A 139,885-nucleotide genomic window follows, 5' to 3' on the forward strand; every position below is an offset into this window, starting at 1 on the left:
CAGGTCGACGCTCAACCGCTGAGCCACGACCAGCCGGGCCTTATGACATTTTTTTAATGTGCAAAATTTTAAGTAGACGTAAAGACGTGATTAAAATGGAAAGATTCTCTGAAGTTAGTATGTTCGTGCTAGTCTAGCTTTCCCTCCTTTTCATATTGACTGTATGTAGCAAATCAATATAGGACATAGAGGTCTAAGTGCACATTTTAAATATGCCCATTGAAAACAGAAATGGTTTGCAAGCTGTTACAGGTGCAGTAAATTATGATACAAAACTCACTCAAATTTAGACATATTCCATCCAATATTAAAAATGTATTTGCTTTGGCAAATATGAAGTCCTGACCTTTTTTAGTATAATTCAATAGATTTAATTTTTTTCCCAACTTGGAGATGATTATGAGGATGTTTGGCCTTACGTGTTGGGTGCCAGTTTGAAGATAAAAATAAACATTTGCGTATGCTATAGACCTTTTTTATGATCTATATGTTTTTATAAAGCAGACAAATGTATTATCTCAGGATAAAAGTTTTCTCAAGAGAAAAGTTCTTCTGTTTTAGATGTGTCTGAAAGTGTCAACAAGATTGAAAATGAATGAAAAGGAAAATGGTAAGCTTACTGCGATAATGATAGGCCCTGTAATTTTACCTTGAAGGGGAAGTAAATTTGGTATATAATGTAATTATTAAACTCTTGTTTATGAAGGATCAGCTGCATATTTGGTATCCTTTAAAAAAAATTAGTATAAATAGAGGAAAAAATGGACTTTTATTTAAGCGATATTTGGATTGATTCCTCAACTTTTTGTTTGTCTCGATAACATGTATCCAGTCATCAAGAGCAATGCTTTTCAGACTTTACATGCACGGGATCACCCGAGAATCTTGTTAAAATGCAGATTCTGACCCAGCAGATCCAGGAACAAACTCAAAGTCTGGATTTATAATGAGCTCCCACGAGCACAAAGCTAGAGCAAAGGAATTATTTGAATTTAGTTTCATTCTGAATAATACCCAATGGTAATGCTTCACTAAGAAAGCATTATGTTTAAAAAATGGAGTTCAAGTAGGTGCTTTTAGAATCGCCCAGTATTTCTCACACAGAAGACTTTCCCTTTTAACCAAAGGGTTTGGCCAAAGAGTGAGTGTCTAGCAAATTCTGCTCGAGTTTGTAATGATAAATTAGAGAATCTTTCTTGAGAGCCCATTAGCGTGGGGGATCTGGGTCTGGGTTAATGACGTTGGAAAGAGTCCTTGAACTTGAGCTATTTTGCCCTTGTGAAAGTCCTCATGTGTCCTGCTGTTTCCTGCTTGTAAGCTTTTGTGCTGTTCTTACATGAATGAGTATTAGGAATCAACAAGCATGATTGGGAACCGCAAGACCTGGATTTGAGTATCCACTGTGCTGTGTGACCTTAGTCAGGTGGCTTCACTTCTCTGAGCCTCGTTTTCCTCATGGGTAGAAGTGGCGTCTGGGTTGATGTCAAGTTAAATCAAAGTCCTTGCTATGCACTGCTCTTACTGACATAATTCAGGGAGCAATACGGATTTTTGTTGTTGAACGTTATGAATACTTGGATTCCTTAGGCTACTATCTTACTGTTAATCAGAATCCTAGCATTTCAGATTTGAAAGGCTTAGTAAACTAACCTTGCTACTATTTAAAAAAAGAAAAACAATGCTGTTTAAATTTTATTAAACAACTTCCTTTTTTTCCCTTAGTGCTCACAGGAATTAATCTCTACAGACAGCTTAAACATTACCTTTTAACTGAAGAAGAATTACATGAAAATAACTACCCCCCACCCAACCCTGACAAACCAGGAAGGATTCTTTTAAACCCACACATGACAAAAACTCTTGCGAATGTTGGTGAGTATATGGGACAGAAAATTATCCTTTTCATATGCTAAGATTTGAACCCTAAAAGGATTAATTTTCTTTTCATTTAATTTCCATTATCTATACTTTTTAAATTTATTTATGTAATCTATTGTACTAAATCTTCTTAGCAACCATTTCAGGTAGGTACTGAGGCTCAGAAATGTCAAATAACTTGTCCAAGTCCCTCTGAAAATAAGTGGTAGAGCCAGGATTTGAACCCAAGAAGCTGCCTCTGGAGCTCCTACTCCTATGTACACATCCAATGCCATGTTTTGAATACTTCCTACCTTTTCATAAGGAATTCTTATAGAAAGATTTAGAATTTGTCATATTATTTTGCATTGTCTCCAAATACCAAGCATGGTTAGTTAATATTCATCCCCACCCTCCACTCAAAAAAAGAGAGAGAGAGAAATAGAAGATGTAACATTACAAATGTCAAATGTTAAGTCTATTGGAGACTGAAATACAGTTATAGAAATATGCTTCAGTGACTAGAAAATATGTATCTTTACCCTTTGCATCTTTATAATTTTTATTTTAGAATATTCTTCATCATTTGCTTTACTGTTTTGTTTTAATCCTCTCAGTGGACAGTCGTGCACTTAGCAGTTAATAGCATGGGCTCTGGAGGAGAGTCGGGCGAATCCAGGTTTGGGGGCTGGATAGGTCATTTAACCTCTCCCAGCCTCGGTGTCCCGGCACTGATTGTGATAATGGTGCCACCCCATCAGGTTGTTGTGAAAATCAGTTAAAATACTGATGTGAAGGGCTTGGCTCAGGGCCTGCCTCATAACAGACACTCTAATGAGTTGCTGTCATTATCATCTTTATCAGATCCAGTTTGAGGGTTATTAACAAAAAAACAAGTAACCTTAAGTAGGTCCGGTGGAAAATCCATATATACTCTAAGATTTCATAAACATTCAGACCACTGTATGTCCAAAAGGGTTAACCTAATCAGGAAGACACGGTCCTGTTTCAGGAGCCACTGTGCACTAAAGTAGGTGACTGATCGCGTTGGCTACAGTCAGAGGTGCCGCTGACGCCACAGCTCTCTGGCACCGCCTCTAGAAACAGGCAGGGGTACATGTTGGAGCGCTGGCCACCCTGGTGCCATCAGCAGGTCACCTGCAGGTACTCCTCTGAATAACCCTGTTACTTCTCCTGTTACTTCGTGATTCTGGGTATGTCTTCACTGTGAGATCAAAAATATCAAGACAAGCCCTGGCCAGTGTGGTTCAGTGGTTAGAGCATCAGCCCACGCACCTAAGTGTCATGGGTTCAGTTCCCGGGCAAGGGCACGAACCTGGGTAGTGGGTTCACTCCCCGCCCCCTTGGTCAGGGCAAGTGCCAGAGACGACAACCAGTCTACGTGCCCCTCTCACATGGACGCATCTCTCTGTCTCTCTCCCCCTTTCGCCCTCCCTCTCTCCTTTCCACTCTCTCTGAAAAGCAGTGGGGAAAATATCCTCTGGTGAGGATTCAAAAGTAAAAATTAAAAATTAAAGAAATTAAAAAGACTGCAAAGGCAAGTCCCTGTATTCTGGTCCATTTTTCTTTCCCCCATGGTTCATGAATAATTCTACTTTGTGGTTTGTTTTAGCTTCTAAGATCTGTTGTCAATGTGGGGAAATGTATGGTGTGACTCCCGCAGGCAAACACAGTTGGCCAGAGGAGTAACTGCCACTCTGGCCGCGTGCTGAGTCGTAAAGGTGAGACTTGGGTAGTTCTCTTTCCTTTCTATGACGAGCCAGGGCCAGAATCATTCAGAAAAAATGGAATAAAGGATTCAGTTCAATATACATGTGCTCAGTACCATCCAGTAAAGAGAAAGTTGCATCAACTCTGAAGTTTCAGTTACAGGTACCTACTCTGGCCCCCGCTTCTTCCCTGTGCAGCTCAGTGACTCAGGAGCTCTCAGGTTATGACAGTTCTGCCTTCTTAAGACCTGGGGTCAGTCAGCCACCTCCTGACTCACCACTGCCCTCCACAGGTCGGCGCTCTAACCGTTTCCTTGCTACTAGCTTCGATGGCTGCCCCCCAAGTCTCACTGCTTCTACACTGCCCCCTTCTCTCTCCCCCGCCCCTACCGATCTCCCCAGCAACACCCAGAATCACTTGTTACACCACATCTGTTCAAATCATTTCCTTGCTTTGATTTCAACCTTCCCATTGCTTTTCCGACCCTGCCCAACTTGGCCTCTGCCCCACCACCTTTGACCCTTTCCATCGATATCTTCACGCCACACTGGCCACCTTTCTGGAGGCTTCCTACCTGCTATTCCCCCTGCATTTCACGCGGCCAGTCCCCTCTCATCCTGAAAGCCTCTGCCTGAAGGTTCCCTCCACCAGGCCCTTTCCCAGCCTCTCTGGACAGGTCCACCCTCTTCTGTTGGCGCACCACCTCTCTTCCTTCATGGACTTGGCTGCAGTTTGCAATGGTTTAGTAATTTATCTGCCATCTCCAAAGGACTGTAAACTTTCTGAGGGGCCCACGGTTTCCCCTGCACTGAGTTTGGTAACTAACATATTGGCTGTCAATAAATATTTGAATAGCTGGGTAGACAGATAAATTATGTGTATGGACATGAGTATGGATGATATTGAAATAAATGCTATAAAAATTAAGTGCGGCAAAAGAAATAGGAATCATGGATATGACTGAACAGCAGAATAAGTACATGAGTCAATAATGTAGTGAAGGAAACCAGGTAAGTTTGATTGGAGTGTTTAAATCATGGAGGGCTTAGTTTCAGAGGGCGTGGGACTGTGAGTTCCAAAAGAGAAGGAAGACACTGAATAGTAAGTGTCGCAGGCAGGCCAGGTAGGCTAACTAGACCATCAGCATCATGAGCAGAACGGGGACTTTGGAGCCAGCAGACCTGAGATTTTAGGCTGTTTTGCCACCTACCTTCTCTGAGACCTTGAGCAAGTTACCTAACCTCTCTGAGCTTTTGTTCCCACATTCACAGAATGAGCCTTTCGTGGCAGCTCAGTGAGTTGATGTGTCAGATTCCTAGCATGTAATGAATGCTCTGTTAATACTGTTCTGGGCCTTCCTTTACTCATCACAGGAGAGGTTAGGTTAAAGCTATGGGATGCCAGGATTGGATGCGCAATGTAAAGTTGGTTAAGCAAGAGCCTTCAGTGCCAGCCTGAGAAACTTGCATTTGATCAGTAATGTACAAGTGAACCATTTGAGGAAGGTGATACAATGAAAATTAACTTGAAGAAAGTCAAGTTTTATAGGAAAATGTACAGAAGGCACTGGAGGCAGAGGGATTTATTAGGGAGAAGTTGGGAGACTATTATGTGGGGTCAGAGGGAGGAAGGGTTCAGGGTGGGTAAGGGTACAGATGAGCTGGAAAATGTGACTAGGATAAGAAAAGAGAGATGAAGGCTTGGCATTGTTGCTATGGAAACGTGGAGTGCCAAGGATGTGAAAGAAAGGGGTGTTGGGATTTTGGAGGTCCAGCCAAGGTTGCAGACATCTGCGTTGTAGTCTCGGCCTGCATAACTGGGTGATGTTTCTTGGGTCAGATCAACAACTGGGATACAGGAAGGGAGATGGTGGTAGTTGGAGCCAGTCATCCAGAAGGCTCTAGCAGGGAGAAAGGAAAAAGGTCAGGTCGTAGGAGATGTTGAGAGAGACGTGAGGTGGCATCAGAGCAGGATAAAGAAGCTGCCCTCAGAGGGGAGCTGAGGGGCCAGGGCAAGTGGTGGGGGAAAGGGAGGAGGAAGGGGGTAGAGGTGTTCAGGACACTGGCAATTATAATTCACCTTCCAAGCACAATCCCTAAGAACTCTGCTTCCTGGAGTAGATTTTTTCCTATTATCGTGTGATAACTAAAAATGTGAATGTATAGAGTGGTAACATCAGATCGCTTGCATGGTAAAGTCCTTAAAAATCTTTGAGGGTAAGATAAGACAGATGGTCTGGGGGTTAGCCACTCTGCCTTGAAAAAGCTTGCTTTTTGTTTAATTTTTTTGTTGGTTTTCAGTCTTCGGTGGCTTAGAGACATGGTACAGCTGTTGTGAAGGTGTCCTTGGATCCCCTGGGTGTCAGGTCACCAAGGTAGGGTTTGTCACCTAGGTTGTTGCTTGTTTAAGGACAAGAGTTGCTGCCTCCAGCACAGACCTTGGGGATCAGTAAACATTTGAAATAATTAATTAGCTAATTTTCAGTTGATGAAATTTTTATGAGCTCTATTGCTTTTGCAAAAACATACACTAATTTATTTGGCAATGTTTATTTCAGCTTCACATTCATGACCAAAAGGAATACTTCGAGGGCTTTGTGAAGACTTTTGTCAAATTCCTACCCCTTGACGGTAATCACGGTGTTTTCGCTGTCAATTGTGAGATGGTATGTCGCTTTTATAGTTTACCTTATTGCATAATTACAAGTGAATGATTGTGGAACACTGGACATTATATAAAGGACTTTCCTAGGCTTTCTCTCTCACTTCCACACAGCTCAGCAGTGTGGTCCACATATTGTCAGACAAAGAAACTGAAGCTGCAAAGGGTGGTGACTTGGCAGAGTTCCTGCCCAGTAAAGAATGGAGCCAGGAATCGGTTCATGATCCTCTTTTTATTATTTTTCTTCATATATTGCCAGTGGTGGTTCTACTCAAATTGCTGAAATCACATGGGTGGAAAATGTAATGAATACTGCTGTTATCCCAAAGTCAGCATAAAAGTGTTAATAAGTACCTTTTAAAACACTATTGTTTATAGAGATAGTAAAATGTTTATAGGGATTTAACTTTCATATGAGAATCCATACTGAAAAGGAGGGAGAAAACAGAACTTGGAATCTTGAGAACTGGGAAGCTCCCACTTACTAGCTGTGACCCTGGAGCGAGTCTCCTGGATGCTTTAATCTGTAAATTGTGGGGTTAATAACCTCACAGTGACTGAGCGCCATGTGAGCTAACATATGGGAAAGTGCTTTGCATGTCAGATATCAGGTGAACAGTCATCTTTAACAAAATATATGTTAAATATTTATTCTCTGTAGTATATTAGGAAAGCAGATTTGCAATTAATTATAATAAATATAGAAGGACAGTGTTCAGTTTTTAAGCTCAGATCTTTAACTGAATACAGTGTAAACTGCTTCTGGCTTAGAAATCAAATACCATTGCTGGGTTGTCCTCTAAGATGCCACATTTATATAACTAAGATAGGGGTTTTCTATTTTCAGTCAATAAGGTCTATCACTTCGATTCCCAGTATGGTAGCCACTTGCCATATGTAGCTATTTAAACTTAAATCGATTAAAATTAAATAAAGTTAAAAATTCAGTTCCTCAGTCTGTACCAGCCATGTTTCAAATACTCAATAGCCATATATGGCAACTGGCTAACATATTGGACTGTACAGAAATAGAACATTTCATCATCTCAGAGGGTTCTATTGGATGAGGTTGATCTCTAATGAAAATAGTTGTAAAGGCAGAGCCAAGAAAATGAAATTATTTTATTAGTATAAATATTACTAACATTAAGGGGAAAATGAAAGCTGAGAACATTTTTCACAGGAATGTCAGGTCCACTGGCTTTTGTTGGCAGAGCTGAATGGTATGATTAAATTATACTCTAGCTGGAAATATCCCTTTAATATGCCTCAGATGTTCAAAGAAAATATGTTTCCTTAATATGACGTTAATGTTCCCCCTTTCTAGTGCTATACAGCCAAAGGCTTGGAACTTACTCGAGTGACCGTGGTTGATCCCAGCCTCCAGGTGGTCTATGACACATTTGTGAAACCAGATGGAGAAGTCATTGACTATAACATGAGGTATGCATCATAGAAAGTTATTAGGTTTTGAGACTGTTGAACATTCAGCATATAGTTTGTGAAGTTCCTTCTCAGAGCACCATAGTACCATTCCCATTAGGTAAACATTTTTATAATCTTGCAGATGTGACCTTGAGTATACATTACTTTGACATAGCATGCAGAGTAATGGTTCAGTGCAGGTTTATTTTATTAATCCTTATTATTAAAGTAGGATATATTTTTAATCCAAACTCAGTGCTAACTTGAGATGGTACAATATAGATGTCCCTTTAATTTTTAAAAACCTCATATGAAACACCAGTGATATCACTGATCAATTTAAATTGGGTTTCCTAAAGGCATATCAGCCATGACATTTTATATATATATATATATAAATAATTTATATAAAATAGAAAGCACTGACTTTTTTTTCTGGAATGAAAATTTAGAAGTGTTTATTATTGGTACAATTGTATTCATTTGTTAAATAAATTCTCCAGTGGCAGTTAAAATATGACTTTTTTTTGTATATAAACAATATGCATATATAATATGCATTATATTATATATAGCATATATACACTATATATAGTGCTGTACAGTATCATATGTTATATGATGTATATGTCTAATAATTTTGGAACACAATAAAGGAAGGTGGTCATGTAAATTAAAAATTGTTTTGACGATAAATATTGAATAATTATAGAGAATTATGGTAACAAGCATTTTTTAACCCAAATTCTCTCCCAGTTGAGAAAAAGTGTTGTATGCATGAAAACTCAGTAAAGGTTGCTATTATCAGAAAATACATTTTACATACTAATTTCTCTCCTGACCTCATTTGATTCCCTCCTACACACTCACTTACTTTGGTCATATGCTGGTAGCTCCATCTATTGTCTTTTTCCCCCAGCCTTGTTCTGCTATAACTGACGGGTAATATTGTAATATATTTAAAATTATTGTACCCTTGTTGGTTCTTAGTATTCTGTGAGTTTAATGGGATCTTCCCTAACTCCTTCTTGGAACAAGTCAGGAAAGACTTTGTAATTATTGATAATTCACAGTAGCAAATGATAACTGAGGGGCTTGCATTATAAACACAAGAAACTTTGAATATTAAAAAAAAAACCACTTCAAATGCATTCAATGCACCGCATTGCATTCTTTTTAAAAATGTTATAAAACAAACCCAAGTGCTCTATGATAATTTCCTCTTAATCCAAATATTTGATTATATATCACATTTCCCAACTAAGCTGGATGAAGGAACTCTATGAACTTAGTTATGTCTTTCTCCCCTCCCCCAAATTATAAATTTTATTAGATTATCAACATAACCTAATAAAGGCGTAGTTGACAGTCATGAAAGTAAGATCTGTTTTGCTCAGCGAATGTTGATCACATTAGGTGAGTAATGTGTTCTAACTGATGAAATCCATTGAGTTATATCCTTGACTTACATGCATTATGGGTCTTGTTGGGTAGGTTTTCTGGGTGGTGGAGTATGACTTGAACACTCAAACATCAATCTGTGATGTGCAGGCCATCTTGCTGAACCTGTTCAGTGCCGACACTGTACTAATTGGACATAGCTTTGAACACGGACTGTATGCTCTTAAGGTAAAGAATTATGGGCTCATATTTTTTCAAAATTCTGTGTGTTAAGATGGTGTTCAATAATATTGTGTTATTACTGATGCTTGATTTTCCAGTTAACCAAGATGAGAAGAATCACTGTGCAGTATAAGAGCTAAAATCATTTCTAATCAAGATTTTTTTTTGTTAATTACAAAAAAACAAAATCATTGTTTGTTTCGACACTGTCTTTAATCATCAAATGAGTAAGGGTAAGTTTATCAGGTTATTTTATTCACACACTTGGAGATACATTTTTTCATTAAGTCAAGTAGGTTTTATAGGTAGGCTCAGAATCAAATGTCATGCTCATGTCTCTTGGCGTGATAGGCTTGAAAATCTAACCTTGAATACTCTCCAGGTTAAAATAGCCTGTTCTTTGCTCTGTGTTCTAGAACAGGAGTCAGCACACTATGGCCCATGTTGGCCACCTGATTTTGAAAATAATTTATTGGAACAGAGCCACTGTACCCATTCATTTATATTCTTTCTACAGCTGTTTCACACAAGGGCTCTGTTGAGTGGTTTCGGCAGGGACTACATGGCCTGCAAGCCTGATATATTTATAATTTGGCACTTTGTATGTTTGCCACCCCTGTTCTAGAACAGTGCTAGCTGTTCTAGTAATCTAGAACCTTCCGTATTTTCACTGTGTAGCTAGTGAGCGGTTGAAATGTATCTAATGTAACTGAGAAACTAATTTACACTGAAATAGCCACATGTGGCTGAGGCTGCCACACTGCACAGCACAGCTGTAGAGCTTTGGGGACCTTCAGTGAGCATTTGTTTCGGCCAGCCCTAGGACCTGCCTTCATGCAGAGAAGGGCTGGTTCTTCGGTGAAAAAAATACAAGGCAGGCCATTTAATTTTTGTAGGTGCGCACCAGCCTTTTTCACTCTAAAGCTGGTATCCAAAGTACGGATATTTATTAACACCGCAGTGTTATCTTTGCATGTGACAGATAAGACTGGAATGTGCTAGAGACCATCTAGAGACCCTACCAAACTGGGAACGAGTTGGGGACAGCAGTTTTCTATAAGAAAGCTTTTCACAGGGATGTCCTCTGTCACTTGGAGACATCACATTTCAAGCTGGACTTCTCACAGTGACTTCCTGTCTCTCATTTTCCAGGAATCACCCTAATTCTGCCTGTTACCCAGACCAGAATATTCCAAACCATGGTGTTTCCTTCATTCCTTGTAATCAGCCTGTTTCTTCCACCCAAATAACTCAAGGGTTTTCTATTTTTCTGTTCCCACCACCACCCTCTTATATACTCAGTACCTTGTAGCCAGGAACCAGTGCCCGGTGGTGGTTGACACATTAAATGACAATTTCAAGTGCTTATGGATGTGCCATAGTAGGTGCTCACCGGTCCATTTCAAACTCCTTCCTCAGTCATCCTCTAAGCTACTCTTGTCCTGAGGCTAATGGTAAGCAGTGCCTCTCCAAAGGACAGCCCCCCTAACTGCAGTCCCAGCCGCTCCCTCCCCGTCTAGGCTGGGGTACCTGGCCCTCCCCGTGTCTGTCCTATGGTATTTCAGGCTGTACAAATCACAGTACAAACTGATTCAGCTTCACTTACGAGCACAGTGCGTTTGGACCTAGATGGGGCTGAGCGCTGCTCATGCTCCCTCCAGAGACGGGCCTGGAAACCGCTGAGGCAGGACACCCCTGAACTGAGGTGCTCCCCTGGGCTGAGCTGCAGGCGGGAGGGGCCGGGCTGTCCCAACGCCCGCCTCGCTGTGGGCGGCTGTGCTTCTGCTGCCCCCTGGCGGTGCTCTCCGGGTGGGACCGTGCACTCGGAAGTTAGCCGGCTCGCATTTGATTTTCTCCTCCTCTGCTAACTCAGTTTAGGCCACTTTCTTAACCTCTCAAAGCCTCAGTTTTCTTGGCCATAAAAAGGCACAATAATCCCTCATGTTACTCGGCAAGTTGTAGCGGGATGGTCCGTGGAAAGGGCTCAGCGACTGACGCAGCTGCTGCTCCTTCTCCTTGCTGCCCTATTGGTTCTGCTGCTATCAGTGTCCTCATTGTTGGGGAAGAGCTGCTGATGGGCTTTCCTTTCATTTGACAGTTAATTCATGCTTCTGCTGTGGATGCGGCAGTTATGTTTCCTCACTGGCTGGGCTTGCCTCACCTCGCCTCGCAGAAGATCCCTCCAGAGGCCTGCGGCCGAGCACCTCAGAGGCCGTGAGTCCCGGTGAGGCCCGGGAGCCCGAGTCTACTTGGCTGAGCAAACCATGGGCCATGGCACAGGTCTGTCTGCAGTGCTGATGGTGGGTCCCCTGAGCCCTCGGAGACTAGAGCAGCTGCTTGTGGACAAAGCATCACCCCCCACTGCCCGGTACAGTCCTGGGTGTCCCACAGGCATGGAAACCTCGGTGACACTGAGAACGGTGGCCTAGCCCGTAACCCATGCCTAACACTCTAGTCGCTGTGCAGATTTAATTCCACTGTAAATTTTCCTGAGCCTCTTTGCGCAAGTGCTTTCCATTAAACCAAATGAGAGCCTGGCCAAATGGGCCCAGGCTACCTCACCCAGAGTAAACTGTGTGAGCATTGTTAGTTGTTTAGCTCAAGTTCAGTAGGTCCTTTGTGTGTTTGTTTTACACCGGATTGGTATGTCTTACTCTCAGAGCTTTTTTTTGTTCTTTTTGTTCTTTTTGTTTTTTTCTGATGAAATATACCCAACTTTAAACAAGTTAGTCAAGTGCAATAAGCACAGCCACCAACTACCCTGTTAGTAGCATGGCCATATGCACAATTTGCCAATGCCTGGCTTGGAATGGAGGTTACTCTATATATTCATGCATACCCATATAGACCCCTCCTATGTACAAGATAGAAAAGAAAGTTATTTTTAGTATGTTAAAATTAGGATACAATGCTATGTTTCTAAAGATACTTAACATATGGGATACTCCTGATTCTGTTATTAATTGTACAAAATACAGATTTTTACCCTATGGGATTTAGTCTTTCATTCTATGTCTATTAGACACTCATACAGTCTTGCTGGGGGTCTTTAATTTACATTATCTGCTTTGTTAAAAATATCTCAAAGAATTCCCATAAAATTATATTATACAATTAGTAATGCGTTCTATTAAAACCAGTCTTGAACCATGGACATAAAAATATTTCACTTGACAAAAATAACCTATAAAAACAAATATTCTATAAGTTTTATGCCATTTCTCAGAGTAAGACACAAAGAAAAATGAAAAACATTATAGCATTTTAGAAATATGGACTGTATGATTTTTCTTATCACAACCGTAGGCTTTGGGTAAATTTCATCTACTTTTTAAAACCATGTAATCTTATATCTAATGTCATTCTTTTGTGTAGAGAGGTGTACTTTTGCTAGAATTCCATATTTACAGCTTCCTGCCAGATCTGTTCGTTGGGGATAGCTGCCACTTTATTGTTATATGTGTCCCTGGAAAAGAGGGACATGGAGAAGGTACCGATATGCTATCCAATCGCAGCAAAGTAGTGGCCATGTGATACAACACGCTACACAGAAAAAGGGAGATGTTTGTTACTCTAGATTTATAAAGCAACCACTAGGGGTTGTCTTAGGTGTCAAAAATCACATTTTGGTAAGTGGCCAGTATTAATTTTGTTATAAGCAAACTCAAGGCTTTGAGAACACTCATGGATAACATCACAATAAACCATCTTTGTCTAATGTGTTCTTTTATATTCTGTACTATTCGGAGGTCACAATTCAAGTGAAAATGCTATGGCTTGCATGGAACTGGTCCTCTGGAAGGTAACAGAGGATCTGAGAGAAAAGAAGAAATCACGTTGCCCAAAGATATCTTGAATCTCTGCATTGTGGTGTCTGACTCCTCTGGCCCCCGGTGCTGGCAGTGGAGTTTGGTCAATGACGGTGTGAGGTTTCTTGACAGTTTTAGAGAGAGAGGAAGAGGAAAATGCTGTTGAGGTTTTTAAAATTACATTTTAAAGGTTAAATTGCCACGGTGATTTCTAAAGTTGTGACTGGGTGTGGGGGGAGGAATTAAGTTGGTTTGAGTTTTTGACTCACCTCCATAGGGAGTGTGCAAATCAGTGGAAGATGGTTTAAAGTGAAGGAATCGGGCCATGACGTTCACAGAGTTTCCTCAGATCACCTCCATTTCTTTTTCTGTCTAAATACCTAAAGCCATCATATGTTTTTTTAACAGTTTTCTATAGGTTTCCTATATAAATGGAAGTAAATGTGAACTTTTCAGTGCACCCTGTTAACAGAGAAGTTTCGGTCGTTTGGCTATTGTGTGATGTATTTTTATTCTAACCGGTGTCCCGTTACTTGATTTTAATTCATATCAACAACTCACTGATATTTTTTTTAAGGGAGTATCCTATGGATATTTTAAACACGGTAGGTTCTAATTATATTCCTAATACCGGAATTGTCTAATCTCTTTGAGGGGGTTACTTCTTTCTTAATTGCTCTTGATAATGTGGAGCCTAAATGACTTTATTCACCTTGCCAGTTTCCCTTTGAGTAAAGGTCCATGGCTCTTCCATATTAGTCTGGTAACAAGTTACAAGACTACAGAGGTTTCTTTGACAATGGTATGGATGAGTCACAGAGTGATCGACTGTGGCTTTGGGACAGAGGGAAGTCAGTCGCTTTGAGTTGACTGGGATGATACTCTCGGGAAGCATACCTCAGGTTTGTTGCCTGGGTATTTTTAATTTACAAGAAATTCTTAATTACCACTGAATACCTTTTTCTTGCTGCCATAAGTACTTAGCCATCTCTTCTGTCATATACTTGATGTGAGATAAATTCATAATGATGTGATTATTTAAAATTAAAAATTAGTTTAACTATAATAGGGAAAAAACCGTATTGTGCACTCCAAAACCCTGTGCAGAATTACCTGCATTTTCAGGTCACTGTTCTTGTTCAGGTCCACGCGCATGCAAACCAAGAGTTACCAGGAGGATCTCTACTAGATAAGTTGGGTAAAAGGCAAAAGGAACTGTTATATACACAGTTGACTCTTGAACAACATGGGTTTGAACTGCATGGGTCCACTTATACATAGATTTATTTTAACTGTTTTTCCTTGTGATTTTCTTAATTCTTTTTAAAATTTTCTCGAGCTTACTTTATTGTAAGAATACAGTATATAAACATATACAATGTGTGTTAATTGACTATTTATGTTGACAGTATGCTATTTTAGGGGAAGTAAAAAACTACATATGGATTTTCAACTACTCAGGAGATCAGCACCCCTAGTCGCCCCCATGTTGTTCAAGGGTCAACTGTAGGTGGACCTATTTTCAACGGTCTTTATTCAGTCTTCCACTTACTTGATTAAATAAGTGGTCAACCAGAAGTCTTGCTTTTTGCTCCATCTCCACTTGAATTGGAATGAAGAGCCTTTGGGATAAATTTAGCTTCCTGGTTATCATTTTTGAATACTTACGGTTGACTAGATGGCAGGAATATGGAACTGTACATGGTATGCCGACTATTTGACATCAAGAAAATGGACTAGAGAGTGAAACACTTCTAGAAGATGCTTCCAGTCTGGTGAGCTGACATACCAGCCTAGTGGAGAATCCCAGCAACTGCTCTACACGCAGATTACTGACAAGTCAGAGAATGATCATCTAAGGTGTGTTCTATGAAGTACAATGAAGACATTTGGAAATACCTATGAGACACATTCCTGGACAAAACAGTGGGTAGGCAAGACATTTATTCACTTACTACAGATCTCAGTGTAACAGGTGCCTACAGTATAAATGGTAAACATACAACTGGTCAAAACGAAATGTTTTTACAATGTGCAATACATTAGGTATGTTAATTTGATGTGATAAATGTCATATGTCTCCCTATAAATATAACCCTAGGCTCCCTATTTTAATTTCTTCAAAATACACAAATCAATGCCCAGAGAAACTAAAGCCGAATCTCATTCACTTATCTTTTAAACTTAACTGTACACGTTAGGAATGAGATTTAAGTCTATTTTTAGATGTTAACACTGTGGACTGACCAGTGGGGCACTGGAAACACGTAAGCAAAGTTGTCAAATGATTCGGTGGAATTGGATGATTTTTACAGGGAGAGAGAAGACTTAGAGAAGGATCTGTTTTACAACACCCGGAGTTTTCCTTCTCTTTAATGTTAACCTATATCCTGTTAACTCATACAATTCCCCTACTTTTCTTACCTGTGCTATCAGGGTCAGTGTTAGGTTTGTTAACAGTATTTTACTTCTAAACAGCAAAACATTTTAGAGCATTCACTAAAAAGTAAATATCAAAAATATCTAGGAAACAATGAGTTATGCATTACAGTAATTGTCCTTTCACGCCCTTCTTTAAAATCCATATATTTAGAAAAATATATTATTGCATATGAAACCACAAACAGGCATTCTGATTTCAGCACATTCTTACCCAAAACAGTATATACAGTTATGTAGAGTCAGAGTGTCCTGTAGGTTCACACGGGGGCTTCGTGGTGAAAGTCCCAGACATACAGCAGTATATTATATACACTCCCATGCTCGGCAGAGGCTGGCTTGCTGGCTTGGCATCAAGGTGTCCAGGGCCTCAGGCGGTGAAGGGGAAACAGATGACACCGGTCTGTCCTAGGCCGCCTCTTCGGCAGAGCAGTCGATCCCCGCGTAGGTGAACTTCTCATACAGCGTGGTGTTCACGTAGGTCTAGGGGGACGAGAGGGGTTCAGAGACAGGCCGCCTCACTGCCACCCTCGCGGGGGCAGTTACAGTCATACCCTGGTGTCCTCAGCTTGTTTCCATTCCAATATTAGGTACCTGGGGGACATTTTCTGCCCTCGGTTCCTTTTGTATTTGACAACTTCCTTTCTGGAAGGTATCCCCTGACCTCTGCCAGTAGATTTCATTCCTTGGCCCCCGTTCTTGAGCTTCCCTTTCTTGCTGTCCTCACTGGTCAGTGCTTCCCGAAGTGTCCCGGCTCGCTCAGGCCCCTGGCCCTGGCCACGTCACGGCTGCCCGGCTCCCGGGTGATCGCACCCACATCTCTGGTTTAATGAGTTTCAAAATCCATTTCCCTAACCCAGGTTAGTCTTTTAAATGCCAGCTACATACAGAATTTTTGACCCTTCCCATAGCAACCTGAAGACCATGCTCTGGTGCTACCTGAGTCACCTTTACCTCTGAGCCTGTTTCCTCACCTATAAAATTAAGGGGTCAGATGATATGATTTAAGATTCCTTCTAATTCAAATAGGCTAATTTTGTATGTTCTGTGCGTGACTATTATCTTGTATAGAGATCTTATTTCTTCCAAAATTGTAACTTCCTCAAAGTTGGGAGCCACATCTTTTGTGTCCCTACAATACCCAGGGCTGTGCCCAGAAGAGCTTGTTGAGTTGCACCAAGTATTTTTATCCACCATACCGGGCACCTGAGGAATTCCAATTAACAAGTCCCTGCTGTGAGCTCCATACTCACCTTTCGTTCTTCTAACATCCTGTTCAAGGACACCAGGATCTGCGCAAACGAGGGCCTCTCGTATGGCTTCTCCCTCCAGCACTGTCTCATCAGGTCATACCTTTGCAAACAGAGTTAAAGGGTTAACTCTAGGAATGTGCTACAGTCCTGGGCATGGCCAAGTGCAGAGTTTGGAGAAAAGAGAACATAGCCATTCAACACATGGTCAGCGGGAGACAGAGGTACAGCACCCAGGAAGCTTCTATTAGGCCTCCTACCTCCCTACCCAAGCCTCCTTTCCACTCCCAGTAGATCTAGCGCCCACCCCAGGTACCATTCCTGCAAGACCTTGGTCTCAGCTATTCTGATCATCTGGAAAGAACTGAGTTATATCTCTAGGGCAGCATTTTCCTTGGGATATTACATCTCTCAAAGTAGTGTTTCATTAAAAAAAAAAAAATGGCTTCAAGCTCAAATAAATGTGCAAAATGCCACTTATTGCATCTCCCTCTTAGGGGCCAGCTAGTTAAATCCTGGGAAGTCCTGCCATTGAAAACAAAAAACCTGTTTAACCAGGTTTATTGGGACACTTCCCAAGCATAGCTGACCACGGAATTCCTTTCCCCTTGTATCATTTATGTAAATCTTGCGTGTTCCATGAACACAGTTGGGGAAGCACTGGTCGAAGGCAGTACTTTCTCAAATGTGGCCAGAACTACGTGCACTGTCAGAATGCAGCTTCCTGGGACCCACACTAGACCCACTGAGTCAGGAGGTCTGGGAGTGGGGCTCAAGATTTCACACACTGAACAAATGCCTCCAGGAACCTTACCTGCGCAGATGACTATCAGCCATTGGCCTTGGGTATCATAGATTCTAGAACAGTTTGTACTATAACAGAAGTTTCATAACTACTGAAAAATCTCACTCCTCATGGAATGAATCTCAGGAGGTAGAATTTTGGAGACTTGGTCCAGTGATGGTTCAAGGCCAGCCAGGTCTGCCCAGGATGGAAGAGTTGTCTCTTATACCGGGAACATAACTAACAGCGTCCTCTCTCACTCTTGGAAATGGCTCAGCTTAGACAGTAAATTATTTACTCAACCTACAGCCTCCACTCTTCAAATTACGCCAATTAGGCAGCTCCTCCCTCAGGGGGGCTGTGGGAATCCTGGTATCACTAACACTAAACATTCTTCCCCTCCAAATAATTTTCACCCAGGAAAGTAATCTTTAGAGAGGTGAAGTTCCATGAAGAAAAATCCATCTTCCTCAATGTAACAGCTGTGAAACTTGCAATCCCCAAAGTTCGTCTCAAGATGTCACACATTTATTCGTGAATAATTTCATCAATTATTTCAGATCTTTGCTGCATTTATTGGCTTTCCTCATCTCAACCTTCCCAAGAATTGTCACCTTAGATCCCCCCTGGATATCTACGCCTGGACCGCTCGTCTTCCCTGCCCATTGCACAACCGTCTTAGGCTAAAGAACCCCTTTATTTCTGGCTATTTGTGATCTTTAGGGTGTGTGTGTGCGTGTAGGTGTACGACATGGGTATGAATCAGATAATTCCTTCCTCGGAGTCCACGAGACGCGCAGCAGGGAGATGGGGATCGGGTGGCCCTAAGCCAAGGCCGACTTACACCTCATCGTCACAGTTCAGGGGCTTCTCCAGTCTGTAGCCCTGCGGCAGCTTCTCGTAGAGCTCTGCACATGTCATCCCGCAGTAGGGGGTGCCACCTGCAAGACAGGAAACACTGCCCTCAGCCCCCTCTGGTGCAGAAGGCAAAGTCTTCTGCGCAGGGGCTCAGAAGCCAACAGACCGGGAGAAGGAAGGGGCATGTCAGGGTGCACACCCGGCGTGATCTTCCTCTCTGAGCACACCCACTGTGCATCACAGCTGGGCTGGGCTGCGGACCACACCGTAGCTGCAAGATCCACGCAGCCTCCCTGCCTCCTGGCACCATTGCCCTTCCCCAAGTCTGTCTGCACATAGCACACCCATTGCCCAATGACGTGCATCTTTTTCCTAACTGGAAGTCCGTAGTTATATTAATTCTTGTTTTATCTATAATAGTTCCTGTCCAATTTTAATTATAAAAGCAATACATAGTTATTGTAGAAAACTTGGAGAATATTTTAAAAAGCATGAAGAAAAATTACAATAGCTTTTATTACCCTCTGTGTCATCCCTCTAGTTTTTTAAAGTAATATTTTAAAGCTGGGTTCATGATGGATGTGAAATTTATTTATTTATTTTTTGGCATGCACATTTTCACAGGCTATTCAACAGCCTTCAAAATGTGGGTTTTTTACTTGGTTACATAATATAACATCTTGAGGTAGTGGAAAACTTGGAGTGGCTCTCTGACATCTTTGCCCATGCAGGGACAATTAACCTATAACAAAGTTCATGGCCACCGGGTTGTTACAATTACACATGACATTAGATACAGAGGAACATGGGAATAGAACACGTTCACACATGGAAACCCATGAGGTTCTGTTTCCAAGTCACATCTGGTGGCACCACACACAAATGGCCCCCGTGGGAGTAACAGTGAGGGAGCACAGGGCGGGCCCACTCCCTTTGCCAGGAGCCTCCCCGGGAGAGAGACGTGGGCACTCACCTAAGCTGACGATCTCCCATAGCAACACTCCATAGGACCATCTGCGGACGGGAAATGGGGAAACCAGTAATCAGCGGTCATTGAAAAGGTGAGACAGTCGTCGTCTGCCCCCAAAGCCAGGATGACTGACCCTTTGTCAGAATAATGTTAAAATGCCTGCCCCCCGGGATGGGCCCCACACACAGCACGTATTTCTCTCCTGGGCCCAGGGAGGATTATAACAGGAAACTGTTGGTTCTGCCGGACCCCCCCACTTACTTTAGGTAGCGAACGCAAGGCGGCACTGTGGGAAGCAGGTGGAATTCTAGGCCAGACAGATCAGCGCTAAATCCCACCTGTGCCACCTGCTACTCATGCGACCTGGGACGAGTTACTGCACCCCCGAGGCCTCTATACCAACGTCTGCCTCAGAGCTATGTAGACACTATGTGAGATGACATATCGAGGGTGCCTTGCGCACAGTGAAGACACAGTAATTGCCAGTCTCCTCCCCCAGCATAAGAAAACCCCCTGGACAAGTCCCCTCAACCCCCTGGGCCTCAGTTTTTCCTCCTGAAAATAGGGCATGTGGGCAAGACGGCCTAGGTCTCAATCCCACCCCTTCCTTCCACCGCCAGCCTGCAAGCGGAGATGGTCTCCCTGTCTGACCTCCCTGCCGCCCCTGACCCTCAGCAGCTGTTCTCGGGTCAGAGGCTGCTCCTCTGGCCAGTCCCAGGCACCGAGCTCAGTCTGGGAAGTGGAGCCACGGAGGGCTGGCATGCCCCTTCTCCCTCTGGACAGCAAGCCTTCCCCACGCCATGTCTATCCTTGACAAACAGAGGGAAACCCAAGCCTGACACCTGTGATTTCCACCCTGAAAACTGCCCCATCTGTGGCTTCCTTTATTCCACGAATCTATTTCCTGGGCTCATTGATTAGCTTTGTTCCCAGAGGGACACGAGGCTTACTCACACATCGCTGTTGGTTGTATATACGCTGTAATTGAGGGACTCGATCGCCATCCAGCGCACTGGGAGCCGTCCCTGCAGAGAACAAAGTGAGATGCCACTTAGGCAGGACAGGGCCCCTTCACGAGGCTGGCACTTACCCGAGGCTGTGGCCCACGCAGGTTCCCAGGGAGCCCTGTTTGGAGCTCTGCAGACAAGGAGGGACAGGCTCAGGAGCAGTGGTTTTGTAAACGTTCTGCCTACAAGTGTGGGTTCACACTCAAAGGTATGCAAACAGTGAAGTCCTTCTTAGCTCAAGGGGCCTTACTGCCGTTTTACACACAGGAACGTGTGTGTGCGCGTTTGAGTGTGAATGGAAGTGTGGACGTGTAGTCCATTTCTTCTGTTCACTTTGTGGCTCTCAGACACTCAGAAAGGGGAGACATGGCGCAGGAACCAAGAATTAAATTGTGATGTGGGAAAGGCTCAGGTGGTGCGAGAGCAGCTGCGCCTGGGGGAGGTGGGGAAGGACTTCCAGAGGAGGGGACATTCGAGCTTGGTTCTGAGACATGTGGGAGGCAGCAGGTGGATGGGGGAGAGAAGGCACAGCAGGGTGCAGATGTGCCCCGGCGGAGGAGAGGGCGTCTAGCCAGTGAGGTCTACACTGGGTCTGGAGAGCCGATGAGAACCACTCACTCACCCTTTGGGTACCTGGCCCCGACTCCCTCTAGGTTGTCCCCATGTTTTGGCTTATTGAGTCCAGTCTGGGGAAAATGAGGTGTGGGCTGGACACTGGGGAGTGTGACTTCTAAGTTTTATTCCTAGTTTCCTCAAATGATTTGGGGCTCCCTTCCTCCCCACCCACCCCAGGGATCCTATGAACCTATTCAGAGAGAGACCTCGGTCTCAGGGATTCGTCCAGGTGCTAACAGTGGCATTTCAGCCACATTCACTTATTGGTGGGGCAAACTCAGGAGCATAAGGGGCTCACTCTCAGCCCCCCTGAAACTGGAGCGGGTGTCCTCCCAGACCACCCGCCCACAAGCCCAGCCCTGCCCCACCCCCAGGATTATGCCTGAATGCTCAGTTCCCTCCCAGGCCTTTGGGAAGCGGCAATATTCTGAAGCTCTCTCTGCCTATCCATCCCGAGTGGTGATTCCATACTTTAAGGCTCAGTTATGCAAGTGTCCCTTCTCACATCTCCATCTCAGTATTCTCAACATTCCCCCTCCTTTCACCGACTGTCCACCCCACCCCGCCCCACCCACACTCGCTGCTCTCTTCCCCTTCGCGGCTCAGGTATGGAGAGAGAGGACTCCATTCTCTGCCCGTCTTTGCTTTCACTTCCCTGTGGGCCTCTGACCTCAGACCTCCTAGTTACTGGTTTCCACATGCACTTTTCACCATTTCTTGTTTCAGCTCTGTCCACATCCACCTGTCCCCACTGCTATCACCAAGGTCCAGGCCACCATCTTCTCTTACCTGATGACAACCACCTCTTAACTGACCTCCCTATCTTGAGTTTCACTCCGTAATGACCTGTTCTCCATACCACAACCAGAGTGATCACTCTAAATGACAAATACAACCAAGTGGTTCCTTTCCTTAAATTTTTAAAATGTCCCTATTATCCCAAGATCTCAAATCCTTAGTTGAGTCCCAAATCCTTAGCTGGATTTCAAGGAGACCTTATCCCTGCTTCCTACTCCAACCTTGAATTTTTAACTCTCCCTCTTTCACAGCTATTGAATAACCTAATTCCCAAATGTCTCATACATTCCATTGCCTCTAGGCTTTTATATGCACCACCCCTAGAGATCATCCAATTCATTCTCATGCTATCTATTTAACATCTATTGTAAAACTCAGGAGTTAGCCTCCTCCAGGAAGCTTTCCATGACTTCCCATAGGCTCAGTTAGGTGTCCTTCCTCTATGTTACCATGGCATCTGTGCTTTCCTGGCCCTCAGCACTTATTAACTGTTACAATTGTTCACTATGTGTTTATCTGTGAGCTCTTTGAAGGTAGAGACTGTGTCTGACTTATTTTACTTCCAAACCTTGCATAGAGCACAAAACATAGTAAAAAAAAAAAAAAAATTCAATTATGAGAGGAAGCATATATTAATCAATGAAAATAAAACCCTGTATCACTTAGTACATTAGTTTGCAACACTTCCTATATTAGAATCACCTGGGATTAAAACACACACACACACACAAAGAAACTGATGCAGGAGCCCCACCCCCAAACAACTGAATCAGAATATCTAAGCAGTAGGGCTCAGCATCTGTACGTTTTGAAAGCTCCCCAGATGATGCTGAAGGGCACTGAGCTGCAAACCTCTGGCTTACACAATAGGCTAGAGAAGGTAGCCACTCTGCCCTCCGGGGGTGCCTTTCTACACTGCACCCTCCTTGCAGGGAGCTTGTTCCTCTCCAATCCCCCTCCTTCCCTCCTCAGACCCCAGGCCACCAGGGAACGCTGCCCTGCCATTAGGAAACAGAGTTAAGCCCTGAACAGTGCTCTGTTCCTCTAAGAATTCCTCTTAACCTCCCCAAGACTACAGAAATCCCTGTCCTTTACAAAATGCCAAGTAAACTGGAACTTGCCTTGGGGATCTGAGAGCATCCAAATAAAATGAAGTTGTGGGGATAAATGGTATTCATCCCTCCACCCCCTCATCTAGGGACCACATCACCCAAATGCAGGAGTGAAGCCAGGAACGGGATTGTGTGAGGGAGACAGGAGGCTTCGAGGTGGCACGGGAAAGGGGGAGAGCCAGAGTGGAGCGGTGAGGGGTGGGTCCTGCATCTTTAAGACAAGCCCAGCGGAGAAACATCTGCTTTGAGTAGAGCAAATTCTGAAAAGCTTAGGGACCAAGTACTGCCTGGAAACCAGCCCTCAGGGAGGCACCCTTGGGTTCAGAAGATGCTGCTGCTAAGCACCCAGGGCCAGGCTGGGTGGTGTCTCTAAGAGCCAAAGGGACCCCACTTTAAGCCCTCATCAAGAAAGGGAAGGGAAAGGTCCAAAGTGGTTGTTTTCACTGTGATTGTAACTGTAAAACGGCATGTGTTTGTGGACAGCAGTAAGTAAAAAAATGAAAAAACAAAACAAAAAAAACTGTGTCAAGGTGGTGAGCTGTGGGTCATTTCCTTCTCAAAACATTCTTGAATATTGTTTCTGTGTTATCTTGTCAGCCACTAAAATAAGCATATTGAGAAGAAAGGAAACCTGACTTTGAGGATAAATACCGAAACCTGACCCTTGCGGAGACATTTGGTGCCCACAAAAGTAAAAGGAGCCTCCATATCACATGAAAACTGGAGCCGTCCCAGGAGAGCTGAGCCCGGGCAATGTTTGTCAGACCTAGAAAAGGGAGAGCCAGCTGCTGACAAGTGAACCTGCAAACACATGCAAGGACCATAGGAATGGCCACCCGCAGGCCCTACATCTGGCCATCGCTCAGGGACAGTAGGGGTGGTGGCATGCTGCTGGGGAGACCAGCTGCGCCCTTCTGAAGACGGTGGGAGTGCCCTTCAGTGATTTTTTGGAGCCCCTCCTAGATAAGATTAAAGTTTCTCCACAGGCACTTCCCAAACCAATGTGTCTGCCCCTGTGCCAGTCAACGCCAGCCCACAGGGGAACCTGGGGAACAAAGATCCACCATGCGCCACCTGCCTGGAGAGCCAGCCCTGTGAACGCCAGACCTGGCAGTGGTCGGAGCCATATTCATTAGTGTGTGCTCCCTCAATGCATCCAGCTCCCTCCCCATCTCCTCCCATCCTTCCCCCCACCTTCTTCTCAATAAACCCCTTTTGCATCTGTTTTGCTGCCTCTCTTGATTTCTGTCCTGAGTGGGGGGTGGGGAGTGGCAAGAAGCCCTTGGCCTGTGACACTGGCACAGCCCTAGTAACCAGGGATATGGCATTTCCAGGGTTTTCTGGTCCCAGGGTGGACAGCAAAAGCAGAATCAGTCCAGCTTCTCTCTTCTGCTAACACTGCAGTTAGGTCGTCCTGGGACCTTAGACTTGAGATCAAATATTACTGTTTGGAACAATAGGTATCATTAGGTGCAAGTGGGTTGGATCGATTTCAGCTTGAAGGGGGGAGTGGGGAACTTTTGGCAAAGAGGGAAATCTGTGGGCATTTAGAAGTCCTGCGTTTCTCCCCAGGGCCTCCTTGTGATTTAGGAACCTCATTAGTTTACTTCCCTTATATTTGGAAAGTATGTTAAATGTATTTTTTTTTGTCCCTCCTATGTTTGCTGTGCACGCAGGGAGGTTGTGGAGTTCTTTGGAAGTTTCTGAGGGAGACACATAGGGCCTGGCCTGGATCCAGAGCTGGGCCCCTGCCCTGCGAGGCTTGCGTGAGTGAGCGCTTGGCCACATGCAACAGCGGCCTCTTTGCTGGTGATATGCACCCTCCAGGCATTTTAGGACTCAAAACTCAGGGTGTTTGCTGGGCCAGGGCAGTATCTACTGGGATCCTTGGTCGGGCACCTGGGTCACCGCAGAACAACGGTCCTCTTAGAGCAGCCGCGTCAGGGTGGGAGGGGTGCCGTGGAAAGGACGTTACTGGTGCCTGTTTTAAACTCACCATCGTCTTTTTCACGTAAACTTCTTGACCTCGGGACAATCCAAAGTCGGCTATTTTGGCTACATAGTTTTCACCGACTAGAATGTTCCTAGCAGCCAGGTCCCTGTGGATAAACTGAAATGTAAGAAAACATCATGTATTTTCAGCATCATGTTTGCCTTTGCACGTCACTTTGTTAGTACAGTGCCCTAGGGGCCAGCGCGTTGGGAAACAGAGATGAGAGGTTAGTGTGAAAGCGGGTTTTTAAATGTCACCAGAATCCAGTTCCTTTAAAGTTGCTCTCTAAAAGCCTCAGTCAGTGGATTCCACCAAATCCTGGGAGAAGTGTTTCAGGGGGGGAAAAAGGGTCATTAGAGTTTCCTGTTGCCATGTAAGTCCTCTGCTACTGAGCATTGGTGGGGCTCAGACAGGTTAAGGCACCTCACCAAACATGATGAGATTCACTAGATAAATACATTGTGGGTGTTGAGCATTAACATCTGCATAAATAGAAGGAACAGTAACAAAGAGATTAAAATTAGGGAGATTTTAAGAGGAATTAAAGAAGACAAGTTGACTGAAAAACAAAAGGTACACATTTTTTGTACAAAAAATGTACAAATTCTCTCTAGAGAGAATTTCTAAGGAAAGATGTCCCAAGCGAGGTCCCTTGTGACAAACCTGTTTTTGGCTCAAGTAGTCCATGCCCCGGGCCACATCCGCTGCGAAGTGGAGCAGCTGCTGGGAGGACAGCGTGGAGGCGGTGCTGTTGGCGATGGCGAAGGCCGGGTCAGTCTCCAGCACTCGGCTCTTGCGCAGGAAGTCCAGGAGGTTGCCGTGCGGGGCATACTCGATGGCCAGGTACAGGTAGCCTTGGGGAAAGGGGGACGCACCACCTCACCAGGGGGCCTAAGAAGCTTCGAAATTTCTGCGATGTGCTATGGTCCTTGGAAATTGCTTATAAAAGTACTAAAAATTGCTCTAAAAGTAACGTATCTGGTGGGACCAGCCTCGGTACTGCTGGGACAGTAGGGAGAGAAGTTTCCCCCTGGTGCGATACAGGAAGGGTGCCACACTGAGACTCGAGGTTCCCCTCTTTCCACCGCACCCCACCCCTTTCCCACCGACTGTGGACTAGCCTGCAAAGCTTCCCGAGGCTTTCACCCACTCTGCAGCCACAGGGGCAGGAAATCAAAGCGTTTGCTGCCAGCCGATCTAAGACAGCCAGTCCGCAACATCTTTTTTTATTCGATACTGATCGAGAGCCTCATATGAGCCATCCATGCTACTCCAGTCTGTCTCTACTTTTCTTGAGGTTATTTAGAAAATACAAAATAAGTAACAGCAACAACGAAACAAACAGTGATTAAATATCCACAGCAGAAGAACCCACAACTGATAGCTTACTCCCTCGGGCCCTCTGCTCCTCCCTAAAACGCTCACCAGGTCACTTTATTGCTGATTTGGTCACCAGGCAGCAGAGCCCAGTGTCAGAGGTGGCATTTTGCTTACAGAAACCAGAAAACTCAAATTTTTAGGGGAAAAAAAATAAAACAATAGTTGTTAGAACATATTATGGTCCATTGTCTTATTTTTATTCCAAATTGGGTTTTTTTTCTTTTAATAAAAAGTAATATTTTTTATTAAAAAACATTGATCTTTAGAGCCAGTGAAAAGTAGAGTGTTTTTACTATCTTTTAAAGGTAAATTACTTTATATACTCTTCTAAAATTTTAAATATTGAATGATTTTGAACTTAAAAGATATTCTAAAAAATTGAAATTCTGGCCAAAATAAAAAATCTTCTAGCAGTGAATCCTGTTGACTATAAGGAAAGATATGCATAATTCCTGGTATGAATCTGCTTTCTCACTTCTTTACTGAAACATACACCTTAGGATCCAATCAATTATATCCTAATGTGATGATAGAGCAAAATTTTAAAAGAGAGATATTTTTCTGTTGTTGGTTATTATTTTTTTACCTTTCATTTACTGCTGCCCCATGCAGATTGCTGTTTTCAGGAAGTAGCTCAAAAATAAATGTCATTGCTCCATTATTTAACGTAAGGGCCATGATCTTTCAGAATTACACCCTCATTGGATCCCAGAATGATATATTGTCTGCCTTACCAGTATTTTTAGTTTAATAAATTGAGGAAAAGGAAGCAGTCTCTTTTCTATTGTTGGTTTTGTGCTGCGAAGTCAACAAGAGGTTGTCAAGTTTGTAAATAATTACTTTGTGGAGCTTTTTCATAGGAGAAAACTTTTCCACGAGAAAGTAAGTTTAAGCATAGATTCCAAACTACAAACCCAGGGAGCATACAGAGGTAAATCTCTCAATACATATTTACATTAATAATACATTAAGGACTCAATAAATATTCAAATCAATAATGGAAGTTGAACTTCAAGAGTATGTGCAGTGTAGGATGGTTGTAAAGCTCCGATGGAGTTGTTCAGGAAATTGTACAAGTTGGGGAGCAGTGGCTGAACCACATCAGAAGGCAGCCTTAGGTCCAGCCTCCGAAAAGATGCCAAACCTCAGCACAACCTACAAATGAGGCCAGTCATTCAGACTGAAAATGGAACTTAGAAAAATAGGCAATATTCTTAAGATTATCATCTTTCCTATTTTCAATATGGAATGTGCCTGTTTCAAACAACAACAAAAATCTGTCAGGAAAGACAGGAAAGAGCATCTTACCACGATGTTCACAAGCTCCCAAGAGATTGATGATGTTTGGGTGGTGACCAAGTTTACAAAGAACCTCCAGTTCCCCCGCGAAGTCCCTGTGGTCATCTTTGGAGGCATATTCTGGGAAGAAAGTCAAGAGTTATAATCCCTGTCTGTCATTCCTTTTCAGAAGCAGCTGACCCCCCTCCTCCCTGGGACGGCCACCAGTAGCTCTGGAAAATGGTATAGAAACCAGAGGTTATGCTAAGGAAGAATATTTTGTCACTGCTGACACTTTGGGCTGGTACTTCCATGTTGTAGAGGAGCTATCCTGTGCATAATAGGTTGTTTAGCAGCATGTCTAGCCTCTAATCACTAGATACCAGTAGCCCAAGAAAAATGTACCCAAGCACTGCCAAATGCCCCCCAGGGGAAAAATCACCCCTGGTTGAGAACTACTGCTCTAATATTTTCTGGTCTAAGCTCTCAGATACTCAGGGAAATGACTTGGTAGCGAGGGAGCTGCTTCCACTCCTAGACTCCAGCTCTTCCAGCTCCATCTACCACCCAGAGACAAATATGCTGAGGAATAGGGCTGGATTTCACTGAAACATCACCAATAATGCACGCACCTCCTTTACTCAATGATTTTAACTTGCTTTTCCACCAACCGCTCCTGTGAAAAAACTCAAATCCCAATGACATTTTTATAGCAGTTGCTTGGCGGTCAGGAAATGGATTCGCAGTTGTTTTCTTTCATCCTGTCTCTCCACTGGCACTTTGAGCAGAGGGAGAATCACCAGGTACCAACCAGGCTGAATGGAAGGCTCCCTGATCAGTGTACAAACAGATCAGCCTGGAGGCGGTGACAGTGTGCTGTCACTGTTTTTAGGAGAGTAACGGGGGTGCTGGTGTCCGCGTGCATTAAAATGATGGGCCTGTTTCACGTAGGCTAAGGGCACCTGTAAGACTAACTAGCAGGGGATCCCTGTTCATACCAGAGCAGCCTGAGGGTCGATGCCTTGGGAGCATTTCAAAAGTGAAGTTCTTTATAACGAACTTGTCTCCTTACTTGAGGAACTGCCCTCATTTGGATGTGTCACTCCCCCGGCAGAAATTGTACGTCCTGGTGCAGTTAAGCTATTTTACCTCTTCACACGGTCATGACATAGACAGTCAGGCTCATGTCAGATCCCAATAAAAACTGATTTTACAAGGTCCTATCCCCTCTCTCCTCTCACTCTCCTTACTGTTCCCCAAAACTCCCTGGGACTAAGGTAGCAAAACAAAAAGGGGATTTCTGGCTGCTAAGCAAGGGGTGTGTGTGTGACATTAGAGACATTACTATCTCTAAGCATAGTTAATACTTTGTTTAGTTTGTTTTCTAACAATTCAGAAAGCAGCAGTGATTGAATAAGACAGTTCATTCTCACTGGAGTCTCAGTGCTGCCATCAAAAGGAAGGAAAGCCCATCGGTGACCTTGAAGAGCCTAATCCTGGAGCAACCCCACATGACAGCTGATTACATTCCCGGCTCTGACATGCCACTGTCCCAGCCTGACGCTGCGAGAGTGCAGCTTCACACTCAAGTCTTCTGTAAGCTGCAGTGTCACACAGGAGAGAAGACAGCTTGTCTGGCCAGGGAACTGGTCATTCTGCTCCCTCAGAAGACATTACCCAATCTTCTTCAATGGGAAGCACCAAGTAGGCTTGAGATGGACACGACTAGAAAAGATTTAGTTCTGTGACCTCAGATCAGTGTTTTTCACACTTACATGTACAGAAGAGCCACTGAGAAAGCTTAAGGACAGATTCTCAGGTGCCAGCCCAGAAATAGAAGATAGCAGAACCGGGGGTGGGAGAAGCCCAAGTCGGTGCATTTCTTACAATGTCTCCAGGAATTTTGACGCAGACAATCCATGAAGACAGTGGTTTGTAAAGTGTGACCTCCAAGCATCAGTGCCACTTGGGAACGAATTAAAAATGCAGATTCTCTGGCCTTGTACCAGACTTACTGAATCAGAAACCATGGGGTGGAGCCCAAGAATCTGCCTTTAAACCAGTTATGCTTCCCATAAGTTAGCGGCGCATGACAGAGAATCTGTGTTCTCGTGTCCCAAGGAATCAAGACAGTGGTGTTTAAGTAGCCCATGCCTTCATGTTTATACCCTGACCCTATCACAGGCTGACCTCAAAGGAAACATCACCTTCAGATGCACGTAACAGCTGCCTCTGACACCGTGCCAATGTTTTGCTTAAAGAATGCAAGACCACAGAGGAAAGATTCAACAGGAAGCCAAGTTCTCTCCCCACCCTGCTGAAATGCTGACTCGACCTGGCCACTCACTGACCTTTCATCCTCTTGATGGCGGCGTCCATCCGCAACCCGTCCTTCTTGATACGCGCCTTGAGGACCTGGCCAAAATTACCCTCCCCGATCACATCTTGAAATTTGATGTCATTCCAGTCAAGCACTGGATAAATGGTAGGATCTGGGTTGTTTTTGGCCTTCCTGTTCAGGGCCAGAGTCCCTGAGTTGAACTGCACAGCTGGTTCTTCCCTCTGGAAAGATAGTTCATGTCAGGATTTTTTATAATTCTAAGGTTATACCCATACCAGGTGAAAAAAGAATATATCTAATTTGAGAATGGAGGTGGAAACAGGTGTTATCTAACAAACCCACTTTGATGAGCTGGCTGTCCACAGAGCGGTCTGGGCACAATTCCAGGCCTCAGTGGGGAAGCATGCCACAATTGATTAGCAATGTCTGCACAGAGCGAGGGAAGTGGAGATAACAGCATGTATGCCATGGCATGGCACATCCCCGAGCTAGTCATGCTTGAGTTTCTACTCTACTGTGGAATGAGCAAGTGTTCATTCCTCGAAATAGAACTTGAAGATTCTCTCTGGGGTAGTCACAGGATGTGCCTCATTGAGAGCTTTCCTTGCATCACCTTGGTCCATTCTTGGCCCGCCCTCCCTTCCTCCCTCCCATAGTCTTAAAGCTTAGAATCTCTCAGGCCTTCTCTGGAGCAGACTCTGGCCTCAGGATGACTGAGGCTTACAGCAAAGCCAACACAGTGTCCCCTTTTCTCCTGAGTTTAAGTAGCTGTTGACTACATCATGCCATGTTCCAGCACTGCCAACCCGTTGCTGGTCCTGCCCCTCCAGGGACAGCCTGAGGTGAGCCAGCTCTGGCACAAAGTCAGATCACAAAGCATCCCTGTCCTCCACTGAGCAGAACCTCAGGAACATGTGTACATCAAGATACATCTCACTGAGAACATGTCATTGTACTTAATGGTTTATGTACAGAATTCACAAAGTTGGGTACAAATTAATTTTACAGTCTCAAACCACAAACTAGAGTTACGTTCAGGTTGTACTACACCAAAGGGCTTCAGTGGGATGCCTGTCGGTAAAGTATGATTTTATAGACCTTCGCTACTAGTGGTCAAAATTCCTAGATGAGCCTGTCGGGCGTGGCTCAGTGGTTGAGCCTCAATCAATGAACCAGGAGATCATGGTTCGATTCCCCGTCAGGACACATGCCTGGGTTGTGGGATTCTCTCTCATCATTGATGTTTCTGTTTCTCTCTCCATCTCCCTTCCTCTCTGAAATCAATAAAAACATAATGAAAAGAATTCCTAGATTAAAGAGAGAGGCCATGCCAAGTACCATGAACTATGGCAGCAGGCCAAAGGGTACACAGGAGTAGGAGATACACACATGTATATATCACTCTCCCACATATGAGGGGGAACCTGTCCGGTGCCACACACCATTACCTACCCCGAGGTCTGCTCACTCTCATGTCACTCCTTACCAAAGATGTCCCGTTCTTCATATCGCAAGACTACTCTCTCTGGTGACTCATCACCAGGATGACATACATCTCATTTTGGAAGGGCAACAGTCCTGTTTTAGGCCCGGGATCCTGCATAATTATTAAGAGCAACTTTTTCACTCTCAGAATTGTTCCATTTTGGACAGGAAACCCAATCGTCATGCTATTATCTCCCACTTAATAATGGGAGCCAGAGAGAAGGTGAGACTCGCCTAAGGGACGCGTTTACAAGAAAGCTGCCCGGCGCCCAGCTGGACAGCGCAGGCCCCGCGCGTGTGGACCTGCACTCATCGCCAGTGGGAAGAGGAGACACGCACGTTTTGGAAGGCCTGGGCCATTCTCCTCTGGATGTTCGCCCTCTTCAGCTGCAGCATGATCAGAAAGGCCAGCAGCACAGTCAGGCAGGTCATTCCCGCCGAGCCCAGGATGGCGATGAGCAGCATCCGCCCGCCGCCGAGCTCTGCTGGCACTGCCGGGGACACAGGAGAAGCGGTGGGTTAGTTCAGAGAGCGGCCAATGAGAACGTCACGGACGCCCCGGCCCTGCCACCCAATTGCTGTGTGACCTGGGGCTACTCATTTATTTTCTGAAGCTCAATGGAGATGAGTCTGACTCATGGGGTTGTTTTAAGATCCTTTCAAAATAAGCAAAAGTGTTTTTTAAATGGCGATGCAGTCATTCATGGTTGTCATTTGTTCAGCTTTTACTTCCAAGTAGAGGCCAAGCCGATGGACGTTGTCCAATAGCAGTGAGAAAGCCTAACTGGATGTGTGATGCTGGGAAGGGGGCTGAACCTCCCTGTACATTTTCCCCACTCAGAAAAGCTGTGATGCTAAGAGCTTAGAGTCCGTAATAAGATATTTTGTTCTGTTTTGTTTTGTTTTAAAAAGTGGGTGGAGAAAACCTGAGGATACCAATGGGAGTAGAAAGGAAAGAGGAAAGAAAGAGTGGAAGGAGAAACTATAAAACTTAGGGCTCAAATCAGAATAAACCATTAAAAACTAAGGTCTAATCCTTCCAGTTCTGTCCCTTATTTAAATTCAAGTAAAATTCAATTCACTGCATTTTATGAAGAGCAGGGCCCCGTCTTCTTACAAGATTCTTTTGTGCCCATATATCTTTCCTTCTACCTCTATGCACGTGTGCTTGAAGAAATGTCTGGATCGGAATAGAGAGGGGTGTTATGTTATGCCTTGCTTAATTCTGCTTGTATTTTATGTATAGCTTGTATACATTTCACCAAAACACAAGGGACTATAAAATGATGCATTTCTTAAGGATGTGGCGGGACAACTATGGTTCTCTGTAGTTGGCAGACTCATCATTCCTTGGACATTTCAAAAATGTTCCAAAGAATCAGCGCTGGAAACAGAGAGTGTTTGATTTTATTTCTTAAGCCCTCAGTAACCTTGAAGAGAAGCAAGAAGTTTTTAGTGCTATAAGATTTTTTGCAAAAACAAACTCTAGCTCCAATTACAAATGCTCAGAAATCACCCTCCCCTCTATCTCGATTCCCTTGCGCATGTCGCAAACGCAGAGGCCTAGGAGGTGCCACTTCAGAGCAGCTGCAAAGGGAAGGTGGTCCACGTGCTGCAGGCTCCACCCTTCCTCCAGCCCCCCCCCCCCCCCCAGTTCCCAGTTACATCCAACAGGTTTTATCCGGCACACACCCCGGGCAGGGCGTGCCTGGCACGCTGAGGGATCTCGATCTCAGAGCTTACTCTCTCTGGGATAGGGGTTAGTGGCAGATGTGTAGACATAATAGCCTGGATCCAAAAAGTAGAAGAAAACTCAGGTTAGCATAGTGTCACCCAGGCTGAAAGAGGGGTTCATTTTGAGAAAGATGGAGTGGTTCGTGGAGCCTCCCCTGAAGCACCGCACAGATCTGCCTCCACTAAGCAGGTTCCATGCTCTTTTTCCTCTGCAGACTCCAATTCATATTCCTGGGCGGGGAATGCTGACAGGCGAATTCAGGCTAAGGCTTAATAGCAGACAATGGAGTGACAGGGTCTTTCCCAGGGGCGTTTTCATTTTAAGGACCTATTTAGAGATGGTGAAGCCTGTTAGGACAAATGAATTATGTCCCATGACAGAAATGTGAGGAAAATATCTTAAGACATAAGATATTTGTGGGGCTTTTCTGATACTCTCCAGAAATAATTCTAGATCTTGTCCGCTCTACCAACCTTGAGACTTGGAGAGAGTCGTCAGCTCATAAGAAAGGGTTGGGTTGCTTGACCCTATGTTGTTCTCTGCAAAAATGTCCACCTGGTAAGCGGTTTGGGGCTCTAGGCCCTTGAGCTGATAGCGGGTGACAGTGACATTCTTGATCTTCACGTCAATGTGCTGGTCTTCATTCTTGCCCCAAACCTTGTAGCGGATGATGACAGAAGAAATAGAATAGCCGTCCAAGATTGTCCAGGAAATCACGGCCGAAGAGTCTGTGATGTTGGAAATCCTGATGTTTTCAGGTTGAGGAGGGAGGACTAGAATTAAAAACACACACGCAATAATATTTCACTTAAGATATCTGTCATCTCGTAGGTTACTATGCTTTTGAGAGAGAGTTAACGTCAGTTCATAAACCGAGAGTGGCTAAGAGGTGTTTTCTCAGATGGTAATTCCCAGCAATTGGTAGCAGACCTGATGGAGTAACGCAGGACGGGAAAGTAACAACATATATCACATGTTTGTCATCTTTACCCTAAGTTAAGGCCTTAGAAATTCTGTTACTCCAAAAACCTGTATTATACTGTTCTTGATTCTGGGGAGAAGAGAAAGATTATGAGAGCTGACATTTATATAGGCCCTTCCACATAGTGACTCATTTTATCTTCATAATATATATATTTTTAAATATCTTTATTGATTTCAGAGAGAGGAAGGGAGAGGGAGAGAGAGAAACATCAATGATGAGAGAGTCGTTGTTGATCGGCTGCCTCCTGCACGCCCCTGACCAGGGATCGAACCCACAGCCAGGGCATGTGCCCTGACTGGGAATTGAACTCCAATCGCCTGGATCCTAAGTTGATGCTCAACTGCTGAGCCACGCCTAGCCGGGCTCTTCATAACATTCTCACCATAAGTGTTGAGGCTCAGAGAGGTCTAGTGACTTGGCCAAGGTCACATAGCTATTAAGTAGAAGAAATAGGATTGAATTCCTGGCAATCTGATGCCATAGTCTATAATTAGCCACTGTCCCACGTGACCTATCCTTGCCCTAAATGCTTTTATGGAGCGGCAGCAAGTGAGTGCATACATAAGAAAATGTGTTAAGCGCTTTGTAAACAAACTGACAGAGATTTGGGGAAAAGAGAGATTATATTCCATTAGGGTTATAGGTAGGAGGAGAGAGAGATATTCGAGGTTTTCCAGATGTGAAGACAACATGCACAGAATTATTCCTGCACTCTCACTTCAATTTCTTTCAGAGACAGGCCAGAAGGGAACTTCGTGACTCTATAAAGCCTAAAACCCTTTGACTCAGGAAAGAATGACTCCCAGGTCTTGGCCTTGATATTAACTGTACCTTCCATTTGTGAGGCTGTTTACAAGGTGCTTCCGTAGGCAGGCAGGCAGGTAGCCAATGCTGAGGCTTTAATTATCCCAATTTTAGTGATGAGAAAACTGAGACTTCAAAACAGAAGGGACCTGTACTGGTTCCAGTAAGCAAGTAATAGACCCAGGCCATTTCACTCCAAGTTACGGCTTATAAGCAAATTAGAACCTTCAATGTCTTAATGTATATTCTTTCTATTTGGTATTCTCAGGGATTTTTCTTCATGCTAATTGTCCTCTTTTCCCTGATGTTGATTCCCCATATCGTACTCCTTAGGTAACTGTTGCAACCTATGAGGATTAGGTAGTAGATTTTGAGCCTTCCAAATCTGACTGTCATACTCTATGTCTAATAGGGGGTAAATTATCCAAAATCACAATTAATTAACAATATGTCTTAACTCCCTTTGCATCCAGTACCAAGCTTTTTGTAAATATTTGCAAAAATATAAAAAAAACTTCTTTCCCACAAGGGATTACAGAGTATTAAGAATATTAACATTTTCAGGTTACTATAAACATATTTAGTATTTGTATTTGTATAGTTGTGCTTAAAAAAATTGCACAACTGCCAGAATAATAATGAATATAATTTTGGTGCCAATTAAACGTCATATATAAATTGGCATGTACCAAATTATTCATTTGATGCCAGATAAAAGTCTTGGGCTCGCTGAGTGGACCTCTGATTTAGATTCAGTGAGTCTGAGTCCAATAATCTACATTTTAGTAGATTCCCCAGGTGGCTCTAAAGTAGATTCTAAAACACTTTAGGACAAATACCATATGATTTCACTTATAAGTGGAATCTAAAGAACAAAATAAATGAACAAACAAAACAGAAACAGACTCATAGACACAGAGAACAAACTGATGGTTACCAGATGAGAAGGGGTTTGGGGGACTGGGTGAAAAAGGTGAAGGGATTAAGAAGTACAAATTGGTAGTTAGTGAATAATATTGTAATAACTATGTATGGTGTCAGATGACTACTAGACTTATTGGGGAGACCACTATGCAATACACCTGAAACTAATATAATATTTAACGTCAACTCTAATTGAAAATAAAACAAAACACTTTAGGAAGTGCTAATCAGATTGTAAACAATTTAGAACAGTTGATGAAGGAAATTCTCCAATAACTGACCTTGCTTTGAAGCAGTTGGTTCCCCATCCAAAGAGACAAATGAGTAGCATGGTTTAGCAAAAATAAACAAAATATAAAACTGAAATGTTAATTAGAATCCTGATGCCATGAGTTACTAGCTGTATAAGTCTGACCAAGTTACTTTCCCTCCTCTGAGTCTCAGGTTCCCTGTCTGTTGAATGTGATGATAATTCCTATTCTAATTTCCTCCTAATGTCACTCTAAGTGTCAAATGAGATACTCTACATATACATATATAAGAACACATTACACTATTATTTTTTACATATGTTTGGGGCCATATGCCAAATCTAATTCATTTCACTCCCTCACACTTGGTCCAGATGGAATTGCTGGGGTGGTCACCAACATAAACTTTAAACTAGAAGCATTAATTTGACTCCTGAACAGTCTATATGCAACATCAGCCAATGATAACATAGAATATTAATTACTATACCAGTTAAGACTGAAATGTTTTCATCCACACCCTCCTTGCCCCAATCTCCTGACCATGTAGGGACCGGCTCCCACCCTGCCAACCTCAGCTCTCTACCATCACCACCAGCATAATCCCACCCCCTTCATCAAATTCCGCACAAGGTAAGTCTTCTTTCAGTGATTACTAACTAGTTTTTATTTAATTTTATAAATATGATCAATGTGCTGCGATTTGATGGTATGTCATTCTAATGAGGGTAAAAATTTATATAGACTAGTGAATGAACATCTAAGACAACTTTGAAAAAGAAAATAATGACTTACCCTACAGTTATCAAAACATTTAATAAATCTATAGCAATTTAAACAGGTTGGAAATGGTACAGGAACAAGCCCACAAGTCAGGGGAAGAGAACAGAGTGCCCAGAAACAGAAGCAAAACCAACATGAGAACTCGGCGTAAAATGCAGAAGGCATCACAGGTCACTAGTGGGACTATTCAATGTATGTCACGGGGACCATTGGCTTGCCATATGTGAACCAATAAGACTGAAATTAAAAGATTAAAATGCTTACACTATACCTCAAAATAACATCCCTATATCCTCTTAAAGACCTAAATATGCAAAAAACAAAACACTACAAGTCCTGGGAAAAATATAGAGAATATATGTATGACCTTGGGGTAGGGACATAAAAAGTACAAATCACAAAGGCAAATTTAAACAGGTCTGATTGCACGTAAACTGTGCATAGAGTAAAAAACACCACAAACAAGGTGAAAATAAAGAGATTAGGAGGATATATTTGCAGTGCACATAATAATATTAGTATCCAAATTATATAAACAATTTTAAAAAATCAGTAGAAGACGACAACCAAGCCAATGGGAAAAGTATATCAGCAAATATATCAAACAAGAGGAAATCTAAACGTCCCCCCAAAATGCCCAAGAAATGATGCTTAACCTTGCTAGTTATCAAGGAAATGAAAACTGAAATTAACAGTGAGGAATTGTTTTTGACTTTTCAGATTAACAAAAATAAAAAGGTCTGACAATATCAAGCAATACAGATATAGTTAAAGACTCTGGAGATGGGCATAGGGCAAAGCGAACGCTCGTGCACTCCTGGGCGTGGCACACACAGAGCAGTCACCGCAGAGCGAAACAGCCAGCGGCTCCTCTCTGGACATGCTCCCCAGAGAAGCTCTCCCACCTATGCTCAAGGAGCCACGTACAAGGATGGCCACTGGATTTTTGTTTGTGATACTGTAGTAAAGAAAAGAAACGAAAGTCGAAATTTCTAGCAAAAAAGGAAGGGATAAATAAGATGATATATTCATAACAATTATGCAGAAGTTAAAAAAGCATATGTCAGATATAAGCAAATTAACATGGATAGATAAAAATGACATTTATTCAAAAAAGCAAGATAAAGAATAATATGTATGTGTATGTAAACTATGGATATATAATGTATTAAAATTATACAGCATTGAATGGAAAGATACCTGACAAACTCATAATTTTGGTTGTCTCTGGGGAGAGGAAAACAGAATTAGAGTAGCAATGGTGGTCAGAAAGGATTTTGGTATATATGTCTTGTGTTATTATTTCCACAAATCAGTAAAAAAGCTGAAAGTAAATATGACAAAATATTAGCAGTTGTTAATTCAGGGTGGTAGGAATGTGAATATTTGTTGTATCATTTGCTGTACTTCTTGTAATTTTTAAATTTCACAGAATTGTAAAAAATTATGAAGAATCCCTAAACATTGAAAAAAAACAGTTGAGTCCTAGCTGGCCTGCTGAGTGGTTAGAGTATTGGCCTGTGGATTGAAGGGTCTTGGGTTTGATTCCGGTCAAGGGCATGTACCTCAGTTCCAGGTTCAATCCCTGGCCCTGGCTGGGGCTTGTGCAGGAGGCAACCAATTGATGTGTCTCTCTCACATCAGTGTCTCTCTCTCTCCCCCCCTCTACCCCTGCCCTTCCACTCTCTGTGAAAAGCAATGGGAAAAATATCCTCTCTTGAGAATTAAACAACAACAAAACAGTTGAGATGTCCACACCACTGGCACAAGAAGAGAGTGGCTGGAGAAACACTGAGCCAGGTGCCACACCTGTTACTGAGGACGTCAATTCCTAGAGGCAGAGGAGAGCCTCTGAATTTGGGGGTGTGCAAGTGACCTCATGATCCTGATTTAAGTCATTGCTAGTGTGGCCAAGAAACATCTAACCTTTCCAAAGTCTCCAAATGCAGACACGGTCCTACAGCTGTGAATTAAAATAGAACTCTGCTTAATGATGAGAAAACTTTTGATACCACAAAGAAACCCAAGAAGTTGCAACTAATTTTAAATGACCAATCTGAAATTAAGAAAAGCCTAAATTGCAGAATATTTTGAAAGAAAAGTCGTATTCTTACTCTCAAATATATATTGTAGCTCCAAGAATTGTCAGTTAATAATATTTTTCAAGCAAAGTTATTTAACTTTTAAGATTAAGAAAGACCCATCTATAATTAATCAGCATCTGTATACATGTAGATACATGATAATCCTGAAAACTGTCAAAAATTAAATGAGCTTTAGAAAAATCTTATTCATGTTATTAATTTATTTACTAAATCACTCCATACCAAGGAGAGGTAAATTTTAGCACAGACCTTCTTGAATTATTGCAAATCCATTTACATGGAACTATCTTATATGTTGCAGGGCACTGGTTAGCCTCCATTCCCAACTAACTGCCTTTTATGATTCCTCAGAAACAGTCTGGAAGTGATGGTCTAAGTTCAAATGAGTAGCCAAAGTCATTCAGGAAAGACTGAGGCAACAGGAGTCACTTACTGTCGCTAAGGGTCCAAGCGGTGACGTCTTCACTCCATTCCCCCTGGGCCTTGGTATTGACTCTGGCTCGAACTATATACTGTTCCCTGGGGTGTAGATTGTTAAGTAGCACAGATGTCAAGTTGCCTGGTACTTTAATATTTTGCTGATCACCATTCAGTTGCACAGACCTCCTTTCAACTTCAACATAAAAGTCATCTTCTGATTTTGGAAATATTGGTTGCCAGGTCAAATTTAGAGTGGTCTGACTTTTGGGTAGGAGACTGAGACCTTTTGGAGGAGGGAGACCTAGGGAAAAACCACAAAGATCATTGTTTTTATACAGGGTGAAGGTAACAAACAGCCCGAAAGGGCAGCTTTACAGAATAACCTTGGCTCCTAGAATAATATACTGCAATTTCACAAACTATCAAATAAACACAAGCTAGGAGCCTTGCAATACTTTTTCCTACCAGAATAGTAAACCTTGAAAAAAATTCAAATAGTAGTTTGGATCATTGTAACAAGAATTTAACCCCTTTGGAGTATAATTAGGAATATTTTTCAAGAGCCCTAGAAATTACACATACTTTGAGCCTATAATCTGACTCCCAGGGATTTACCCTAAAGAAATAATTCAGCCCTGGCCACACAGCTCAGTTGCTTATAGCGTCGTCCCAATATGCCAAGGTTGCAGGTCTGATCTCTGGTCAGGGCACATATAAGAATCAACCAATGAATGCATAAATAAATGGAACAATAAATCGATGCTTCTCTCTCTCTCCCCTTCCTCTCTCTCTCTAAAATCAATAATTTTTTTAAAAAAGAAAGAATCCAAAGGAAGAGAAAACTTATGTGCATGAAGATGTTCATTATAACATTATTTATAATAGCAAAATATTGGAAGAAACCTAAATGCTCAAAATAGGGAAATGCTATAATAAATTATGATATAGCCATCCAATGGCTTTTTAAAAATAGATAATTGGGAAACGTATGAAAACCCAATAAAAATATTTATAATATGTGAGCAAAAAAGTCTCATTGCAACTTGGTAAAAGTCATGTCTACAACTGGTGAGAGATAGGAAGGAAACTGATAAAAATTAAAACAGAGGCTTTGCCAAGTTTATGGGTTTGTAGGTGAGTGTTTCTCTTACCATTCTGAGTAACACATTTTAAAGCAATTCTTAACAAGGAGAATTTCAGACATGCTAACAGCTGTGGTGGCAGGGCCAGGCCTAGCCCTGCTCTGATCACATGAAGGTCTGCGCTCCCTTTTTTTGTGGGCCACAATTGCCCACAAGAGCCTGGGCTACCAGAGAGTAACAGAATGGAAGCAATATGGGTTTTGAAATCAGAGAGACAAGAGCATGCCACTTCAATCTGTGACCTTGGGAAAATTTACAACCTCTCCAAGTTCACATGTAACACGAAATGAAAATACACATCTTCCAGACTCAGGAGGAATAAATGAGATAATAGATGTGAAAATGCTTAGAATGCGTTACATGCTCTATCATCATGACCTCCTTCCCTCCCTCTCTCCCTTCCTGCCTAAAATTTCTTATTTTGTGTCAGTGGACAGAAGAGGAATCTGTGTGTTTTCACTTAATAATAATAAATTAATATTTTTCCTAAGGACAAATATATCTAAAATCTCCTTAGGGGCGATAACTAAAAAATAAAAAGGTTGAGAAACACTGCCCTGTGGACTAGAAGAGGGAGGGGCTGTTTCCCTGCACCGGGAAAGTGGCTCTCACCGCCAGCTCTGGCTGCCCTTAGACTAGGGAGAACCAGCAAGTGAACCTGCAGTTTGCCCGGCACCATGCTAACGCTTTCACGGGTCCTTTCTCTACAACCTTTGCAAACAGAGAGAGGTGATGTCAATTCCTTTTGCTCACCTTGAAAATTTAAGTTCAAAAATAAGCCACCCAGAGTGGTTAGACAGGCCTATAATCCCTAAGCGGACAGAAACTTGATGTTTGGAGCCACACATGCAAACCTTCTAAGCCCATGCCTGGCACACAGGACTAACTCCATAAATGGCCACTTCCCTTTTCTCTTTCCTTCAGGAGCATGTCTTACCCTTCACCCCTCCCTACCTGCCCTCTTTGTACCATGTTCAGAATATCCTCCTGGCCTCCATGGCCTCCACCACTCCACCAACACAATTATAAGTAGTGCAACTGCCAGATAAATGAAAAAACAAACATCAAGAAGTCCCTTCCCGTCTACCCTTGGAAACTATGAAATATTCCAAGAGACCTCTGAATACATCCTGCTGGGACATGCTCCGAGTGCTGAGTTCTGCGGCGTCAACCTGACCATGTGCCAGGGAGCTCTTTGGTTATAGTCACAGAGATCCCTTTGTCATCTAACTTACATAGAGTTTCTGGTGTGGGTTTTTTTGTGTTTACTACCTGGTGGGCTCCCAGGAAACCATTTCTCACTTGTGCAACGCTCCTACAAGCACCAGAGTAGCTCTTGAGTCCTATTGGGTTCTTTCAGATGCTGCTGGTTACGCGGAAATGAGGTGGGGGAGGTGGGAGTGGGGGTCTATGTTAGGGCTGCTCAGCCCTGCAGGACAACTAGGTGTCCTTCCTAGTTTCTCACTAAATCACTCATATCCCTCTGCCTTTAGTAAATGGACTAAAAAATAGGAAAACTGATCAAGTGGAATAAAGAAATGGTGCTTTTGGGCTCCTGGGTAAAAACAATAATAATAATTGGAGAAACAAAAAATATTAAGTCTGAATACCCAATGTGGTAACGCATCAGGTACATCACCATGGGCAAGTTATTAACCACTGCGAGACGCTACTTTTCACTCTGTCAAATGGGGAAGGTGATAATTCTTACCCTTTAAGTTCACATGAATTAAACATATGTGAACTTGAAACCATAAGCACTGACCAGGAGATAGTCACAGGCAGTTATACACAGTAAACACTAGAAAAGAAGCTTTACGGGCTCAATCGGGTATTTCAGAGGAAGACACCTGGGTAGCAGAAAGCTGGAGCCCCATTAGCCTCAAGGAAACCTCACAAATTCAAGGAGTCTTCAATTAACACAACATAAGGCCAATAGATAGTGACTAACATTGATTAGTCAAGAAATATTACACCCTGGCTGGGTAGCTCTGCTGGGTAGAGCCTCCTCCCAATATGCCAACGTTGCGGTTGGATCCTTGGTCAGGACACATACCAGAAATCAACCAATGAATGCATAACTAAATGGAACATGTTTCTCTCTCTTCCCTTCCTCCCTCTCTCTCAAAAAATCAAGAGAAATATTGCTATATGAATTACTTAGAGCGTGTGGACCCAGGACCAGCACCACTTACAAACTTTCTCGAAGTGCAAATTCTTGAGCCCCACTCCCTATCCCAAACCTGTGGAATCAGAAACTCTAGGGTGGGGCCCAGAAATCTGTTCTAGCAAACCCTCCAGGTTATTCTGCTGAGCACTGATGTTTAAGAACCGTCAACTTAGAAACATGGAGGTATAGACTATAAGAAATAGCCTAAGGAGATAAAAGTGGTGGCCTATAGGAAGCAGGACTAGGAGCTGGAGGGTGGAGCAGGGGCTGCTGGTCTTTAGATAAAAGCCTTTCATTTTATTTGATGTTTTAACTATGTGCATGAATTACTTTGAAAAACTAAAAAATTATTTTTAAAAATAAATAAACTGGGATTTCTGATGTATGTGGCAAGAGCCTGGCCTGGGCCCTAAGATGGAAACAGGAAACTGTGGGTAAGACCCGGCAGCCAAGGCTCAGCACAGTTGCTGCTAAGTAACTCCCAACTCCTGAGGGATGTCTCTGCTTCCTGAAGGTTCATCTGCTTCCTCCTCTGTCCCTGGATTGCCACCGACCCCCTCCCCCAGGGAGACAGAGCAGCGTGCAGCCCAAATAAAGGAACGTTTGGCTCCAAGTTGCTACCCTTCCTGTCACTTTCCCACCCATTCAAAAGCGAACTCCTTCCACCTCCATCCCCACCCACCCACTCACCCACCACCACCCTTCCTGGTCTTCCTTCCTCTTTCCCCTTCCTCCCCCTCCCACCCGGCTCGTGAATAAATGCTGTTTGCTCCAACTGACCGATAGAAGTTGTTGTGAACCGTCTCACGGGGCCAGGATGCCCTTCCCCGCCCTCTCCACGCCGGACCAGCTGCACGCAGAGCTCGTATTCTGTTCGAGGCTCCAAATAGTTGAGTGTAACGATCTCATTTGTCACTGAGAAGAGGGAAAGTCCAGGAAACTTAGGTTGACATTCTTTTACATTCTCTAAACTGGAATGTTGTTATTGTGATGGGAACTAATGTCTGGTTTTTAAAAATACAATGTCTTAGTGAGACAGAGAGGCAATTCCTCCTTCAGGGCCTCACCATTCCTAATATAAGACAAATAAGGTTTTCAAAGGAAGTCTCCAGGTACATTAATATAAGTGTCTCTGTGCCACTAATCATTTCCGCTCTAGTCTTTTCATTTGTAGAGTAAAATCATAAAATCACACAAATCCTCAACCATATGGAATACCAATCTGATGGGGGGGGGGATCTCAATTTAGAATAATATGAAGTAACTTAATTTCGACTGTTTTCAAGCACATATAGTGATTGCAAGCAAGGTATTAAGAGGGTTTGCTCACAATGACAGAATATTGGATTTGTAGTCATCAGAACATTACAGAGGGAGGGTCCTGGAGTACACGGGTCCCATTGGCAAATGGTACAGGCTGCTTTTCTCAGCTGTTGGCTCTATCCAGCCTCCTTCCCCACAGGCCCTGCAAAGGTAGACATTTGCCTCCCCAGGCGATAAATTCCCAGTGAGCAAGGAAAAAGTAGGCTGTGTTTAAGAGTCCTTGGAAGGCCATTTTGTGGATGTCTACTTGTAAAAAGAGACTATGAATTATTACCAGCATATTTTTTAAAAAGCTGCGTTTTTAATAAGACCTAGCCATTGATGTTAGAAGCAGCAATCCCACAAATCAGCCTTAAGTCGCTGGGATTTTGAATTTCAGCCGAGTCTACAATAGAATGTGAAGAGCTCAGTAATAATACCATGGCTTTATTCAACATACCCAGATCGGCTAGCATTATTAAGCCAAAACCCCTCCTTTTCTTCTCTCTCTCTTTAACTTCCTTGCCCTTTCCAGAAACTCACAGGCACAGTGAGAGGAGAGTCTTGGTGGAGGGATGTGTGTTGCTACAGAAGCATATGGCAGATCTCTCTACGGGATGGCACAATTCAAGCAGCATTGTCAATAGATAATGTGCATTTTTTAAAAAATTATGATTATACATCATCATGCAACAAACAGAACTCTAACTTGTGTTCCAAAATAAATTTAACAAATTAATTCATTAAACTTTTTATGAACTTTTGACAGCTTATCACATTTTGTGGAATTATTTTTTCTTTCAGGAGGTTGAGGGAGGAGCATGTAGTCTTTGCCACACCCCTCCTCCCTGTACTCCATTCCCGTTGGCCACAGTGTAAACTTTTCAGGCCCACATTCCTCTCAGAATCTCTGTGGGTTAGGGGCCTGCAGGACAGGGCAAGATTCAAGTGAGAAAGGAGAACAAACAACTCAATATAGCAGCAACAATCGCCCCTCGAATTTAAGCAGATCAGGTCTCTCTGTCTTTCCAGCAGACCCTGGAATTTCCTGTTATCATATTTATGGCATAAACATGTATCTTCCACCATGACCAACCAAGACAGAGTAACTAAAAACAGGATTAGAGAGCCAGAGAAGCCTGAAAAAGAAATATTGATACAGACAGCCACTCCTGGTACAGTCTGTTCTGTGCTCCAAAGCACACCCCGACTTCCAGAACTCAGAGGGCCCCCACTCTCTATCTTGAATGCTCTGAAATGAGACCCTCTGCTACAGACACCACCACCAGGAAGAGTTAAGACAAGGAAAGGGATTTCTATATGTGGGGAAAACTTTCCTTTCTGGTGCCACATCTCCAGCCCGAGCTTCTCCTGTCCCAGCCTTACCGTCAATGTGCCGCCAAGCTTCATAATGATTGACAGGTTTGTAGAGAAGCTTCTTGGATTTGATTGGTCCATCCCCAAAGTAAGGCTCAGAGCTGATGTTGATGACAGCAAAGTTATGTCCAGTGTCAATCACGTGTGGGGCATTCAAGGGCTTTGGAAGAACTAAACAAAATTTCAGCAATCAGATTAGTTCTTGGATTTGGGGTTTGATCGTTGATCTTAGGTGGGGGAGGAGGTGAGCGCTTTTACATTTCCAACAGCACCCTCTTGGAGCTCTCTGCTCAGATTCAAAGTAGTCACCTGCTCTGTGATCTCCCCACTCAGCTCGTGTCTCTCCAACCCATTAGCTACAGTCAAAGTGCTCCCTTAAAATAGGAGCATTTCTCTGCTCAAGACCTTTCAATGGATTCCCATTATGTTTAGAATAAAATCTAAAATTTATACCATGACCTGCCAGGCCTTCCATGAGTGAGCCCCTGCCTCCTCTCCAGCCTCTTCTTCCCCCTTATCCAATACCCTCCAGTTCCACTGACCAACTTCCAGTTCATCCAACTAACCATGCACCAAGTTCCTCTTCATCTCAGGTTCATTGTATATGTTCTCCGGGAAGGAATGCTCCACCTCCCACAATTCTCTAGTTAACTCTTACCCATCACTCACCTCTCACTCACAAGGGCTATTCTAGAGCCTCAGTTAGGCTTTCACAGAATTCATACTGTTGCTTCATTGTGATTTTCAACTTACTCTTTGTGATTTAGTGTAATTTTTTTGATATCAGTTTTCCCACTACACTATGTATTCTCTCTCTCTCTCTCTCTCTCTCTCTCTCAGAGGGGGGCACAGGGTGTTGCTGAAAACAACACAAAATCATTGTCTTACAGTTCTGAAGGTCAGAAGTCAGACATGGGTCTCACTGGGCCAACATCAAGGTGTTAGCAGGGCTGTGTTCCTTTCTGGAGGCTATACAACAGAAGAATGTTTCCTTGTTCTTTCCAGCGTCTAGAAACTACCTGCATTCCTCGGCTCCTGGCCCCTTCCTCCATCTGCAAAGTCAACAAGCTGCATCTCTGTGACCTTTCTTCCACTGTAACATATCTTTCTGTCTAGAACCAGGAAAGGTTCTTTGCTTTTAAGGACACATGTGATTAGAGTGGATCCATCTGGATAACCCAGAATAGTCTCCCATCTCAAAGACCGTATTCTCAGTGGGGATAATAGCACCCCGCCAAAAAGGTGAAAATTGGTTCTTGGAGGGTAAAAAAATGTTAACTATTACAATGGTTTGTGGCCTTTCCAAAAAGCCACAGTACATAAACATATACAGTACATCTGTGATGTTAATATTTTACGGTGATGGGAGTAGAATTTTGGAATAAAATTTCTAAGAGGACTCCTTAATAGATAGTGATAAAAAAGGTTGTAAAACACTGCAGTAGACTCTGAACTCCATTAAGTCAAAGACCATGTAGGTGTGTTCACCAGGTGCTGAGTAACTGTCAACTGAATTTCCAGTGAGCTCTGTAGCTCCCTTAGCCTGGCCTCCTTAGAAATGCACAATGGTTGGGATGTTTTCTCCACAAGAGTGTATATTACATAATGTGGACTCTTTTAGATTTCAGAGGACATTACAATGTTCAACAACTTTACTTTACCTCTCGGTCTTAATGTTTTGACTCACCATCTGTAAAAATGACCTTCAAGCCTCTGCTCAGTATCGTCTTCTCAGGGAAACCTGACGACCCCATTTTAAATGTTACCCCTCCAGCCCTGCCCCAGCATTCTCTACCCTCATTTCTGCTTTAGCCGTCTCCATGGCACTTAGCATCTCAGCAAGCTAGACATTTTACTTAATACTCGTTCATTGTTTATATCTCCCTGTGGGAATGGAAGCTCCATGATGGGAGAGCTTTTTTTCTTGTATTGCTCATTGCTATATACCCAAGCCTAGAACATCATAGTCCTTTAGCAAATTTTGCTGACTGAGTAAATAAAGGCTGTGCAGTAAGTTGCCTAAGTTCAGGATAATAAAGCTAGGAAGAAGCCTAATGGAGCAGTAGGCCCTGACTGCAGGCAACTCTGCCAGTGTTAAGTCAGGCAAGTCTGGATACACATTTTCTTCGATCAGTTTCTGAAGAGAGCACTCTGAAAATATTAAGGATTCTGAGGTTTACATGGATTCTCATGGCAGAGTATCCAAATCTATGAGGCTCTACTTATGTTATTGTTGTGATTGACCTTTTAAAAATAAGATTATGTTCTAGGTATTTATATTCATTTCATTTATAGAAAATACCTCTCAGTTCTCCCAAAGATTCCTAGTCAAGTAATGAAGTGGGTCAACTAGAAGTCAACCTCGGTCATCTTGCTTCCTCATTTGTAATACAAGAGGCTCAGAAAGCAAAATGGTGCCGGGTTTGGAGTCAGGAGACCCAGATTCAAAGTTCAGATTTGTTGCTTAGCAGATGTACTACCTTAGACAAGGAAACTAAACCTTCTGAACCCATTTCCTGACTGGTGAAGTGGGAACAACAATATCTATTGAGTTTCTTATAAAGATTAAATAAGACAGAGTATGTGGTGAGGCAGTTAGCTCACTGCCTTTCCAAGGATATATACCAAGAGCTGTTAGGTGTTTTTGTCCAAATGGATTAATAAGTAACTTCCAAATTTAAAACTCCTTGTTGTATCCATGTACACCTGCCAAGCTAACTTGGGTTTACTTTCACTTTATTTCTTCTTTTCAAGCTACAAATGTACATACACCCACAAAGATTAATTTGAATTCTGAAATACAAATTTGTAGCAGGAGAAACACAACACTGAATACGTGGAAAAAATTATTCATGTTAATTATATAGCATAATCCTCAAAAAATTCCCAAATAATTCTCTAAAATAATGAATAGGAAGTCACAATGTTGAAGTCACAACAATAATGAAACTTTTTATGAAATACAAACATGACCGGACATTTTGTACCAGACACAATTCCAAGTGTTGTATGTACCTAATAAATCTTGGCGATAACCCTGAGAGGTAGAGAAACTAAGCTTCATTCACAAATAAAGAAAGGCTCGGAGAGGTTAAATTCATTTGCCCAGGGCCACACACAAACTAGCCATTAGGGACAAAAGTCAAACCCAAGGCTATGTGACTCCACAGGTCATATACTTAATCCTTCCTTTCCATTTCCATGCACAGAAAAAAATTTTAAAGGCTTAGTATCCTGGAAAATATCCAAAAGACATTTTAGTGGTCAGATAACATTTCTATCTGGAAGCAGCACCCAGCGAAACATAAACAAAGCACATCAAGGATACAAGCTCTTCCTCTGGAAAATGGAGCTTACCTTTCACAGAAATGTTGAAAGGCTTTTCCACCATCCCAGCCACCGTGTTCACGCTGCAGACCCAGACTCCTGAGTCAGGGGGCAGGATCCACTGGATGGTGAAGGTGGCCACTGACAGATGACCCGTATGGTTAAAGTCTTTTGGCTGGAAAGGTCAAATACAAAAAAATAAAAGCTTCCAGGGAGGTGTAAACACAAAGGTTCATAACACTGACCCCATCTCATTGTTTAATAAGAAGTTTTCTAGGAGAGATTAAGAAGTTCAATGCAATGCTTGTATAATCATTGGCTTGTTTCCAAAGCTATTGTGGTAGCCCTGAGAGTTTATATTGGATTGACGCCCTCACAGATCCTGCTGTTGTATTTGTGTGTTTGGGCGTCTGAGGTAAATAGTTACAAGCAAGGAGTCCAATTCCTTTTAAACTGCTTCTGGTAACATTTGCTCTTTCTGGTCTAATACAGAGATGGCTGGGTGAGAGGATACAATGGCTTTCTAAGGGGTTCAAGGGGCTGTCAAGTGTGGTGTTATGCAAGGAGCCAGGGCTCTAAACACACATGCATGAGTTCACATACCAGCTCTGCCACTTATGCCCAGTTCCTCAGTTACTTAACTTCACCCAGCCAGTTCCCACTTCTGCAAAAAGGGGACAGGTAATGTTAAGTAAGAAAATGGATCTAGTGTGGTTGGCCTTCCACAGCTACTAGATGGTAGCTGTGGCTTCCATTAACTTGTGGAAAGGCCAACAAGATTTTGGAAGCTGTCAATTGGCTTCTACTAACTATTGGGTTGTTTGAGAGGAATCAGGAACATGTGACGTGTGGACATTGGTAATGGACATTGGTAATTGCCCAGGGCCACACACGAACTAGCCATATCCTGTCCCCAAGAGGTCACTGGGATCTGCCTTCCTGTCAAGTTGATGTGCAGTCATCTTTGAGAGACATAAAAGATAACTGTTTTAAAATCTATAGATAAGAAAATACACAAACTTTCTGAGGATCATTTGTGATACAGAGAAATTTGGGATGTTGGGAGAGAGTAAAGGGAAATGTATTGAAAAAATACGTTGGTCCTTTCCAGCAAGGAAAAACTGTTGTGATAGAGCTTTCACCAGTGGTGAGCAGCAGCAATGAAGGCAGAGAGAAGGGTAGGAGACCCGAGAAGTTCATTCAGACCTCAGGGAGCCTGTGGATGATGGTTTCTGAACTGCAGATGTGGGAACAGGTTTACCTGGAGTGAAAGCTAACAACACCCTACCCTAGGAGGGTGCAAGGCCTAAGTGGAACCCAGCCTTAGGCGGGGTGATTACTGCACAGAAAGCAGCTAGTGGTGTCAGGAGGGCAGATAATAACTCTTACATGCAGCACTGTCCCATCCGGCTTCACCAGGGTCATTTCTTCATTTGCAGGTAGCGGCCAGCCAGATGCTTTGCAGATGGGGTTAAATTTACCACTATTGACTTCTATGTCATCTGGCAAATCCTCTATCTTTGGGGTCATCCTTGGCCTGCCTGAATGAAGAAAACAGTGCTTGAAATCTAATCTTTAATACATTAGTAAGAGTAATAATAAAAGTAGCTACCATTTAGCAGGTCATGCCTGGGAAAGAACTTTCCAAATATTATATCGTTTTATCATCACATAATAAACTTGTGAGGTGGGTCCTATTATGGTCGCCATTTTATAGATGATGAGAGGGAGGCTCAGAGCCCAGGTTCAAGGTCAGATCTTTGTGAATCCAGAGTCCACACTGTTCATCATAATGCTGAGCCTACCTCAGTGGCCCTGGGATATACAATCTCAATACTAAAATGTTCATTGGGGCCACATCTCCAATGAAAGAAAATATATTTCAGCTTTTTCCTTGTTTTTTAAGAGAATTTTTACAAGAACAAAGCAAAAACAAAAACTAGTTCTTCCATTCAATGAACCACCCCAAGATGCTGCTGATCACCACCATGATTGTTGGTTTTGATATATGAGAGATGCTTCATTGACTGGGAAGTCTGCAAGTGCCGATGATTAATAATACACAGATATATACCCAAGAAGTAAAGCAGTATATAACACCCCCCAAAAAATCCATTTAGAGTCAACAGCCAAATCAAAAATGTTGCTTCTAATATTGAAAGAAGAAAAAAATGCCTCTGGTTGCAAGAAAGATATCAGGATTCCTTGTGTAATATCTGCAGAGTAGACAATGAATAATCCTGAAACATAACAATTTTATCCTGATCTATAGGATCTTAGAGAACCTTAGGCCACTTGTAACTAAATGTGAGACATGGTTGAAGACAGTTGGACACACTCTTTACTAGGAAATGGAGGTGCCTCAGGAGCAGTAGTCACATGCTGCTCCACATGGGTGGCGGGAGGATGTGGGGTCATGTAAACACGTCAATAGTGAGAGTTTATATTGATATCCTATTTCTCAGGCCTACAGTGAAACAGTCCTGAGAGAAGGGTCTAGGACTACAAAGGCAAGTCTTTGGTATATCTGTAGACGTAGAGAGATTGTGGTTAGAAAACTTATTAAACTATTCAGTTTAAGTAGTTATTCATGTAGGAATTTTTAAAAATGCCTTGACACTTTGGAACCATTCCTTCCCTTCACTGTCCCCTTGCATTTGCTGCAGTCCGATGGAGGTGGAGGTGGGTGTGCAGGTGGAGGGTGGATGGTGTTAGTTAGGGAAAGAGGGGGCTGCTCTCTGAAGCTCAGGGTCTGGATCTAGGTGTGCGATTTCTCATACTGCATCATTAGCCTTAGAAGAGAAAGGAAGGAGTGATGCAGAAAATGCAAACCCTAAGGCTTGTTATTTGTCCATTTTCAATCCATTCCTCTGGTAGCCCCAAAGCATCCCCTTCCCTTCCTAGACACTCCTAGGTTTCTGCCCTGTAACAATGTCCAAACGCTGGGCAACGAAGAGAAAGTATAGAGCTGACAAGCTAAAGCCTTTACAACTGTCGGTATTTCCCCCATATTTGTTCTAATTTTTAAAACTCAGAGTAAAGGGTATATATGTCCACTCTGAGTGTAGATTTCACTAGGTGTGTGTTTCTTTCTATAACATTTCTATTTATTTGATTGAAAAAGTAATATATGTGTATTACGGTTAAATTTTGAAAATATGCTTCTTTTAATTTCAAAAAGTATATTCTGGGGCGGAGATTAGCAAATTTTCCTGAAAAGTACTAAATAGTATTTTCAGCTTTGCAAGCTGTAAGTTCCCTGTGGTAGCTATTCAACTTGTGTAAAAGCAGCCATACGCGATATATTGTAAACAAACGGGCGTGGCTGTGTTCCAACAACATTTTCTTTATGACAACAGATGGTGAGACAATTAAAAAGGAATGAAGTACTGATATATGCTACAATATAGATAAACCTCAAAAACAATACGAGGGCCCTAGCTGGTGTGGGTCAGTGGTTAGAACTTCAGCCTCGTCACCAAAGGGTCGCAGGTTTGATTCCCTCCTGCCCTCGGTCAGGCAAGTAAGGGAGGCGACCGATCAATGTGTCTCTCACATCAGTGTTTCTCTCTCTCTCCCTCCCTCCCTTCCACTCTCTCTGAAAAAGCAATGGTAAAGATTAACAAAAAAACCCACAAAACCCCATAGTATGATAAGCGAAAGGAGTCCACAGAAGACCACATATTGTATGATCTCATTTGAAGTATATAAACTGTCAAGAGTAAGCAAATTTGCCCAGACAGAAAGTAAGGCAATAGTCAGCAGAGGCTGGAGGAGGGCAGAGTGGGAGTTACTGCTAACAAGCCCAAGATTTCTCATGGTATGATGGAAATACGCTAAAATTACATTATGGCAACGGCTGCACAACTTCTAAATATACTAAAAATCATCGAATTGTATACTTTAAAGGAATAAGCTTCAAGCTGTAAAAATTATATCTCAATAAAGATGTTTAAAAAAAATAGTGGACTAGCTACGGTCTGTGGGTCAGTGTTTGCTGACCTCTGCTCTATGGTGATTTCTGAACTAGAATCTTTAACATTTCATTTTGAGGGTAATCTTTTCTATTTTTTCATATCTATTTTTAAAAAATATCCTTTGTCTAAATACTTCCAAAGTAGTTTTCCCCTGCTGTGCATATCTAAGGTGAAAGGCCTGTCCTAGAGAAGGGAGCAGAAGAGGTAGGCCGACTTGTCAGCTGGCCAGTGATCACTCAATGTGCTATAAAGAGCACATGGCTTATTTCTAGTAAAAAAGGAAATGAACCAGTATAAGGGTCCATAGGAAAGAATCAGAAAGCTGTCCTTTAAAACTTGGGATATTGTCTTCCAAGTTCCTAGATGGAAACAGAACTGGTTTGAGAACCTCGGGCTCTAGGGGCTAGAACGATGCCAGCAAAGCTTTGCTCAGACGCGCCGAACATGGCCCTGACTACAGTGTTACCTTGCTTTACCTTCTTTCTCACACCGGAGCCCTTGGCGTTCCGGAGAGCAGAGGCATCCCTGGAACCGATCACAGATCTCCCCGTTGGTGCACCTGCACCTCAGCTTACAGTCCGGCCCGTAGTGCCCAGGCTGGCATGCTGCAGACAGAGACATCAAAACCAGAGCTGAGACAGGAGGCGGGAGAGACGCAGGCTGCAGCTGGCCATTGCATCTCTCTCCAATCGGCCTCGCTGACGCATTGAAAGTAGTGTGTGATTTATCTGTCATTTATCTGAACCACCAGAAACTTAAAGGGTGGGGAAATTCTGCTTCTACAAGAGTTGAACAAGCTCTTACCAGGTCAACCTTCTTATAAATAACAACTATATTTCAAAAAACAACTACCTGGAAGCACTGAAGAGCAGGGGTGGGAACCAGGCAGATTCTAAAGGGGAATTAAAATTTGGAAGATGGTGTGCTTCCCATTTTTAATTTTTCAGTCTAATGGTTGGGAACAAAATAAATAGACAGACAAAACAGGAACAGACTCATAGATACAGAAACCAGACTGAGCTTTTCGAGGGAAAAGAGGTTGGGAGTCTGGGTGAAAAAGGTGAAGGGATTAAGCAAAATAAAAATTAAAACAACTCATAGACACAGAGAACAGTATGGCGATTGACAGAGGGAAAGGGGAGTGGGGGGAGGCAGAAGAGATTATAAGGGGGATGAACGGTGACAAAAGTAGACTTGACTTGGGATGGGGGATATACAATACAATATACAGATGATTATACAGATGTATTATGGATTTGTACACCTGAAACCTATACGATTTTGTTAACCAATGTTACTCCAATAAATTCAATATAAATAACCAAAAGAGCATTCTAGAACTGGACAACTGAAATTTAAAAATATCACTACATGGACTTAGCAGCAGAGTGGCGATAACAGAAGAGTCAATGAATTTTAAGGTAGATCAACAGACATCAGGGAAAAACAGAGGGGAAAAATTAGAAAGGAATGATTAGAGTCGCAGGGACCTAAGGGACAATATCAAAGGGTCTAGCACATAAGTAATTGGAGTTCCTAGGGAGGAGTCTGGGAGAACAGGAGAAATTTCCGATTCATAAAATCTTAGTGACTTCTTGAGCCCCTCATGAACTGAGATGAGTTAATAAATGTACTCTTAGAGCCCTGGCTGGTTTGGCTCAGTGGCTGGAGTGTCAGCCCATGGACTGAGGGGTCCTGGGTTCGATTATGGCCAAGGGCATGTACCTTGGTTGCAGGAGGCAGCCAATCTATGTGTCTCTCTCACATCAATGTTTCTCTCTCTCTCTCTCCTTTCCACTCTCTCTGAAAAGTGATAGAAGAAATATTCTCAAGTGAGGATTTAAAAATACATGTATTCTTATAAACTGGATCTAGAGACAAATTCACTATAAAGCTAATGATGCTTATATTCTAGACTCCTAACATGCATGCATGCCTTCCGGGGCCCTAGCAGTGTTCACATATGCACATGTTTTTAAAAAATCTACATGTGATTTTATAACATTCTTTTTCTAAAGGGGACTGGATCTGCCCCCGCCTGGGGGCACCTTTTCCTTTAAGGTGCACACCTCTGAGACTAGGTAGGACTCCTCCCCTGCTGTGGCTCCCTCGGTGTTCCCTGGGGGCAGACACACGTTTAGAGGGAACACAGTGAGTTTCTGTAGTAGCTGCCTCTGGCTTTTGTGTAACTCTCCTCGTTGCCCTCTTATTTCAAGCCCCTAAGGCTGTCCTGTCCAGTACGGTAGCCACTAGCCATGTATGGCGACTGAGCACTGAAAACATAGCTCGTCCAAATTGAGATTTCAAAGACTTAGTGTGAAAAAAGGAATGCAAAATATCTCATTAATATTTTTTCTATTGATTACTAGTTGAAATATTTGATATATTGGGTTAAATATTAAAATTAATTTCACCTATTTTATTTTTTTAATGTGGCTACTAGAAAAAATTCAATTACAGATGTGTCCTGCTTATATTTTTACTGAACTGCTCTGCCCTAGGACATTGTTTTTGGGTTGCTGGGGACCCCATCATAGCTCCCAATGGTGTCAGATGTGCAAAAGCTGACTTTGTGAGGTAAATACTGAATAATACCCTTTGACTGCTGGCTAATTCACTCCACTAATATTTATTAGAAAATATCTGGCATGTTTGGCTGCAGGTTCACATTAAGCTGCTGTGTCACAGTATATGTGAAACACATACTGGGGAAGTACATGTGAAATACATACCTTTGAGCCTCATTAGATGGGAAAGTATATTTTAGAAAGGGCAGAGGGAATCTTAGAGTAGGTAAAGTTACGACTGTCTGAGTAAGGTCCACAGAAAATAAGATCCCAACTTTCTCAGTTTCCAAATACCAAATCCTGTCTGGACCTGACCTGAAAGTGCTGATATTTATCAGGCACTGAAAAAATAAATCGATGGCCTTCCAACTTAAAGTGTGGCCTGAAAACCAAGAGCATCGGTGCCATGTGGGAGCTTGTTAGAAAGGCAGAACCTCCGGCCCCAGGCCAGCCATGAAATTAGACTCTGTGTTTTAATAAGATCCCCCAAGAAGCACTTTCCATGAGGCCCAGAGTGTTCATGTGAAAGCATCATTAACTCTTGGTGAAGTCATCTGCGCTTTCAAGCCCTGTGGCTCAGCCACGGACAGGTAGCTGACGGAGAAGTCCGAGTGTGTCCCGTGCTGTGGTCTCCAAGGAGCCGGGCTTCCCTGGAGGACCTGCTAGAGCTTGTCCTGCCGGCCGGCCGGCGCATACCTTCGTCGCACTGCAGGCTCCTCCAGCCAGTGGCGCAGGAACACCCGTAGGGGTCTGGGAGGCAGAACACGTAGGCCTTACATCCCTCTGGTCCGCTGCACCTCTCCTTACAAGTCCTGCCAAATGCGTGCCGTTCGCAAGCTTTTGGGGGAGAAAAAAGCGATCCAGAATCAAACATGCAGCCCTTTGAAATGTATAAATCCTTCTTTGAAAGGGCCTCTCCTAGACCACTGAACCTGGAAAATAATCCAGTCTCGGCTGTGGCCTGGGCAGGGCGAACACACATCTTACAAACAACGAAACTCCACAGAGAGGGCATCAGGGCCACAACCCGCAGCGATGCAGGCGTGTAGGGCGCAGGCCCAGGGGTGACGTTCACATCACAGACACTGTAGGTTCGTTTACGCATCGCAACTTTCCAGTCGCTGACAATAAAGAGCCTTTAGGAAAGGGCAGTTTTCTGTAATTCACACAAAGGTACCGTATGCCCAGCAGAAACCATTTAACTTCCATTCCCAACTCTGTCCAGATATGAAATTCTAGAGCCAGTGACATCGTTTTCAATCCACAGCTTACTCATCAAGTACTCTCGACTTACCCTTCTCGCATGTTCTCCCCATGAACCCAGGAGGGCAAATGCACTCTCCAGTATCTTCGTGGCAGACACCGTTGTTCAGACAAGCGGTGCAGGCGCGGTTACATTCAGGTCCCCACTTCTGCGCCTCGCATCCTTTCGTCAAGGGAAACAAGGCCGTGGTGAGTAAAGCACATTGACAGCAGACCTGCTACATGTCACGCATTTTAGTGGCCACTAGGGAATGGATATAAGTAAAATGCAACCTTTGCTCTTTAAAAGCTAATAGTTGAATGTGGGAAACAGATACGTTAACAGGAAATGACAGAAACAAAGACAAAAAGTGTCTAATCCTGCCTTGGGGATGGAAGAGGGCATAAAGGAAGACTTCCCAGAGGAGGTGGCATGTGAGCTGAAACTGCAGAACCACCCAAGTGGCAAAGAAAGGCCTGCGGAGTGTATTCCAGGTGAAGGGGAGGCCAAGGGGCAAGCATGGAGTGCTCGGGAGGTGCAGGTGTGGTTAGAGACCAGAGCAGTGGTTTTCAAAGTGTGATCCTTCATCAGCAGTATCTCATTACCTGAGAATCCATTAGGCATGCAAATCTCAGGCTCCCACCCTGACCTCCTGGTGAGAAACTGGTGTTGGTCTAGCAATCGGTGCTTAACACATCTTTCAGATGGCTCGGCTACAAGCCAGAGTTTGAGAACCTTTGGTCTAGAGTATGTGGAGAAGGAATGTGGCTAAAAAGGGAAGCAGAAGCTAGCAGCATCCACCAATTTTTCAGGCAGAAAACATAAAAAGTGAAACAAGAGACGCAAACCTAAAGGACAGTGATGGTAAAATACTTCCAGATTCACATGTCCTGGCTACTTCTCTCTAACGCTTGGTGAATTTAGGTAGTCAATTAGGTCCAAGGATGCCTTCTGATACAAAGAAAATCCAGGGTAGGGATGGTGGTGACCTTTTGTGGTCAGAACTTTTCATTTTTCTTCTGAGTTTCTTTGTCCCTGAATGTTAGTTTCCTGATGGTTAAGCTTGGACCTGTGCCCATAGCCAACGTAACCTTGTAATTTCTTTGGCAAGAATTCTTGGTTATCAGTATTTTCTCAAAATAATCAGGAAGACTGTCAACACAGACCTTTTCCTTCAGGCTTCCACTTACCAGATAGAGCTACAGTATGTCTAAATGCTAATATTGGCACGCCTTAATATATAAAGGGAAGCCGATTCTGCACAATTAGTGACTTCTTAAGAGCCTGACCGCAGGCTATTTGCACATGGTGAAGACTAATGAGGGGCAAACACTGGAGATGAAAATAGGCTTCCTGTCCCATTAAACTATGACTCTGGCCCTGTACCTACCTGTAGACCCTTCCCAGCTTCACAGCAAATCCTGGGAAGGAGAGAATAAAGCTCAAGGGAATGATTGGGGGGATCTCTTGGGGATGGAGAAGTCGGGAGAGGAGTTTGTTGATAAGCAACAAGTATGCAATTATGCTCTGTTCTCTTCTTCAGAAGCCTCATGGTTTTGTATTTTAGGAAACCACATATTCATGACACACAGAGAGAAATCCTGTAAACTTAATGCTTGTGAGGAATCTTTTGTCTGGGAGAGAATTTATACTGAAAAGAAATCCTATAAACATAACCAGCGTGATTTTTACTACACAGCCCTTAAGCATTGACTATTCCTAGGCTTCTGTTTTTCCTGGGGAGACTCGCTACAGTCATGAGAAATGGACAAATGCCTTCAAATGCCTAAACATCAGGGAGGTCATCCTGGGGGAAAACACCTTTAAATGGGATGACTGTACCATTTAAGTGGGATGACTGACCAAACTCAGGTTTCTTAGAATGACTTTAGATATTAGCAGTGATTCTAAAACATCTTCACTGAACTCCTCCTAAGAGCAGAAGAGAGTAAACATGTGCTCCTAGCAATCTGAGGAAGACACAACTTGAAAATCAAAATGTACTCAAAGTCTTTTGCTTTATCTTAAAAGTTCAGGTGAAATTTAAATTCTAGTCTATGCTGAGTCATCTTTTAAAAGCTTTAAGCTTTTTACCATACATCAACACCTGATGTTTCTGATATTGCTGGAAAATCTGCCCATTTACGTGACTCTGAGCACCACGGTGCACGATACTGTATCAGCCTGGAGAGAATTCATCTAAGAAATTATTATAACTTGTGTCCTTGCCATTCGGACTCTCCATGAGTGTAGTGGAAACACAGATTTCACCAGGGGAAACTAGCTGAACCACACTTTTCACCCGTCTATTGTCATATTGCAGTATCTGTTTATCTATGCATGTATATGCATGTACCTGCTGTATCTGGGGATTACCTAAGGGACGGTGGCTCATCCTGTTATCCTTGTATTCTCAACACCAACACAATGCCTGACACAGTTACAGTCAACACATATTTGCCAAATGAATGAGTGATAATACAAAACAAAATCAATACTCCTCATGAGTTAGGGACCCCAATCTTTAGAGGAATGCCAAAGTATCCCAAGTACTTAGACCTGAAGCCTGAATATTTAATATCATGAGTACCTGACATAGCTGGGGGAAATTCAGGGCAAATTTTTTGCTTTCTACAGATCAATTTCTTGTAAAAACTACTGGTGTTGGTTACTCTCCACTTTGATAGTTATAATGGGGTAGGGGGTAGTTTTCACTAGTTCTAACTCTTGTATTTTTCAAACCTGAAAATAGAAATCACATTTGAGAGTTAAATGATCAGGAAAGTGTGGAATTTATAGGAGACTTAATGTTTAACCAGATATGAGATCAACCCAGAAGGCCCACCTCATCCCCCTGTAGGACAGCTATCAGGGGGACTACCCAGCTCACTGTGATCCCCCCTCTCTATGGGAATATGGGAAGGGCGCTGCTATTGAATCGTGAGGTCCTAGTCCCTGCACTGTAGTATGTGGCTCCACCCTTGTCTACAGCTTGTTGGTCTAGGTGAATAGACATCTGACATAAGTTAGACCAATTTTACTCTATCATGGGAATTCAAAACTGAAAGTAAAAGGCACATCATTGAAGCTAAGTTAGGGTAACAGTTGGTAGCATCCTAGAGAGAAAGTCCACTCTTCCCCTCCAGTGCTGAACCCCAGATCTTCCCTGGAGCCTATCTTTTCTGAAAAGTTGCTTGTCAGCTTTTCCATCAATTTTCTAAGAGTCCTTAGTATGCTACCAACCAATTCCTGGTTTTTGTTTAAGTCGCCAGAGTCAGTTTACTTGCAACTAAAAATCCCAACCACCACGCCATCGATCACTTACTCCGGACTATGAGCCTGGTGAAGGCCGACGTGAAGAGGTTTCCTCCTATGTACCTGGCCGAGTACACGCCAGCATCCTGGGGCTGAGCGTGAGGCAGGTGCACTTCTAAAATGCCAGGAACTTCGTGCCGGGGCACTGAATGGATGAAGGAGCCTGGCAAAGGAAAAAAGCAGAGACTAAGGGGTCACTCAGACACTCCTGTCTCATCTGGCTCCTCTGCTTGCTCAGCTTTCCATGACCCGACAGCAGATGTGCTCTAGCACATGGCATGTGGGAGAGGAATGAAGGGGCTGAGCTGCTCAATGCACTCCAGCCGTCAAGAAAGGTGTGGTGATAGAGCAGAGATGCTATCAGCCTATGGGGTCTACTGCCAAACACAGGGAGATGGGGGTAGGCGACAGCTCTTATCTTCTGCAGGGAGAAGTGAACAGGCAAATCTGGGCGGGAAATGGCAGGTAACCCTGCCAACTAATCAATTAACCAGAAGATACCTAGAATCATTACTCCAATCTGGAAGTACTATTCATCCGCAGAGCTCAGAATCGGCCCCAGCAATATTTCAGCTGGATCAGGCCGCTGCCACCAAGTGGTACCAAACCGTAGTTGGCCCTAGATTGCACAGTTAAGGTCCCAGAACGATTGCCAGTTCGCTTCCCAGGCTCACATTGGTCATCTTCTTAACTTTGCAATCAAACAAGCAAACATTTGATATGGCAGGATTTGGAATCCCATTTATCAGATCATGATGGGATTTATTGTGCATTTATAATTCATATTGTACATTCATATATGTATATGAATCTCTAATTTACTTGATTAAGTCATCAAACACATCACCTAAGAGAGCTTCCATCACATAACTTGATTAGCTTGCTTTGTAGTAGCTTTACTTCAAACATCTGCTCCCGACTAAGATAATGACCCACTGTGTTGTGTGCTATCAGGTGTCTCACTCCTCGGTGCTGAAAGGAAACAAAACCCAGACTCACCGTTTTTGTAAATCACTGCGTCTTCTTCTTTAATCAACACCTTTTGGAAAGATATGCTCACATTATCTCCCCTGTCCACAGTCATAGTTAAAGTAGCTGGTAGGAAGGAAGCTTTTAAAAGAGAGAAAACACATGAGAAGGTAAGGTCATATATTTTCTCCAGGAGCAACTGAACTTTGAACTTCAGACAGTGAGGGCTGGCACTGGGCAGGAGTCAGCTGGTTTTCATGATATTACAAACAGTGGTAGCTAATGGCTTTTAACCTTCCTTAAGGTTATATCTTTTTGAAGAACCTGATGAAAGGAATGGTTATTTCCTCTGTAAAAGTGTAAATATGTACACGCAACATACATACGTACATCTTTTCCATGCAACTAGCTGGGGAGGGGAGGATTTTGTGTTGATTAATATCTATTACCAAACTAAAACCTGATATTAACTATAAACTACATTAACTATGAATCTGCCACCCTTCTCCAATTGCTAGCAAATTTCCTCAAAGTGGAATAGAATATGAATGGTCAAGTGTTTTCCAAATAAATGGCTTTTCTCTTGGTCCTTTTGGGTTGTTGTTGCTCCAGTGAATTCTTATTGCTTTAGAATGCCCCAAGCATTTTTCAGATGGAACCAGTACAACGCTGCCCTTATTATTAATGGTGTAAATATTGGAATATTGAGGAATAAGGCAAAGATGGGATCCAATATCTTGCCTTCTATCCTTTCATTATCTATATATGAGCTGACATAGTCAAGGGGCTGAAGTACTGCGATGTAACTGGAGACGTTATTGTATATTTGGGTTGTAAAATCATTTTGGAAACTTCTGTCTCTGTGTTAAACTTGGAACAAAATTTTGCCTGAGCTCCTTGGTTTAACTCACGCCATCATCTGCAGGGAGCCACAACTACAAGAATGAAGGAGATTAACTCTAGGCTTTAAGTTAAGCCAATTTTTAAATTCCAGCCTTATTGAATATAATTGACATGTAAGTTAAGCCAACATAAAAAATGCAAGGATAACCACTAAAAGAAGAGAAACAGAATAAATAGCTTTCCTAAATATGGAGGGCAGGAAGACTGCAAGCAAACAGGTGACAAAAGGAGACAACAATCACAAAGAAAAATCACAGCACAGGGTGGCAGAAATCATGCCAAATACATGATAAAAGCGAGAGATCCTCAGAATAAATTAAATATATATAAATATGTAAATATATGCTCTTTTCATGAACTGTACATTAAGTGTAATGCCCTATAAGACTGAGAAGGGATAGAAAAATATATACTGCACTAGTAACTAAAAGAAGCTGATACTGCAATATTTATAACAGAAGAAAAAATGATTCTGAAGGTAAAACAAAATTTGGCTTTACATGATGAGAAAAAGAAACAGTCCAATCGAGTGTATTAAGTGATCCTGAACTTGTATACGCCCCTAACAGCAGAGCTTCAAAACCCAGGGAAAAAACACTGACAGAATTAAACACAGAAAGTGGCAGATCCACAAACATTGTAGAAACGGTCAAAAACTGATTAATCGAACGGACCAGAAATTCATAAGGACATATATAGATTTGAATAACACAAAGATCTGGATATTTGTGGACCCCTGTACATAACATGTATCTGAATACATGTTATTTTGAAGCATATTTCCTCGCTATTAAGCCACAAAGCACATCTCCATAAATAATGGAGAATCAATATCCTGTAGAACAAATTTCTCTGATTGGAACACACTCAAATTAGAAATCAAGAGCAAAGCACCCTGTACCCTAAAGTCGGAATCCCTATAAAGTGGCCTTTGGATGTGCAGCTTGAGAAGCTGACCAAGCGCTCAGGGAGCTGCACTGTGAGGGCAGAAGATGCCTCTGAACCACGCTCAGGATCCGGGCTTTAGGCCTGTCTGCTTGTTGTGCCCGCTGGCCCAGGAATGGTGCCCTGCCAGGACTCCCACTAAATGCCTTGGTGCAGATGGGGACATGGCAAACCCAGAGGGAGAATGGTGTAGATCAAGGGGCACTGTGAGTCCTGGGAGAAGAGAGTCCTGGGCTTGAGACCACCCTCTGTCACGGGGCCTCTTTGAGCAAGTTACTTAACCTCTGAACATCAGTTTTCTCATCAGTAATTTGGAAGTAAAAATATTTACCTTAACAAGCTGTTAGGAATATTAAGTGATGTATGCCAAACACCCCTAGGTGCTTAGAAGTCAGTATCCTTCCCAAACATAAATAAATGGCAGCACTGCTGTGCTGACATTTGTAACACAAACTTGAGTGGCAGCTTTCTCAACAGGACGACATGAACCAACCATTGGGGAAGGCAGGCAGGGAACTGGGGCAGGGACTTCACTGGGCTCCCTCTCACACGGACAAGCAATTAGCAATCCCACGTGCATAGCTCTTGCTCTCTGTGGCATGCTCCTGGGCTCCTGGGGCTCCTGTGATACTTTTTTCTGACCATTTCATGCTGTTGTGCCTTTCTCTGTGGTTTGTTTGTGTTTTCTGCCCCTCACTGTGAAGACTGTTTAGCTGACCATGGGACTTCTCACCCAGCATTGTTTCTGAAAAGGAATCAAGATTCCCCACTATGCTCGGCTCCCATATAGTTTTTCTTTTCCCCACGCTGTGGCTATTATTTCAGACTTTGTGCCCTTTAAGCTCTGTTTCCTTAGGTAGGAACACAGTCACACCAGAACCCCACTGCTGCCCAGCCTGTCACCTCCCGGGTCAATCTCTCTAGGCTGATTGTTCTCTGCTGAGCACTGCACTTGGGCTTCCTAATGACACAGGAGCCAGCTTCTGCATGGTGCACACAGACTGATGCCACGGGCCTTGACTGGATCATGAAAACAATAAGCTCCTTCTAACAGTGCCTACTGCTACCAGGCATTGTGCTAAGGACTTTACACATATTTAATTTTCATAATATCTCTGTGAGATAGATACTACAATTATCCAAATTTTACAAATGAGATTAAGGGACAGAGGGGTTACATAAATTGTCCAAGATCACACAGCAAGTTCATGGGAGAGCCAGGATTGGAGAAATTTCAGAGGTTATATAATGTTAGAATTCAAAAGGCTTAAAGTCCTAGCACCTCATCTTACAAATGAGGTTGCTGAGGCCTGGGTTAGAGGATGGGCAGTGCAGAACCATGGGATGAACTCATTAATTGACAGAACTTAACTAAAAATGCAACCCACTTGTTCCTTAAGGGCTGGAGAGGAAAAAACAGATGATGGTAAAAGTTATAAACAAAAATGTTTCTCATGGATGAAAAATAATTGAGAACAATTTCAGTTGTCTCCTTTAATGATAATTAAGGACCAGGAGTTATAAGATTCATGATGTACTTTTATGTCCATTATAATTTTGTGTAATTTCACAAAAGCCCTGTGCAAACAGGATAGCCACAGTTTACCGATGTGGAAGGTAGAGTTAAGGGTAACTAAGTCCCTTACTCAAGGCCTCCTAACACTAGGTAAGTGTGAAAGTTAAGACACAATCTCCGGGCGTCCACACTTGTTCCACACCACCAGCTCTGCAGACTCATGAGGCTCCAGGCCTGCACGCTCAGTGGCGATCCCAGCCATTCCGAACTCTACGAGGTTCTTCAAACAGACCGTGAGGTCCTCATGTCTAAGCGGTGAACTTCCTTTCTCCTCTGTTCCTTTTTCCCTATGTCTCACCAACTCCTTCTCATTCAGTTTTCATTTATTTTATTTTTTTAATTGATTTTAGAGAGTGAGGATCGGAGAGGGAGAGGAAGGAAGGGAGAGAGAGAGAGAAACATCAATATGAGAGTGAAACATTGATCAGTTGTCTCCCTCACATGCTCCAACTGGGGATCAAGCACATAACCTGGGTATGTTCCCTGACAGGGAATCGAACCCACAACCTTTCAGCATATGGGACAATGTTCCAACCCACTGAGCCACACCAGCCAGGACTCCATCTTCCTTTAGATGTCACTTTTCCCAGGGGCCTTAAGCAATCCCTGGAATCCAGGTTAAGTGTCGTCACAGCTGCGTGACCCCACTACAGTGCCACTCCTGGGGTATCTCCCCCGCTGGACTGACCTTCCAGGAGGGCAGGGCCATTGGAAGGCAGCACAAGGTGGTGGGTAGGGCCTGGCCTCTGGGATCAGGCCTGTGCTAACCATCCCGGGGCCAACACTGGGAACCAGGTGTGTGAATGCACCTAAGTTACGATTGCTACAAGCCTCATCTATTAATATGGGGTCATAACAGTCCTCGTGAGATATGCATTTGGTAAAGACTGGATTGCATGGTCATGTCTATGAAATTGCTAGGGCACATAGTAAGTATTCAAGGAGTGTTATCATTGCATCTCCCAGTGTGGCACAAATAGAAGCTTAAGAATACTTGTGGAATAAAAGAATAAATGAATTAATCTGATTTCAAATTTCCCTATTTTCTTTATGCTTTTAACATGTTCATTTGTGTTATTTAGATAAAAATGGCTCACCTCTCTCAGCTTCACAAATCATGTGTGGAAAGTTTGATGGTCTTAAAGTCAAGCTATTTCTCAAATGAAAATAGGAAGAAAAATCACCTATGTGTCTTCTGATGCAACCTTTGGAGGTGAAAACGTCTCAAACTTCACATCTGCCTCCCTACTCCCAAATGAAATCACCAGTAAGGTCCGAATAAACTGCTTTCGACTTTTTTGCATGATGCCATTGATAAAAACAGGTTGGCCATTTGGAGTACACAAGCCAATTTAAGCGGTGTTCTGGCACATCTCAAATGGATTTTCCATTTCCTCCCCAGATGCACAAGTCAGCAGTGAGCAGGAATATATTGATGTTTTTGCTATCCTGCTGTGCCCCTGGGCAGGCACTTCTTGGTTCCCACGATGTTGTACCAGGGAATTGATATTGTCAGGAAGACAGAGTTTTGGAGGTTTTCCTAATTCACTCTAAATAATATCACCTTCCTCCACCATATTTCAGCCACTGGATGGTCAGCAAAAGAAATGGGATCAGTTCAACAGCCTGAGATGTTATTACTAAAATACAGGAAAGTACTACCTATTCTTCTATTTTGTATAAACCTCCACAATTACATGTTAGTAGATTATATTAAAATTTTCCACAATTAAGTGGGAAAATTAATAGTCCCACTAAATTATTGCTTATTCCAAGGCACTATAATGATGATAATTATTGAACATTGACTGTGAGCCAGATAACGTTGATGATATCATTTAATTTTCAAATGTATGTGGTTCAATCTCTATCCTCATTTTTTGTTCAAATGAGGAAACTATGATTTCAATGAAGTAACTTGCCCTGGGTCATATCATTCATTTGCAGAGCTGGGCTCAAACCCACGTATGGCGACTTCCGCTCCCATGCCTCTGCACTATGCCTTGCATTGCCTTGCAGGGTTTCAGTTAGAGTTGTTGTATTTTATAAAACAAGTGCTCAGAAGGGAGGTTAACACTGAAAGTGATATACAAAGGGTAGTGCAGTGGTCAGAAACACCGGCTCTGAAATCAGATCGCTTGGCGTCAAACCCCATTCCCACCATTTACGACCTGCTATTGTTATCACTGTGTAACTTATTCTGCAATGCCTCACTTTACACAAGCTTTTTAGGAACACATCTATCGTGTAACTCCTATCTTATTTTAGATGCACTCATGGGAACTGGCTTCTTGCTTATGCCATCTTATTTAAAACTTAAGACAATTTTGAAGGTATTGTTGTCACAGGTGATGAAAAACAAGGCCTGCAGAGGTTAAATACTTCGCCTAAGCCCACACTGCTAGTAAGATTGGAAGAAGAATGAAAGCTCAGCTGAATCTGAATCTAAAAGCCATCTTCTCTCACCTGTTTCTTACTACCCAAGCCTGCTGTTGCCTCATTTTGCTGAATTTGCTCTCTCCTTTATCTCTGCTGACCTGGACTCTCAGTTTGAAGGGATCATTACAGTGGGTTTTGGACTCCCATTGTTCTGGTGTGACATGCTCAACAGGTTCTTATTTATATATCATCAAGGACAATCCCAGGACATCCCAGAAAGGGCACAGTGGTTTCACATTTCATTCCTGTGAAACCATTTGGGCACCAGCCTCAGATTATCTTCATTTAGAATGTGGAAACATCAGCAGAAGGACATAACTCTTTATACAGTGAAATCCCAAATGACACATGTGGAACATAATAGAGGCAACTTTTCACCATGATAGCTTTGGCACACCTCACATCCCTTTGCTCAACCTCTCTTCCCTCACCGGAGAGCTGCATTCCTGGGAATGTCTGTTGTGCACTTTTCCCACTCGCCCTGGTGTCATTCAAAAGGGAACATTACAATTTTTCTAAGAAACCTTTTCCTTCATTTATAATAAACAGTGGTTTTATCACTTTTGAGCTTGTTGTCTTCAAATCTTTTAATGGCCACCATTAGCCAATTCAAAGCAATGTTCTCAGGTGGACCCCAACTAGTTCCTACCAAACCCTTGCTATTCAGAGTGTGGTCTCCCCCAGGAGCATCTTATCCCCTGGGGCCTCAGTGGAAATGCAGAAGTCTACCTGCCTGTGCAGGCCTGGGAGCCTTAGGGCAGAACAGAATCATTAGAGTGTTTACAGCATCATCTCCTCCCGCTGTCATCAGCTTGGTGACTGACCTAAAAACTTAGCTTAGGACCCACTTGTTTGAGGAGAAAGGCTCCACCACATCACTGCCTGTGAGGCGTAGCCAGGAGTAATGCTCCTCCCTCTCAAACCCTCCTGCAAAGTCCTGCTGTGCTGTGAGCTGGGTCTGGGTACTCGACTTCTAAAATTAAATCCTATCTCTTTCCAAGAATGGCAGCCTGCAAAAATGGCCCCAGCTCTTCATCCCTCCCTGTATCCATAACTCTGCCATTTAACTGGGTAGTGCCCTCCCACCTGATGTAGGCTCAGCACGTGACTTGCTTTGAGCAATAAAATGAGGCATAAGTGAGAGTGAACAACACTGAGACGAGGTTTCCAGAAGTCTCAAGTGTTCCCACTTGTTCCCTCGGGTTTTTGCCATCTCCATGAGACCATACTGAGGTCACCCTGCTAAAGGATCATATGCATGTGAAACCGAGTCAAGCTGGCCCAGCCAAGGCCAGTCTAATAAGCTGACAATCAGCCAACATCCACACACGTGAGAAAACCCAGCCAAGATCAGCAGAGCCACCTAATCAGCCAGCTGACAGACTCACAAGCAATAAATGCTATTGTTGCATGGCTCCATGGCCGGTGGTTGTTACACAGCATTCTTGTGGCAGTAGATAACTGACACACCAGTAACCCCCTGGGTTCAGTTATTGATAGGCATTTCCCTTTTAAATTTTTTATCCCTACTATATTTTTCCCCCTGAAAACATTAGCTTCTGTTAAGAATACTCAGGGGAAAGCCAAAAAAATAAAGAATCAAATAAAAAATTCAGTGGGAAAGCTCAAAATAGCCAACAGTCTGGCAGTGCACAGTTGGCTTCATTGCTGTGACTTTTATATTACATACAGGTAACATGTTCGTTTTTCCATAAGGGCTGTGGATCCCTTAGTAGAACATACATTCCATTTCATGTAATGAGCTAGGCACAGTGGCTAGTGAAAGGGGTTGAACGTGCGGGAGTTGGCCCAGACGGTCTTTCATCTCTAACGCTTGATGTACTAGAGACAGCGATGCTTGGAAAGAGGCCGGCAAGGTCTCCGAGCTGCGCTCAGGCAGCTCATCCCAGCCTCCGAGTGAGCAGCTGCCAAAAGAAAAGGTGTGTGCGCCTCGGCGAGCCTCACATGCCCACAACTACCTTGTTACCTTGTTCGCGCATCTTCATGGTGCGTATCTTTATGGCCTCGCCTCGAACTCGCCCTTCACAGAAGTAAGCACCGTTGATTTTACTGGCCTTCTCCCTCTTCCACACGACTTTTTTAGCCCACTCTCTGGTCACATCTTGAGTAACTTCCAGTGGATCCTGATGCTGGTTCATTAAGGCTTCAAAGTCTCTTCCTATGGTGAGGGGCTCATGGGGGCGCCATCCGGAGGCAATGCAGGTGAGGGATGTTTCAGCATCAGACACAAGAGGTAGGGAATTGATCAAGATCAGGTCCATGGCACCGTCCACTGTTCCTAGAAGGAAAGAGGGAGCATGAAGTATGAGGAAGGTTATTAACACGGCCCCACTGGATAATCTGGTGCTTGTCTAAAACTGGCTGTGTGAGCAGTCCTAAATGCTGCTCTGATCAGGTGCCTATCTTCCATAGGATGGGATCCAAAACTCTTCACCATGGCAACACCTCAGCCCCCCTAAGCGCTCCTGCCCCACTGTGCACCCTAGCTGCAATGGACTGGCAGCTTTCTTCCATGCTCCAAAACAAGCTGTGCACTATGTATCTCTACCCATTGTAGTGTCTGGGACATTAGTGAGGTATTCAGCCAATGCTTGTTGAGTTGAGATAAATTGATGATAATGACATTACTGTCATTAATTATAAATAATGATCATTCATTATTAATTAATTAATGATAATGTGGTACTGCCATAATAAAATATTCTAAAGAAATATATTGACTATATACAAGTAGGTTTACAGTTGTGAATATAGGTAATACAGAGTTTGTTCTTGTATTAGTTATTAATTACTGTATTATTTTCCACATAAACAACTGTAAACCTACTGTTCCAACCCTGTACGCTGTATGTTCACTTCGTGACTCTCATCATTGTCAAAGAATTGCCCAATTCTGCATTAAATTCCACAAGATAAGACAGAGACTAAGTGGAATCTGCAATTCCCTCTGAGCTCCATTTGTGTCATTTTTAAAAACACCTATCTTGCAGGATCCTTGTGAAGCTTAAATGAGAAAAAGTCCCTAACTTGCCAAGCTCTGTGTCTGCTATAGGTGGGTGCACAATGACTATTATTTCAGTTCTCTTTATTCCGTTTCCTGAACACCTAGGCCCAAGCCTCAACCCTTCCCAAATGTATAAACAAAGTCCTACCTGACCTTCAAAACGTATCCCATAAATGATGGAGCACATTTAAAAAAAGAAAATCCCCCCCCCCCCCCGTTTTAATTTCCAACGTTTCTGAGATGAACAGATGGAATCTTTTCCTATTCTCTCCTTGCTGAATGTGGAAATACCAGAGACAGAAGATGCTCTCTGGCTCCGGTGATGGTTGATTCCCAAGTCTACGCGATTAGGAGGTCGAGCACATTGGGTGACGAGGACCAGCTGGAATCTCAGAGACCTTTGTGTAGATGTGAAGTGATTCTAGTAAGCTACGTGTTAGCTCATTAAGTACTCATTAAATTTTCTCAACAACCCTTCAAAGTATGCACCATTATCTTATTTTTAAATGTGAAGAAATAAAGGCTCAGAAGGTTGAGTAGCTTACTCTGTCTTCCCCAGCTGTGGAGGTCAGAGCTGAAATTCAAGTCCTCACGCGTCTTTCAGGTGCTTGGGTACACCATGCCCTTTCCCGCCTGTCTGTGCGTGCTGATCCCTGCGCCTGGAACGCCATTCCGCACTCTCTGCATAGCTAACCTCTGCTGGTCCTTTGGGCCTCAGCTTACACGCCTTTCTCCTAGGTGCTTCTCTAGCTACCTTCTCGATAACGCCTCCACGTTCTCACTCCATTAGCCTCTAATTCAGCTTGCTGTCTGTCTCATACAGTTTACCATAATCTGTGATTATTTTATTTTATCTTCCCCTACACAGTAAGTTTTATGAAGATGAGGAATGAAGTGATTTTATTCACAGTGATTTATATAGGAATATCCTGCTTAGTCTCAGCATATAGAGAACTTAGTATTTGTTGGATGCATGGTTGGGTGGATGAATGGCCAACTTTTACTCCAAATGTGTCTGATTCATGTCTGCCTACTGACTTGGTTCTCACTTCTAGAAAATGAGCTAAAAATGAAAGCGTTCTCCTGAATCTAAACTGACTTTCTTGCCCATATTTAAAATACAGTTTTGATAATTAACAAGTTTATAGAGGAAAATTTAAGCAAATGTTACAGTTCTTATAAAATGTGATACAAAATGGTTGCTGAGCATTTGGGTCTGACCAGTATCCCTTTTCCAGACCTTTTTTTGAGTCCCTACTTATGCCAAGCATTGGCATTGTGCCTGCCATAAACTCCTCACACAACTTATTTTTAATGGCAATTGCCAATGTTCCATGTATGCAGCGGGGTTTTGAGGATGATCCTACTAGGAGTTACATTTTTATCTGATTAATTAAGAAGAATTTCTAAAAGTTAAAGTTCAATGTAAGTGGGAGTTAGAGTTTCATTATTTTCTTGTACTGTTAACTCAATACGTGGGATTGTGGGAGGAAATTTTGATTAGAGTGGGTTTCCAAGCCTGACTCTGAAGCACCTATCTTGCTTTCAGCCTCAACGGTAACTTTAAGATCCTGAGAGAGGGGACAGAGGTTACAATAAGAAAAACGTTGTGAGAGAGAATGAGCTTTACACCTAGCAGAATTATAGTCTCCCAAAATAGCCGCGAGCATAGCTCCCCTTCCACATGCATCTCCAGCCCTGCCTCCGCGGACAGCCTCGCCTGCTACACTCACTCATCCCAGAGCCAGTCAGCAAGAGGAAGGAAACTGTCATTCTTTCAGCTCTGGTTCCATCCAGCCCCATTTCTAGGGCCAGCTGAGTGACTTGCCAAACCAAGGATCTGCTCTGAACTTGCTGAACTGCACTGGCACTGGCCGTGATTTATTTAATGACTTTAGGAAATAATAGAAAAAGCAGTTGATTTGAAAAGACAACCACACTTCATCTGTCAATTGTTTCTAGGTATTGATATGGTTTCTTTTTCCTTTTGCTCCTCCAAGCTCTGTCTTTTTACTTTTGGAGATAGAAAGGGAAATTGTGCATCCAAGAGTCTGGATTTGACAGCACTATCACCCTAGTCAGCATGCCAGTTATAGGAGGCCCTCTTCCTCCAGTGAGTCCCCTGTCCTTTGTAATGCCATTTACAATAAAGTGCCAAGAGGATTTTGTGTGTGAGCTTTGGATATGAGAAGAAATCCTTACCAAATGCCTGGGACAGATCTTAAAAATCGTCAACTTAAGTTTCCCTAAAACAAGAATCCATATTTGTACTTGTCTGTATATGCCTAAAGAATTTCTGGAAGGTGCCACATGAACCTATGAACAAGGGTGACACATTAGGGGAGAGCTGGGTGATTGGGGAACAATGATGAAAGGGAGGCCTTTCATTGTATACATACGTAGGCTGGCTTTCAAACCATTTGAATATTGCCTACACACAAAAATTAAATGTAAAAATGTAAATGTTATTGCCCTTCCCTTAAAAAGGCACATTTGGAAGGGAATCAAGAGCCATAGAAATATATGTCTCTCAACATTTATCCCTGACATCCTCTCCAAATTTCCTTGGATTGCATCCAAGTAATGCATTTTTTCTTTCTCTCTTCTTTGGACTAATAATAGGAAATATGATGTCATTCCACAATGTTGGAAAAAAATGTTAAAACGTGGGTTAAAAAGGAGGGGCTCACGTTTAGCCTTTTAAAGAAAATGGAGGAGTAGAGGCCCTATTGCAATGGGTATGGCTGTGGCCTGTGGCTTCTTAAGAGGGCTCTATGACTGCAATTGCATGGCTGCTGCCACATAAGGGATATTCTATTAGGGACATTTTCCTAAAAATAATTGCCAAAAGATAGATCCCATCTGGGCTCACACCAGCAACAGTCCCTGTGCCTAATACCTTTTCTTACATGACAGCATTATCCTCTCCAGTCACGTTGAGTTGTTTTGTCACAACCATAGTCTGAAGGGTTCTGATCAAATTCATTAATTAGTTCAATTTACATATCTATCATCAAAGCTAAGAGTTTGTTATAAGTAAAAGTAAGATGCATACTAAGTTTCATACATCTTACAAGTTTGGGGGACTGATAGTGTTTTTCCTTAGCAAAGATCTTGCAAACACTTTTCAATATTTGCATAAAATGTGTCTTGTTCACAAGTAAACACTTGCCATCATGGCATGGCATCTGCCAAGGTAACAGATGATTGTTCATCACAATTGAGGCATAACAATATCCTACAGTGCTGTTTTGTTAATTGTATTTTTTTATGATCAGCATCTAATCTTTATGGTAACATTTTCTCACTAAATCTCATTGTGGTGCACTCAAAATGTTGTTTAAATCTTGTATTTGCATTTAGATTTTCTTGTATTCAATATTGCCTTTACTAATGGCCCATTAACTAAGGCAGGGAACTATTATTCTTTAAAAATAGTAATATAAATAATTGTGGCCCTAAATCACCACCCATGTAATAGAACTAAATCAAATTAGAAATTAGAGGCAGAGCTGTGTTTTTCAAACTGTGTTTCAAGGAGTTATTTCTCATTTTTGAAAAACTTTTTGAGAATGGTGGAGGTGAAGTGAACAGTAGATTCCAGACACTCACACGAACCATATATACTCTCAGTGAGCTGCTGAACTTTCATCTGTTTTTTTTACATTTTGGCTTCACATTGTTTTCATTGGGGGGGGGGGGGTTGTTTAAATAACAACATACAAAACCTCAAAGGTCATCACTTTTAACTACTCTGTTTACAGATTAAAAACAAGAAAGGTTAAATATAAATCTCAATGACAATACATTTCACTGCAGCACAACATGCTTATTGCAATCAGCCTGCTGTCCCTCTCTTCCCACATTCAAGTTCAGCACTGCTCCACATAGTCAAGTTCTGGTGAACCCAGCTTCCTGCTCTTCAAAGTGCTGGCAGGCTAAGAGGAAAAAGCAAGTTAAATTATTGCACAGTGAGGCTATTTCATTGTGCTTCTTATCACCTGAGAATTGTGGTGGTGTGTGGAGTTTCACTGCTGTGTGTTTAAAATAAGGACACAAGGCTTCAGAATGGACGTCTGGTGTTGACTGTTTAAAATTTTCCCCAGGGTGTTCTTGGTCATTCCCCCTTTATAACAGAAGTAGATATCTTTTAAGTTTTAAATGTTTAAACTGGGCACTACCTGATGAGCACTGCCTTGGCCAAAGACATTTTTGAAATCAAGGGTTTGGCAATGAACTGAAAAGGTTTTCGCCAAAAGTATTTCTGGAATCAAAACCCTAAGTAATGAGCCAAAGAAGCAAAGACAAATCCAAAACTTTCCAGGATATTTGGTGGTATTATTTGGATTTCAGTTGTTTGTTTGTGCTGTACAGAAAGAAAAGGTCTCTTTAGTTAAAAACAACCTCTCATTAAGTCCTTTATATGTCCATTCATCCATTTACTAAACACACGTATTGAGTACCTCCATGTGCTAGGTACTGCTCTTGACCCTGGAGACACAATGAATAAAACAGATGTGATCTCCACCCTCATGCAGCTTACAGGCACAGGTGGAAAGACAGACGTGGAAAACTAAGCACATAAGTAAATACAACACTGGAACCCTAATAGGTGCTGTGAAGAGAATTACAAGGTCTATGGAAGAGCATCATAATGAACTTAACCAGACTTGGCTGAAGTGGGTGGAGGGTTTGTAGATCAGGCAAGTCTCCCTGAGGAAGTGACATCTGGCCTGAAGGAGAGTTGGAGTTCCTCAGGCAAATAAAAAGGGATATGAGAAGACAGAAAAGTCTTCCCCCAAGAAATACTACTGAGGAGGGCTTTGAAAAGGAGTAAGCGTTTAATAGGACTCACTTCTAGAATGTTCTTTCTTAATTTTATCCTAAAGTTCACATTGATTTCTTTTTATTGGATGCTAAGAACCACTGGAGCCATTTCTATGTGTCAATCCTGTAATAAAGGATCTTTAGCATCTTCTTTGCCTTCTTGCTCCCCTGAAGAAGCCCGGTTCCCAGGCATGCTTCCAATGCTCTAATCTTTTTGCTGTGGTGGCTGTTCTCCATGTTCCTTTGATATATGTAGTAAGTCTCTGAGCAATAACTTCACCCTCAAGTTTCCTCCCAAGAAGATATTGGGCCAAATTAACAAGATACCAAATACACAAGACTGGAAATAACTGAAAGAAGTTGCTAAGTTTTGATTGTATAGTTAGAAGTTTGGAGTTAGGCAAGGACATCCATGATGTGTATAGGCTGAGTCTCTCTAACAACAAACTATTCTCACCCAGGACCTGTGCCAAGTGAGTTTGCCCAAAGAACATGCCCATTTCCCACCCTTGTCTCCCAGCCAAATAGGACCGTCTGTCTACTGGAGGAAATGGCAACCTCTCCCCACCTTCGAACACCAGAAATTTTCCATCCAGGATAAATAACACATGTCCTAGTTAGAATTAGTTACAGTCAGTTGGCAGGAAACTTTTATTTCAAGGGAATACACAGAAAGTCCACACAGTGGGACCTCGGTAAATATAAAGCACACGTGCATACTCCATTCTGTGAGGGAGGACTGGAGGAAGCATGGTAGCACCAAACAAAGGATTGTTTAAACTGGAAGGGTTCTTAGATAGTGCTTGGTACAAGCCTCATCCTTTATAAAGGGCAAACTGAGGCCATAGGAAAGAGACTGGTCAATGGTCACACAAAGGGTGGCAGCAAGGCCAGCCTTTGAGCTCTGTCTACCCAGGGCCCGGGTAGCAGTGTAAAGGGACAAATCTTTAATGTGAAGGAATTTGGAATATTTACAAACCTGGCAGGAAGGTTCCTGGAAGAATCCTGAAGCTTGATAGCAATTAGGGCAAGGGAGGAAAGACAATGAAGAGAGACAACCAAAAAGCTGAAAGGGGTACAGGACAGAGAGATGGGGAATGCTCAGAAAAGAAGTCACAAATCCCCCCAAGTCTTACAATGCTGCCTTCTAACCTTTCCTGCCCATTTTACCCAAGAGAGGAGTGCTCTCTAATTGGACCATGTTCATCCAGGGCCAGAAAATGTACCAGGTGTGAGAGGAATGTGTATTTGGAGCCAGGCCACCTTCTCTTTCTGGGTTCTTCTCCTGATTCAATCACCCGCCAAGTTTCCCTCTGCCCTCGTGCTTCCCAAAGAGCTGCACACCCACTCCCACAACCAAATGCCTACATCCTCCAAGACAGAACCAAACAAGGTCCTTAACTCTAGTTCCCTGATCTTCACCTCCCAACAGAGAAGGCAATTTGATTGATTTGCTTGCACACAAAACCCAAGATTAGCTTAAAGTGACTACCCACTGAGAACTATTAGAAGAGAAAGCCAAAGAAATGAGTCTGTAATGGCAGAAGTTCAGGATCATGATAGTTGCTAAGAAGAGAGTGACAAAGGAAGGGAGCTGGCTTCCCAGCAGGTCGGAGACTATACCACAGAGGGAAGAAAGCTGACATTGTGTATTATATGCTACACAATAGATACCATACTAGGTGCTTTACAAACAGCCTCCACTTGAACTCTCACAATAATATTGAAGGAAGGCATTTATATTCTATCTTATGGGTTAAAAAACACACACCCTGAAACTAGGGGATGTTCAGCCCAAGGTCACACCACAGGAAGATGGAATTTGAACCCATGTCTCACTGATGTTAAATTCCATTACTACCCACTATGCTTCATTCTAAGTACCCTGAGAGAAGTCAGTTTTGCCTTTTCCCATTATTTTATCTCTAACAATTAGCATAGTGTCTGGCATATAACAGGCTTTTAATAAGTACTGATGAATGAATAAACATAAATAAATGAGTAATTAAGACTGGCCTTCAGTGAATTAATTCATTCAATAATTGTTTACTTAATAAGTACTATGAATTGGGCTATATGCTGCATTCTTTGGGTGAAGAAATAATAAAATATGGCTTCTGCCTTCAAGAAGCTTATAGTGTAGTCACCCAAAGGCATGAATGTACTCATGCCATAAACACTGACAGATTTCACTATAAAGAAGGCCCAAAACTTCTATGTAGCAAAAGACTGTATCAATGAAGTTAGATGACCAAGTGGGAAAATACTGTTATATGTAAAACTTAAAGAGTTAATATCTATAATATATAAATAAATTCTATAAGTCAATAACAGTGGCAATTCACTGAGAAGGAAACAAAAATAGCCAACTACAGTAGACTGGGGGGGTGGGGAGAATGGTTACAATATTTTGCACTTTCTTTCATTGAGTGCATCGATTTTACTTCTCTGTCCCTTGAAGCTAGGCTTGGCCACTGGACTATACTTTATCAGTGAAATATTAGCAAACATGACACAAATAGGGGCTTTAAAAATGCTTTCCCACTGGGCTTGCCCTTTTTTGTTGTTCTATGGAACCTTGAAACCACCATAAGGAAAGCCTGCAATAACATTCTGGAGAATGAGAGACCACATGGAGCAGACATAAGCCATTCCAGCTGACGTCCAATAGACCAACTGTCAGGGATGTGAGTAAACCATACTAGACCATCCAGCTCCAGCCAAGATGTGAGCTGACCACAGAGATCAGCCAATCTAGGCTAGACCAAAGAACTTTCAGCTCAGCTACAAAACCATAAGATATAATAAATGTTTGTTGGTTTACCATTATATTTTTGGGATGACTTGTTACTAGCAAAAGCTTACTGATACACCAACAAGCATATGAAAAGATAATTAACTTAACTACAAATCCCAAAATACAAATTAGAAGGATATCTCAGTATTTGTCTATCAAAGTGGCAAAAGTAGAGAAGGCCATAATATCTAGTGCTGGCTTAATATCTAGATAAACAGGAACATCTACCTTGTAGGTAGGTAGTATAATTGGTAAAATAGCTAAATATAAAAAAATATTGCTATATGTAAAACTTAGTTAATATGTATACGATATAAATAAATTCTATAAATCAATTATTAGTCACAATTCAGAGAGGAAGAAACACAAATGGCCAACTGTAGTAGACTGAAAACAAATGGTAACACTCTGACCAGTGCAGGTCAGTTGGTTGAGTGTTGTCCTGTGCACCAAGAGGTCACTGGTTTGATTCCCAGTCAGGGCATATTGCCCAGGTTGCAGGCTTGATCCCCGGTGGGGGGCATGCAGAAGGTATCCAATCGATAGTTCTATCTCTCTCTCCCTCTCCCTTCCTCTATCTCTAAAAAAAAAATAATTAAAAAAATCAATAAAAACATAATTTAAATTAAAAAAAAGCTTAAGGGATGCTCAAGCACATTAGTAAGAGTATTACAAAAACAACTGAGATCATCGATGACATAATAAAGTACCAATTTGAAATGAAGGCTACACGAACTGAAATGAAGAATAATTTACAGGGAATCAACAGTAGAGTAGAGGACGCTAAGAATCAAATCAGCAATTTGGGATATGAGGAAACAAAAAACACTCAACCAGAAGAGCAAAAAGAAAAAAGAATCCAGAAATATGAAAATACTATAAGGAGCCTCTGGGACAACTTCAAAAGGCCCAACATTCATATTATTGGAGTGCCAGAAGGGGAAGAAAGAGACCAAGAAATTGAAAACCTATTTGAAAAAATAATTACAGAAAACTTCCCCTATCTGGGAAAAGAAATCGACTTACAAGTCCAGGAAGCACAGAGAGTCTCAAACAAGAGGAACCCAAAGAGGCCCATAGAAAGACACATCATCATTAAAATGCCAAAGGTTAAAAACAAAGAGAGAATCTTAAAAGCAGCAAGAGAAAAGCAATTAGTTACCTACAAGGGAGCACCCATACGACTGTCAGCTGATTTCTCAACAGAAACCTTGCAGGCCAGAAGGGAGTGGCAAGAAATATTCAACGTGATGAAAAACAAGGACCTACAGCCAAGATTACTCTACCCAGCAAAGCTATCATTTAGACTAGAAGGTCAGATAAAGAGCTTCTCAGACAAGGAAAAGATAAAGGAGTTCATCACCACCAGACCAGCATTACAGGAAATGTTGAAGGGTCTTCTTTAACAAGAAGCTAATGAACAAAAGAATCTGATGAACTAAAAAGATCCAAAGACATTGACGCATGCAACAGACAATCATATTTCAGAGGGAAGAGGGAAGGGGAGTGGAAGGTGGGAAGAGATTAATCAAAGAAGTTATATGCATATATGCATAACCCATGGACACAGTCAATAATGGGGTGAAGACCTGGGGGGGGGGGGAGCGTGGTGGAGGGGGTCAATTGGGGGGGAAAAATGGGACACCTGTAATACTTTCAACAATAAAGATAAATTAAAAACAAAAGAAATGGTCACGATATTTTGCATTTCCTTAGAGGTGCATTTACAGGAAATGCTTACAATATCTACAGTAATTATAAAGTTTCATAGAAGCCAACCTTAATCCATCACTTATACATCAGGCACTGCCCTAAGTGTGTTACACATAATAACTCACTTAATTATCATAACAATCTTATGGAATAGGTTCTATGATTATCTTCAATTTACAGAAAAGGTGATCAAGGCAAAGAGAGGTTAAGCACTTGGTGGTTGTCACACAGGTAATTAGTAGTAGAATTGAGGGTCAAATTTAGGCAGACTTGCTTCAAAACCCTTTCTTTTAACAATTCAAGTATTACTGATGTTACACTAGTTCATATCAAGAACACGTCTTCCAACAATTTAGTGAAGAAAGGTTGGTCCCTTCTGTAAAGGGCATTAGAACAATTGGACATCATATGCAAAAACAAAATGAATCCTGAACTAAAACCTCCCACCTTATACAAAAATTAACTGAAACAGATCATGTAAAACATAAAAATATAAAATTTGTGGGGTATGAGAGAAAAGTTTTCATAATGTTGGGGTTATTACCTATGACACCAAGTGTATATAAAGAAAAAATATTGATAAATTATACAGTTTTATTTAAAAAATTCTTTTGATAAATTATTTATCAAAATTTAAAACTTTGGTCTATGAAAGACACTGTTAAAATAAAAATGCAAAATACAGACTGGGAGAAAATGTTTTTAAATTTATATACATGATAAGTAACTTGTATCCAGCATGTATAAAAAAACTCTCAAATATCAACAGTAAAAAAACAAACAACTCAATTATTTTAAATGTACAAAAGATTTGAGACACTTCACCAAAGAATATACATATATAAATGGCAAATAAGCACACAGAAAAATGTTCAACATCATTAGCCATTAGGGAAATGCTAATCAAAACCACATGAGATTCCACTGCATGCCCCCCTCCAAAAAAAAACAAGACAAAGCAATAATACCAAGTGCTAGCTAGAATGTGTAACAACTTCACTCTCACTCATTGCTAGTGGTAATATAAAAAGAATGGCCCAGTCACTGCGGAAAATGGTTTGACAGTTTTTTATAAAGTTAAACAAGCATGGACCATATCACCTAGCAATCCCATTCCTAGGTATTTACCCTACAGAAATGAAAATGTATGTTCATATAGTGAATGTTTGTATTAGTTCTATTTATTCATAATCACCCAAAACTGGAAACACCCAAAGGTCCTTCAATAGATGAATGCATGTAAACATCCACACTATGGGATGCTCCTCAACAATTAAAAAGAATAAACTATTGATACTTGCAATAACATGGCATTATGCTGAGTAAAAGACAACACCAGAGGGCTATGTACGGTATGACTGCATTTATATGACATTCTGGAAAAGGCAAGCCCCTAGGGATAAAGAACAGAGGAGTGGTTGCCAGAGAATAGCAGTGGGAGAGATCTGATTATAAAGAGGGAGCACAAGCAAGATTCGGGAGGAGTGATGGAATTGTATTCTACATATGAATCTACCTATGCATTAAAACTCATAAAGCTATACACACAAAGTTAATTATTGTGTATTAATTTTAAAATTATAATAGAAGTATATCTTCCACAATTACCAGCAAAAACATGCAAAGGTATATCAAGGATAGTCATTGCAGACTAAAGCCACAGATTAGAAACAGCAGAGCTCAGGAAGAGGAGTGTGACTAGATAAATGCCGGTTCACACATGTAATGGAATATTAGAAGTCTGCGTGGAATTATGTCCTTGTTATATAACGTGAAGGAAATAAGATACATTATAGTGTGTATGATCGCATTCTTACCAAAACAGAGACAAGCTAGAAGCCACACAGCAGCCTGACTCAGTGGCACCTCTGGCCAATGAAGTTGAGGAAACAGGTGATGCTCACCTATTGCTCTAAGTACCTAGTATTGTATTTCTTTTGTAATTTTAAAATGTGAATTTTAAGTTTTAGAACAGCATACAAGACTACTCCACCTAATGGCAGCATTCTAATTAACCACTGAAGTGTCCAGCTCCTTTCTTAGATGGGGAGCTCCCTGAAGAATAGGACTGTCCTGTCCGTCTTCAGCTCCTCAGCACCAAGCTCCGTGTCTGACAGACTGTGCATTTTTAATACATTTAAGTTGACTGGAAGAATTCAACAGCAACTGAATGTAATAGATCTCAAACCCAGGTGACTATCTTGTGAATTATTAATTGCCTGGTATCATCAGTGCAACAGTGGAGTAGTTAAGAGCTTTGGCCTTGAAGTTCTGCCTCCTTTCCCTCACCTGTAAAATGGGGGAATAACGTCTAAATCACTGACTTTTGTGTGCAGGACTATTTGAACGGCCACGGCATGATGCCAGCTGGATGAATGAATCTGTGTGACACTGTGGTCTGCATCAGCCCCAGGGGAAGGGTTGTGTTTTAAGTCATCTTGGAGCTAATGCACCCACAGAAGAAGACTGCTGATGGCTTTGTGTCCTGCTGTGTCCTACCCGCCCTCACACTTCAAACCCACATGGGCAGGAAACAGGCCCACCTCGAGGTAAGGAAGATTCCCTGTGTTTCCTTCCAAAGCCCTTTGATTCTTGCCCCCTCTTACAGGACTGACCTTAACAGGAAACCAGCCTCTGCACATGCGCATGACTCTGGAAAAGCAGTTTCACAGCAGCTTGGGGGCAGCCTTGGGGGAGAAAGGGGCTCCTCAGAGATGAACATAAGCCCTTGCTCCACAGGCCTTTGCCAGCTGGCCCTTAAGGAGACCACTTACCTAACCCAAAGCTTACCAGCCGTGTGTGTCACCCTCCTTACATTTTTTTCATTGTCTATAAAAATGAGTCTATATACAGTCTATTAAAAGTATGGGTTTTTTTAAATCCTCACCTGAGGATATGCTTATTGATTTTAGAGAGAGTGGAAGGGAGAGAGAGAAACATCAATGTGAGAGAGGAACACTGACTGATTGCCTCCAGTACACACCGACCAGGGATTTGAACCTGCAACCCTCTGGTGTACGGGACGACACTCCAACCAACTGAGCAACCCTGCTTGGGCTAAAACTATAGTTCTTATACTTTGCTCTGAAATAGGGCAGTAGCTCTTCAGAAGCATCAGCCTCTCTAGCTTGTCAATGGTATTACAATCTTAACTTAGTAGTGGAAGAGGGCTCAGGGGCCTCCAGCCTCACATCAACTCCTTTATCGCAGTTCTGGAGCCTACTGTCCTCCAGGCCTCACATGAATTATTGCCATGACGAGGAACCACCTATTTGGGAAGCAGTGAGTCTGGCCGTATCCCCTCCCCTGTGTTTCAAAAAATCCTGTATACTTCCAAATTACAGATACATTTGCCAGGTGGGATTCCAACTAAAGTTCATGTCAGTTTTCCCCCACTAAACTGCAGACCTGAATTTCTCAAGAGGTGCTAATCCATGAGTCTTTGTTAGGAAAAGCTTCTTGAGAAACCCTGAGTGTGTAGTTACTATAATTCCCTGGGGCCTCTGCCAGGCCCCAAGCTCATTCCAGTGGCAATGACATCATTCCAAACATGCTGGAAGCTCTTCTTAAGGAAGCATCCTCAGAGTGTCTGCATGAGCTACCTCCTTCCTACAGTGACCTCCTTCTATTTCCACGTTCAGCTGGAGAGCTCTCTCTAGCCCCAAGGCTTGGCTCACCCTCTCACACAGCCTGAGAAGCCTCCAGATGCCACAGGTCAGGGGCTGTGTCTTACGGACTGCAGAGACGTGGTGCCTAATAGGTATGGTCGTGTGACAGGCCGTGATCCTATACACAGCAGCTGCTGGGCAGTTTATCACTCCAGTGGCTTATGAGAGCAACTCCTCCTTTATCATCGCAAGTAGACAGTGTAAGATTTACTCAGACTCTTGGGCAGCAAGGAGACAGAGCCTGTCTGTGCAGTCACTGAGGGAAAGCAGTCCAAAACCATGAAAGCCAGAGAGGCAATTTCATTAAATGTTTGAGATACTCTGGGCATGGGACAGGCCCATTTTTCAGTCAAATGTAGGACACAATTTTAAAGGCCTGGCCTCGCTTTCTAAGGCCAGGCTGTTCTTTGGGTTTCTCTACATTTTGACGAGGTGTGCCCCTCTCTAGCTGCTCTCCAAACTCCTCCACCCAGCTCTGGCATCCAGGGAGGCCGTCCATGCCCACTCAGGTTCAGCTAATAGGAAGCCCTGGAAGGAGACGAGGGTAGAAGGAGGCTGTGGTCAGGTGTTTTATTCTCCTGGCTCCCTCCCTGCTGAGCCATCTACAGAAGCCACAGGTTGGTGGTGGTCCTCTCTTTCCACTGCCCTACTTGGGCTCAATTACTGCTCCTTCCCCTGCGCCTTCAGGTCTATGCACTTTCAAGCAATGCTCACTTTCCAGTTGATCCCTTTATGTAAATAAAATTTTGTGCTGATGTCTAATAACTAAAATAGATAAAACCATGCTTTCTGTGGCTTGTCAGGGAGATAGGAGCCCAGCTTTGTGCCTTCTCCCCCAACCCTGAAGCAGACACTTGGGCACCTCCCTAGAGCTGCTGTTTCTTTAAAGGACAGTTTGTGAATCACTACTATGAAGTATTTGCTAGTTCTGTTTTTCAATATCAGTGTGTCAATTATATCTGAATAAAATTAGTAGTAGTAATATAATAGCTACAACTTATTAATACCTACTACCGTTCAGATACTTTACATGCATTGTTTTACTTAATCTCACAACAACCATATGAATTAGTCATTCATATCACCATATCACAGATGAGGAAACTGACTTAGATAAAATAAGCAACAGCGATGACTAAAAGAGATCTTAAATGTAAAACATCTGGAACAGTGTTAAAATTCATAGCTCTTCCTTTTTCCTGATAGCGAGCTTGTCATGGTAGGCTCTCCGCATGCATTGTTTCACTGAGCATCCAGTTACCTTAGTACTCTGGTCATCCCACTAGAAACGCATGAGTGCTCTCTGTGTAACACCAGGCACCTAAAATAGCAGCTTTCTCTTGGATCTAATTTCCCATTCACTCTTCTTGCCAAAACTCAGCAAGCGGCCGTGGCTGTAGCCCAGTGATTCTGGCCTGACCAGTCCTACGGAAGACCCCACTTCCGTTTCACGGTGATCTCACCCACTCCCAAGACTTCAGTTATCACCTGCTCCAAATCTAGGGCTCTAGTTCCAACCTCTTCCCAGCTACAAACACTGCTATAAAAATGCCTCTGGACACCTAGACGGGCATCTCAAATGTATTGTGTCTAGAATGAACTCAGCATCTTCTCTTCTCTTAGTTACCCCTTTGTCAACACTTAAACCTTCGCCTTTTCACTAACAGAAGGTTAAAATCTCTGAGTTATTGTCAACAACTCTCTCTCCCTCACTATATAGAATCCCTGTATTCAGCCCATGCTAGCTCTGTATTGTCTCCTTCAACTCCTTTTCATATCCTGATTCTCTCTCACTTGAGCTGCTGCAGAATTTGAGTGCCTTTATTTTATTTAGCCCCAAGCTCTCTGCAGGCTTTCCTTTCCTGGCCATTGCTGACAATGTTCCTCTGCCAAGGATGCCCTTCCCTGTATATATTTATCTGTTTGAGTCCAACACCTTCCAAGATTCAGCTCAAATCTCAGTGGTAATAGGAATTTGTGCTTAATTATTTTGCACAATTTGTGGAATATAAAAATTTAATAAACTGATGAACAGAATAGATTCAATGACATGGAAGCATGGATCAGACTGACGAATGTCAGAGGGAGGGAGGAGGGCGGGTGGGTGGAGGGGGAGAGAGTAACCAAAGAATTTATATGCATATGTGCACAACCCAAGGACACAGACAGTGGTGTAGTGAGGGATTGGGGAGGGGAGGTGGGACTGGGTGGAATGGCTCATTGGGGAGAAAAAGGGACATCTGTAATATTTAAAGTTCAAATTTGCAGACTGTCATAACTAAAAATTCAAACCCACTATACTTTTGAATTAAAGAAAACAAAGAACTTTAAGATATACCAAATGTGAGGTCACACTTAAGTAACATCATCATGAAATGGAACTATATCCTCTTAACACTGAAGTCTGAATCTCAGATTTAAATTGTCATCTGATTAGCATCTTTAGGGTAGCCTCTCCCAACTTCCCACTAACACAAGAAAAAAAATGAAAAATTGCAACTACAGTGCCAATTGACCTATCACCAGCATCTAATAACCACAAAGACCAATGGAACCAGACAGAAAAAAATAAATTTTCATTATTAAAATATTTTAATGTCAAAGTTCCCTCTTAATTGAAAATATGTACTATAAAAAAATAACTTGGATCTCAAATTCGATATTAAGGTAGCAAAAAGAATGGGAAAAAGTTAAATGTGCACCGAGTTCCTCATGATACATGGATGGTCAAAATATGATTTCACTCTTTATTATTATAATTGGAGACATATAGGTTAAAGAGTGATTTTTAAAAAACATAAGGGTAGCCCTGGCCAGGTGGCTCAGTTGCCTGAAGGGCACATACCCAGGCTGTGCGTATGGAAGGCAACTGATCAATGTTTCTCTCTCACATTGATGTCTCTCTCTCCTTTTCTCTCTCTCTAAAATTAATAACATTTTTAAAAAATATTCTTGGGTGAGTGTTTTTTAAAAAGTTTAATCTTTATTTGTTTTAATAAAATAAAAAACAGATGTATACATATAAAATGACTAGAGAAGATAAATGTAAAAATATAAGCCAAGTAAGCAAAAGGCAGAAATACTAAAAAACTAAAAGGAACAGCAGGAACATTTTTTTTTTTTAAATCAAAGTATAAAACAGGATGTCAGAATTTAAGTTTAAGGATATTATTTATGATTTAAAGATAATTGTTTAAAAATCACCTATAGAATAACAAATACTCCCAGAAAAAAATTAAAGCTTCCAAGTTACTGCTTATGGGAGACTCAAAATAAAATCACAAAATCTTAAAAACAAAGAGATGGGCAAAGAATTTATCAAGAAGCAAAAAGAATGAAGAGAACGAGAAAAAGGTGATAATATTAGTTTCAGACAAGGTGGAATTCAAGATAGAAGTCATGAAATGGAACAAAGTCTATCAATTGTGTTAACAGAAAATAAAGTCCACCATTAAAGAACAGTGGTTATGCATCACTGTGCTCCAAATCATCTGGAATCAGATATATTTTTAAAAATTGGTAAAAGCAAAAAGACTCTGAGGAAAGCACAATAGTTGTTGGAGATATCATCGCACCTCTCTCAAATTTTGAATGATGTAGACTAAAAATCAATCATACAATAAGATTATATATGTTATATATTATCTATGTTATATATGTATATAATAATAATATATATGTGTGTCTTTCAGCTATATATAACTTTATACCTTAAAATGGAATTTTTTTCCCTGATCATTCATATAATACTTACTAAAATTGAGTATACTCAATGGAGCAACACATTTAATAGGAGTCAGGGTCCTAAAGATCAGTGGGGAAGGTAAAAATTGTGTATAGACAAAACTACTCTTGACAGTTCTTTAAGTCACCCATAAAGGATCACGTGGAATTATATAATTTATCCACAAATGTAACAGAAGGGTTTTTCTCCAGCCCTGCAATAGACCACTATTGCTTTGGGTGAGAACCAGAAAAAGTACAGTAGCCCTCCCCCCGCAACCTGTTGTTTTGCTTTCCATGATTTCAGTTACTCATGGTCAACCATAGTCTGAAAACATTAAATGGAAAATTCCAGAAATAAACAGTTCGTAAGTATTAGGCTGTGCACCATTCTGAGTAGCATGATGAAATCTCATGCCGTCCCATCCCGCCCACCTGGGACGTGAACCATCTCTTTGTCCATCGTATCCACACAGCGTCTACACACCCATTAGCCACTTAGAAGCCATTTCAGCTGTCAGACCTGCCGTCACGGTGTTGCAGCACTTATGTTCAAGAACCATTATTTTACTTAACAATGAGCCCAAAGCATAATAGTAGTGATGCTGGCAATTGAGATATACCAAAGAGAAGCTGTACAGGGTTTCCTTTACATGAAAAGGTATGTGTGCATCAGAGAAAACAGTACGCAGTCTGCCCTCCATATCTGTGGATCTCGGATCCACGGATTTGACAAACCACGGATTAAAAAAAATTCCAGACAGAAAGTTGTTCTGTAAAGAATACAGTAAGACAACAATTTACATAGTGTTTATATGGTATTAGGTGTTATAATCTAGAGATGATTCTCAGTACATGGGAGGATGTGCATAGTGCACGTGCAAATGCCTTTTATATAAGGGCCTTGCACATCAGTGGGGGAACCAATCCTCATGGATACCATGGGCCAAATGTACACAGGGTTCGTACTATCTGCAGTTTCAAGCAACCACTGGGGGTCTTGGAACATATCCCCCGCAGATAAGGGGAGACGAATGTAGTTGGCTGGTGTTCAGGAACCAGGTGGTGCAACCACTATATACCTCCAAACACGTGGAGAAGGAGAGATTGAGAAGGAGAAGCCACAGGACAGGCTTCTCATTTAGGGCTCATGAAGTGAAGGGCAAGTGCAATCACCTGCACTATTTTATATTTGGATGTCTTTTAGACCAAGCCCATGTAGGTGAATTTGCCTAACTTAAATAAGTTTAGTGTGGCTTACAGGTAAATATTCAAAATATTTACCAGTCTGGGCCAACCAAATTAAAATGGACACTGATCTGGGCACCAGAAAAGGTTCTGAAAGAGCCTGATAGGCCCCTTTAGTTGCTGAATTATTGGGAAGTCTAGGGACCTGCCAGTTATTGGGACCTGGGCACCAAGGTGGCAGGATAGGGGGAACTTAGGAGACCCAAGTAGTAGGTATCTACAAAATGGTACAGAATTTTTTCACAAATAATCAGTACAGATGAACCAGTACAAAACAGTGGAATATCAGCCTTATAGTCTTTTGGTAACTCATTCATGGCCTCTCTCTCTCTCTCCTCCCTTCACCCCCATGAAGTTTATCAAAGAGAAATTGCTCATGCAATAATCCCGAATCACAACAAAACAATTCCCCACACCACACACAATAAATCAAGTTTAACAATATATTATTGAACAGAAAAAGAAACCCAACCTCTTAAAAATCATAAAGCAGTCTTTAAATAATTATTAATTCTCAAAAAGGATCATAACTAAAAAGACGAGCTTTCTAGAAAATGGAAGAGAAAATGTGTACTTTGAAAACTGCTTTCACAGACAAATTTACAGCTTTAATACTTTGCTTATTAATGAATATAAACAGACCAAAAACTCTCCCCAGAAAACTTATTTATGAAAAAGCAAAAATTCCATTTAAATTTTAGCAAATCAGTTCAGCAGTTTTTTAAATGATTTGTCTTCTATAGTCACTATGGGTTTATCCCCAGATGGCAAGAACAATTTAGTATATCACAATTGTATTAATATATCACCTAGTACCCAATAGCCCAATATGCAATGTGGGGAACCTATATGAAATTTTACTGAAAGATAAAACAGATTTTAAGACATGGAGAGAGAGTTTGTGTTCTTAAGTGAAAAGACGGTAATTCTTCCTAAATTAATTCATAAATCTAACAGACTACCAATGGGTGACACAAAAGGTAAGAGAAAGACCAAGCAATGCGACAGGAGCTGAAGGACTTGGACAGACAGACATGTGTAATACTCAACGCGCAGTCGTTTGCATTGCCACAGTATAAAGCCAGTCTTGTCTCAACGTATCTGTGCAGCGTGTTACACTCACACAAAACTGTGTCTCTGTGTTTATTCATGACTGTGTCTGTGTGTCTGTCTGCACCTGTGGGTCTGTCTGTGCTTGGAGACACTGTTAGCACTCTTGTTTTCAATTTACGTAAAAGGCTGAGCTGAACGTCTGGCTTGACAGAGACCACACAGGCCGGAGTGGGCAAGGGAATGTCTGAATTAAATAAAATCAAAACTCCAGCCAGCGCTCAGTGTGGGACGCGCCTGTGAGAATGTAAGCGCCCTGGGAATTCACAGGGGAAACCTGGGGGAGGACATTTCGGTGCCACGGGGAGGGGTAGAAAATTCAGTCTTATCTGGAGAATGTTAACAGTGGCTATCTCTGCTTGGTGGTATTGTACACACAGAATAAAAAGATAAACATTTGAAAAATTGAATTCTTGGGAAGGGAAGCAAGCGGCCTGTGCGTTGCACACTGAGCCTTGGATTGATAGCAGCTTCTTCGTCATGGTGATGGGGCCAGACCCTGGGGTCTGCAGGTGCCCCGCCCGGGGCTGTGCCTGTCCCAGGCCAGGTGGCCCGGAGGGCCAGCGAGCTGAGCACCGCTGAGCAGCGGGGAGACTCAGTGCGCGGCTGCTGGCGAGGGAGCCAAGCCACCCTGGTCTGCACCCCGGGGCTGCCACACTTTGTTTAGGTAATTCAGGGCCATAGCAGGTAGGTCAGCCTTCGTGCCTCAGACTGGCCATCTGTAAAGTGAAGGCAATGACACTAACCTCTAAGCATTTCACTGAGATGGATTAACGTGCAGATCTACATTTGTATGAAAAAATATTTTGTACATTTTATGAATGATGTGTTGAGTGTGTGGCAAATAGCGGCATGGTCAATAAATGGTGATGGAAATGATTTATGATTCCCTAAAGTTGTGAGTCTCGTGAAAAGAAAACAGGGTTTGCTTCCCTGCAAAACTGTCACAGCCAGCCGCTCCTGAGCTGTGAGCCTGTGTGCAGAGCCTATCACAGGGAAAAGCTGACATTTTTGGTAGAATTTTCATCTTATATCCATAGCAAATGAGGCCTAGAGAGTGAGCTAATAATGAACACTGCCCAGCACAATAATGGTGCAGTGGGACGAGGATCCTTTTAAACTTTATTTCACACCCTCTGTGTCCCTTTGTTTCGTGTTGTAAGAGCCCAGAGCAGCAGCACAAACACAGGTGAGAAACGAGCTGGGTGAGCCCGCGTTTCTGAACCCCAGGGGTGCGTTCCCTCTAAGGCCCGGCGCTCGGGGCTGCGTGGCTCAAGCTGCCGCTCTCCTAACCTGTCAGATCTTCAACTGGACTTGGCTTCTAGGAGGGGCCGTGACGTTTTAATTTGCAGTTTATCTAACGATGAAATGTGACTCCATCTCAGGATGACACACGTTGATAGTCTAAGGCAGTGACTTTCAGCCTGTGTGCTGCAAGAATTTCTAAAACATGCAATACCTAACTATTACATCAGGGCCACTGACCGCTTTTCCCGTAGGCTGTCAAATAAAAAATGACAACAGCCAACACAACAATAGCCATCTGGTGTGAATGAATAAAAATTACACCTATTTTTTTTGTCAGATCAGCAAAGATATGTTTTGGTGTGCCACAGAATTTTAGTCATGAGTGTGTGTGCCATGAGATAGAAAAAGTTGGAAATCGCTAGTTTAAGGTCATAACTGGAGAACAGGATTATCATGTGCTCTGCAAACTGAAGTCCGGACCCCTGGACTCAGAATTTTAGAACATGACTCCTCAGCCAGAGACCTAGGTTTCAAATAGCATTTTTCATACTCCTAATTTTGGCTCCTAAAGGAGTTAAAACTAGGTTAAATTGACTTTAGTTCTTAGATTGTATAACGGACTCAAAGAAAGCCAAAATTTTTCTCTATTCTGTGTGCTTAAAATTAAAATTAAAACCTGGTTGCTGAAATCTGTGTGGCCAGTTTCAAAATTGTAATGTCTGAAAGGGCGCAATACTCAAACATCAACTTAGAAGAATATAGCACATGTTCAGTTGATTCCCCAAGCACGGATAGAACCTCAGGTGTGCAGGCAGTAAATCTCAGAGTAAATGAGATATTTGTATAGATCGATATAGATATAGATATAAATATAGGTGATAGATATAGATATAGACATGATATAGATATATAGATGTAGATATATAGATGATATAGATATACGATATATATATCATTAAGAAGCATGTCTAGTTAACTGGTGGCTGAATGTTTTTAATGTTTTTTTCTGTGTATTCTAATTTTTCTACATGAATATAAATTATTTTTGTAATCAGAGAAATATACATTTTCAGAAAGCTAAAGCACACAAATGCCACAATTTGAAATAATTATCCAGAGTTCCAATTTGTATAGTAGTTTTGGTTCCCCAACTTTAAAAATCAACTGAATACTGTGAAAGAAGCATTTCTCACTGTCTCCCCGGGTCTTATTTCAATAGGCCACCTGAATGTTCCAATAAAAATGTCCAAGGAAGAGACTGTCTCTGGAATCTCTTTATTTTCTGTAATAACACTGCATTGATTAATATCTTGACAGTCAAAAACATTGTATGTACCCAAAACATACAGTGGTCCTGAGAAATGTGGCTCCTTTTATACTTATTTTTACCCTGTTAGGTGAGAACCATTTAAGAATAAAAATAATCATCAAAAGCTACCTCTGAAACCACAAAATCATACTGTATTTAATGGTCTTCTTAGGGTATTCAGAATATAAATTATTTAAAAATATCTCCTTACAATGAAATCCTTCTGTAATTACCAGACCAGGCCTATCCAAACAGAGTGAGAAATGGTTAGAAAGGAACATTTTACTCTTGTTAACATTTTATGTATATCCTTTATTTTCCCCCCATACTATACATAGAGAGAAACTGCAGAAACCAACATACTGCTTAGTTTTTTCCTAGGCTAAACCAAATACAATTCCATATCCTGAATTTTTAATCTTAACATAACATTTAAAATCTTAATCTTTTACCTACATTGCCAGATTTCTACCTAAAAAGCTACAGTGTGTGAGTGAACATTTCATCACACCTAGCCATGTATTATAGCATATTCTCACTTGTTTTTTAATCATTGCTGGTTTGATACAGAAAAACAATACCTTATATTTTGATTTAATTTTAATGCAGAGGGTAGACTTTTTCACATGCTTATTAGCCGTTTGTATTTCCTCTTTTTGTGAATTATTTGTTCCTCCCTTTTTCTATCAATGTTTTGATTTTTTTCTATCAATTTCAATAAGCTTCTTTTACAAAAATAATCTCTTACATGCCATATTTGTTGCAAGTATTTTTCTCGTTTGTTCTTTGCCTTTTAATTTTGCTTACTATTGGATTAACAGTTTAAATATTTATGTAGCTAAGTGTATTAGCTACATGAATTTCATTTTTGTGGTTTCTTCCGTTGTTTTTAAACTTTAGGAGTCCTCCTCCATATGAAAAGGCAATAAATATTCACTTCCATCTTCTTTTGATGGCTTAAATTTTTACATTTACTCTTTAATCCATTTGCAATTTATTTTGGTATGGGGTAACAGATGGGCTTTTCAAACAATTCTTTTTTTCCAAACAGAAAACTAATTTTTCCTAGAACTATTATTCCTTTCCCCACTGATTTGTATCTTTTATAGGATTATTAAAATTTTATATAAACTCAGGCGTGGTTCTGGCCTTACTAGTCTGTTGATCTGTGTGTCCATACCCTTGGACTGTACTCCATCGTATTACATCATTGCCTCTGTCTTAAGGCCTAGTAGAGCTGGTCCCAAGACATTACTCTTTTATTCCCAGAATTTTCTTAGCTACCCCTCCTGCTTATTCAAGATGGAATTCATAATTATTTGTTAAGTTTCAAAAACAATATTTTGGCGGATTTTGCTAAGAATTATTAGGAACATATGTTTAGAACTTAATGTGATGAAAATAAAACCTCGCTGTGAAATATATAAGAAAACTACAATAATCAATATTACATATCGGCTTGTGGAGGAAAACATTAGAGAGGTCTCTTTTCGCAAAATCATCAGTTTAGCAGAAAACCATTTATTGAAATATCTAGTGTGGCTAGGACCTGGACTTAGCTCTATAAAAACTGTAGAAACCTGGATCATGCATCCAAATGAGAAAATACTTATTCTGTCAGGAATAACTAGCAGGGCAGCGACAGTGGTAACTCATCTGGGACCTTGTACGTTTTTATTGCTTATGCCAAAATATGGGTAAATTATTTCCCTGGGTGAATATTTGGATAAGCCCCTTGGAGCGGGGACTAGAGGGCATAGTGAAAACCCGTGAAAGGAGGCTGAAGCGTCCATCCAGGGCTCCTGCTGAGATTCCAGGGGAGGGGGGCTAGATAGGAGCTGGCCTTTGTATTGCAGAGTGGTTTGCGCAAGGGGGGGGTGAAAGTGGAATAGCAGAGGCCGTAAAAGAAGGGGAGGAGAAACGAGGAGGCGGGAGCTGGAGGGGGACTTAGCCAGGGGAACAGAGATGGCTACTTGTGAGTTTATTAAGTTTTCACACAGTACAACACAAATTGTCTTCTTGGACCCACTAAAGCCTATTAGTTACCAACTAACACTATGGAAAGGAACCCTTTAAAGTCTGTCTGGGCCCGGCTGGGCGTGGCTCAGTGGTTAAGCGTCGACCTAGGATCCAGGCAATCGGGGTTCGATTCCCGGTCAGGGCACATGCCCAGGTTGCGGGCTGCAGCCGATCAATGACTCTCTCATCATTGATGTTTCTCTCTCTCCCTTTCCTTTCCTCTCTCTGAAATCAATAAAGATATATTTAAAAAAATAAAATAAAATAAATAAAGTCTGTCTGGCATCTCAGAGTGCTGGGTCCTGCTTTTGAACGGATGTGGGTGAGAAGCGGCCTCCTGAGGCATCCAGTCAAATCTGGGCTACACAGCCCAGTGCCGGAGTCAGGAATCCCTCCCCCACCAGCCCGTGTGGCTCATCTCGCTGTAGTAGGGCGTTCATGCCTCCAAGCTTCCATCTCCACCTGACCTGCCAGAAATACCCTCCTGCCTTTGAGAGCCTAACTTCAGTAGTGGAAACTGACTGCCCCTGACTGAATCCATTTCCCTCTCTCCTGTCCTCATCCTGCCTTCTTTGAGAACTTTATTGCAGTCCGAGTTGTTTACTCATTTGTATAAACAGTCTGTCCTTGTTATTTGTTGATTCTATGTCTGAGAATTTGCCTACAATTTATTTATAACCTCAAAATTGATACTCGTGGTGACATCCCTGTCACTGGGTCATTCAAACGCATGCAGGGCGGGGGAAACCCTGAGCCCTCAGATGTGCACGTTACCAACTGAGGTGAAACAAGGCATGGCTCCGCTCAGCTCTCAAACTGCAAACCAGGGTTCTGGTGCATTCAATGCCACTTTTTCTCCTTTGTGTGCCTTTTGTTGGCAATTTTACCATTTAAAATGGCCCGAGCATAGTGTTGAGTGCTATCTGATGATCCTAAGCCCAGGGATGCTGTGAGGTGCCTTACGAGAAAATAGGTGTGTTAGGTCACCTTTGTGCAGACAGGAGCTACAGTGCTATTGGCCGCGAGTTTGTGCTAATGAATCAGCCACATACACACACAAAACTGGGTTATGTATTGATCATTTGACAAAAATGTTGCAGCTTGAAGAAAACTAACCCTGTGCTGGTGGTTTATAGAACATCTACAGAGTAGGGGCTCAAAAAATATTTATAGAATAGAATGGGCTGGGAAGGAATGAGATGTTGAAATGGGGTGGAATGGAAGAGGGTAGGACAGATACAGATTCTTGGAGACAGGATGCTCTTAGAAGCCATAATTCTAGTGGCATAGGGAGGCCTAAGATAAACAATGATAGAAATGATAGAAATAATGATAGAAAAAAAAAAAAGATGCTCAATAAATATTAACTTTTTTTTTATTTCAGAGAGAGGAAGGAGAGGGAGAGAAACATCAATGATGAGAGTCACTGATCAGCTGCCTCCTGCACACACCCTATTGGGGATTGAGCCCGTAACCCAGGTCATGTGCCCTGACCAAGAATCGAACCATGGCCTCTTGGTTCATGGGTCAACGCTCAACAGCTGAGCCACACCAGCTGGGTAAGCATCTTATGAACCTGCGCTTTGCTAAGCCTTTGATCTGCTTATATCATGCAATCACCACGACTCTGTAGTGTGGGCAGCAAGCTTATCCCCGTCTATAGGGAGGTGAAATGACTTGTCCAGGGTCACAGAGTTTTCACATTGTTGAGTGGGCTCTAGTCCAGACTCATCTGTACTCAGAGCCTGTGGCCATAACCACCTGGTTAAATGAAAAGGTGCGCCTGGTGGGGGTTGTAAACCATGAGTTCCACCGGAAAGCGATCCGGAGAAGGGGAAAAAAGGGCCTCTAACTGGAGGTCGCCTGAGTCACTGGCTCTTCCCAGCTTTGGTGGGAAGACAGCAATGCAGTTAATGGTGATTTCTCCGCCTGACTGGCAACAACACAGCTTTTTGTTCGATTCCAGAAGCAGCTGGCAGAATTCACGTATTACTCATGTTGGAATCACACTCTGCTGATGGCTAATGCACTCCAGAGTCACTCAGTGGCCGGGGCTGTGCTTAGCTCGGCCTGTGAGGTGATCACTCCAGGCCTCTGAATGTGGCTGAGCTCCTGCAGCTGTTGTGTTTTGGCTCTAGTTCTGCACCTCTTGGCAGATGGTTTGTGTGAAAAGCGCTGCTGACTCTGGGTGTGAGATGCACAGGGAGAAGGGCTGGGAGGGCCAGGCTGCACAAAGCAAGGCCACGCTGCCAGGGCCCTTCCATCTGCAGCCACTATGCACTTAGAAGAGAAAGAAAGAAACTCATAAATGAGTAATCTGGGGGCGCTTCAGAAGATTACTCCTTAGAGCCCTTTTACTGGACCAATTTGTCAAGTCAACCCTAACCCTCCTCTAGGCACAAAGACCCCAAATATCCTCCATCATGCATGGGGAGTGATGGTTAGAGACAGAAAATTAGTAATGATATTAACATTTACCTAGTGCTTTTTAAGTTCAAGCATTGTTCTAAAAGATTCACATGAACTAACTCCTTTAATCCCTCCCCAAACCCAAGAGTAAGTGCTGCTGTGGTGCTTATTTTACAGATGAAGCCAAATGACTTGCACCACAGCACAAAGCTAGCATTAGACTGAACTGCTGGCCCCAACTCTGCTCCCCTCCTCGCATCCACACACTTGCTTTCACCTCATCATGGGCAGACCTCATTCGCAGCGTTGACTTTGGGCATGGCGCATGACTGTGGGAGTGACAGTATGCAGTCCTGAGCCCAGGCCTTAAGAGCCTCACTTGTTTATTTGTTTCTATTTAGTCCTCTTGTGTTTCTAACATCATCATGAGAACAGTGCACTGTGGGTAATCTGCTGATCCAGGAAGGATGAGATGCATGTGAGCATAGTCACCCAGACAACCCACATGCCTGCAGCCAAAAGCAGAGCTACCCCAGCTGCTGCAACTTGGAGCAATACCACCCAGCTGTTCTAAGCATAGGTTGGCAAAACCTCAAATGACCCAAAAGCATGGTCATAAGCACTGGTTTAGCCACTGAGGTTGGGGAGTAGTTTGTTACACAGCAAAACTAACCAATACAATGATAAAGCTGGAATGCAAGCTCACCCCAACTGATTATACAGTATGTGAGTTAATCTCTAATGTACACTGCCTTCTACACTCTGTAGGAAAAGGGAAGAATCTTAGCCTCTAATGAGCTGAGTGAGCCTGAGCTAAGTGCTACACTCTCTGGGCCTCAGTGTTGACTCTGTAAATCAGGCAGGTTGAATTGCATCAGCATTTCTTAAGGTATGACACATTAGCTCTACATGATATTAGAAAAACAAAAGATTCTGTGCCTCTCTTGGAGTCAGTATTCTGTGAAGGCACTTCAGAGACACTGAACTAGATCATCTTTTAGGTCTTTCACAGTTGTAATAGTCTGTTATTCTAGGTAACAGTGTGTGCCCCCTCCGCGAAAATATCTACCTCCGTGACCATGTATTTGTGAAACTATAGTAATTCCCTAATTCAGGTAATTCGGGGACCATGTCTGGGGAAGGGGAGGTGTTTGTTATGGAAGAGGTCTTTCCCAACTTCCTTCAAAACTTGGCATATTCTCCTAGCGTCTGAGTCAGCGGCAGCAGAGAGGACCTCGCCCCTTCTCCTCCCAGATCACCTAGAGTCAAGTTACAATGAAGCACATGGATACAGGAGCCTGCCAGGACACGGGCGTCTCTCAGAAAGGACCCTCTGCTCACATACTCCATGTTCTCCCTTCCCACTTACTCCGCAACCTCAGCCCTGCCCATCCACTAGAAATGCTTGCAGCAGCACTTACCTGCCAAATCTCTCATCCCTCCCCTCCCCGCCCTCCTGCCTCTGCTATTTTTGATGTAGTTGCAACTCCCTCCTCCTTTGGTCTGTCTCACTGAAGGCCTTCAGTTCCCTCTTCTCCTGCCCCCTGGCATAGGTGTTCCCAGAACAACCCCTCGGGCAGCCTCATTCCCTCAGGCTTCATCCTGCATCCTAACATCTCCCAGGAGTATCTGTCCCTGCCCTCTCAGCCTGTCCTACACCAAATTCCCTTCTCCCCAACTCAGTGTCCCAGCTTTACCCCCTGCCACCTCCTTCAGTGTACCCTGGAGTGTTGCCACAGACCCGCTGCCCAATGCTTCTTAAGCCTTGTTTTCCTCATTTCCCATGTGTTCCCTCTGCCTAGAATGCCTCTGCTCATTTCCACTCCTGATTTTCCGCAATCCTACTCCTTCCCCAATGCCGCCTTCCTGCTGAGACCTTGTTCTCTTCAGGATCTCAGCTCCCTTGTTCCCAGAGCCCGCTGGCAGCCTCTATGAGGGCAGAGCTCCTCACCCCCTAAACTGCTGGGCACTGGAGGCCAGGCCCCTCTCTTTACCATCCTTGTAACTCCAATGTCTAGCAGATTCCCAGTGCATATAATGGGCTCAGGAAAGGGGAGCTTGAATGTACCACTGTGACCGACCCCCCCCACTCCTCCACTGGTGGGCACTGCTCATTGGTTTGCTGGCTAACTGCTGGGCCTTTATCAGGGATACCCAACATCCCAAGGGATAAACTAGGTCTTGTCTGTAATTTATTAACAAATATCCCCTTCGCAGATTTCCTGGGAGAAGAAAGATGAGAGTCCAAGACAGTCATTGGAGACACGCTGGTCACCATGAGACTCTCTTGCACTTTGTCCATGTCACTAGGATTGTATTAATTACATGCCCAGTTATCTTTCTACTTTTTATTTGGACTCACACACAGGTATCTCAAAAGGATAGACTAACTCACTTAGTTATAGCAGCGTCTCCCAAACTACATTAATTTATGCACCACTTTCATGATTCTTGCTGAGTCTACATGGTTAATAGAATAATTGTACAACTATTCTATTAACCATTCCCCTTAACTCATCTTTTATTCCTTAGCGTCATGTTAAGCCAGAACAGTCATAAAATTATGTGATTGATATAACACATTTACATATATATGTCTACATACTGATAAATATCATAATTTAAATATTCTTCCAAGCACCACATAAAATCATCTTTCAGGCCAGCAGCAGTCTATCTAGCACACTTAGGGAAGCACTAGGTCGAAACACTGAGTCCAGTGCAAAACTATTTAGAAAGCACTTCTCTGGCAGCCAGTAGACTATGTCTGGTGCTGAAAACATTGAAACCAAACACAGCTGATAGCCTAGTGGGTAAAACCCAAGTAAACTGTAAACCACAAGTTCATTTTCTAAGTATAGGATAGAGGCGAGCGCAAGGGTGCCTATTCCAACACCTCTTGGGCACCAATGCAAACCCTCCCATCCAGCTGTTGCTCCAGCTGCTTCTGCAGGGGCCACTTCTGTGCAGGCCTCTACCAGCCGTGAGCAAGTATAACCTCCAAGTAGCTCACCCAGAGCCCCTGTGAGTACACCTCACTTCCTCCCCCAGAACTTCTTCTGGCACAACAGCAGTAACTCACCAGCTTCTTACACACTTAACTCCTGAATAAAGGGGGAGTGTAACAGTGGATGAACACCCGGCTTCCTTTGCAGGTGAGCATTTCCGAGGCTCATTCCATAAGGCTCCTCAGCAGCTCTGGAGCCCCAGGCACCGTAGCTGTGGCCATGATAAAGCATCTGATACAGTTCTATTCACCTAGTCCCTCACTCCTGCTCGCTGGGTCACTTCCCCAACAATCTACATGCTCCTGTGCCTTTGCCTCAGGCCATGTTTTTGGTGGAATCCAGGCTGAGGCAGGGCCCTTCCCCATGTCAGGAGGTTAAGGAAGACTTCTTGGAAGAAATAACAGCTGGATAGACCTCAAAGCATGAGTAAGTGAGGCAAGTGAAGAAGTGGATGTGCAGAGGGCATTCCTGGCAGAAGCAGCAGCATGCACAAAGGCAAGGAGGCCTGAAAGTGCGTGCCCGGGAACAGCAGAGAGCCTGGCGTGGCTGAAATACACCTCCAGCATAGCACGAGGGACTGAGAATCACAAGAGCCTGGCGAGGCAGGCAAAGGCTGGCTCCCGAAAAGTTGCTCACCACAGCCAACTACCACCCCCACTCTGCTTCTTGGTCTGAAGTGGTAGCAGTGACACACACACACATTCACTGACTCCAAGATGGGTCCAAAAATCCAATAATGAGCTTAGTCAGAAGTGAGGCACATTCCACTGGGAAATGACAATTCTATAGCAAATTGTCAAGAACTAAGAATTAGGTTTGGGATAAATGAGGTAGGGTCCTACAAGAGACAATTACCCTAAAGCTTTGGGTCAGTCAGGACCAGAAAAAAAGAGGAAATTGGGGGCTGGCAGGAGAAAAGTAGGGAGCACCCTATTGTGAGCTGAAAGAGCTGCAGGAAGAAAGTCCCCCACCTGACACCCCCAATTTCTAGCAAAATCCCCAAAACACACAGCTGTAAGCTTTTCTCTCCTTGTCCCTGAGACAAGGCCCAGCTTAGGGTTCCCTTGCTGAGTTTCACCAAGAGAAGCGGTGAGTTCCTACTGGCATAGAATATAGAGTCGCCTGCCCACATGGGTGGTCTGTGATTCGAAAGGACTGGCATAAGGCAATATAAGAGTCTCCAGCATTGTTTATAAGCAAATAACTAAGAGCATTTTATTTTTACTGAGTGCTCAGCATGTACCAACCTTGTACTACATACTTTCAAGTAGTATCTCTTTCAAGAGCTTCCCCCAAATCGCATGATAAATACTGTTGGCCTCATTTCCAGGAACCAGCCTAAGGTGACCATATTACACAGTACAGTGAAGTTTTTGAAAGAGCTCAGAATTTGGGCTCAGGTCATTCTCAATTTGACTCTGGTCTCCACCATTTCCTATTGAGACAAGGGGCTCACACTCAGGACTATTCGCTTTCAAGAGATGGAAACCAACTCAAAATAGTACAAGCTATTAAGGGTGACTGGCTCCCACAACTGGAAGGCGCAGGGGTGGGTCTTAGATATAAAACCACTGGGTCCGGGGACCAAACAACGTCAGAGTGCCTACCTTGGTCCTATTCTCTCTCTCTCTCTCTTTCTCTCTCTCTCGCTCGCTCCTTTCCTCTCTCTAAAAATCAATCAATTGATAAATACACATATATATATGTATTAAAAAAAGAACAATACCTATTGTTCAAGGTTATTGGGAGATAGTAAAACAATATTAAACACTTGGTACATAGAGGTATTCATCTATGGTAGTAATTTTTGTTATTACTGGTACTATTATTGTTTTCTGGTTGTTTTTGACACAGGGATCGGAATTTGAAGCCCATCCCAGATTCCCAGATGTCTAAAGCACTCCTGTCCCCAGGGTGGAGTCCCCTTGGCTCTGCAGCCAGACGCCTTGCACAACCCAGGCCCTGTGTGCCAAGGTTAAGCTGGTTCACCATCTGACGGCTGCAGAGCAGTGAGTGCCTCCCCGGCCCAGCAATGTCAATACTGCCTTCCTGACTCCGCCTATTGTATCTGGAGGAAAGTGGCCGAGCATTGTCTTCCAGCGCTCCCCCCAGGAAGCATGATATCACCCTCTAACAAAAGCGGGAAAGCTGACAGATCTACTGAGATGGGTGTGACCACCACACACACCTCACTGGGCAAGCCCTGGGCAAGGGTCTGTGACAAGCAGAGAGCCAACAGCAGCCACACACCATACCCCTCGACAGGCTGCCTGACGGGCTCCTTTGGCTCTTTTTTAAGTTTTCTCCCTCTGTGTTACACCTGTACCATGTTAGGCACAAAATCACCAGGTAGTGGGAATGCACTCCCTCTGGTCAACAAGTGTTGAAAAGAGTCGGGGTTCTGTCCATCTGGTGGGCCCACCCCACCCTTGTCCCTGCAGCCTTTGGGAAGGAACACAGGGAGAAGGGTAGTCAGATTCCTGAAGAGACAGAAGGCAGTAGAGGACATACACAAAAGCAGGCACGGTTCAGTCTAAAAACATTCTGTACATGTGAAGTGAGTTAGGAAGCTCTGGCTGGGTGGCTCAGTTGGCTGGAGTGTCATCCCATGCACCTGAAATAAAAAAAAGGTTGAGGGTTTGATTCCCAGTCAGCGGACAGACGGGGGGCAACTGATCAATGTTTCTCCCTCGCATCAATGTTTCTCTCTCTCTCTGTCTCCTTTCATCTCTCTCAAATCAATAAAAACATATCCTCAGATGAAGATCTTTAAAAAAAAGAAAAAAAGAAATAGTCTGGCCAGACTGGTGGGAATTGGGTTATCAGTTTTAAATTCCAGAAATAAGGGAGGCAACTTTAGACATTCCCTTTCCTGAAGGCTGGGAGTGATGCCAGCTGATCCTCTGACACCCCTTCCTGCTTGGGTTCCGAGGACTGTCATGCACCTGGCTCTTTGTAAGGCGACACACCTGCAGCCCGGTTCCCCCACACCAGGCCCCGAGGCTGTCACTCTGCTGCTCTCATCTTACTGTCCGCTTCTTAAAACTCTCCTTCCTTAGCTATCACGACCCCAGGCCTCTAAAATCCCAGGAGAGGAATCTGACTGGATTCGCTTCCCCTACCACCGCCCTGACTGCTTCTTCACTGAACCCTCAGCTCTCTCCTCCTCTCCCTTCACTTAAAGCTTCAGATACATTCGTGCCCGTGGCTTCGCTTACCATAAACCAAAAATTTCTATGCCTCAATCCCTTGCCCAGTCCCCTTCTTCTGAGCATCAGACCAGAAAGGCAAATTTTCCTAAATATTTCCCTTTAGCAGGAACCTCAAAGTCAACATGTGCAAAATAACCCCTTGCTCCACCTCAGCCCACCCCCAACCGGCTCCTTCTGCCGCGTTTCACCACCGTTACCCAAACCAGAATCCTGGAGCAGTGTGGCTCTCCCCGCTCCTCTCAACCTCCAGAGGCAGTCAGCCACCAACCCCTAGAGCTTTACCTCCTAAACACTTTTTTTTAATTGATTTCAGAGAGAGGAATGGAGGGGAGAAAGAGAGAAACATCAATGATGAGAGAGAGTCGCCCCCGGCTGGGGATGGAGCCTGCAACCCGGGCATGTGCCCTGACCGGGAATCGAACCTTGACCTCCTGGTTCATGGGTGGTCGCTCAACCACTGAGCCACACCGTCCGGGCACCTCCTAAACACTTTCAGTCCCCCTCTTCATCCAGGCCATCTTATGTGAAGGGTTGGGAAGTCAAATTGGCCCAGGCCTACAGTCTCCGCCATGTCCATTCATCCTCTATGCTATCATCAGGGTGAATTTTCCAAGACATAAATCAGATGACAGGACAAACACAGTGCTAAATTTCAGCACGTACAGCATGAAGTATAAGCGACTTAGAATGGCCTGCAAAGCCCTTCCCAATCGGACCCCAATCTTAATTCTCCACCCCACCCCACATTCCAGCCTTACTCAACTTCCTGGAGCCTGCCCTCTCGTACCCTGCTCCCTCCAAAGGAAAGGTCTTTCTTCCTTTTTTATCTTCTTAGTTTTAAACTCATTTGTCTATAAGTAACTCATAACTACAACTGGCCATAATTTTTGTCAGTATCCCCTATTCCTAGGAGTTCTTGCAAAGTGAGAAAAATTAATGGTATTCATATTAAATTTAGCAATTAATGAAGCTGACATTGTGTTTTTAGACATTTAATTAAACATTTATGTCTAGATTTTAAAGTTTCATTTTTTTAATTGGAGCCAATAAAAATTTTTGTAGCTCTAGAAAAGCTAGATTTTGTACATATCCCTATTATATCATTTATTATGACATCATATAATTCATCTTCCTATATTCATCTTTTCTACTAAAATGTGAGTTTAGCAAGGGGAAAGAAAGACTCATCCTTTTTGCATTCCTGGTATCCAGTACAGTACTTGGCACAAAGTCAGTCAGGGGTGTGGAACCTTTTTTCTGCCAAGGGCCATTTGGATATTTGTTACATCACTCTCGGGCCATACAAACCATCAACTTAAAAGTTAGCTATGAAAAAACCTTGTAGATTTATTGAATTTTGAGTCCTGCCTGCAGTTGCCTTGGCAGGGCCAGAACAAATGATTTCGCAGGCTGCATACGGGCCATGGGCCAGACATTCTCCACCCCTGAAGTAAGTCCTCAATATGTCTTCATTAACTGAAAGAATAGGTGAGTGAATGAGTGAATGAATGAATGAATGAATGAATGAATGGGCAGGCAGTAACTCAATAAATGTCTATTGAATAGAAAATATGTATATCTTATAGGTAGTATTCAACAGTTGTACAATACCTAACATTAGGTAAATCCCTGGTTAAGCCCATTTTCATGAGTATATCTTTTATGTTTCATACCTAAGGGGAAAAAAGGATTTTCTTTTGACCTTTTTTACATCAAGTATTTAACATAAGGCAACCTTTTAAGATATGAGGGAATACTATTTGCAATGTATATGAAATTGATTATTGTTTTTGTTATTATTATTGTTATTATTTTAGTGTGGCTAAAACCCATTCTAGAACATCCCCTTTCTTTCGGGTCTGCTATGCCATACCAAGTGTCTCACTGTGGCATATTAAACCCCACTCAATAAAGATGACTGAATATCAAACACATGCACTATAAAGAATAAAAGAGAAATGATATCTGTTGTCAAAGATGTTAGAGTCTGATTCGGCTAAATCTATGTGCCCAAAGCTCAAAGATACAGCCTGTGTGGTGAGGGAACTCAGAATTAGGAGAACATCATGAGGAAAAGTTGGCCTAGGCACGTTGAGTTGAATTGTGTTTGCAGGGTGGGCACGCAGGATGCCATTTCCAAATGGATGGCACGGCATGAACCAGAACCAAGAGGAAAAATGCACGTATTGTGGAGATGGGCCTGTTTGAGGTAGAAGGGTCATGGAAAGGACGCACGGATAGGGGAGGAAAAGCTTTGGATAGAAGGCCAAGGGTTCTGGCTTGTCAACTGGGCAGTGACCAGCACAACATTTGAGGGACTAGATTTTGTTGAGGTCTTTTAGGAGGAAACTGCTTCTATGAGAAGTAACTCCCTATGCCTTGGAAAAGACTAGATCAGTCTTGAAGTAGCGTCAGCTTCACAGAAACACTTCTCTTTTGATTCTGCTAACTTCATTTATTAAGTGAGCTCTTACTGGCTAAACACCTTACATGCATTATCACACCTGATGCCTATAATGACTTTGGGAAATAGATATTCTCATCCATAAAAGATGAGAAAGCTGTGGCTTAGAGAAGTCAAATAACTTGCTCATGGTCACCCAATTTGGGCTTAACCCCAGGTCTGTGACTCTACTATCCATTCTCGACTCCTCCTGCATTCTTGATTAGCTCTATCTAGTCCCATAGAGCAGTGGCTTCAAAAGACTCATCATAGCACATGTTCATGTTCCTTTTTTTTTCTTTTTCTTCTCAAAAGGCACGTTGAGTTAAAATGCAGTGTCAAGTGACTACATTTGAGTCCACATCCAGGACACATACCCCGTTTGGTTCAATTGGGCAAAGATCTTGGTGGCTTTTCTGAACCCTATCCACCTGCTAAGTGATCAGTGAGGAGCTACAGACAGATGGTAAAATGAAAAGAATGTGAAAGGCAGTGTAGTAACCACCCCACTCTACACCCTCTTTTCACATTCCTAATAGATGATCAGCCAGCCTACGCCTGAACACTCTCCAGCATGTAGCTCACTCCTCAGGGATGTTAATAGAATTTTTAGAAAGTTTTCATCAGTAAAGTGAAACTCAGTCTTGGTGCAACTCCCTCCATCCCCGGATCCTAGATCTGGCAAAACACAATGTTGATCTACAATGTTGTCAATATGGAAACCCTTAAAATCACCGCTGCTCATCTCTTCTTCCTGGCTAAATATTCCCATATGACATGGTTTTTAAAGCACTTACCTTCTTGCTTGCCTACTATGTTTGCTGTCAAATTGCTCAGTGTCTTCAGTGTTTAATAGATATGCTCCAAGCAGTAGAGTGAAGTGATGACTCCTTTTAAATTGGACCCTATATTTCTACTAACGCAAACTGTTACAGCTTATGTATTACCTTTTTAGCAAGCAGAGAAGGTGCTGGTTCCTATGAATTTTGCGTATCACCAAAAGTTTGTGATACTTGGTGAAGCTAGAAGTTTTAACAAACAAGTCTCTCTCACACTGAACATACATAATTTGTTTATTAAACCCAACTGCATAACTTGACATTCATCTATTTTGAAATGGTATCTTCGTGGATTAGTTCACCCTTCTGGCCTAGAGAAATCTATCTGAATCCTGATTCTGTGGTTTAACCAATAATTCATCTACAGGGAATAAGCAGGTGACATGATCACACACACACACCCCAATACACACACACATACATACACACACATGCACACACACACATCTTTTTAGGGGTAGGGCCCCAGGAGACAAATTGATAATGTCAGAAAACTTTGGAGCCCACCCATCTGAATGCCCTAGAGGACATAGCATAGTCTGAGGTGGACTTGGAAGCATCTTTTCCTTCTGGAGAGATGTCTTAGAAGAACTAGGCTCTTTCAGGAAGCTCTCCCAGGGTAGGGCTGAAAAGGAAATGCCGAGACCTCCCAACAAAGACAATGCTTAGGAGGGGGCATTTGTGAAGGAAGCACAACTCCTCCCTCAGAAAGTAATTCCCAGGTGTGTCTCTGGTCCCAGCCTCAGACCCCCACCCTGGATGACTCAGACTTGGTAACTAGCCTACAAGACCAGCCCCAAGGAGGCAGTTCCCTCGCCTTACCCAGGCATGCCTCATCTTGTTACACTTCACTTTACTGTGCTTCACAGATGTGGCGATTTTACAAATCGAAGGCAAGACCCTCCACCAGAGAAAAGATTATGACTCGCTTTCTTGCGATACATTATCGCGGTGGTCTGGAAATGAGCCCACCATCTCTCCAAGGTATGCCTGTAACTGAATTTTCTCTGCCACTCCAGACAAGATATCCACTGTCTCTGAATCCAGGTTGTTATTTAAAATGTCAGATGAGACAGAAAAGAGGTATGAAGGCTCGCTACCAGCGACTTCCCATTGGATCAGTGTTGATCACACAGGACATATTATGATCAAGCAGAGGAGTGATTTTGTTTTTCTGTGTATATACAACTCTTTACAGAAACCAGGCTTGGTTTGGTGAGGATGGGGGAGTAGGGAAAAGTTGGTATGTTTATTAGAACTTGTTTGAAAACTGAAATTGGCCATGATTCTCAATTGGGAGGGAAATGTATCAGAATCTAGGTTTGAGGGAAGTCTTCTAAAACTTACACACCTCTTCCAAACCACATGTGGGTAAGCATCTGCTACCAGAGCAACTTCATTGAGGTAAATATGACATCATTTTTTCAGTGCTATTTGTTCAGGAAAAAAAATGAATAAGAACCCACTGGACTAGAGAGATAAACCCATAAGCCCCTTGCTCCATGACTGTCATCCACCAGTGAAGCTTGGTTTAAAGAATGGGCTTCTATGCCTGTAGATTCTTATTATAATCCCAAGCCTTGGGTATTCATGTTCATCGAGGCACAGGCTGGGAATGTAAGTTAGGATTCAACACAACATACCTACCCCAGAAGCCAGCCTTGCTAGCATCACGCTCCCTTTTCAACAAGAGCTTGAAACCCTTCTGTTTGTGCCTCTCCCTGCTGACATCTGTGCTGTTTTCAGGGAACTAAGGTCTAGACATGGAGCCACTCTTGTGGCCACATAACTCTGATTTTATGACAGCCTTTCTAAGCCTATATTGCCATACATAGTCGCTTTAGGGAAAAAAAGTAAATTAAAACAATTGTGTGTGTGTGTGTGTTTTAACCTAAAAAGTAGCTCAGAGCAACTGTAGACTCCTCAGCTTTGATTACTATAATCCCTGGTGTAGAATCAGTTCTAGATTTCACATCACTGATACATATGCTACACAGAGAAATAGCAAGCCAAAATGAAATTATGATAGTAAAGGTGCATATTATTAGAAAAAAAATCAACATTGTTTCTATATTAATATGAGCAGTTTCTATGTAAGCACTGATACCATCTCAGATAATCTTCCATTATCAATAACTTACATTACACGTTCTTAGTTTAAAAATATTATCAAAGCCTCAATATAATTGGTTGTTAGAAGCAAACTGAAGAGCTTTAACCAAACGACTTTATATGCAATTCCGGTATATTATTGGGTTAAGTTTTTGAATATTTAAGATTTCAAACACACAGAAAAATTTTTAAAAATAACATAACAGGCTTTTATGTATATTTGGATCAAATTCCATTAGTGTAATATAACCTGCACCATTAAGTCAGTAAGTTTCCTCCAATTCATTTCCAGTATCACTTCTATTTTCATTACAATAACTAGAAGGCTTTCTAACTGAAGGGGAGAGACCAATGGTGATTACAGTTGTGATTTATTAGCACTTCAGGTTCGATACCACTTTCAGTCAGTGCCCATAGGACGAGTGCACCACAGAGCAGCCACAACTGAGAATCTAAACAAGGCATTAAATCTAAAAACACTGGGCCAACCATTCCTGAAATCCACAACAGGTTTCGATACTCTCCCCTGCCCAGTGAGCTGGGTAAGTACCTAAACTTTCATTTCATTGGGCCAATAAAGATTTGATGCCAAATATTTTAGACAAAACAAAAATTATATAGCCTTAAACTCCTTGACCCCAACTATAAGAAAAAACAAGAAACTTATTTTGACTAATTTGACTGCTTTGAATAAAATAGGATGCGGCTATGAAATCTGCAGAAAAGCATTTTTGTTCTCATTTAAAAATGACAAATGTGTTCCCTGCCATTAGTGGGTCCCATAATTCTCAGCATGAATGTCATTGTTTAAAAAATTACCGAAGACTTTCTTTGAAGGAGATAAAACCAGGTTTCTTGTTTTTTTTTAAATTAAGGAAACAATCCCTAATGAGGAACAGTAAGATAATGCACCAAGAAAACAAGCCTCTTGAAATAAAGTGAACTTATCAATCCTCGTGGAGTCTGGGGCAGCCCAGGGGGCAATCACGCTAAAGAGAAACTCAGGAAAAATCAGCTCCTGCCCCAGGGACTGTGCATTTCAGTCCTCACACGTATTAAATGGAGTGTTACATACTAAATAGAGAAACCGTGCCCATGCCGCAGCTGCTTCTTGTTAACCAGCCCTAAGAAATAGTGAGAGAGCCCAGAATCGGTTTAAAAAAAAACAAAAAAAAACTAAATAAAATAAAGCCAAATCTTACCAGAAAGGAGCAAGCTGACTCCACAGAGAACTAAGCCAGCTAAAGAGTCCATGCTTCCCCAAATCTCTCCATCCAGTTTCCGCAGATGTGCATGAGGGCCCCAGGATCCTTTCAAGCACCCCGAGGTTTGTGACTTTCCATTCTCACGTTCTCCTAGGGTCTTGTTTACAAGGCAGAGGCAAGAAGGAACAGTCCAGAAGCAGGCTATAACAGTCTCATTTCTGTCTCTGAGCGCAGGGAGTTTTAAGTTCCTTTTTCCTGTTTCCTTTGTAGATTAGGATGGGAAAGGCTGTATCTTAAAGGCATTTGGTATCAGCAGGGCTGGGGGCACCGCAAACCCTCTACATCTTGCAATTCATCAAAACACTTATCTATCGCTGCTGCTTCTGCTGCTTTGGCTGCTGCTGGAGGGGTGGAGGAATTTTTGTTGGAAGTGTGGGTCCTGGTCAGCATTTTCCCAAACAATAGGGGTATCCTCTCATGGGCGGGAGACAGAACAGCAAGCCCTCCACCTATGTGTGGTATGCGATGAAGGAAGAGCGGCCCGCCTCGGCCTCCTGACAGCTCTCCCGGGCCCACTCGGGATCCCGGGCAGAGGGGGCTTCTGGGCGTGCGGAGCAGTTTGTGCTTTTGTTTCCTCGTTTTAGCCCACGTGGTTTGAATTGGGAAAAGACGTTTTCGTGATGAGAGAACACAACCCGCGAGGCAGTTAATCTGGCTAATTACCGGTGAGGTCAATGTCAGTGTGGCCACGGAGACCAGAGTCCAAAATTGTTAGCCTGTTTTCTTTCACACAGATGATTTATTTGTTGGGCAAGAACCCAAAGATATCCATGCAACTAGCTATGGCTTTCATTGTTATTACTAATTCATCTGAAGGTGATCTAATTTCTTCAAGAACTTGGCGGAGGAGAATTTTAGTAATGAGAGGGATTTTGTGGTTATTGGCCAGTGGCATGTCAGGAAAAAAAATTACATACAAAATTTTAAAAATAACCTGTGTAAAAAACAAACATTATAAGTGATCAGATCAGGATATAAATATTATTATTCATCAGAGCAGAGAGAGTACGTAGGCCAAAAGGAAAAATAGCCATTGGAGTAACCATCGCTAAAATGAGATCAGAGATCCTTAATTTTTCCAGATAATAATTTCTCCCTAACGTGAACTGTGACTTTAGAGAGTTAATGCTGCTCTTCACCCTGTCTTCAAGCGTGAGGAAAATAACTGTCTGCTCCTTTCCCACTCACCACAGGGAAAGGCAGATGTTGCTAGTCTTGCCTAATTTCTGTGCCAGGTTTCATCACGTCAGCAATGATCTTGAGAACCAATTGATGCCTCCCATCTGCTGGGGTAGAAGGCTCAGGCTCTGTTTGCAAGCAGAGCTGGGTTCAAATGCTGGCTCAGCCACACGTGTGGCCTGAGACAAGATACTTAGTCTCTTTGAGTCTCAGCAGGTATAAAATGGCAATAATATCTTATTTGGGGGGGTTTTGGGAGGGTTAAATGAGAGTTAAAAATGCATACAAATACCTGGCACTGGGCCTAATTCACAGAATTCATTTTCTTTAGTCTTTCCAGTTTGTTTCTGATTTCAGTCCCAGGAGCTGCTGCCAGAAAGCCAGTCTCTAATCCCAGAAATGGCTCTACGTTTGTTGGTGTAAACAACCAGCCTAGGAGTCGGAGACTCTGGGTTCTAGGCCCAGCTCTGCCATGATCCTCCTGCCTGTGTGAGGCCTTTGGACAAGTCATTTGCCATCTCTAGGCCTCAGTTACTCAACTGTAACATGAAGGATTTAGACTGGATATGATTAATTTCCCTTCTGATTGTAACACCTCACAAGTCTGAATGACTAAGTCGTCCCACTCTCAGCACCCCCACGTTGATTCCTAGGTCCTTCCACCTGGGCAGTTCAGGGAAGAGGCTAGCTTTGTACCTGTCACTGGGAGGGTCACAAATGTGCCTTATTTTAAGGACATGGTGGCTGAGGCCTACTGAGTTGTACTGGCCCCAGGCCCCAAGGAGCAGCAACGAAAGGCCTTGGAAATGACCAGACTCCCGGGTAGCTGCCTCCCTGGGCACAGCTTCCTCTGTTTGTGCTTGATGTCCAACGAGGAAATCATCCTGGCTCCCGCTCCCGCCTGCTGGCTGGTTCTGTGGGCTGGAGATGCTTCCTCTTCTGGGCTGTCTCCCTCTGCTATCCTTCCCCCATCACCCAGGAAGATCTACCCTTACTCAAAATTGTTAGTCAAGTTCTTTCTCTCTCCCTTACCCAGGATGACTCCGTTTCATTCCTCTCTCTGTAATTCAGAAATTTTGCTCAGTTTATATCTCCAGTATTCCAAAGAGCTATGTAGTTTTATCTCATCCGTTTAATCCTTTCCACTATTATCCAGAATATTGACTCCACGTAATAAATACTGCTGGATTTCCTGAGCTTGTGATTATGCAGCTGATCAAAAGGCAGGGCAACCTTCCTCTGGGACATCTGCATCTTTAGCACGTAATTTTCAAGAGTCAAGTGTAGACAAAAGTGCCCAGACTTGCTCTGCTCCAGCTTTCTGCCCCATGGAGGTAAGAACATGGAGAACCAGCCAAGGAACAATAATATGAGCTTCATGCACTGTGGGGCCAACAGGGCAGCAGAGCTGACTGGCAACAGACTGGGCAGTTGCAAAACTGGATGGCATGCCAGGGTTTCCAAGGGAAGGGAGAGGCTACATCCACGTCTGTTAGGACTTTTCCCCAATACATCGCATGTTAAGGAAACACCACGTACTTGGTTGGACATGACCACAGCCCTTCTCTAGAAAGCTGGCTGCGGCCATCACTGGGGCATCTGCATTCCCTAGACAGCCGTGTTGGGGTCCAGCTGGATGAGCTCTCTACCCGCCGCTGCTCCAGCCACCTTGGAAGGTTGAAACGGACTCCCCCTCCTTGCCTGATTAACTCCCAGTTATCGTTTCCCTCTCAGTCTAAGAAATGTCTTCCCTGACTCACATCAGCCCTGCCCTGTTGTTCTCTTGCACGCCCTGTTCTTTTATTCCGCTGTACTAATCACAAGTGGTAATCATATAACTTTATCTTTCTGTGTCTCTTTCCCCTACTTGACTGCAGTCTTCAAGAGGTAGGGACCATGTCTAATTTATTCATCACTGAATTCCCAGACCTGAGCATAGTATCTGGAACATAGTCTTAAATGAATGCTTAATAAACTAATAAATAAACATGCTCCCATTGTTACTCATATACTCATATCTAGAATAGTTTCTGGAGACAGGCAAACCCAAACTACATGTTATAGCTGTATGACCTGGGCAACTGAATTCACATTGTGAACCTCAAATTCTTCATCTCTGAAATGTGAAAAAATAGTACCTAATTAGTGAGATAATATGTGTACAATATCTGGCACAAGTGAGTATTAGATGAAAGGTCTCTAGATATTCCTGCCCAGTCATGACCACCACCTCCATTCCTGAACTGTTACATAGAGCAATTTTCAGTGAGGAAACGAGGTCTCACACGAGATAAAGAACTGGACCAGCTGTGCATTAGAACCCTGGTTTTTCTGCCTCCAATGTTTATAAGTTTAATATATGGTTCTCTTTTCATAGTTCACCTTTGGATCACATTGTGTAGAAAAGTAAATAAAGGGAAGTATAGGAAACATCAGAAACACCAACAGGGTGTACCCAGACCTTAGGAAAGTATTTGAAATGAATCTTTGACAGGTAATGGAAAAGTGTGATGACACTGAGAAATGCCAGCAGTTCTCATTGTGCTTCCAAAATAGTAATAACTGCTATCGCGATCTGTGGTCCCTCCACGGCCTTGCGCCAGGGAAATCAAAGGGGCTTCCTCACGACTCAGGCTTACTCACTTCAGTCTGATGTATCTGGACACACTGAGACCAGAACAAAAAAGAGCCAAATTAAACCAACAAACAAGCACACAAAACAAACAAGGCATTGGCCTGATACTTCATCTTTTTCTCTGCCTTCTGCACTTTATATATGAAAACAATCTATAAAAAAACATTTTTGAGACAGATTGATAAAATTATCAATGGATAATAATGTTTGCCAAGAGATGTGGAAAATAACTTGCACAACGTTGTTATGATTGGTTTCATATGTCTGGAGGTCAGTATCACAAATAATGTAAATCTTAGATGTATATCCTCTGGCCCAGAAAATCCACTTTGATGTTATACCCCAATGCAAAATCAAAGATGTGCCCCCCAATTTATGGAAGCATTGTTGATAATAGTCAAAACCTGGAAATAATGTAAATAGCCAACAAAATGAATTATTTCTATAAATCATGGCACACAATGAAATACCAGACAAATGGCAAAATGTTATGGTGGAAGCATATGGACATGGAAAGATGTAAAAAGGTGTTTATGGTATATTGTTGACTGAAAAAAATGCAGTTTGAATAGTGTGAAATTTATACACACACACACAAATATACACCAAAATGTTAAAAGTTATTATTTCTGGATTGTTGGAAAACTAATTTTATATTCTTCTTTATAATTTTCTAAAATTTCAACATTTGAAAACATGATAAGCATGTATGTACAAATTAAGAAGATTGGGGGGAAATCCTTGAGGCAACAGGATGCACCTTAAAATCCCATTGGCAATAAGTAACAGAATCCAAGAGACCTCAGCCTCCAGGAGGTGAGGCGGGCAGCTTGGGGTGTCGACTTCCCACCACGCCCGTGGCCCTGGCATCCTGCCTTTTGCAGGGCCGTGGGCACTGAACCACCAGAGCCACCACATCTGGCTTCTCAAGGGCTTTCAGGAGCTTTTTTGTGAACTGCTGTGCTTAACCGGGGCCAGCAGAAAAGGCAGGGTCATCAGCGAGTAAGTGTTGGCCTTCCGCCAGGACATCACAGCTGAAATGGCAACACCCGCTCTGGTCTGGAGTGGGGCAGATGGCCATGGAAAACGCCTGGCCCCCTCGGAACCCCATTGACTCGAAACCTTTGTTTTTAGCACCTGAATGGCAAGCACTGTGCTAGAAGCTGTGGGAAGAGATGCAGCTGCAGAAGATGTGGTCTCTGCTTTCGAAGGTCGCAATAACACAAGCCTCGGGTGTCAACAGTGCGTCAGAGCAGGAGAGGGTGAGGATGAGCTCCGGCGCCGCGTGCGCAGACGCCAAAGGGCGGCACTGGAGTCCAAGTTCTAGCGCTTTGCTTGGTGTCCTTTAGGCCCCGAGGCACCGCTTCTCATGCCCTTTTTCTTTCTCCTCGGCACCTGCGGCGTCTTTCCAGACAGACTGACCGTAGGCGCCGTGAGGCAGGGACTGCGCTTTATCTCAGGTGGTCATCTGCTGTTCTAACGGCTTAACAGGAAGAGCAACTAGCTTGCCCCCAAGTCACTAGGAGACCAATTTGCAGGCAGAATAGACTGGGCATGTTTTCACTCCGTCCCCCAAAGAGACCTTCAAAAAAGGTAAAAATAACAAAAAAAGAAAAAGAAATTCCTGTTCATCTTTCAAAATACAATTCGAATGTCACTTATCCCTGAAAACTTCTCTCAGTGGGTAGCTCTCCACGCCAGCAAACCAGCCCATAACTCAGCAGCTTAAGACAAGAAACCATCAGGTAGCTTGAGATGGTGGGGGGGCCGCGCAGGCTCACCTGGGCGGCTCTGATCTCACCTGGGTGGCTCTGATCTCACCTGGGTGGTTCCGATCTCACGTGGCCTCCCTCGTGTCTGCTGTCACATGTCAGTCCTTACGGAGTCCAGCCTCAGGAGCTGGCTCTGTGCGGAAACAGCCGAGGGAGCCACAGACCTCTTCTCCTCTGGCCAGCTGGCCTGGCTTGTTAGCATGGCAGCCTCAGGTTTCCAGGAGAGTGACTAGAAATAGGCAAGGTCTCTTGAGGCTGTTAAGTTAATTAAACAAGGAGGCCCTTAGCCTCCAGCGGCCCTAATGCCCTGGCAGCCTAGTAACCAAACCAGATCTAAGCCTGCAAGTACCTCAAGGTTAGGAAATCAAAACAGTAAGACCCACCGATCACAAACAGCCAGGTAGGCTTTCAAGCTACAGCCAATCGATTGCCTTACTTGGCTTTCACCTGTTCTCTATAAAGGCCTTTCCCCAGGTCCTGCGGGTGGAGTAATCCCAATCACTTTCAGGTTGGTGCTGATTGCAACTGATTTTTGCTCAAAGAAACTCAGCATTTTTAATATGTCTTAGTGTAAGTTTTAACAAGGCCTGAGCTTAGAATTGGCACATCACCACTTCTGCCACATTCCAGTCGCCAAGGCAAGGCACATGGCTCAGACCAGACCTATAAGGTAGAAATGTACACTTCACTTTAAAAAAATTTTTTTAAAATATATTTATATGATGGTTGTAGAAAAGTATAAAATTAAGGTCATTTTAATTGGAAAAGACTAAGTCAAAAATAAAAATGCTACAACCTTTAAGCCTTCGTATTTTTTCATTGATTAAAGAAGCTATTAATAATGTCAATTTTATAGTAGCAATAACCTACTGAGTGAAAGAGCTCTAGGATGGAAATGACAGAAAATTAAACGAGTTTCCTTGGTATTTGATTTAAACTGACACAACATTGTTGACAAGGAAAGCTTTATAATTTAAGACTTCACCTTTTGATGCAAAGAGTTACAAAGTCATAATGCAAACAGCAAGAATTTTTAAAAAATAAAGGTTTTTGGTCATTTTATAAAAAGATTTATTGAGATATAATTTATATTCAGTAAAATTATAAAGCACCTAGCATAAAATTTACCATCTTAACCATTTTTAAGTGTACATTTCAGTAGTGTTAATTATATCACATTGTTGTGCAGCAGATCTCCAGAATTTTTTTCATCTCCCAAACCTGAAATTCTATACTGATTGAGCAACAGCTTGTTACCCTTCCTCTCAGCTTCTGGCAACCGTAATTCTACTTTATGTTTCTATGAGTTTGACTATTTTAGATACTTCAGATAAGTGAAATCATACAGCATACAGTATTTGTCTTTTTGTGACTGGCTGATTTTACTTAGCATAATGTCCTTAAGGTTCATCCATGTTGTAGCCTGTAGCAGAATGCCATCCTTTTTGAAGGCCACATAATATTCTGTTGTGTGCATACACCACATTTCTTTGTACATTCATCAGCTGATGGGCTTTTGGGTTGCTTCCTCCTCTTGGCTACTGAAAATAAAACTGCAGTAAGCATGGGCATGCAAATATCTCTTTGAGATCATGCTTTCAATTACACACACACACACACACACACACACACACACACACAGATCCAGAACTGAGATTGCTGGGGGATAATTCTATTTTTAGTTATCTGAGGAAACTCCATACTGTTTACATAGCAGCTGCACCATTTTATATTCCCATCAATAGTGCACAAGGTTTAAATTTCCCCACATCCACACCAAACTTCTTTTTTTCTTTTTTTTTAATAGTGGCCACCCTAATGGGGGCGAAGTGAAAATGCATCCCTTTTAAGTGTACAGTCCTATGAGTTTTGACAAATGCAAACCTTTGTATGAACATCACTCCAATCATCACAATTTCCATCGCCCCCAGAGTCCCCTTGGGCCCCACTGCAGTAAATCTCCTCCCCTAACCAACAGCTCCAGGCAATCGCTGATATGTTTCTATTCCTATTGTTTTGACTTTTTAAAAATGTCATATAAAGTAGTTATATATTGTATAGTGTTTTGAATCTGGGTTCTTTCATTTAACATAATTCACTTTAAAAATTCTTGTTTTTGCATATATGAGTCAGTTTCTGTTTGTGTCTTGTGCTTAAACAGGCAGCCAAAACAACCAGGTATTAGAGGAAGACGTTAATGTAAAGACAGAGGTCTACAAGAACAGCCAGAAAAAAAGCAACCTGGAGGAAATAGAGACCACTAAGGAAGAAGGAACTGTCACAACAGAAATGACTAATTTTAATATCAGGAATATATGAGAAGATACTGCAAGCATGAAACAAGAACAGGATGGTACTTTTAAGATATTTCAGATACATCCAAACAATGGAACAGTAATAGAGGATGAGCTATCAAGCTCTGCACAGATACTGATGAATCTCAAATGCATATTAATAAGTGAAAAACGCCAGTCTTAAAAGGCTACATACTGTATGATTCCAATTATATGACATTCTGGAAAAGACAAAACTACACAGACAGTGGAAAGACCGGTGGTGTCCAGAGGTCTGAAGGGAGTGTTGAGTAGATGGAGCATAGGGGATTCTTAGGGCAGTAAAACTATTCAGTGTGACACTGTAATGGTACATCTATGACATTATGCATTTATTTGTCAAACCCATGGAACTTTACGGCATAAAGAGTGAACCTTAATGCATGCAAATTTTTCAAAAATTATTTAGCTCTTCTGCCGTGGCTCAGTGATTAAGTATTGACCTAGGATCCAGGAGATGGCGGTTCGATTCCCAGTCAGGGCACATGCCCGGGTTGCGGGCTCGATCCCCAGCAGGGGACATGCAGGAGGCAGCCGATCAATGACTCTCTCATCACTGATGTTTCTATCTCTCTCCCTCTCCCTTCCTCTCTCTGAAATCAATAAAGACATATTTAAAAAAAAATTATTTAGAAGGCCAGGGTGATATCAGGATATAATACAAAATGTGACAGAAGAATCATATATTTGTAACACAAATGTATCAGACAAGCTCTCTGATGGGGGAAAAGAAGGAACCTACGTATTGTTTTTAATCCCAGTATTCTAAGCATTTGGATCATGAGAGTCTGTTAATGTTACTAAAGTTAGAAAACTTTTTCAACTGATACCTCCCATTAGAACCTACAATACTCTAATATAGATGGCAGGGCTAGTTACAATATGTTTCCTGCGACAAAGGAAGAAATTCGCTTTCTTGATAGGACATCTTAATTTTTTGAGAACAAGTTAAACATTCCTATTATTTATTTATTATTTATTTATTTATTTGTTAAATGTATCTTTATTGGTTTCAGAGAGAGGAAGGGAGAGGGAGAGAGAGAGAGAGAGAAACCTCAATGATGAGAGAGTCATTGATCGGCTGCCCCCTGCATGCTCCCTACTGGGGATCGAGCCTGAAACCCGGGCATGTGCCCTGACATCAAACCCTAATTGGGATCCTACGTCGATGCTCAACTGCTGAGCCACGCCTGGCCAGGCAACAGTCCTTTTATTTTAATTTTTTTTTAAATGCCTGTTTACAAAACAGAAAGAAAACAGACATTTATGTTAAAACATAGCTGGACACATATGTTATCTTAGTCTCCCACAACTTTGACAGAGGAATTTCCATTCCCATTTTACCAAGAAACTTCCCATCAATAAAGGCCTAGATCACAGAGTATGTGGTAGATTTTCAATGAATATTTACAGTAAACAAATAAAAGAACAAATAATTTAAGCATGAGTCATGCATGTAAAACAAGCCGTGTATTTATTATACAGTACATTGCTGAGGGTAGAAATACATAACAAATTTAAGTAATGTTTACTAACAAAGTTCAATGGTCACTGAAATTTTCAGGAAAGGCTTCAGAGAGAGGATGAGAGTTGAGGGGGGCTTTTAAGTGTGGATAAAATATAGATAAATGGACAGAGGCAGGAGGACATTTCAGGGGGAGCAGCTACAGGCAGTCACTCAGGCCAGCAAAAGCCTGGCTGTGTAGTCAAGTGGATTGAAGCACTTTCCTAGGAGCCTTTCAACTCTGATTTTTTTAAACCGCAATATATACAGGCTCTGCAATCTACATCTATTAATTTTATGGCTCTCTTAAAGCTAATATTTTCAATAAAATAACAAACACCGAAAGATCGTCAGCTATATCGTTAAGTTAAAGAATGTAAGAACAAGGAGATTTTAATGCAGGTAAGTTGTTAAAATTTTCCAGGACAACTGGTCGAGTTGAGTTATGAACAGAGACATCTCTGGTGTTTGAGTTTTATAGTCTTTCTACATATGCGATTTGGTTCCTCCAATGAGGAAGTAACATCTGGATTGTTTACATTACATAGTATTTACTGAACAGTTAATTCAGTGGGGTATCCCCATTCTGATATCTCTTAGAAATACAGAAGGGATAACAGAACACAAAATATAAATAGGTCACAACTAACAGGCTCCATCGCACAGAAAGAGTTAAAAGCAGAGGAATGGGTTAGGGGGGAAATGGCTCTGTTTGGTTTGTGTTGAATTTGAGTTGCTGCTAGATATGCTTTGGATGGCCAGGGTTCCCTTTTCAAAAAATTCTCAAAATTATGGGAAGGACCACTTGGAATTTTGGCAGCTCTTGGACAACTGTTTGTATGTATGTTTGCTCATTCTGATCCCAAAGATTCTGTTTCTCTCCAGTTATGGGACCAAGTTGTGAATCGTCCCTTTGACAGCCAGGTATTAGGTATGTGCGTTTCCTTGCCTCCGGAGTTTAAAGTACCCTCTAATCATTACCCCTTTGAAGATTTAGACTTAAAAGAAGAGATATGGTACTTCTTAGTTACTCCCACACTGGGAGATGTGCCTGGTCTGTACCTTCACCCCCTTCTCCTCAGTTCAGTGCAAACCTGATAAAGACCAGGCTCAGCAATTTGGACAAACCTAGCGCTCATGAAGAAAGGCAATCTCAACGTTACTGCAAAAGACTATTACATCCTACCCCTGACTTTTCCCGGCAATTCAGGAAGAATCCCTCTCACTTTCCACGAACACATTACCCACTTAACGTGAGTTAGTTATATATTTTTTAAAAAATTAAGTTGAGTCTGTTTAGCTTTAAAAAGATGACAAAATTTTCAGTAAGAGAATATATATTAAATTTTCCAGAATGCTCTTATCTTAAGCAGAATGATTGTGATGCCAGAAGAAAATAAAATTGGTAAGAAAGCAAGGTAATGTTCTCATTGCCTCAGTTTCTCAATGTATTGAGAAAGCAAGCTAATAAGAATACCTAGACAAATTTATGTTCAAAAAATATATTTTCATGGCCAATTAAACATATTTATAGGAGAGTTTGAATTAGTCTTGAAATAATTTCAAACCCGTCACCGTTTGGTATATGGGACGACACTCCAACCAACTGAGCCACGGGCCAGGGCATGGCAGGTCCTTTATAATTACCTCACTTGGCCATGAGTTAATCAGGCTCTTTTTCTGTTGAGCTGTAGAAAAGAGGCACTATAGCTTTAAGGTTTTACATTCTGAACGGTTTCCTTTTAGCCAATTTTTATCTTTCTAGTATATATTTAAGTAAATGAACGGTTAAGTAAGTCCATCTTTCTTAGTACATATTTACTGTGTATAGAATTCTTATTTCCTTAGGGAAATTACTAGTGGAGAAATTTTAAAAATGTGAACTGGCCTCTATTAGTTTTCTTCCTATTAACATAAATGATCTGATAAATTTGTTTTCTGTGAAGTTTTTTTTTTATTCCTATATGTAAATTACGGTATTTTGCTGCCTAGAAAGACTTGCTGTGAACTTGGAGACTTGAGCAATTAATTCTGCTGCTTGCACTTGCTGAAGGACTTGGGAGCATCGTCTGCACCGTCAAGCAGCGCCTGCCCCCCCCCCCCCCCCCGAAATGCCTCCCGCTCCTTCCCGCAGACCGTGGGTGGGAAACGCTTCGCACACCACCAAGCAGCCCAGACAGCGAAGCCAAAGACGCTGCAAGAAGCGGCGCGTGAGGGCCGCAGGCCGCGCCCCAGGCCGCGCAGACCCCCTGCTGCAGGACGGCACCCGCGGGAGGTCGCCTACTGATGGGCGGCAGCTGGGGCCCGGCCTCCGTCGGGGTGTGCTCCCGGGCCTCCTGCGCCCCGCCCCGCCGGTGCCCAGCTCCACGTGCCCACCCCGGTCACGTCAAGGGCGCATCCCCGTGCGATGTCTCCGCCTGAAACTTCCCTACCAGAGGCTGCGTGCTCTTTTTTTTAAGATGTCACATTTATTGCTACATAGCTGGAATGTGCAAGTGTCGTTTCTATACAACTGACACAAAATGTTACATGTCTCGCTGCTGGTGGGGAGATTTATGGCGGCCGCTCGCCTCCCCCCCTCCGTCCCCCGCAGTGCGCCCGGCGGCGCGGTCCCAGCGGGTGGGTGCGCGTCTAGGTGGCGCGGTCTGTGGGGCCTGGCTGTCGGGCTGTCGGGCTGTCCGGCTGTCCGGCTGTCGCGCCCCGGCGGCTCCTGCCAGGCCCTGACCGCGCGCGGGCTCCTCTCGCCCGCCCGGCGGCTGCGCACCGACTCCCCGCCTCCGCGTCCCCCCGCAGGCTCGCACCGAGGTCCGGGGACAGCCTTCCACCGACTGACACGGGCGTGCCCGCGGCTCCCGCCTCGGAGAACAGGCGGAGGGACCGAGAGGGACTGGCAGGGCGCGGGGGACTGGGACAGCTGCTGGGCACGTAGCCTCCGGGCCCAGGAGCGCCCTGGCCCATCGGGTGCGGGTGCGCGTGCGCCTCCCTGGGCCAACAGGCCTGCGGTTGATGGAGATGGAAATTCGCAAAATGAGACGTTGTCATTGGAAATGAAAAGGGATCCGTGCGAGGCCAACGCCTTGCTGCACAAGGGTGCCGAAGTGCTTCCCTACGTAAAAGAATCAGTGAGAAGAAGTCCCGCCTGCACAGCGGCTCGGAGCAAGGCTGGGGAGCTGCTCCGTGCTCCTGCGGAGGAGCGTTGGCTGGGGTGTCCTAGGGAGGCCAGAGGCCCTGGGGCGGGGCTGGCTGGGAGGAGGTGCCCGGGCCCCAGACGCCAGACAGCCACAGAGGACGGGGCCAGAGGAGAGCCTTGGGGGTCAGGACTGCCAGGCCGTCAGGAGCAATCAAAAATAGGAATTTCCGAGGCTGACCCAGTGCCTTTCTTCAGGGCAGGGGCTGATGGAAACCGGCTGCCCGCGCCTCCCGAGGTATTAAAATGATGGGACTGTTTCCCCTGGCGAACAGCAGGGTGCAGGAGAATGCTCCCAAGGTAAAAAGTACCCCAAGTGATCTGCAGGTAAAACACGGGGGGTTCTGGCTGTGCGCGCTCTTGGATTAGCAAAGCCATTATGCCACAGTTAAGGTACAAGGCTAACCATAAAAGTAGAGATGAACTTTCCAGGGTGCCTTAGGGTGCTTTCTCTCCACTAAATCTGATGCAAACAGCGCAGCCACCAAGTTCCCGCTCTGGTTTCTAGGTCCAGACAGACTTCAAGTAAGTGGAATTTAAACTCATGGAAAGCTGGTTGACAAAGAAGGAAATGTTGGGCATGTTTTAAATGGTGCTTGAGAGGCATTCAGGCTTGGAAGGCCATTTCCAGGAAGACATGACTGTATCCTATAGGAACATCAGACGAGACCATAAAGATCTCACATAAAGTCCTTCATAAGCCTTCATCACCCATTCTGAGGGCCTCCTGTCCCGGGCGCTGTCTCTCCAGGTGGTCTGAATGGCGCTGAGTGTTTGTAAACGTCAGAGCCCTCGCTCTAAGCTTTGCTGAGTTGATGGTGAGCTGTTACCATTCCTGCATTTTGTAGAATAATTTTGGTCTGCAGAAAAACTTGATTTTTCTCACTTTCCTTCTATTTGAAATGCAATTTTAATGGAGACCCTAAGGTGAAAGTTGCAATATTAAACTTACCTTTAAAATGAACCTTTCTCAAACTGGGAACCCTAGCAGTGTTGCCTGAAACAGAAATGAGCATGAGGCTGTCGTAGAGAGGGACTTCAAGCAGGTCCCCTATGGAAGGCTCCCAGTTTCTAGGAGTTGAGGCATCTCTTACACTAAGGCTTTTCTTTCTCCCTCTCTCTTTTTTAATCCTCACTGGAGGATTTTTATTTATTTTTTCATTGATTTGAGAGAAAGAGAGAGAGAGAAGAAAGGAGAAAAGAGAAACATCCATGTGAGAGAGAAATATCGATTGGTTGCCTCCTGTACATGCCCCAACCTGGGTATACGCCCTGTGCCCCTGACCCAGAATTGACCCCACCACCCTTCAGTGCAAGGGACAATGCTCTCACCACTAATTCTAGCCAGGGCAAAGTTTTTCTGAAATAACTCCTTTTGTGTTTTTGGTTGATAACTTTGATAAAGATCACTTAAGAGTATAAGTTCTTAAGGACTGCCAAAGTAAGACAACCATTTTCGGGATTATGTATTTGCATATATCAATTTATGTTGTGTGCTAGATTACTATGCCATACACTATATTAGTGTTTTGGGAAAATAAAAAATAAAATCTGTTCTATAGTAAAATAAATGTTTTTAAAAAGAAAAGATTTATCAGTACCTATTAAAATTAAAATGCATGTACCCTCCACAAATCTAGCAATATTACTCCTGGGAATCTATCCCAAAGAAATAAACCTATCAGTCAGTATTTGCATTTACAAGAAGAGTTATCATCCTATGAATTTGTACTGCTTGTCTGTCTGTCTGCTCCATTAGAATGTAAGCTCCATGTGGGCAGGCACCGTGTTGATTTCGGTCACTTTATTGGCAATAAAACTATGATAAATAAATATGAAGATGAAAACTGCAGTTGGTGAAAAAATAATTGCAGAGGGTTGAGGCATATGTTGCATATAGCATTACTGTAACCAATTACCACAAACTTAGTGGCTTAAAGCAACACAAATGTATTATCTTATAGTTCTGGAAGTCAAAATTCTGAGAGGTCTTAGACTAAAATCCTTCTGGAGGTTCCAGGGGAGATCCTGTTTCCTTTCCTCTCCCAGAGTCCAACGCCACCTGCATTTCTTGGCTCGTAGTCCCTTCCTCCATGTTCAAAGTGCATCTTTCCAACATTTTCTCCTAATCCTCACATTTTATCCACTTTGACTTTCTTCCCTTCATATTAAAGGGATGTTTGTGATCACATCGGGCCCACCCAGGTAATCTGGAATAATCTTCCCATCTCAAGATCTTTAATCATATTTGCAATGTCTCTTTTGCGTGTAAAGTAACATTTTCACAGATTCTGGGGATTAAGACAAGGAGGATCTTACTTGGAGGGTATTACTCTGTGTACTATGGCTATTTTGAAATCTTACTCGAATTGAAGTTTTCACTCTTTGTTATTCACTATGTTGTTGCTTAAGTTTATAAATTTAGAAAAATTTAGAGGTACACAACAGAGTTTCACCCTGAATCAACAAAACTGGAAATTGATTTCTATTTCAACCAAGAAGTTCTGATTAATTTTGGTAATAAATGGGATCAGAAGGAACACTACTCTTTTATCAGTTATTTCAAAAGATCATAATATGAGTTATAAATAATGGTTTTCAAGTAGTAAAACGGATCCTCATCTCACCCCCATTCCTAACCTTCCAAATATAATGAAATCTGCTTTTCAGTTACATTCAAATGTGTGCCGAGCTTCAAAGTAGCAAACCTGGGAGGGCAGGCTTTTAGCCCAAGGATGTTGCCTTTATTGTAAACATTTTTTATAGCTTCTTTTTTGGAACTGTCTTTAAAGACAGTTCACCAGACACACAGGAAAACACAGCTCATTATTTTAAGGTCACAAGGTACTTTGCCTACTCCGTCTTCTTCCCCTCCCCATTGTTTCAATCCACTTGCCTCCATCCCCACTCCTTCCTCTGCTGATATTAGTGCCAGAGATCTGTGAGGTTAAGAGGAAGGCCTGGGAAGCCAGAGTGTGGCTGGGGAGGGGGCAGGGATGGCTTCATGCAGAGCTCAAGAGGCAGCAGACTGCAACGTAAGTCTATTTGATTCAGCCTATAGTAAAACTGTTAACAACATGTGATGATAATTCACTAAGTGTCAAAAATTGTGTTGTTAAAATAAGTCCCTATTAAGAAGTGTCTGAACTTCATAGATCTTATATTCATTCCCAATGTAAATATTATTTTAAATAAATAGATGCCCTTAGATTTTCAATGTACTATTTATTAACAGGGAAGTAGGCACATTAAAGGAGAGACTAGAAAAAAAAAATTTCCCCTGTGCAGATTTTTTTCCAAAGGAGGTATAAATTTAGAGGCTTTCTTAGAATAGCTCCATAATTCAAAGTTTTTAAACTCCGGCAAATAAAGTTTACTATTTAGGTGCATGGATAAATGAAGAGAACATTATTATAATCGCATCATATAAAATATTTATACCATATAATATAGGCTGCAAAATATTTTTGAATAGTAGAGTTATTAAATGTCCAAGCACAGTTCACAAACCCTCTGATATTTCAATTACTGAAGCTACAGAGGATCTGGCCAGATTCTTTCAGAAGTCCCATTCAGAAGAGAGTATCTAAAATAGCCCTAACTACTGCATATATTTTTTTCTTCATTTGACCAATTAAAATTACTCTTCAGTGAAATACGTGTGTAATTTAAGAGTAATCAAAGGAAATGCAAAAAGCCCTACTTTAGATAATATCATATAAGAAAGGGCTTTTTTCCTTATGATAGAGTCTTCCTCTATTTAATAAGATAGCCATTTATTTGGCTTCCTCTGGTGGCTATAATCGGAATAAAAAATTTAAAATTCTAAAATTCTAAATAGTAGCTACACTGTTCAGTTTGTAGCTACTATCCACATGTTGCTACTGAGCACTTGAAATGTGGCTAGTCTGAATTGAGACCTGCTGTAAGTGTAAAATACACATTGATCTCAAAGAGTTAGAATGAAAAAATGAATATATAATATCTCAATAATGTTTATGTTAATTACATGTTAAAATAATATTTTGGATATACTGAGTTAAATAAAATTAAGATAATTTTATCTGGACAAGTCAAAATTACAACTAAATTATAGAACAACCACCCTTGAGAACCACCTGAAGACAAGCTGAACAGAACTCCTATAGTTCAGGATATAAAGAAGAAGCCATGTGGAGCTGGTAGGAGGTGCAAAGATGCAAAATGAGCTGGTCCTACACCCACGTGTGGTGGTTAAAAATCGGGAGGGACATCTCGGTTGCAGATGTCCCCCCAGAGGAGCAAGGAGTTCCAGCTCCACACCAGGCCCCCAGCCCTGTGTTCCAGTGCCAGGGAGAGAAGTCACAGTAACTTCTGGCTATGAAAACCAGCAGAAATTATGACTGAGTTGGAGGACTGCTAGAGTCCCAGGCATTCCTCTTAAAGGGTTCATGCACAGACTTACTCACTGACAGACATACTGGCTCTGGGCTCCAGCGCTGGGCAGTAGCACAAAAAGTGCCAGGAACATATAGGGAAGAACTGAACTCTCTGACTTCAGGCGAGGTCTGGAGAGGCAGCTCTCCCTGCCATTTTCTTCCTTTGCTAAGCCCTCCCCCAAGCCAACTGGCAGGCACAGGTGGGCACCAAGTTTGAGTCTCCATCAAACTCACCTCACCCTAGTGATTCCCTGAGAAACCAACCCACCTCTCATGCATAGGCCTGACCCTCTTTCAGCAGCTATTACTCACAAGCGGCTGGCTCTGCTCATGCTGTGGATTGCCCTAAAATCTCTGAAAGGTCAACAAACCCCACACTAGCCTTAGTGTGCCCTGTGCCTCTAGGTTAATTGGCCCCCAGCCTAGCACTAGTGGCAGTTGGCCTTGATTCATGGCATAGCCTCTCCCAGGTGCCTCCAAGCACACAGCACAAGTGGCAACCATCTGTGGATCATTTTGTATCTCCTACCAGGTGGCTCCAAAACCAATACTGCCAGTCACTGGCTTTAGACCACACCAGAGTACCACCCAATTAGCTTCACAGACAACACACTCAAAAAGCAGACTGAGTAGGCACCAGAGCCCTACTAAAATGAATCTTGCCCCTTGAGGTCATACCCTGCACAACAGCTTGTCTGCTGTAGTCATGGCCAATCCTCATAGCCAGTCAGCCTGAGAGTGAATACCACCCACTGATGTGCCAACAGCAAACAAGGCTCAGCTACAATGATAGGGCACACACAACCCACACAAGGGTCATCCCTGAGCACCTAGCTCAAGTGACCAGGGAATCTCCACCACTACATAAGACCACCCTACCAAGGCTGGAAGATGTATCAAATCTACCTAATATATAAAAACAAACACAGGGAGGCAGCCAAAATGAGGATAGAAAGAATCATGTTCCAAATGGAAGAACAGGACAAAATTCCAGAATAAGAATTAAACAAAATGGAGGCAAGTAATCTACTATATACAGAATTCAAAACACTGGTTATAAGGATACTCAATGAACTTAGGGGACAACAAATTGATGAACTGAGTGAGAACTTCAGCAAAGAGATAGTAAACATAAAAAAGGACATAGAAACCATAAAAAGAACGAGTCAGAATGCAGACTACAATATCTGAAATGAAGCACACTGTAGAGGCATCAACTACAGATTAGGTTAAGGAGGGGGTTAAATCAGCAATTTGGAAGACAAGGTAGTGGAAAACACCCAATCAGAGCAGCAAAAGGAAAAAAGAATTTAAAAAATTATTACAGTTTAAAGGACCTCTGGGACAACATCAAGCATAAAAACATTTATATCATAGGTGTACCAGAAGGATAAGATAGAGAACAAGGGATTGAAAACCTATTTGAAGAAATAATGACTGAGGCCCTCGCAGGGTAGCTCAGTTGGTTAGAGTGCTGTCCCAGTACACCAAGGTTGTGATTTTGATCCCTGGTCAGGGCATGTACAAGAATAAACCAATGAATGCATAAGTAAGTGGAACAACAAATCAATCTCTCTCTCTCCCTCATCAATAACAACAACAACAAAAAGAAATAATGATTGAAATCTTCCTTATTCTGGCAAAGAAATAGACATACAAGTCCAGGAAGTACAGAAAGGACCTAACAAGATGAACCCAAAGCAGCCCACACCAAGACACATAATTAAAATGCCAAAGGTTTTCAGTGGAGATGCTCAAAACATCCCTCATTAATATATAATTTTTTGATGTTAAAAGTTTACTTAGTTCAGTGTTTTACTTACTGAATTTGAAGTATAATACATATTTTTTAATCTTTGTGTCAAAAACTAGGGATTGGGGAATTAAAAAATAATAAATAAATAAAATGCCAAAGGTTAAAGACAAAGAGAGAATCTTAAAAGCAGCAAGAGAAAAGCAGTTAGTTACCTACAGGGGAGCTCCCATAAGACCATCAACTAGTTTCTCAACAGAAACTTTGCAGGTCAAAAGGGATTGGCACAAAACACTAAAAGTTATAAAAAGCATGGCCATACAACTAAGATTACTCTACCCAGCAGGGCTATTATTTAGAATTGAAGGACAGTTAAAGAGCTTTCAAGACAAGAAAAAGCTATTATTACAAGAAATGTTAAAGGGAGGAGGAGAAGAAAAAAAAGATAAGAAATATGAATAATAAAATGGCAAAAGTACATACCTATCAATAATTCCTTTAAATGTAAATGGATTAAATGTTCCAATCAAAATACATAGGGTGCAGGGAAAAAGACATAGGGTGGCTCAATGGTAAGTAAACAAGACCTAAGTGTCCATTGATAGATGATTGGATAAAGAAATGGTACATATATAAGATGGACTATTACTGGACCATAAAAAAGAATGACATCTTACCATTTTGCAACAACATGGAAGGATCTAGAAGGTGTTATGCCTAAGGGAAATAAGTCAGTCCCAGAAAGACAAACACCATATAGTTTCACTTATATGTAGAATCTATAAAGCAAAATAAATGAACAAACAAACAGAGAGAAACTTATAGATACAAGAGAACAAACTGATGGTTGCCAGATTTGGGGGTTGGGGGGTGGGGGGGCTGAGTGAAAAAGGTAAAGGGATTAAGAAGTACAGATTGGCAGTTACAAAACAGTCATTGGAATGTAAAGTAGAGCAGGGGGAATATAATCAATAATATTGTAATAACTACATATGGTGTCAGTGGGTACTAGACTTATCAAGGGGATCACTTCATAAGTTATATAAATGTCTAACCAGTATGCTTTAAGCCTGAAACATAATATTGAATGTCACCTGTAATTGGGGAAAAAAACACTAATTGCACTTCTTTTTATGTTTTTTATGTTGGTGCTAAAAAATTTTAAATTTACATATTTGTCATACATTATATATTTCTACCAGATAGCATCGTTCTAAATTATCAAAGCATTATTTCCTCCTACAGGATCAGAGAGCTTCACCCTTTAAGAGACATTTTTGAATTATAGACATTATGGTATATTTATGCATTAAAATATCTTTAATTCAAAATATTTTAAAGTATTATCTGTTTAATCACTAGCTCTCTCTTAAGGATAGGTATGCCCTCCATTTTCCAAATGCAGCTCCACAGAGTATTAAATAACTGACAATTGTACAGCTTGTACAGGTGCTCTAAGTCTGTACCCAGACTAACTTACAATGCTTTCACTTTTACTTTTCTTTGTATACTTTCTATTTTATTTTTTAAAATCCTGCCTACAAATAACCCAAATATTGACCCTAGGAAAAAAAGGGGTCATCTAGCCCTAGTTGGTTTGGCTCAGTGGTCATAGTGTCAGCCTGTGGACTGAAGGGTCCCAGGTCCGATTCCAGCCAAGGGCACATACCTGGGTTGTAGGCTTGATCACTGGCCCTGGTTGGGGCATGTGTGCAGCAGGCAACCAATCTCTCTCTCTCTCTCTCTCCCTCTCTCTCCCTCCCCCCTTTCATAGCAATGGAAAAAATATCCTCCGGTGAGGATTAAAAAAAAAAAAAGTCCCTCATCCACAGTAAAAGACAAGACTAAATCAACTGCTACACTGTCAAAAATATTATACTAGAAAAACTAGTATAATACTCCACAAAAAGAACTGCTTCTGAATCATATTTATAGAAGGCAAGTTTTGTGCTTATCCTCTCCAAAGTATAATCATCTCTGTCTTTCTATCTATCATCTCTCTATCATCTCTCTATCATCTATCTATCTATCATCTATCTATCTATCTATCTATCTATCTATCTATCTATCTATCTATCTATCTATCATCTATCTATCATCTATCCATATCATCTATCATCTATCTATCTATCTATCAATCTATCTATCTATCTATCTATCATCTATCTATCTATCTATCATCATCATCAATCATCTATCTATCATCTATCTATCATCTATCAATCATCTATATATCATCTATCATCTATCTATCATCTACCTACCTACCTACCTACCTACCTATCATCTATCATCTATCATCTATCGATCTATCATCTATCTATATCTATCTATCTAAACATCCCCAGAGAAATAGAAACCTGGCCTGTCTTTCAACAAGCTTCGAAGAGGTCCCCTTGTTTTAGAATAGTGCTGTAAGGCAAGAAGAATGGTTTCAGACATTTCTGCTTTTCAGCAGAATCCAAGAGAATGTTCAAAGGGTTCTTGTGTAACAGTATCCCACAACTCCCATGCCTGCTCCTTTAAAAATATATTAGTAATTTTGTGGAGTTTCTTCCATATTAACCAAAGACTTTTCATCTAGACTTATATATGGTTTCCTTAATTATTAAGCATTCATTTTTAAAGTTCTATAATTTTCAAAAATTTATAATTCACATATAAAATCCATTTGAAGCGCACAATTATGTTTTTTAAATATTCAGGGTTGTGCAAACATCAATTTGAAAATAATTTTATCATCTCCAAATAAACACTCTCCCTTTATCACCAGCTGAACTCTCTTTTCCCATTCCTAGGCAACCAATGATCAACTTTCTGTCTCAATGGATTTGTCCATTCTGTATATGCGAATAAATATAACATTACAATATGTAGCCTTTTGTGACTGGTTTCTTTTATTCAGGGCAGCATGTTTTCAAGGTTCATCCATGTGGTAGTATCTATTAATACTTCACTCCTTTTTATGGCTGAATAATGTTCTATTGTATATAGAGGGGTGGGCAAAAGTAGGTTTACAGTTGTGAGTAGGCAAAAGTTTATTCTTGTATTATTTCGTAATTATTGTGTTATTTCCCATATGAACAACTGTAAACTCACTTTTGCCATCCCTTTATATATCCCTTGTTATTTATCCATTTATCAGTTGATGGACATTTGGCTAGTATCCACTTTTAGACTTGTGAATAATGCTGCTGTGAACACCCGTGTGCAAGTTTTGCTTGAATATGTTTCCAAGTCCCTCAGGTACATACCTACAAATGGAATTGTTAGGACATATGGTAACTCTATGTTTAACTGTTTAAGTGAAAGTGACATCATAAAATGCAAAGGCAGAAAAACTTTCGAGGGAGTGGTTAATAATATCAAACCTTACACAGAATTTATACTAGAATGAAACCAAAAAGAGTCCACTAATTTTGGTAATTAAGATATCACTGGACAAGTTAACAAAAGCAATTTCAGAGGAGCAGAGGGAGCAGTGTTTGGAAAACACTGGGATGTGAAGTAGACTAGTCTTTTAAGGACACTGAATGTCAGTGTTAGGAGATAATGTTTCTGTATTGAGACGATGAACTCAGGGAATGAAAGGCTAAAGCCATAGGAGAAAGGGGATGAAAGACTGAGGATGGAGGAAGATTCCTAAGGAATCTGGAATGGACGTGATAAACACCAGTGGAAGAATTTGCCTTGGACAGAGACGGGCCTTCTTTTAAAGGGACATAGAAAAATATGCTTCTAAGGCCTACAATTATGCTTTTGAGAGGGAAGAGTGGGGCAGATGCAGAATTTCGTGTGTGGTAGTCATGGTGGGGACAAGTTAAAGAAATAGAGTAACTACTGCTTTCTATAGGGGGAAGAAAATATCCATGGGAAGTGGTGACTAGCTGCGGTAACATGAAGTGATCTATCCTTCCAGTGAGTGAGGGGAATCTTTGCAGAGATGAAATGTATGTAGCTGCTTCAATGAAGAAAGGTTAAAGAAACACCAAATCATGTTTGTGAGGTGGATGCTTTTATAACGATGGATGAAATTGGTAGAAAGTCACATTATAGAAGACAGGACAAAGGGTCTGACCCATGTGGCATCCTAGGAGTTTTCTCTTATTGGGGTCCACTGTGTTGGTGCTAAATTTCCTCTCCAGTCTTCATTTGGAAATGCTCTGTTTATATTGCAATTTCTGAGGCAGTGGCCACACAATGTAAACACATGAGCTTAGCATAGAATTTCAGACAATCAATCTGATATACTCTGAAAAAATTCTTTTCATCTGTTTATACAGATTCCTACTGAGAAGAGAGCTAAGTGATATGGCATCAACATTTGCCACACTCATTGAGGTTATTGTTGAGGAAGGGAACGGCAGTGCACGGTGAGGTCATGAAGGATCTCACAACAGAGTGTTAAGGCAAACCTGGTAGAAATCCAACCTACCCTCGATGAAAAGATACTAGTCCACAGAAACTTTGAATGTTTATTTTATTGGGGGGGGGGGGGCTTTTTTTTTTTTTTGCTGAGGTAGGGGTACCTTAGAAGTAATATAGCGTGAGTGGTTTTCTAAGAAGGGCTTGTTTATCTATTAACTGACAGCCTATTCAAGTAGTCGTCTCTTAAGGTTTCTTATAACTGCATCTCATGATCTAACTGGCTACCTCATGTGCCGTAGAAGGAAACAAGGCAACTGAACTCTTACAGCTTCACCAGACCCCCTTCTCTGACTCTGATATTTCTGGCAGGAAAAGGAACTGAGCTTCAAGGTTAAAGGTCTGGAGGAGGGCAGGGCCAACTGGTAATAAATGTCCATTTGGCCTTCTGATAACCACCATGAGCAAGGGACAAGAGTATGTGACATTATTAAGGCAAGAGCCCCAGTACACTGCAGGGATGCAGGCCTCATCCATCCATCTACTGTTTGGCACTTTTGTTATTTCCTCCCAAGGGATGCTTACTTTTCTCCGTGGGCTGCATGGGAAGTTAGAGAAGCTGGAAAAGCAATTTTCTTTTCCTCTCCTTCTTAACTATTTCCCCTAATCCTGAGACAAGGTCCCTGCTTTGTCCTTGGCAGGGGGATGGGTGGCATTGGTCAACCTCTAAGGTCGCCTTCCCCCACTCCAGTAAACTAAGGGAAAGTTCATTTTTAACAAGAAGCTAATTAAAGATTGAGAGAGGCTGTTAAAAATGAACTAGAGTTTCCCTTGATAAAATTCAGGTTGAACTTAGGACTGTATCAAATATTTTCACCTTCATGTCAGCCTGGACTTCCTCTAGTAGCGTGAGATTATCTGCGAAAAATGATAGCACAGAAAATGAGATAATATTTCAGTTTGGTTAGTAGTAGTTCTTTCTTGACCCTACACAACTCATTAAGTCTGCCTTTAGTCCATGGTATTACTAGGTTGTTATCATGGCAAGAATGCTGTTTTACATAAAGATTTTGCAATAAAACGGAAGTTGATTTTGAAAATGTCATTTTAGGGTTTATATTTCTCTCGTGAAAGGCTTACCTATTTTGTCCAAGCCTCTTTTAGGCAGTAGACCCCTTGCATTCTTCTGGCCCATGCTTGCTTCCAAACTCTCCTGTATGCTGGACTTTCAGCGGGTGTTATTTCCCTCCTATGACACAGCCTTTCCTTATGTGTAATCACCCTGACCCCTGGGAGGATAACAATAGCCACGCAAGACAGCCCTGGTTGCCGAGAGTGGGTTTCTATGTGGATTACTCCGTTCCCTTTCAGGTTACCTAGGCCGGCTCGCAGAGCAGCAGTTTACCACAGAACACTGCAAGAAAAGCTATGGAGGCAACAGGCATGATCTAATCTCTTCTAAAAGTAAGCGATAAGCATTCAAAGTGCTTGAATATTGAATAAATATTGAATAAATATTACAAAACAGAAATTTTTAAAATTGGATTTTGTTTCACTTTTTAGTATGAAAATACATTCTCCATATTCCTTTTTAAAAACAAAACAAAACCCTCACCTGAGGATTTTTTTTTTATTGATTTTAAAGAGAGAGAGAGAGAGAGAGAAAGATCGATGTGAGAGAAATATCGATTGGCTGCCTCCCGTACATGCCCTGACCAGGGACCAAACCCACAACCTAGGTACATGCTCCGACCGGGAATTGAACCTGCAAGTTTTGGGTGTACAGGACAATTCTCCAACCAACTGAGCCACGCAGCCCCGGTGCATTCTCCGTATTCTTAATTAAAACACAATGATGTTTCTAAGTATAGTAATGGAAGCAGTTAAGTTTATTTAAAAAACTAAACCAAATGAGGTTTAGTCACCGTGGATACGGCCAGCATTGGTGAGTGCGCAGGGAAACGGGCACTCTTGCACTGCCAGCCATGCCACCTTTCTGAGAGCCATTTGTGTCAACAGCCTTGGATGATTCTGTGCATTCTGTGACCCATTTCTATGAGTTAAGCACTATTATTTCATTTTACAGATAAAGAAACTAAAATTCAGAGAGATGAAGTAACTTCCCAAAGTCAGACAATAAATTAGCAGTGGAGCAACAATTCAAACTCAGTGACCTTATCCAAACCCCTATACCACAAACTTCATTTAATAACATGGGTTTGTTTTTAGAAAGTATTCCTATAATAGAATAATATGCAGCAACTTAACATGTTGTACAAGAATATATAATGACATGGACAAATGTTTGCAAAATTACAAATAGCAAAAGTAAGTTTAAGAATGTTACCTTAGTTTTATCAGACATACATATAAACTTATTATAAGACAGATAGGTGTGAGATATATATATTGCACATCTATAGAGACTCCTGTGATCACAAGTCAGTTATTTTCTTCATTTTGTTTATCTGTCTTTCCTAAATTTCCTAATTTTGTATTTAAAAATGTCACTTTAAAGATGTTCAATCCCAGGTCTCATAGTGTGAACCTGCAATTTAAAGACAAAATCTACTTTTATATAAAAAGGAATGAAAATGAAAGATGCAACATTAATTTTAAAATAGACTACTACAGGATTCTGGTAAAGATGGTGGATAAATGCAGTACTAGCATCCTCCCACAACTACCTCAAAATTACAATGCCCTAGCCAGTTTGGCTTAGTGGTTAAAGCATTGACCTGTGAACTGAAGGGTCCCAGGTTTGATTCCAGCCAAGGGCACATACCTTGGTTGCAGGCTTGCTCCCCAGTTGGGGCACATGTAGGAGGTAACCAATTGATATGTCTCTCTCACATGGATGTTTTTCTCTCTCTCCCTCATGCCCTCCCCCTCTCTCTGAAAAGCAATGGAAAAAATGTCCTCAGGTGAGGATTAAAAAAAAAAATTACAACTAAACTGCCTTGGCCAGGTGGCTCAGTTGGTTGGAGCATCATCCCGTACACCAAAAGTTTTCGGGTTTGATCCCCAGTTGGGATGAATTCAGGAAACACTGATGAGTGTTTCTTTCTCACATTGATGTTTCTCTCCCTCTCTCTCTAAATATAAACATATCCTTGAGTGAAGATTAAAAAAAATTACAACTACAGAACAACCATCATTCAGACCACCTGAAATCTATAACTAAGGACATAAAGAAGAAGCCACTTCTAGACTGGCAGGAGGGGTAGAGATGTGGAATGGGCTAGTCCCACACCCACATGTGGTGGTTAAAAATCAGGAGGGAGATCTCAACTGAAGAGGTCCCCTCTGAGGAGCAAGAGGTTCCAGCCCCACAGCAGGACCCCAAAACTAGGGTTCCAGAGCCAGTAACAGCAGTCCCCATAACTTTTGGCTGTGAAAACCAGTGGGGATTGTGACTGAGATGGAGGCTTCTGGAGTTCCAGGTGTTCCTCTTAAAGGGTCCACACCTGGACTTACTCAACTCCCTTCGAGTTGGGGAAACAGCTTGAAAGGTGCCAGGGACATATAGGAAGTAAATGAATTTTCTGGCATCAGGGTGAGGGCTGGAGGGGCAGCTTTCTTCCAGACAGAAGTGCTGACAGAAGCCATTGTTCCTTTGCTGGGCCCTTCCCCCATGAGGCCAGTAGGCAGGTACCATATCTGAGTCTCTATCAACCTGGCTAATACTGTTCACCCTGTGCTGGTGATTCCCTGAGACCCCATCCCACCAAACTTTTGGGCCCATCCAAGCTGTTTGTTTTCAGTGGCTTTTCCATACAAATAACCTCTCTTGGCTCATGCTGTGGACTTTTCTAAAACCTCTTAAATAAGCAGCATGAGGTCTTGCATGCCCTGTTCCTCTTGGAAAGTGGCCCCAAGCTCAGCACTAGCAGCAGCTGAAGCTGGTCCACAGCTTGGCCTCTCCTGGGTACATTCAAGCCCAGCAGAAGTAGCATGCATCTGCAGATCACTTTGTAGCTCAAGCCAGGTGGCCCTGGGTAGGAAGCAGGCAACAGTTAACCTGGTCCTGCACCTCCCAGGAGGCCCCAGAGCCAGTGCACTTGATAGACAACTTCAGACCATAGTGAAGCACCACCCAACCACTTGCATAAATGACACACGCAGGTGCAGACTCAGAGGACACCAGAGCCCCACTGAAGCACGTCCTGCTTTGTGGGGTTGGGCCCTACACAGAAGATCCTTCACAGTGGTCAGAGCCAAGTCTTCAAAGCTGATGGGCCTGGGGGTAAATCCCTTCCATTGAAGTGTCAACAGTAATCAAGGCTCAAGTACAACCGGAGGGTACAAACAGCCCACATAAGGGGCTGCGCCTTGGGTGACTGGGGAGGCTGCACCAATGGGCCCTACAGGACACCTACTACATAAGGCCACTCTACCAAGACCTGGAGGCACAGACACTCTACCTAATACATAGAAACAAACAGAGGGAGGCACCAAAATGAGAAGACAAAGGAACATGACCCAAACGAAAGAACAGAATAAAACTCCAGAAAAGAACTAAATAAGCAATCTCCAGATGTAGCGTTCAAAACATTGGTTATAAAAATGCTCAATAAACTTAGGGGAAGAGTAGATGAACTTAGTGAGAACTTCAACAGAGAGATGAATCATAAAAATGGAGAAAGAAAATAAAAAAGAACCAGTCAGAAATGAAGACTACATTACAGGGAATCAACAGTAGAGTAGAAGAAGCAGAGGATCAAATCAGCGATTTGGAAAATAAGGAAGCACACCCAATCAGAACAGAAAAAATAAAAAAGAATCCAAAAGATGAGGATAGTTTAAGAAGCATCTGAGACAACTTCAAGTGTACCAACATTCACATCATAGAAATGCCAAAAGGATGAGAGCCAAGGAATTGAAAATCTACTTGAAAAAAATAATAACAAGAAACTTTCCTAACCTGGTGAAGGAAATAACATACAAGTCCAGAAAGAAGAGTCCCAAACAAGATGAACCCAAAGAGGCCCACACCAAGACACATCATAATTAAAATGTGAAAGGTTAAAGGCAGAGAAAAATCTTAAGAGCAGCAAGAGAAAGACAGTTATCTACAAGGGAGCTCCCATAAAAATGTCAGCTGATTTTGCAACAGAAACACTTCAGGCCATAAGGGATGCGTGAAATATTCAAAGTGATGAAAGCAAGGACCTACAACCAAGATTACCCAGAAAAGCTGTCGTTTAGAATCTAAGGACAGATGAAGAGCTTCCCAGACAAGAAAAAGCTAAAGGGGTTCATCACCACAGAACCAGTATTACAAGAAATGTTAAAGGGTCTTCTTTAAGAAAAGAAAGAATCGCCCGGCTGGGCGTGGCTCAGTGGTTGAGCGTCGACCTAGGATCCAGGCGATCGGGGTTCGATTCCCGGTCAGGGCACATGCCTGGGTTGTGGGCTCGATCAATGACTCTCTCATCATTGATGTTTCTATCTCTCTCTCTCTCCTTCTCCTTTCCTCTCTCTGAAATCAATAAAGATATATTTAAAAAGAAAGAAAAAAAAAGGAAGAATCAAAAAGAATAAAATGGCAATAAGTACATATCTATCAAAAATTACTTTAAACGGAAATGGATTCGCCCTGGCTGGTGTGGCTCAGTTGGTTGGAGCATCGTCTCATACACCAAAAGGTGAGAGGTTTGATTCCCAATCAGGGCACATATCCAGGTCGTAGTTCGATCCCCAGGAGGGATGCATGCTGGTGATAAAGGTGAAGGGATTAAGAAGTACAAATTGGTAGTTACATGGGGATGTAAAGTACAGCATAGGGAATGCAGTCAATAATATTCTAATAACAATGTATGGTGTCAGATGGGTACTAGACTTACTGGGGTGATCACTTCATAAATTATATAAATGCCTAATCACCGGGTTGTACACTCAAAACTAATATAACATTGTATGTTAATTGTAGCTGAAAAATAAAAATTTATTTAAAAAATAAATTACTACAGTTCTTTAGTAGTCTATTTCTTCTTTCTTTAATTCTAAATGTTCTCGTTTACAAAGGTTGTTTATGTTGGAAACATATAGCAAAAGGAAAGCACTACAGAGAAACTGGACAGGGAGATAGCACCTACCCCTGGAGCACCTATTAACTGGTGTTTCTTATCTAGTGTGAATGACATTACTTTATGCTCGAATCCTGTACCCTCAGCTGAAATTTGCGCTTTAACATGAGACCAGAATGCACAAATAAGGGACTCCCTGGTTAGTGAAAGAGTATCAAGAACTCATGTTTATTTATTGATAATGGATAAGCATGGGAAAAACAAGACTTGCTAACTTTCCCATGTTGATCTTAAAAAAAACGACTCAGCATGTTTGTTCAGCCTGGCTTCTTTTCATATGACTTCCAAGGTGTTATTTTAACAGGAATGGAACTCACTGAGCAATGTGCCTGACTGAGGAAGAGACGGCTCCTGCAGATAGTAGCCTCCAGTTCTGTCCGAGCAGAGAGTGTATTCTTGTTGGATTTGTTGAAAAGGTCTGAGAGGAAGGAAGAGACATTAGTGAGAATTTCCCTCAGATAACACATATTTTAGTTTAAAGAAATCCTGCTCAATTATGTTCCCCAAATATCATATATGAGTAATTTAGAACGGAAGTTGGAAACCTTGCTTTTTTTTCCAATAAATTTTCTTTTTTTTTTTCGTGCCAAACTTCCCATTGTTATAATGGAAGCACATACTGTATATTTAATGGATAGACAATCTTTCTCCTGCTTTTTTTCTGGGTGAAGATTGGTTCAACTCTAGTTCAACTACACAGACTTACTATTGTATCTCCTTCCCACCAGTTAAAATACTAACTTATTTGAATTTTTATTGCATTCCCAAGTATTATATGTACATCATAGGTGATTTGAAAGTACCAAAAAGACCAAGGAAAATTAAAACCCGCACAATTCTACCACTCAGGGAAAAATCATTATTATTAGTAGTCTAGTATTAATAATATATACTCTTCTTGAACTTATTGCACATTAGCATATTAAGGGTTCTGAGCAGCCAAGAAGGAAAAAACAATTTACCTTTGTTTTGAACAATGTTTCCCAACTTCTTTGACCATGAATCTTTTGGTAGTATAACTATTAATGACCTGAGGAACATGTTTTAGAAATGCCATCTGGAATGAATCACTGTCCAGGATCTTCAGCCATCTTAGTAATCCAGAGTTAACCAAACTCACCAATGTTCAGCCCTCTAGCTAAACTCACACAGACTAAAGTTGAATAATTTACAGTGATAACTTTACTTCAAGAAAGCAAAATACATGGGTATTTTATATTATGTAAATTATATCTCAATAAAGCCTTTTCTTTTAAAGACACCAATATGCTTGTATTTTAGGAATACTGAGAAGTAGAGTAACCCGATGAACATGAGAAACAGATCTGAGGAGAAAAAGAAGAGATAGTTTTAAGGGCTATTTTATGAGGATCAAAGTGACTCATTCCTCCCTACAAGACAGGATCCATCTTTAGTTCAATGGTGTCTCCAAGATTCATAATTATACCTCTTCTAGGTTTTCCTTTCAAGTGTTCTGACAATGTCTGCAAATTAATCTAATTAAGTCCTCCTACGGTACAAGAGTAAATGCACATACCAGCCATATTCCAAAACTGCACACCGTTTAAGTGCAGCATTTCTTTTACACTTTATGCTTTTCCTAACATATACATGTGAGAGAATATTGTTAAAATGTAGAGGTCAAAAGTTTTAAATTTAAAATCTTTAGGAATAACATATGTAAAGAATATGTTATATATTTATCTGTGACTTTATATGTCTTAAAACACACCAAATATATTCTAACTAAAGCTCAAAGCTAAACACCTCTTCCTAACCCTATGATCATCTTTTTCTAGAAGCAAAAATTGACCAGATCACACTCCATGCATCCCTCCCAGAGTTGACACATGAAAAGATCTCAATTACTGCCATAAATCAGCAATTTTCAACAGGTGTGCCACAAGAATTTTTAAAATATGCAATACCTGACTATTTAGTCAGGGGCACTAACTTCTTTTCCCTTAGATTGTCAAATAAAAAAATAACAACAGTCAATA

The 139,885-nt window shown here is 42.3% G+C and overlaps 2 protein-coding genes across 2 annotated transcripts; one reads left to right on the plus strand and one right to left on the minus strand.

The window, feature by feature from the left end:
* Positions 1-591: 591 nt before the first annotated feature.
* On the plus strand, positions 592-7,705 carry LOC148091772 (putative exonuclease GOR). The gene is made up of 5 exons (XM_087823155.1): positions 592-610; positions 1,723-1,872; positions 5,889-5,962; positions 6,146-6,253; positions 7,577-7,705. The coding sequence occupies exons 1-5, from the start codon at positions 592-594 to the stop codon at positions 7,703-7,705; spliced, it is 480 nt and encodes a 159-aa protein (XP_087679281.1).
* Positions 7,706-15,033: 7,328 nt separating this feature from the next.
* On the minus strand, positions 15,034-108,718 carry TEK (TEK receptor tyrosine kinase). The gene is made up of 23 exons (XM_016220517.2): positions 108,588-108,718; positions 68,663-68,974; positions 60,843-60,953; positions 59,854-60,006; positions 56,580-56,711; positions 55,982-56,122; positions 53,195-53,323; positions 50,131-50,282; positions 48,772-48,916; positions 45,424-45,585; positions 43,516-43,650; positions 39,437-39,724; positions 33,625-33,924; positions 31,756-31,907; positions 29,942-30,152; positions 27,621-27,731; positions 25,596-25,786; positions 24,936-25,049; positions 20,362-20,432; positions 19,411-19,451; positions 18,424-18,520; positions 16,799-16,898; positions 15,034-16,028 (listed from the first exon to the last, which is right to left on the minus strand). The coding sequence occupies exons 1-23, from the start codon at positions 108,637-108,639 to the stop codon at positions 15,954-15,956; spliced, it is 3,375 nt and encodes a 1,124-aa protein (XP_016076003.2). The 5' UTR covers positions 108,640-108,718; the 3' UTR covers positions 15,034-15,953.
* Between the last annotated feature and the right edge of the window lie 31,167 nt (positions 108,719-139,885).

Source organism: Miniopterus natalensis, chromosome 12 (assembly GCF_054644295.1).
Source record: "Miniopterus natalensis isolate mMinNat1 chromosome 12, mMinNat1.hap1, whole genome shotgun sequence".
Classification (NCBI taxonomy): domain Eukaryota; kingdom Metazoa; phylum Chordata; class Mammalia; order Chiroptera; family Miniopteridae; genus Miniopterus; species Miniopterus natalensis.

Coding starts and splice junctions, on each gene's coding strand:
- LOC148091772 (XM_087823155.1), top strand. Junction 1,873..5,888: donor AAAAACTCTTGCGAATGTTG/GTGAGTATATGG, acceptor GTTGGTTTTCAG/TCTTCGGTGGCTTAGAGACA. Junction 5,963..6,145: donor CTGGGTGTCAGGTCACCAAG/GTAGGGTTTGTC, acceptor TGTTTATTTCAG/CTTCACATTCATGACCAAAA.
- TEK (XM_016220517.2), bottom strand. CDS start 108,639: ATGGACTCTTTAGCTGGCTTAGTTCTCTGTGGAGTCAGCTTGCTCCTT. Junction 60,954..68,662: donor CATGAAGATGCGCGAACAAG/GTAACAAGGTAG, acceptor CTCTTTTAAAAG/CTTCCTTCCTACCAGCTACT. Junction 33,925..39,436: donor CGCTTGGACCCTTAGCGACA/GTAAGTGACTCC, acceptor TTTTAATTCTAG/TCCTCCCTCCTCAACCTGAA.